At 43.8% G+C, this 144,179-nt stretch overlaps 1 protein-coding gene across 1 annotated transcript; it reads left to right on the top strand.

The window, feature by feature from the left end:
* Positions 1-61,917: 61,917 nt before the first annotated feature.
* LOC124798768 (cytochrome P450 6k1-like) lies at positions 61,918-117,255 on the top strand. Its single transcript, XM_047262298.1, has 7 exons — positions 61,918-62,137; positions 70,925-71,163; positions 93,032-93,294; positions 96,168-96,367; positions 104,895-105,116; positions 107,345-107,596; positions 117,098-117,255. The coding sequence occupies exons 1-7, from the start codon at positions 61,918-61,920 to the stop codon at positions 117,253-117,255; spliced, it is 1,554 nt and encodes a 517-aa protein (XP_047118254.1).
* The last annotated feature ends 26,924 nt before the right edge of the window (positions 117,256-144,179 follow it).

Raw genomic sequence — 144,179 nt, 5'->3', positions numbered from 1 at the left:
CACCAAGGACTGCATATATAACAGATTCTGTCTCATCACTTAGATAAAATACCAAATGACGACCTCGGACTCAGCACAGTTATTCGATTTTCGTTACTGCTGCTTACTTAAATGCTCCCGTTTACAGTAATTCTTGACGCACAGCATGGATAGCAGACATCCTCTTCGAGCTGGATGACCCATTGACGTACGTACTATTACGACCCATTCATAGCTTTAATTGCACCAGTCTAAATTACTTTTATAGTATATATCATTTCAGTTGACTCTGTAACAGAAACCTAGCACACAGCAAGGCTTTGCACCTGAATCAGATGATGTTTGAAGTTAGAGCCGCCCCGCGTGATGTTTTCCTACGCCCCACCCCTCCACCTTTTCATGGGTGATGTACTTCGCTGGACCCCTCCAAGTCTGGCCGGTTTAGCATCAGCGTTCGAATCAGTCTGTTTTCTTTCTCTGTCACGCATGTTCGTAAATTAAAGGTAAGAGTTTTTAAAATTTTTGATTATTACTGCTGTTTTCTCAGTGTCAATAAACACACAGTACGTAATTGCTATAGATTTTACGTGGAGCATATGCCAATGGTAATTTTATATTCATGCTTAGATGGCATTCCTAATTGTGATAGCGGGAACTTTGAAAAATCCACCTTCATTTGTGGAGTACTGCTATTCATTACTTGTAACCACAGGATGTGATCATTTAGCCTGTGCTACACACGACACCTGTCGTGCGGAGTGGCCACACGGTTTGAGGCACCATGTCACGGATTGCGCGGCCCCTCCCACCAGAGGTTCGAGTCCGCGCTCGGGAATGGGTGCGTGTTTTGCTCTTAGCATAAGTTAGTTAAAGTTGTGGTGTCACCGCCAGACACCACACTTGCTAGGTGGTAGCCTTTAAATCGGCCGCGGTCCGTTAGTATACGTCGGACCCGCGTGTCGCCACTGTCAGTGATTGCAGACCGAGCGCCACCACATGGCAGGTCTAGAGAGACTTACTAGCACTCGCCCCAGTTGTACAGCCGACTTTGCTAGCGATGCTACACTGACAAATACGCTCTCATTTGCGAGACGATAATTAGTATAGCCTTTAGCTACGTCATTTGCTACGACCTAGCAAGGCGCCATTACCAGTTTATATTCAGTGTAATAATGTCTAAACAAGAGCGATGTACACCGATTGTGGATTAAAGTTAAGTATTACATCAACTACGTACTTTATTTGCTACTATTAATTCCCTTAAATGTTCCAGACCTCGCGCCAGCCTGCGGGAGCTTAAGCTCGTGCCTTTCGGCTTCCTCTCATAGTGACTTTGCTGTCTTGCCAAGTCACAAGAAAAGTAGTGTGTAAGTGTAAGGTTCAATGACCTCAGCAGTTTGGTCCCTTAGAAATTCTCTCTCTCTCTCTTTCTTTCTTTCTTCCTCTCTCTCTCTCTCTCTCTCTCTCTCTCTCTCTCTCTCTCTCTCTCTCACACACACACACACACACACACAAACACGCAACCCAGCGGCGAAACATGTAACGTCGTAGCGGATCAGCCACCTCTATGTCAACAACACAGCTGCGCCGTAATGCTGCGCCGCAAGCTGGGAGAGTCATGTTCACCGCCAATGTGCATGGATGCTACGAGGATTTCATCGACTGTGTCAATTTTATCAACTGTGTGCTTTAGACCAACTAGATTTTTAGCGATATATGTACACGTGTAGCGTTGCCTATCATGTTTCTGATTTAATGCAATGTGGTGGTGAAGACCATACACACAGCGACAGATGAGAAAGAGTATTTTCGAACGATGAATCTGGCAGAGGAACTACACTGAAGAGCCAAAGAAACTGGACACCTGCCTAATACCGTACTGGGCCCCCGCGAGCCCGCAGAAGAATCGCAACACGACGTCTCGTGGACTCGACTAATGTCTGAAGTAGTACTGGAGGGAACTGACACCATGAATTCTGCAGGGCTGTCCACAAATCAGTAGCAATACAAGGGAGTTGAGATCTCTTGTGAACAGCAATTTGCAAGGTATCCCAGATATCCTCAATAATGTTAATGTCTGGGGAGTTTGGTGGCCAGTGGAAGTGTTTAAAACTCGGAAGAGTGTTCCTGGAGCCACCCTGTAACAATTCTGGTCGTGTGGGGTGTCGCATTGTCCTGCTGGAATTGGCAAAGTCCGTCGGAATGCACAAGGTACATGAATCGGTGCAGGTGGTCAGACAGGACCCTTACGTACTTGTCACCTGTCAGAGTCGTAGAGGTATCAGGGTCCTATATCGATCCAACTGTACAAGCCCCACACCATTATAGAGCCTCCACCAGCTTGAACAATCCTCTCCTGAATTGCAGGGTCCATGGATTCATGATATTGTCTACATACTCGTACCCGTCCATCTGCTCCATACAATTTGAAACGAGACTCTTCTAACCAGGCAACAGTCCAGTGTCTGTGTTCACGGGCGAGGCGTAAAGCTTTATGTCGTGCAGTCATCAAGGGTACAGGAGTGGGCTTTTGGCTCCAAAAGCCCATGTCGATGATGTTTCGTGGATTAGTTCGGTCGCTGACAGTTGTTGATAGCCCAGCACTGAAAGCCGCAGAAAACTGCGGAAGGGTTGCACTTCTGTCACATTGAACGATTCTCCTCAGTCGTGGTTGATCCTGTTCTCACTGGATCTTTCTGCGGCAGCAGCTATGTCGGAGATTTGATGTTTTACCGGATTCCTGATATCCACGGTACACTCGTGAAATGATCATACGGGGAAATCCCCACTTCAACGCTCCCTCGGAGTAGATGTGACCCATCGCTTATGAGGCGACTATAACACCACGTTCAAACTCAAACTGCCATTGTAGCAGCAGTAACCGATCTAACAACTGCGTCAGACACTTGTCTTAACAGGCGTTGCCAACCGCAACGCCGTATTCTGCCAGTTTACATATCTCGGTATTTGAATACTCATGGCTATAACAGTTTCCTTGGCGCGTCAGTGTATATTTCTCTTTGGGAGCAAAAATGTACAAACAGCAACAGTACCCCAGAGGGGCGGCTGCAGACAGCGTCTGACTATTAGTGAGTGACTGATTTTAGGCTGAACAATATATTGTCAATGTGGTACGGGAGGGGACACCACTAGATTAATTTCCCAAGCATTACAAGGTATGCCCCACCATGTAAACGAGTCCGGAGTTAAAGCCTCACCTCACTCGGATCTCCGGGAAGGGAACACACTGAGATAATACATACATGAAACGAAGGAGGAGAGAATGAAGGAAGGAAGGAAAAGGATGAAACGTGGACTGCCCTCACACTGCTACAAGCAGGAAAACTGGAAAATGCAAACCAGAAGATGAAAACGGACATATTAGATGCGCTTGGTACGTGTGAAGTCAGATGGGGAGAGAACGGAGATTATAAGCCTTTCTACACAGGGGAAATCAAGAATGTGAAAACCAAGTAAGAATACTGTTATGAAAGGAAATAAAGAAAAGGTAATAAAGGTGCAGTATATTGATGGAAGATTGATGATGATACGACTGCAGGGTAGTTCGAAAGATGGATTAATACAGGTATACATGCAGACCAGTCAGCATAGAGATGAGGAGGTGGAATAATATTATGAGAAGATTGAAGAATTTATTGAGGAAAAAAGTATAAATGCCTGAATAATTGTTATGGGTGACTGGAATGCCGTGGTGGGCGAAGGAAGAGGCGAAGACAAGGTGGGAAAATTTGGGTTAGGTGTAAGAAGTAAGAGAGGGAAATGGCTAATCAGCTTCTTCAAAGAAAATTCACTAGTATTGAGTGACACATTATTTGAAAATAACAAAAGCACACGCTATACATGGATCTCAAATCTGAATTGAGAAAGGTATTAGGCGGATTACATCCTGATACAAAAAAGGTCCAGGAAGTGTGGTGTCTGAAGAATGAAAAAGCTTACCTAGTAGCAGATATAAATTCAGGCTGCAATTTCATAATGTTAGCAATACAAATGAAGTTGAAGAAAATGTGGCGAGATAAAGCAAAAGGTAGATTAAACTTGGAGATACTCAAGGAGGTAAGTAACGCTTCAGGACTGAAAAACAGGTATACGAAAAAATGGGAAAGAGGTAGAAATGAAGAATGAGTAAATGACAAATGGATAAAAATGAGAGAAGGACTCATGGACTCTGCCAAAGAAGTACTAGTAATTAAAGTGTCCAAAGGACTCAGGAAAAAATGAATAATGGAAAACACGGTGAAAAAGATGGAAGGAAGAAAAACTATAAAAAAATGTGGAAAATGAAGAAGGCAAAAAGAGGTACGAGGATCTTAATAACGAATTAAGAAGAGAATCTGAAAAAGCAAGAGAAAGACGGATGAAAGATACATGCGAGAAAATAGAGAAAATGGAGAGAGAGGGAAAGAGTGAAATGATGTACAGATTGGCTAGGGATATAATTTTTGAAAGTAAATGAAGGAAGACTAACACTAAAATAAAAAGAGTGATTGGTGCATTAGCTGAACGACCACAGGATGTTTTGAGCAGATGGCAAGAATAGGTAGAATGGCTCTGTGAGATGGATGATATACCCAGTGGAATCAGCTTAAAGAGGAGGAACAGGTACCGGAAGATGGAAAGCGGTACTGCATCTTGGAAGAAGTAGGAAAGGTGCTGCATGAGTTGAAGAATCAGAAGGCATGTGAAATCGACAACTTGCTTGCCAGCAGAAGTGCTGAAGAGTTTGGGAAATATCGGAGGGGAGGAAACAGTATACCTCTGTAATGAGACATACGACAGAGTGGAATAGCCTGATGACTTTCTTGCAACGTTGGTGAAAAGAAGAAATACCAAAAAAATATAAAGAGTAAAGGATTATTAGCCTAATTTCTCACGCAGCTAAAGTATTCCTGAGAGAGCTGAATAGAAGGCTGTGCGACAAGTTGGATACGTACATTGTGGGAGAACCGTTAGGATTTCCAAGAGGGAAAGGAACAAGCTGATGGATATTTTGAAGAGGAAAGGAAGAGACTGGAAAGAGAGACGGTTGGTACATTACCTATATTTACAATACAAAGTAAGAATAAGAATTGGAAATGAAATGTCTGAAGGAAGCAGTATTGGAAGGGACGCTAGCGCTACACAAAGTTGTCTCTCCCCTTAATTGTTCAATTTATACCTGGAAGAGATTATTGCGAAAGTCTAAGATGCAAAAAGAAGTGTGTCTGTTACTGGAAAGAGAATAGAACTGTAGGGTTTGTTGCTGACACCGGTATTAGTGGCAGAAAGTGAACGAACTTTAAATAAAATGTTAAATAAGATCTGAATAACCGTTGTGTGGAATACGGGGTGAGGATCAATACAGCAAAAACACAGAGTACGGTGATCGGCAAAAGAAGAAGAGTGCCAGATATTAAGATTAGACTGGGAATTATTATTCAAATAAGAGCATTTCAAAATCTTGGGACTACGATTATTGAAGACTCGAGATGCTATCTGCTGGTGAAAACTTGCGTTGCTACAGCGAAAGAAGCGATCAATAGAAAGAAGAGATTATTACGTGGCAAACTAGACAATGTTCTAAGGGAAAAGAAATGGCAAGTGTTTTGTCTGAAGTATGGCACTCTATAGGGCAGAAATACGGACACTGGGACAGGAAGATGAGGAAAGGCTAGATGTGTTTGAGATGTAGATGCGGAGGAGAATGGAATGGATAAGCTGGATGGAAACAGTGAGTAATGAAAGTGTATTGGAAAATGTTGGTGAGGTAACTTACAACATAATATTGTAATTTTTAATTAGAGGAAAGAAAGAAAAAGCTAAGAATAGTGTTGGAGATACAGTAGTTGTTCCTTCACCGGCGTTGCTCAGGGAGGTGGGCTCGGAATATGTCCTCGAGGATGACGTTCGTGGGCAGCGCATCCCATGATTCGTTTATTGCGCGAGAAAATCCACGTCTCGGATGTCACGAGTCGATTCATCTCTCGCGTAAGTGTTCCTGTATCTGAGTTCTGTCACCGTTTTCTCACTGTTTGTGTGTTATTTAGTTAGATTACTCGCTTTACTGTTGTTGTATGTTAATGATGTCTAATTACGGGTTTAACGTGGTGCGTGGTGCACGGCCACGAACTCTCCCACTTAATGCTCTCATAGATTTCTGTTCTAAGTAGTCTGTGTGTTACTATTTCATCACTTAGTGTAGTAAATATTCTTCGTTCGTCTCGTTATTGGTGGTAGTGATAGAAGCGCCCGTTGTTCTGGAGTCTTCGTCTGAACTAACGCATTCGTATCGCTGGAGTCTAACTTGTTGTCGATATGGTCGCATTTCTTTGTAGAGAAGGTGTTCCATTTTGGAGATTTCAGCTGTCTGTTTGTTTGATAGTTCTCGTTTGTCTGCATCCCTGAGTGTTTCTGGTAGTGTCTTTGTAGTAATTTCTCGTGTGTTTCTACGTAAGGGGCTGTGCTGCCCACAGTCCAAAGTAAAATGTTCAGGATATCCACACTCCCTATACTGGCAACCGCCAATGTCGACAGGTGAAACGCGCTGCAAATGTGCCGTATAAGGGCCGCACCTAGTTAGATAGTTAGAAAGTTAGTCATGCCACGGCTCGGTTTGTTTCATTCGTAGCCACTCCCTGTAGTCGGGGAAAAAACGTATAGCCTACGACTCCTATCACTTTGCTGTCGCTCTCGCCAGATGTGAAGAACTGAGTTGCCGTTTCTGCTCGATATTTTTCCTGCAATTTCCCTCATCTTACAGTGCTTTTTCCACCTTCAGCCTGTATGAAACACCTCGATTTTTTACACCCAACGCCACACTAGGTGCCACTGCTGAGGTAGTGCTTAATTCCTCTGACGGCCTCAGTAGCACACTGCTTTATCCATGCCACACAACTATCCTGTTCATCACATGGACTATTCCATGTGCCCTCACACTTACCACAAAACATACCACTGATACATAGAGAGCTCATTGGTATGCGCTAATGTGCGTGATGAATAATTGTGATACGTGGTATTTAAACGAGCTAAATTATGTAAAAAAAATTTGCCCTTATTCGTTGTTAGTTTTTTGTGTTGGTTGAAGTTATGTTTGTGCTCGCATTCCAGCACATGTGTTACTGAACAATGGGTAACAACCACCTCACAAGGGGCTGGACAACTCATAGAGTAGATTCTGTAGACTTCATGTTGTTATCACTACCTTTTGCCTCGATCTGTGAAAAATGGAACAATAGTCGAGGATGAATGAAGCAGAGCTCAAAAGAAAGAAAATTTTTTTTATTGTGTATTCTCTATATGGTTTAACATGTTACATAACCTTCTTTCCATTGGAAAATTTGGTTTTGTATCTTGGAAACATAGCACCACAGGTTTTCCTAGTAGACTATCTCGTAGTATTCGACTTTAAATTTCTGTTTATGACCCTTTTTTGTTTCAGAATGGTGATTCCGCACCTACGCATCACAGTGTACATTAAGGACGTCTGTTCATTACTTTCATAGAACCTGCCTTCACAGTTATAATCCCAACGCGTTCCACATGAATTTACTCCTCATGGTAATGCTGAAACTGCCAGCATGAGGAACCAACTGCTGGAAATTGATACTTCAAGCAGAGCTAGATCCTCAATGAGGTGCTGGTGAAGTAAGCGTCCCTGCACCGATTAAGTTCCAGGGATCAGTTGCATCGGAATGACGTAGAACGGGTCATTTTATATTCAAAATTATGTTGTAAATATGCCAACATGCTGATCAGCTATAAGTTTTTCTTTTGAGTTAGTTATTCCTACGCACCACCATTTACTCATTACTGTAGTAGATATTCTTCTGTGGAGTACGAGCTGTCAAGGAGAAAATTTTTCAGTTTACAATCAAATTCCACTTTGCTAACCATCAGACAGTTTATATCAGCTGGGTACGTGATCAAAAATTTTGGTTGCAGCATTGTACACCCCTTGTTATGCTAAACACAATCTTAATGTGGTGTAGGGAATAAATATATTGTGAAGCAGTAGTCAGAATATCCAACTCCTTAAACAGATGTCTACAAGACTGTAGTGAGTGAGCACCGCATATTATCCTTATAGCACGTTTTTGAGCAATGAGGACTTTATTAAAGATGCAATACTCCAGAACATTATTCCAAATTATGCGAAATGTCAACTTACTGTTTTGTCTCTTCCCAAAATTTAAAATGATTGTGGCTCAACTAAATTGTTTTACGAGTTCGAAAATTTCCTTTTTTGATTTTGCAAATGTCATCAATATGTACTAACTTTGAAGTTTTCACTCTTTGTGTTATTTTCTCAACACCTGTTGCGCTTATCATTGGTGTAGTACCCATAGACGTACAGAGCGTAATAAGCTGTACATTTTGAAAATCAAGCGTGAGACCATTCGCAGAAACTCTGTCAATGGTATTTTTTTGAACATTGCTTACCACATTACTTCTGTTGCTGCATGTATGCTTCGACTAATTACAATACTAGTGTCACATGCAAAAAGAACTAATTCCGCTTGTTGTATATTATATGGAAGATGGTTTACGTATGTGATAAACAGTAGTGGAATCCCATATGTGATTTCTTTCTAGCAAGAGTAATGTCCTCAGACTGCAATGGTTGAGTTAAAAAGTGTAAATTTATGCATTATTTTGTTTCTATATGACATTATCCATTGGTTAGTTATAATACTAATCCTATAAAATTTCATTTCATCTAGACGAATATTGTGATAAACACAGTCAAATGGCTTATACAGGTAGCAGAAAATGCCAACCGGCGAAATTTTGTTATTTAATGCTTGCAAAACTTAGTGAGTGGGCATGCAATTGTATTTCCCAATGGAAGAAGTCTTCTGAAATCCAACCTGTGATTTGCTGAGGATATTATTGTTGCACAGGTGAGAGACTTTTCTAGAATATACCACAATCTCAAAAGTTTTGGAAAATGATGTCAATAGTGAAACAAGTCAGTTGTTACTGACATCCCTCTTATCACTTTTCTGAAAGAGGCGTTCAACCATATTTCAGTCTCCCTGGAAAAATACCTTGAGTTAGTGATGCATTATATATTTCAAATAAGAAAGGGCTTATTATTTGAGACAATTATATAGTAATCTACTGGGAACACAATTAGATACAGATGACTTTTATTTTTGAGAGAATATATAATTTTTATAATTTCAGAAAGAGTAGTATGTGATACATTCATATGATTGACTTTCGTGAGAGTTGTTTTTTCAACATGCTGCTGTGATTTTTCTGTTAAAATGTTTGCTCCCACGTTTTTTACTGTATTTAAGAAATGATTATTAAACCCATTTGACAGCTCTGATTCATCATTTATGATCCTGTTATACTGTTCTATAGCTGGTGGACCTCTCTCTCGTTTTTCTACAGTCTATATAGCCTTAAGTTTGTTGTCGTAATTGTTGATTTCTGACATTATCTGCATGTTCCTTGACTTTTTAATAACATTTCTGAATAATTTTGATTAATTTTTGTAATACGCAACTATTCCTGGATCTCTTGAAAATTTCTCGGGTATTCAGCCGGGTAGCGTCGTCCAAAAGGCGCGATATTTCGGCAGGACAACTTCTTGCCATCTTCAGGCGTTCTTGGTGTCTGACTGATCTCTGATGGATGCCGACTTTTCATAATCTCCACCCCTCTCCCGCAATTCGAACCAACAGTAATGAAAGTTTTCGAAATCGTACTTACGTCAACATACTTTCTGTTCGATGGGAACTACTACGAACAAACTGAGTGAGTAGCGATGGGCTGTCCGCTATCACCGGTAGTGGCCAATATGTTTATGGAGGCTTTTGAAGAAGAAGCTCTCGAGTCGGCAGCCTACAAGCCCTCTTGCTCTTTTCGATATGTAAACGATACATTCGTAATCTGGCCTCACGGACGACTACGCCTCCAAGTCTTTCTGCAGCATCTGAACTCGCTGCACCAGAAGATCAAGTTCACGATGGAGGTAGAAGAAAACAACCAGCTTCCATTTCTGGATATGCTCGTCAAGCGAAGACCAGATGGTACACTGGGACACGGCGTCTACCGTAAGTCTACACATACTGATTTGTACCTGCATACCTGCAGCTGTCATACTCCTTCACAGCGAGAGGGTGTTCTAAGCACTCTGGTGCACAGACAACGCGAAATCTCGGACTGTGACAGCCTAGCGGCTGAATTGCAGCACATGCAGGCCGTGTTCCGCACGACCGGTTACAACAACCGGCAAATAAAATGCGCCTTTAAGACCGAAGAAGCCGAGACCGCAGCCTTCCGAGGACGAAGGCAAACCGGTTGCGACAGCGATCATACCATATGTCGGCAACACATCGGCAAAGATAGGCAGAATACTCAGAAAATATAACGTCAAGTGTGTATTTCGCCATCCATCCAAAACGAAAACATTATTAGGATCAGTAAAGGACGACTTAGGACTTCGGAAACCAGGAGTTTAGAGCATCCCTTGCCAATGCGAGACGGTACAGGAGAGATGTAGTGAGCATAAACGCCTCACAGCCGACCAAGTCCGCCGTGGCAGAGCACTGCATCTCACATGGACATGAGGTGAACTACGATCGCACAAAGGTGTTACAGCAATCGAACACCTTCTGGGATTTCCTCAAAGAGGCAGTAGAGATCCGGTTGCATGACGAACTAATAAATAAAGACAGTGGTTTCCAGTTAAGGGGAGCCGGAGGTGCCTATGCTGCCCATGTTTAAATCACTAAGTCTGAGGAACATTTATGAATAAACTACCAAAGAGAAAAATTTGAATTTTTTTTGCATATAAAGTGGTTTAGTATTGCAGTTAAGACAGAGGGATTTTGGAGTATCTTTTCTAGTTTCCTTCCAATTATTTTTTATTAATGACCCAATTTTTTTTACAAATAATTGCTTTATAATTAAACTGAAATCAAACTACTGAACATATTGCCAAATGGCTGTGTTACAATATAAGTTTGACCACTAGGAGTGCTGTATAAAAATTTCATCTCTCTAGCTTGAGTGGATTTTGAGAAAATGTTCCTTATATTCGAAAATTTCTAATTTACGGGAAATGGCTATCAAAGTTTCTCAATACATTCCTGCATTATAGGATGGATTATCAGGGTCTTCTTCTTCATCCTCCAAAAGCTTCCTCTTCTGTCTTCTTTTCTGGCCTGTTGTTCCATCATACTTCATATGCCTTTCTCTTCTTTCTGCTCCTCTTATCCTTTTTCTGTCAATATTTCTTAGTGCTCGTACAGTGTTCACCCCAGCTGTAAATCCTACTGCCTTCAGAACTTCACACTTCACACTGTTCCCTTGGTTGTAGGTTGCTATTGCATCATAAATGCCAAAGTGCAGTGTTTTTATGCTTACGAACACCCTTATAGGAATCGCTTTCCAAATCAAATTGTTTACGCTCTCATTAGGATTCTGCGTCTTTCCGTGTACACATTTGTGTAACAATTCTGGCTGTGCTAAGTCATGAAAAATTGGTTTTATTGTTCCCTCCTGATTCTTGTACATACTGCATACTACCCGCTTTATACAAGAAGTATAATACTACCAACAACAGGCGCAACACTGAACTAATTCGAAACGGTAAACAGCAAAGAGACGATGTTCCGCGCTCTTATTCATTGCAGTATCGCAACTTGGTATTATTGTTAATTTTCGTTTCCCTACGTTCTTCCTCTTCTTACATACACGGTTACTAAAACGTGGCATCGTAACCAGAACAAAAGTGTACGACAATATTAAATGGAGCAAGATGTTCGAAATTCTGAGGAAAATAGGAGTAAGCTGTACGGAAATACGGGTAATATTTGTCACAGAAAACAATGTAGCCAACCCTTGCACAATCGCTGTATGCGTAACATAAGGCGCTGTATGCGTAACAGTCCGAGAAAATCCCAAGCAGTTCGCCAGGAAGTCACGAGAGGGTGTTAGATGCATTCAGCGGCCGACCATTTCCTCTGCAGGCGTGGGGGAAAATGGTAATAACTCCACTTCTAGGGCGAGTAGAACAATAATTCAAAGTTTACATTAAAGAGTAATGTGCCAATTAATTTTCGGTAGCAAAAAAAAAAAAAAATCGTAATTTTTTGGATATGACCACCTCCGGCTCCCCTTAAGCAAAGCATGGGATCCAGCTTTGAGTATGATTAAAACACAACGACAGTCTGCACGGAAATCCGCTCCTGTCAGGACACCTGAAGAAGAGAAGAAGAAGAAGCATTTCTCACCACGACGGCAGATTTCCGTTAGCGGCTGTAGCCGCGGTAGGACTGCGGCCCATGATGTGTCGCGGGGCGCCGTGCTTCCCCCACCACCCAGCGCCGCTCTTCCCTCATCGCCGGCTGCGGACCGCTCGGAAGTGCCCAGACGGAGATTGCGGGAAGGGGGTGGAGATTATATAAAGTCAGCATCGATCAGAGATCAATCAGACACCAAGAACGCCTGAAGATGGCAAGAAGTCGGCTTGCCGGAATATCGCGCCTTTTGGACGACGCTACCCGGCTGAATACCCGAGAAATTTTCAAGATTTCTGTACGCCGGGAAAACCTCAGATCACACATTCCTGGATATCTAATTGCCGTGCGGAGTGGCCGCGCGGTTTGAGGCGCCTTATCACTAACTGCGCGGGACCTCCCGCGGGAGGTCCGAGTCCTCCCTCAGGCACACGTATATGTGTTGTACGAGGCATAAGTTAGTTTAAATAGTGTGTAAGTGTAGAGCAGTTTGGTCCCTTAGGAATTCACACACATTTGAACGTTTGAACATCTCTAATTTTCCTTGTCTACCCTTTTCATTTCACAAGGTAATACACTGAAGTGATAGCAGTCATGGGATAGCTATGTTCACATGTGCAGATGGTGGTAGTATCGCGTACACGAGGAATGAAAGGGCAGTGCACTGGCGGAGCTCTCATTTGTACTCAAGAGTCTCACGTGAAAATGAGTCCGACGTGGTTGTGGCCGCACGACGGGAATCAGCAGACTCTGAACGCGGAATGGTACTTGGAGCTAGAAGCATCGGACATTGCATCACGGAAACAATTAGCGAATTCAACATTCCCAGACCCTCAGTGTCAATACCAAATTTCAGTCATAACCTGTCACCACGTACAAGGCAGTGGCCGACGGCCTTCACTTAACTACCAAGAGCAGCGGCGTTTGTGTAGAGTTGTCAGTGCTAACAGACAAGCAACACTGCCAGTGCTTGAAACAACCGCAGAAATAAATGTGGAACATGTGACGAAAGTATCCGTTAGGACACTGCAGAAAATTTGGCGTTAATGGCGTATGGCAGCCAACGACAGACGCGAATGCCTTTGCTAACAGCAAGACATCGTCTGGAGCCCCTGTCTTGGGCTGGTAACCAAATCAGTTAAACCTTAAACTACTGGAAAACAGTGTCCTGGCGAGACAAGTCCCGGTTTCAGTTGGTAAGCGCTGATGTTAAACTTCGGGTGTGGTGCAGACCTTACGAAGCCATGGACCCAAGTTGTCAATAAGACACTGTACAAGCTGGTGGTGGCTCCGTAATGGTGTGGACTATGTTTATACGGAATGGACTGGGTCCTCTGGTCCAACTATACCCATCATTGCTTGTAAATAGTTATGTTCGTCTACTTCCAGACCATTCACAGCCATCCATGGACTTCGTGTTCCCAAACAACGATGGAAGTTTTATGGATGATTATGTGCCCACACTCCCCATGAACCATGGACCTTGCCATTGGTGGGGAGGCTTGCGTGCCTCAGCGATACAGATAGGGGCAGCAGCCTTTTCAGTAGTTGCAGGGGCAACTGTCTGGGTGATTGACCGATCTGGCCTTGTAACACTAACCAAAACGGCCTTGCTGTGCTGGTATTGCGAACGGCTGAAAGCAAGGGGAAATTACAGCCCTAATTTTGCCCGAGGGCATGCAGCTTTACTGCATGGTTAAATGATGATGGCGTCCTCTTGGGTGAAATATTACGGAGGTAAAATAGTCCCCCATTCGGATCTCCGGGCGGAGACTACTCAAGACGACGTCATTATCAAGTGAAAGAAAACTGGCGTTCTACGGATCGGAGCGTGGAATGTCAGATCCCTTAATCAGGCAGGTACGTTAGAAAATAGGGACATGGATCGGTTAAAGTTAGATATAGTGGGAATTAGTGAAGTTCGGTGGCAGGAGGAACAAGACTTTTGGTCAGGTGAACACAGGGTTATAAATACAAAATCAACTAGGGGTAATGCAGGAGTAGGTTTAATAATGAATAAAAAAAATAGGAATGCGGGTAAGCTACTACAAACAGCATAGTGAACGTATTATTGTGGTCAAGATAGACACGAACCCCACGCCTACTACAGTAGTGCAAGTTTATATGCCAACTAGCTCTGCAGATGACGAAGAAATTGATTAAATGTATGATGAGATAAAAGAAATTATTCAGATAGTGAAGGGAGATAAAAATGTAATGGTCATGGGTAACTGGAATTCGATAGTAGGAAAAGGAAGAGAAGGAAACGTAGTAGGTGAATATGGATTGAGATTAAGAAATGAAAGAGGAAGCCACCTGGTAGAATTTTGCACAGAGCATAACTTAATCATAGCTAACACTTGCTTCAAGAATCATGAAAGAGGCGGCCGGTGCGGCCGTGCGGTTCTAGGCGCTTCAGTCTGGAACCGCCTGACCGCTACGGTCGCAAGTTCGAATCCTTCCTCGGGCATGGATGTGTGTGATGTCCTTAGGTTAGTTAGGTTTAAGTAGTCCTAAGTTCTAGGGGACTGATGACCACAGATGTTAAGTCCCATATTGCTCAGAGCCATTTGAACCAATCATGAAACAAGGTTGTATACATGGAAGCAGCCCGGAGATACTAGAAGGTATTTCATAGATTATATAATGGTAAGACAGAGATTTAGGAACCAGGTTTTAAATTATAAGACATTTCCAGGGGCAGATGTGACTCTGACCACAATCTATTCGTTATGAACTGTAGATTGAAATTCAAGAAACTGCAAAAAAAAAGTGGGAATTTAAGGAGATGGGATCTGGATAAACTAACTAAACCAGAGGTTATACAGAGTTTCAGGAAGAGCATAAGGGAACAATTGACAGGAATGGGGGAAAAATACAGTCGAAGAAGAATGGGTAGCTTTGAGGGATGAAGTAGTGAAGGCAGCAGAGGACCAAGTAGGTAAAAAGACGAGGGCTAGTAGAAATTCTTGTGTGACAGAAGAAATATTGAATTTAATTGATGAAAGGAGAAAATGTAAAAATGCAATAAATAAAGCAGGCAAAATGTAATACAAACGTCTCAAAAATGAGATCGACAGGAAGTGCGAAATGGCTAAGCAGGGATGGCTAGAGGACAAATGTAAGGATGTAGTGGCTTATCTCACCATGGGTAAGATAGATACTGCCTACAGGAAAATTAAAGAGACCTTTGGAGAAAAGAGAACCACTTGTATGAATATTAAGAGCTCAGATGGAAACCCAGTTCTGAGCAACGAAGGGAAAGCAGAAACGTGGAAGGAGTATATAGAGGTTTTATACAAGGGCGATGTACTTGAGGACAATATTATGGAAATGGAAGAGGATGTAAATGAAGATAAAATGGGAGATATGATACTGCGTGGAGAGTTTGACAGGGCACTGAAAGACCTGAGTCGAAACGAGGCTCCGGGAGTAGAGAACATTCCATTAGAACTACTGACAGCCTTGGGAGAGCCAGTCCTGACAAAACTCTACCATCTGGTGAGCAAGATACATGAGACAGGCGAAATAACCTCAGACTTCAAGAAGAATATAATAATTCTAATCCCAAAGAAAGCACGTGTTGACAGATGTGAAAATTACCAAACTATCAGTTTAATAAGTCACAGCTGCAAAATACTAACGCGAATTCTTTACAGACGAATGGAAAAACTAGTAGAAGCCGACCTCGGAGAAGATCGGTTTGCATTACGTAGTAATATTGGAACACGTGAGGCAATACTGACCCGACGACTTATCTTAGAAGATAGATTAAGGAAAGGCAAACCTACGTTTCTAGCATTTGTAGTCTTAGAGAAAGCTTTTGACAATGTTGACTGGAATACTCTCTTTCAAATTCTGAAGGTGGCAGGGGTAAAATACAGGGAGCGAATGGCTATTTACAATTTGTATTGAAACCAGAATGCAGTTATAAGAGTCGAGGGACATGAAAGGGAAGCAGTGGTTGGGAAGGGAGTGAGACAGGGTTGTAGCCACTCCCATATGTTATTCAATCAGTATATTGAGCAAGCAGTGAAGGAAACAAAAGAAAAATTATGAGTAGGTATTAAAATCCATGGAAAACAAACAAAAACTTTGAGGTTCACCGATGATTGTAATTCTGTCAGAAACAGCAAAGGACTTGGGAGATCAGTTGAACGGAATGGACAGTGTCTTGAAAGGAGGATATAAGACGAACATCAACAAAAGCAAAGCCGGCCGGTGTGGCCGTACGGTTCTAGGTGCTTCAGTCCGGAACCGCGTGAACGCTACGGTCGCAGGTTCGAATCCTGCCTCGGGCATGGATGTGTGTGATGTCCTTAGGTTAGTTAGGTTTAAGTAGTTCTAAGTTCTAGGTGACTGATGACCACAGATGTTAAGTCCCATAGTTCTCAGAGCAATTTGAACCATTTTTTTTTTTTTTTGAACAAAAGCAAAACGAGGATAATGGAATGTAGTCGAATTGAGTCGGGTGATGCTGAGAGAATTAGATTAGCAAATGAGACACCTAAAGTAGTAAAGGAGTTATGCTATTTGGGGAGCAAAATTACTGATGATGGTCGATGTAGAGAGGATATAAAATGTAGACTGGCAATAGCAAGGAAAACGTTTCTGAAGAAGAGAAATTTGTTAACATCGAATATAGATTTAAGTGTCAGGAAGGCGATTTGAAAGTATTTGTATGGAAGTGAAACATGGACGATAAATAGTTTGGAATAGAAGAGAATAGATGTTTTCCAAATGTGGTGCTACAGAAGAATTCTGAAGATCCGATGGGTAGATCATAACTAATGAGGAGGTACTGAATGGAATGGGGAAGGAGTTTGTGGTACAATTTGACTGGAAGGAGGGATCGGTTGGAAGGACATATTCTGAGGCATCAAGAGATCACCAATTTAGTATTGGAGGGTAAATATCATAGAGGGAGACCAAGAGATGAATACACTAAGCAGATTCAGAAGGATATAGGTTGTAGTAGGTACTGGGTGACGAAGAAGCTTGCACAGGATAGAGTAGCATGGAGAGCTGCATCAAACCAGTCTCTGGACTGAAGACCGCAAGAACAACATGTGCCCACTGTTATTCCTGACAGACATGAGGAACATTCTCGACAATTCGAGGGAATGATTTGGCCATGCAGATCACCCGACATGAATCCTATCGAACGTTTAAGGGACATAACGGTGAGGTCAATTGGTGTACAAAATCCTGCGCCAGTAACAATTTCGCTATTATGGATGGCTATAGTAGCTGCATGGCTCAGTATTTCTTTAGCAGATTTCAGCGACTTTTTGAGTCCATGATACGTTGTGTTGCTACACTATCCCTGGCAAAAGGAGATCCGACACGATATTAGGAAGTATCCCACGGCTTGTGCCACCTCAGTGTATATTCCCTGTATTGATCCGTCTTTTTTTGCATGGGTGTTTCATGTTCTTTCTAATTGACTTATAAGGAAATGTTTTTGAAAATAATGGTATGAATTTATCATGGAAAAAATGAATTCTATGTTAGAATTTGGTTCATTATACATTTTGTCCTAGAACATCTCTTGTAAACTAATCTTAAGTGAGTTTATTCTGGCCTTATCAATTATTCCAACTGAGGTCATGGTAAGTTCCTTGAATCAAACTGCTGAGGTCATCGGTCCCTAGGCTTACACATTGTGGTGTCACCGCCAGACACCACACTTGCTAGGTGGTAGCCCTTAAATCGGCCGCGGTCCGCTAGTATACGTCGGACCCGCGTGTCGCCACTATCAGTGATTGCAGACCGAGCGCCGCCACACGGCAGGTCTAGAGAGACTTCCTAGCACTCGCCCCAGTTGTAAAGCCGACTTTGCTAGCGATGGTTTACTGACAAATTACGCTCTCAATTGCCGAGACGATAGTTTGCATAGTCTTCAGCTACATCATTTGCTACGACCTAGCAAGGCGCCATTACCAGTCAATATTCATTCTGTAAAACATGTACCGTCAAGAACGATGTTCACCATTTATGGATTAAAGTTAAGTATTCCAGAAGCCACGTACCTTTTTTGCTAGTCTCCATTACTTGACCTGTTCCAGACCTCACGCCAGCCTGCGTGAGCTTAACGCGTGCCTTTCGGCTACCTGTCATAGTGGATTGGCTGTCTTGCCAGTCCACAACAGTTAGCGACGAGAATTCTGCGTTCGTAACTATATTGCCCCGATTTACTTGTGTCATGACTTCGCCACAATCTCCAGATGTACTGTCCGAATTTTATCGCTTGCAGAATCAGCAGACGCAGGCCTTATTGGATGCCCTTGGACAGCTCGTCCAGGGTCAACGTGCGATGCACAACGATGCGGCGGCCGCCGCTCCACCGCTACCGCAGCCACAACATGCTGTTGCACCAACTTTTCGTCCTTTTGATGCTGCACTGGAAAGCTGGATGCAGTGGTCACGCCAATTTGGATTCCATCTCGCCGCCTACAGAATTCTAGGTAATGAGCGGCAGCCTTTTCTCCTTTCCGCCGTAGGTGTCCAGACGTACCATGTGATAGTGAAATTATTTCTCCGACGCGACGTAGCAACTCTGTCCTACGACGAAATTTTGTCTGCATTACATGCATATTTCAAAGAATCAGTCAATGTAGTTGCAAAAAGGTATTCCTTCTTTCGTACAAAACGTACGGCAGCTCAAACTAATCGGGAGTGGGTTGCAAAGGCCTTACTAGGGATTGTGCATTTGAGTGACAATGTGGACTCCCTTATTCAGATACTATGGTACGTAATGCAATTGCACAGAATGTTTCTGATGTTTGTATAAGACTACAGATTTTGAAACTAGTCAATCCCTCCCTTCAACAGGTGATGGACATATTGGATCGACAGAACACACTTGACTTTGCTCAGGAATCATTTCAATCTTCACCGGCCGTGTGTTACGTTAACCGGCCCGCCACGGAACAGTAAACAGCCCTCGCGCCCGTCCGCACAGCTGCCGCCAAGCTCTCCGCCACGTGTGCCGCGCAAGCAAGCAAATGCAGTGATAAAATCATGCCCGCAGTGTGCTACTAGACATTCGCATGAGAATTGCCCGTCATGCATAGCTATTAGCTTTTTCTGTAATAAAAAAGGACATGTTCAAAGTGTTTGCCAGAAAAAGCTCAGATGGGACACTCACAACCATTCCAGGCCCTTTGCTTCGTGCCAGAAGCGGAATCGAACCAAGGATACTCAGGCCAGTGACCCTTTGCCCATGGAAATTCATGTAGTTCATTCCACTCCACCCAGTGCCACTCTCTCTAACAGTGACTGTGTTCGTCTCACAAATAGTGTGTGTCGCCATCGCCAGAAATCCCGTCAAGTCGCAAGTGCTTCTGTACCAGTGTCAGTTCACGTTGCACGAGACAGTCGCTCTTGTCGTCAGCAGGACAATAAACTTTTTGTCGACTTGGACATTAACAGCAAAGTGATAACATTCCAGCTCGATACCGGAGCTGCGGTTTCACTGATCAATCAAGACATGTACAAACAGCTGGGCACACCTCCATTGTGTGCCGCAAATGTTAAGTTAAATAGTTATTCAGGACAAGCTATATCAGTGTTAGGGCAGTGCAGCCTTCTTGCAACATACAAGGGACAAACAAAACTTGTGTCATTTTATGTACTTCGTTCTTCTTCTGTAGTGAACTTGTTTGGTTTGAATTTATTTCAGTTGTTTAACTTGTCTATAGTCAATCAAGTCCTATCAGTGAACCAGACTGTGCCTTCAGACAGTGTTTCTCGTCTATGTGAAGAGTTTGCAGACATTTTTGCACTGGGCCTCGGTTGCGCTAAGAACTATAAAGCACATTTGGAACTGAAAGTCAACGCGCAACCGAAATTTTTCAGAGCGCGCAATGTTACCCATGCATTGCGTGATGAGGTCGCAAGAACGTTAAACGATTTGGAATCACAAGGTGTGATTGAACGTGTGCAGGCTTCTCTCTGGGCTTCACCCTTAGTAATTTTGCCAAAACCTTCCGGAAAATTGAGACTTTGTGTGGACTTAAAGGCAACAGTCAATCCACAACTAGTGATTGAAACTTTTCCATTACCCCGCCCGGAAGATCTTTGTGACAAACTGTGCCCGAGTAAATATTTTTCGAAGTTGGACCTAGCAGATGCGTACCGGTGGACGAAGAATCCCAGCGCGTTTTGGTGGTTAACATGCATCTTGGTTTGTATCGTTTCAAACGACTGCCATTCGGGTGTGCATCCGCCCCTGCATTGTTTCAGCAGTATCTGCAAACTGTTTGTGCGTCGGTCCCTACTGCAGCAAACTATCTGGACGATATTGTGATCTCCGGAAAGACGGAAGAAGAACATTTAGCCAACCTCAGAACATTATTTCAGGTCTTGCGACAACTGGTCTTCGCTTGCGGAAGGACAAATGTGTGTTTTCCGCTCGTGCCTTACCCTACCTGGGACATGTAATCAATGCCCAAGGCATACATCCCAGTCCCGAGCACCTCCGTGCCATACTTGACTTGCCTTCGCCACAGAATTTGTAGCAGCTACAGAGTGTGCTGGGAAAAATCAATTATTATCATCGCTATGTGCGCCACGCCTCTTCCATTTCAGCTCTGCTTCATCGCTTACGCCGTAAAGGTGTTCCGTTCGTCTGGACGACGGAATGCGAACGCGCCTTTCGCCAGATGAAATCGGCGTTGCTTTCCAATACTTGCCTTACGCCATTCGATCCCCAGAAACACCTTTTGTTGATGGTAGATGCATCGGATTTCGGGATCGGTGCTGTGCTTGCGCACAAAGATGGTTCGCACGATCGCCCTATTGCCTTTGCGTCCAAATTGCTCTCATCTGCGCAAAGAAATTATTCACAGATCGAGAAAGGAGCTTTGGCTCTCGTATTTGGTGTTACTAAGTTTCATGATTTCTTGTATGGTCGTCACTTTACCATCATCAAAGACCACAAACCTTTGACCTCGCTTTTTCATCCGAACAAGCCTGTACCTCCGCGTACAGTGCAGAAATTCATTCGCTGGTCTATTTTCCTCTCGCAGTACCGCTACGATATCTTGTATCGGTCCACTGCTAAGCAAGGAAACGCCGATGCGTTGTCCCGTTTGTCTGTTGCTGAGGACAGAGTATTCGATTCCTCCGAACTTGCTTGCATGTTCATTGATGCGGAAGCCGATGACGTGGTCGAATCGTTTCCGATTGATTTTCGTCGTGTAGCTACAGCCACAGCTGCTGACCCAGTCCTTGCTACCGTTCTGCGTTTTGTTGCGACGCAATGGCCCTTGTCAAAGTCACGGATCGAGGATCCGTTGGTTCGCCGATTTTTTGCTCACAGGGAGAGACTTTTTGTTCGACGTGGTGTTTTGCTGTTGCGTTCTGATAATGATCAGTCCAGGGTCGTGTTCCACGTTCGTTACAGTCCTCTGTCTTACGGCTTCTCCACCAAGGACATTGGGGTATAGTGAGAACGAAACAACTTGCTCGTCAGCACTGTACTTGGTTCGGAATCGATACTGCGATTACGAATATGTGCTCTTCTTGCATGGCGTGTGCCGAACAACAATCCGCACCACCGCGGAAATTCTTTGCAAGTGCCAAAAGCCACTTCCCCTTGGCAACGCCTACACATCGATTTTGCTGGTCCATTCTGGAATGCTCGATGGTTGGTTGTGGTAAATTCATTCAGTAATTTTCCTTTTGTTGTCCGGATGTCTTCCACGACGTCATATGCCACCATCCAAGCGTTATCTTCTATTTTTTGCATTGAAGGTCGTCCACAGACTATTGTTTCCGACAATGGCCCACAATTCATGTCCGCAGAATTTCAGTCATTCTGCAAGGCCAATGGTATTCAACATCTGACATCCGCGCCGTTTTCGCCTCAGTCAAACTGTGCCGCTGAACGATTGGTCAGGACTTTCAAGTCACAGATGTTGAAGTTGAAAAAGTCGCATTCTCGGGAGGACGCGTTATTGCTCCTTTTGTCCTCGTATCGCTCTCAGCCCCGAGATGGTCGCTCGCCGGCTGAGTTGCTTCACGGTCGTCCTCATCGAACTTTGATGTCTTTGCTACATCCGCCGCATCAGGTTCCTGTGCAGCGGCAGACACCTGCTTTTGCTCCGGACGACGTTATCTACTATCGTAACTATCGAGGTTCACGGCGTTGGCTCGAAGGGCGCATTCTTCGGTGCCTCGGCCGCGCTATGTATCTGGTTTTGGGGGCCTCTGGTGAGGTGCGTCGGCATCTCAATCAGCTGCGCCTCTGTCGTCGCACGGGTTCTGCCGCTCCCCGTCTGCTTTCAGCGACGGTGCCGTCCGGTCAGCGCCCCGGGGACCCATCTACTGGCTCGCCTCAGCCCCAGGTGTTACCGACGCTGCCTTCCATTTTGCCCCATGGCGACGCGCCGCCGCCTGTTCTCCCGCCGGCGACGCCCGCAGTGGACGCGTCGCTGCAACAGCCGGGCGCCTCCCTGGGTCGCGCGCCGCCGATCGCTTCCCGTGACCAGCTGTCCTCCGACATGGAACTCTTGCCCGCTCCGGTCCATTTGTCGTCTTTGCCCGTCGGGTGCCCCGGCCTGATGGAGGTCGACCCTTCGGCCCCTCCTGTCTCTCTACGGGCGCATACACCACATGTTGGCGTGCACCCTGGAGTAGGTTTTCAGGCGTTTCCTAGCTCCTCTCAGACCGAATGGCAGGGTCCGGGTGGCACAGCCTTGCCTGTTGTTAGGCTCCCCACCTCGTCGCATACGTCAACAAGGGGTCCTCCCCACGGCGGGCGGAAGCCTTATAACACAACCGTACGCCGATTTGCGGGGGAGGAATGTGGTGTCACCTCCAGACACCACACTTGCTAGGTGGTAGCCTTTAAATCGGCCGCGGTCCGGTAGTATACGTCGGACCCGCGTGTCGCCACTGTCAGTGATTGCAGACCGAGCGCCGCCACACGGCAGGTCTAGAGAGACTTCCTAGCACTCGCCCCAGTTGTAAAGCCGACTTTGCTAGCGATGGTTCACTGACAAATTACGCTCTCAATTGCCGAGACGATAGTTTGCATAGCCTTCAGCTACGTCATTTGCTACGACCTAGCAAGGCGCCATTACCAGTCAATATTGATTCTGTAAAACATGTACCGTCAAGAACGATGTTCACCAATTATGGATTAAAGTTAAGTATTCCAGAAGATATGTACGTTTTTTGCTAGTCTCAATTCCTTGTCCTGTTCCAGACCTCACGCCAGCCTGCGTGAGTTTAAACGCATGCCTTTCGGCTTCCTTATAGTGGGTTGGCTGTCTTGCCAATCCACAACAATTATCATGTGGCAGAAAACTGGCATTCTACGGATCGGAGTTTGGAATGTCAGATCTCTTAATCGGACAGGTAGGTTAGAAAGTTTAAAAAGGGAAATGGATAGGTTAAAGTTAGATATAGTGGGAATTAGTGACGTCCAGTGGCAGCAGGAACAAGACTTTTGGTCAGGTGAATACAAGGTTATAAATACAAAATCAAATAGGGGTAATGCAGGAGTAGGTTTAATAATGAATAAAAAAGTAGGAATGCGGGTAAGCTACTACAAACAGCATAGTGAACGCATTATTGTGGCCAAGACAGACACAAAGCCCACACCTACTACAGTAGTACAAGTTTATATGCCAACTAGCACTGCAGATGACGAAGAAATTGGTTAAATGTATGTTGAGACAAAAGAAATTATTCAGATAGTGAAGGGAGATAAAAATTTAATGGTCATGGGTGACTGTAATTGGATAGTAGGAAAAGGAAGAGAAGGAAACGTAGTAGGTGAGTATGGATTGGGGCTAAGAAATGAAAGAGGAAGCCGCCTGGTAGAATTTTGCACAGAGCATAACTTAATCATAGCTAACACTTGGTTCAAGAATCATGAAAGAAGGTAGTATACATGGAAGAACCCTGGAGATACTAGAAGGTATCACATAGATTGTATAATGGTAAGACAGAGATTTAGGAACTGGGTTTTAAATTATAAGACATTTCCAGGGGCAGATGTGGATTCTGGCCACAATCTATTGGTTATGAACTGTAGATTAAAACTGAAGAAACTGCAAAAAAAAGTGGGAATTTAAGGAGATGGCACCTGGATAAACTCACTAAACCAGAGGTTATACAGAGTTTGAGGGAGAGTATAAGGGAACAATTGACAGGAATGGGGGAAAAATACAGTAGAAGAAGAATGGGTAGCTTTGAGGGATGAAGTAATGAAGGCAGCAGAGGATCAAGTAGGTAAAAAGACGAGGGCTAGTAGGAATTCTTGGGTAACAGAAGAAATATTGAATTTAATTGATGAAAGGAGAAAATATAAAAATGCAGTAAATGAAGCAGCCCAAAAGTAATACAAACATCTCAAAAATGAGATCGACAGGAAGTGCAAAATGGCTAAGCAGGGATGGGTAAAGGAAAAATGTAAGGATGTAGAGGCTTATTTCACTAGGGGTAAGATAGATACTGCCTACATGAAAATTAAAGATACTCTGGAGAAAAGAGAACCACTTGTATGAATATCAAGAGCTCAAATGGAAACCCAGTTCTAAGCAAAGAAGGGAAAGCAGAAAGGTGGAAAGGGTATATGGAGGGTCTATACAAAGGCGAAGTACTTAAGGAGAATATTATGGAAATGGAAATACCCTCAGACTATATAATAATAGAATATAATAATTCCAATCCCAAAGAAAGAAGATGTTGACAGATGTGAAAATTACCGAACTATTAGTTTAATAAGTCACGGCTGCAAAATACTAACGCGAATTCTTCACAGACGAATGGAAAAACTGGTAGAAGCCGACTTCGGGTAAGAGCAGTTTGCATTACATAGTAATATTGGAACACGTGAGGCAATACTGACCCTACGATTTATCTTAGATTAAGGAGAGGCAAACCTAAGTTTCTAGCATTTGTTGACTTAGAGAAAGCTTTTGACAATGTTGACTGGAATATTCTCTTTCAAATTCTGAAGGTGCAGGGGTAAAATACAGGGAGCGAAAGGCTATTTACAATTTGTACGGAAACCAGATGGCAGTTATAAGAGTCGAGGGACATGAAAGGGAAGCAGTGGTTGGGAAGGGAGTGAGACAGGGTTGTAGCCTCTCCCCGATGTTATTCAATCTGTAAATTGAGGAAGCAGTAAAGGAAACAAAAGAAATATTCGGAGTAGGTATTAGCATCCATGGAGAAGAAACAAACACTTTGAGGTTCGCCGACGACATCGTAATTCTGTCAGAAACAGCAAAGGACTTGGGAGAGTAGTTGAACGGAATGGACAGTGTCTTGAAAGGAGGATATAAGATGAACATCAACAAACGCAAAACGAGGATAATGGAATGTAGTAGAATTAAGTCGGGTGTTGCTGAGAGAATTAGATTAGCAAATGAGACACTTAAAGTAGTAAAGAAGTTTTGCTATTTGGGGAGCACAATAACTGATGACGGTCGAAGTAGAGAGGATATAAAATGTAGACTGGCAATGGCAAGGAAAACGTTTCTGATGAAGAGAAATTTGTTAACATCGAATATAGATTTAAGTGTCAGGAAGGCGTTTTTGAAAGTATTTGTATGGAAGTGAAACATGGGACGATAAATAGTTTGGACAAGAAGAGAATAGAAGCTTTCGAAATGTGGTGCTACAGAAGAATGTTGAAGATTAAATGGGTAGATCAGATAACTAATGAGGAGGTACTGAATAGAATTGGGAAGGAGTTTGTGGCACAACTTGACTAAAAGAAGGGATCGGTTGGTAGGACATGTTCTGAGGCATCAAGAGATCACCAGTTTAGTATTGGAGGGCTGCGTGGAGGGTAAAAATCGTAGAGGGAGACCAAGAGATGAATACACTAAGCATATTCAGAAGGATGTAGGTTGTAGTAGGTACTGGGTGATGAAGAAGCTTGCACAGGATAGAGTAGCATGGAGAGCTGCATCAAACCAGTCTCTGGACTGAAGACCGCAACAACAATAACAATGTGCCCGCTGTTGCTCGTGACTGACATGAGGAACATTCTCGACAGTTCGAGAGAATGATTTGGCCATGCAGATCGCCCGACATGAATCCCATCTATAGTTTACGGGACATAACGGAGAGGTCAATTGTTGTACAAAATCCTGCACCAGTAACAATTTCGCTATTATGGATGGCTATAGTAGCTGCATGGCTCAGTATTTCTTTAGCAGATTTCAGCGACTTTTTGAGTCCATGATACGTTGTGTTGCTACACTATCCCTGGCAAAAGGAGATCCGACACGATATTAGGAAGTATCCCACAGCTTGTGTCACATCAGTGTACAATCCCTGTAGTGATCCGTGGTTTTTTGAATGGGTGTTTCATGTTCGTTTTAATTAACTTAAAAGGTTTTTTAAAATAATGCTATTAATTTACCAAGAAATAAACTAAATTTTATGATAGCATTTGGTTCAAATATCTCTGAGCACTATGGGACTTAACATCTATGGTCATCAGTCCCCTAGAACTTAGCCGGCCGGTGTGGCCGTGCGGTTAAAGGCGCTTCAGTCTGGAACCGCGTGACCGCTACGGTCGCAGGTTCTAATCCTGCCTCAGGCATGGATGAGTGTGATGTCCTTAGGTTAGTTAGGTTTAATTAGTTCTAAGTTCTAGGCGACTGATGACCTCAGAAGTTAAGTCGCATAGTGCTCTGAGCCATTTGAATCCCCTAGAACTTAGAACTACTTAAACCTAACTAACCTCAGGACAACACACGACACCCAGTCATCACGAGGCAGAGAAAATCCCTGACCCCGCCGGGAACCGAACCCGGGAACCCGGGCGTGGGAAGCGAGAACGCTACCGCACGACCGCGAGCTGCGGAAGCATTTCGTTCATTATACATTTTATCCTAGAACATCTCTTGTAAACTATTCTTAAGTGAGCTTGTCCTGGCCTTATGAATTATTCCAACTGAGGTGGTGGTAAGTTCCTTGAACCAAACTGCTGAGGTCATCGGTCCCTAGGCTCACACACCACTTAATCTAACTTAAACTAACTTATACTAAGGACAGCACACACATTCATGCCCGAGGAAAGACTCGAACCTCCGACGGGGGGAGCCGCGAGAACTGTGACAAGGCTCCTCAAACTGCGCGGCTTCCCATCGCGGCTGTTCCAACTGATTCCCACTGAGGAGTATATACAGGGTGAGTCACCTAACGTTACCGCTGGATATACTTCGTAAACGACATCAAATACTGACGAACCGATTCCACAGACCGAACGTGAGGAGAGGGGCTAGTGTAATTGTTTAATACAAACCATACAAAAATGCACGGAAGTATGTTTTTAACACAAACCTACGTTTTTAAAAATGGAACCCCGTTAGTTTTGTTAGTACATCTGAACATATAAACAAATACGTAATCAGTGCCGTTTGTTGCATTGTAAAATGTTAATTACATCCGGAGATATTGTAACCTAAAGTTGACGCTTGAGTACCACTCCTCCGCTGTTCGATCGTGTGTATCGGAGAGCACCGAATTACGTAGGGATCCAAGGGGAACGGTGATGGACCTTAGGTACAGAAGAGACTGGAACAGCACATTACGTCCACATGCTAACACCTTTTTATTGGTCTTTTTCACTGACGCACATGTACATTACCATGAGGAGTGAGGTACACGTAGACACGTGTTCTTCTACATTTTTTTCTCCTCTACAACTTTCTCAGATATCATGGAAGTCATTCCCTAATTTCCAAACCCATCTCCTGTCAGGCTGTCTCTCCTTGGTGTCAATGTTTTTCACATGTTAATCTCCTCGCCGATCCTGTGGACAGCCTTATCATTTCTTACATAATCAGTCTACTTAACTTTCAACGTCCTCCTATAGTGTCAGGTCTCAAACGCTTCGATTCTCTTCTCTTCCCCTCTTCCCACCGCTCATGATTCGCTCTCATGAAACTCTGTGTTCAAACGTTCATTCTCACAAGGGAAACTCCCCATAGCACCCCCTCAGATTTAGTGGTAAAAGGGCCCAGCAGACAGCCCTCTCAAAAATTGAACAAGGATCATGCATGAAAACAGGAAGAAAGTGCACTGAACTACGAAAAAAAAAAAAATAGAAACAGTTAACGGTTCAAGGACAAGAAGGCCAATATATGGCATCTCGAAACTGTAACGGCGTCGTACTTAATTGATCACGATGTTTTACTGCAACGACGCGAATGAGTCGTGTTCAAACCTCACTTGCACCAGTTTTTTTTCGCTGTTCGCGGTATTCAAATTTGTGTCAATTTTTTTGTGTAACGACCGTTTGCCACAGCGGAGTGTAAGGAAGGGACCTATGATGACAGCTGATTCTGCACAAATACTCTAATAGCTGCCGAAAGGAACTTGCTTTCAAACGGGAACTGTAAACTATTGATGACAAGGTAATTAGTCAACCGAATCCTCCAGCGGAAAAAACGTCTCGTGTGTCACACACGACATTAGTGAGAGTACATGTGTCTTGTGATAGGAATCTCTTACCGACGCACCTAATTTGTACGCCTGGTAAGTGAGTGGGACGTGCCTCCTTGCCCGATCTAGGTGTTCGAATGAATGAGAATGTGATCACTTCCAAGGGAGTGAAGAAAACAGAATAGTTTATCAGCTAAACTGTAACAAATGAACGCAACAGTTTCACAATCACACACTTTCTCTGTGCTTTGCCAAAACATGTTTTTAAGGTTTTTAAGTTCCGTTCCGTTTTCGAAGTTTCGACTCTTGCAATTCTTTGTTGTAATATAGTTCAGACACGTTTATGCGTTGTTTTCATTTCTGTGAGACGTCCATGTGGTATCTCGCCTACTCTCACACCTCATCACGTTTACTTGCGACGGCAAAGTATTCTTATTAGGCGCTTCAGTCTGGAACCGCGTGACCGCTACGGTCGCAGGTTCGAATCCTGCCTCGGGCATGGATGCGTGTGATGTCCTTAGGTTAGTTAGGTTTAAGTAGTTCTAAGTTCTAGGGGACTGATGACCACAGGTGTTAAGTCCCATAGTGCTCAGAGCCATTTGAACCATTTTTATTCTTACTACATGACTCATATTCTATAAACAATGTACAGTGTGACAACTCCCAAGATTACAGATTCGTAGTTTTGCGAAAAATGAAAATAAATAAATGAAACGAGGGATGTTTGAATCAGGCTCGTCTACTTTGCAGTGGAACACCGCGACCACTTAATTACGACGCTGTGACTCTTCCGAGTTCTTCGATGTTGTACTTGTTAAGCTTGGACCCTTCAGAGTTACTGTTTTGATTTTTTTTCACAGTTCATTGCACCTTCTTGCTGTTTTCATGCTAGATCTGTGTTCAAGTTTTGATGGGATGTCCAATGGGCAATCTTACCAATCTGACGGGTGTGCGATGTGGAATTTCCCTTCTAAATCATGCTCTGCTACTATAGAAAACACTTGCGCCAGCCAACCCTAACATCACCGTCTTTGGCACATCAGTACAATGGACACTCACAGCTAAGTTTATTGATATCGTCCTCGATCGGCTGCTCAACAACAAACATCCATGGAACGCAGCCTATAAGTGTAGGTATGTCTCTAGTCATTGCTACAGTAGCAGAAGAAGGCGTTGAGAAGGATCCGTCACTTCGCGCCGGACGGCCATTCTGCTGGCTACACGCGGAAGCATAATGACAGGAAGTGCTCCACAGATTTCAGGAGCAAGATAAGGAACTTCAGCAAGCGGAACAAATTTTGGAGAGTGCGTTAATTCGCAGCCTTTGGCGACAGAATCCACGTATCGACCGCGACAAGTGCTCCGTGCTGCTACCAGTGAGACAGCAGTGCCATTACGGTATGACCTGATAGCCACAGGAGATAAAAAAACGAAGGGCTAATCCGTTTTTATGTCCTTACTTCACCCACCATGTGTTATTTTGCTTTTTAGAACAAGTGAATTCAGTCCACTCCAATACTTGTTTCACGATGGAGGTGGAAAAGTACGGTTGTCTTCTCTTCCTTGGTGTAAGGTCAGTAGGAAGGTAGATGGTACGGTGGCACATGCCGTTTATAGGAGGCCTACTCACACGGACTAATATCTGCAGGCTGATAGTTGGCACCATCCGGCTCAACGTGAAGGGATACTTCGTACCTCGGTTCACAGTGCCCACGTCATCCCGAACCCTCAGAGTTTGTCGGCTGAGTTACGCCACCTCGAAATCACCTTTCGTCAGAACGGTTATAGTGAAAGAAAGATCAGACGTTCGTTGCGCTGTCGACCAACTGTGCGCCGGGTGAGTGTTGATAATATCGAGGCTACATAAAAGTCTACGGCCTTTTTGCCTTCCGCAGGAGGCATTTCAAATAGCATTTTGCGAAAATATAATGTGAAGTATGTTTTTCGATCACCAACTAAGATCAGGGTGCCTTTAGGTTCCGTAGAGGATGATCCCGATTTGCGTAAGATGGGTGTCTACCGTATTCCTTGCAGTTGTGGCACGTCATATATGGCTGCTGTGGAGGACCGGCTTACAACAACCGAGCAAATCCGCCATTGCAGAAGATTGTCTTGACACCGGCCATCCTATGGAATATAGCAACACGAAGATTGTGGCAAGCACTTCTATATATTGGGATCTACCATGTTGAAATTAAAGTAGAAAGTAACCATATACATAGGGATGGTGGGTTTTGTTTAAATTATAAATATATAAATAAATGAGCTGTTGAAATTAAAGTAGAAAGTAACCATATACATAGGGATGGTGGGTTTTGTTCAAATTCTGCGTGGAATCCTGCTCTCTCCCTTGTCAAGAAACAGAAGGACGCAGTTTATGCTAACTCACCATTCGATTATTAATTTCACTAACGGTAACTTCTGACGTCGGTCATCTTCGGTTTTTGATGGCGTTAGTGTTTACAGTGGTTAGTATGTGTGTGTGTTTGTATGTGTGTGTGTGTGTGTGTGTGTGTGTGTGTGTGTGTGTTATATTTACTCCAGACGATAAAATTTCTTGCACAGAGGTTACTCGCTACAGTCCTGCCTTGAAAGTGGCAGGGCGTACTCATGTCGAAATATCGGCGGTTGTCGACGACGACAACCGGCTGCATTTCTCTAAGTTATTTCAACATTGTATGTGGCGTGAGAAAAAATCAGCACTACACCCCTTATTCCATTGATAACCCGAGCCCTTTGTTATTATATCTTTCATGGCTACCAGGTCATACTGTAATGGCACTGCTGCCTCACTAGTAACAGCACGAACCACTTGTAGCGGTCGATACGCGGATTCTGTCACCCAAGTCTGCGAATTAGCGCACTCTCCAATATTTGTATCGTGTGCTGAAGTTCCTTGGCTTACTCCTGAAATCTGTGGACCACTTCCCGTCATTATGCTTCCGCGTGTAGTCAGCAGGGGTAGACGTGTAGCGGGATGTGAAATCTTTCTCAACGCCTTCTTCTGCTGCTGTAGGAATCACTACAGAAATATCTACACTTATATGCTGCGTTCCTTGGATGTTTGTTGTTGAGCAGCCCACTGAGAATGACACCAAGATACTTAGCTGTACTCGTCCATTGTACTGTTGAGCCAAAGAGGGTGATGTCCATTGTGGCTGGCGGAAGTCTTTTCTAGAGTAGCAGAGCATGACTCTTACAACAGAGACTCCCCATCAAATACCCCTCAGATTTACTGGTAAGATGGCCCATTAGATGGCGCGTCAAAAACTGAACACAGATCAAGCATGAAAACAGGAAAAAGGTGCACTGAACTGTGAAAAATAAAATCAAAATTGAAACAGTGAATGGTCCAAGTTCAACAATTACAACATTGAGGAACGCAGAAGAGCCAAGCCGTCGTGGTTAAGTGGTCACGGTGTTAGACTGCAAACTGCACGGACCGTGTTTAAACCTCCCTCGTATCACTTATTTACTTCCTTTTTTCACAACATTATGAACTGTCCGTCCGGTCACTGGAATGTTTGTTCTCTTCCGTAATCTTGGCATCTGTCATTGTTTATAGAATATGAGTCATGTGGTAAGAATACATTACTGTCGCATGAAAATGTGATGAAGAGTGAGGGTAGGCGAAATACCACATAGACGTCTCACAGAAATGAAGCCGTTCGGTGTGGCCGCGTGGTTGGAGGCTCCATGTCACGGATCGCGCGACCCCACCCGTCGGAGCTTCGAGTCCACCCTTGGCATGGGTGTATGTGTTGTTCTAAGCGTAAGTTAGTTTAAGTAGTGTGTAAATCTAGGGACTGATGACCTCAGCAGTTTGGTCCGTTAGGAAGTCACACACATTTGAACAGAAATGAAACGAACAAATAAACGGATGTGAATTCTATTACAACAAAGGAATTAAAAGTGTCAGTACATCCAATACGGAACGCAACTTCAAAAACGTTAAAAACATATGATTTGGCACAGCACAGAGAAATTGTGTGTTGTGAGGCTGTTGCGTTTTTTGTTGCAGCTTACGTGATAAACTTACAGAAGAATGCTGAAGATTAGATGGGTAGATCACATAACTAATGAGGACGTATTAAATAGGATTGGGGAGAAGAGAAGTTTGTGGCACAACTTGACTAGAAGAAGGGATCGGTTGGTAGGACATGTTCTGAGGCATCAAGGGATCACCAATTTGGAATTGGAGGGCAGCGTGGAGGGTAAAAATCGTAGAGGGAGACCAAGAGATGAATAAACAGATACAGAAGGATGTAGGCTGCAGTAGGTACAGGGAGATGAAGAATCTTGCACAGGATAGAGTAGCATGGAGAGCTGCATCAAACCAGTCTCAGGACTAAAGACCACAACAACAACAACGTGATAAACTATTCAAATTGCTCTGAACACTATGGGACTTAACATCTGAGATCATCAGTCCCCTAGAACTACTTAAACCTAACTAACCTAAGAACATCACACACATCCATGCCCGAGGCAGGATTGGAACCTGCGACCGTAGCAGCAGCGAGGTTCCGGACTGAAGCGCCTAGAACCTCTCACCCACAACGATAAACTATTCTGTTTTCTTCACTTCCTTGGAAGTGATCGCATTCACATTCATATGAACACCTAAATCGGGAAAGGAGGCACATCTCACACACTCACCAGCATATAAATTTGGTGCATCGGTAAGAGATTCCTATCGTAAGACACACATACCGTCACCAATGCCGCGATGACCTATCAGACGTGTCTTCCGGTGTAGGATCCGGATGACTTGTCACTTTGTCATCAAACGTTTGCGGTTCCCATTCGAAAACCACTTGATAACGTGTTAGTTGTGTACAACAAATAGGAGGTACGTAATATGGAGGTTGTCGCAAACTGACTTCACAACATGACACATACACAGTTTTGAATATAAAGAGGAAAAAAAGAAGAAACTGGCGCGAGTTTTTGACAAGCTGCCCACTGAGCCCTCTCACCACCAAATCTGATGGGGATGCGATCAGGAGTTTCCTTTGTTAGCTGCGTAGAAGAAAATGCGGCAATCTGCCGTTCACTTTTAGAAATTGCTACAGTCTTCTTGGAGGCGTCTCTGAATTCGTAGTGGCAGAGACCACAAAGTTTTCTTGAAGATCCTTCTCATTTTCTTTGTAACGTGGGCTGTTTGAGTAATGACCCTTGTGGAATCAGAGACTTTGCAGCCAATTACCAGCTTGCAAAATCCATGATTGAATTCCGGTGATCGCGGAGTATATTTCTTACGGTCAACTACTGCACATCTGATTTACGTTAAGCTGTACCATGAAAATACGGAGGAAACAACTGAATGTGATCATTGCTCACATGTTGCTGAAAACTGTGCGTATTAACTAAGGCACCTGCAAAGATTGCCTGCGAGAGCTGAAGTGGAGAGCGGATAAACAGAACTTGGCTTCACTGTGCACGCTGGTCTGTTCGCAGTTAAAACCGCTTCCTGGCGCAAGCCACGTGACGTGGCTGTGAGGCCCTGCACGGCAATTTCGCTAACCGTACATTGTCCTCCCGGGCGCTACTCGCTAGAGCTGCTGAGATCCTGCAGCGCATTGAATGTGGCCCTTTTGAACTGATCGATTACATATTCGTATGATAGTCGTTGCACCTAGAGGAGCATTAGGAGAAATTAACACGGAACGTTGGACAGCTGTGTACTACGGGAAAACATTTTGACGCTGTCGAATTACGACACGCCTGACGGACGTTTCTGCTTTTTACAACAGGCATAAGACGATTTTCTCTCGAGTGACAAACATTCGAGTGCCATTCCTGAATGAAAAACCCGCCACGGAACTCTCCTTATATGCAGGTTGTAGATGGCGTAACTCGTACCTGCAGTAGCGCTGAAAATCCGTGTATCTCAGCACGCCTGTCTGACCTTTGTTGTATGCTGGCTTCCCTCGTGGTGGTCCAATTTCAATTGCCAGCACTAGACTTCTAATAAACGTTCACTCAGCCAGGAATAAGCACACCCCAGAATGTCGAAGATGGTTCAATGCGTGGAAAATTAATTTAATTTAAAAATGGACAGATGAGAATTACTGGTGGTTAATATTCTGCAGACAACAACGTTATTACAAATCCTGCACAAACTACTGTTGAACAGCGGTGGTGAACTATATCCGCTGTGTCCTTATCAAAGAAACTAACCCAGAATTCGGCTTCGATAATTTAGAGAAAACCACGGAAGAAGCAAACCAGATTAGTCTGCTGGGGATTTGAAGGTATTTCCTCCCACAGCAAGAGAAACATTCAATCAAAGACGATTGTAGATGGGGCTCTTTTTCACACTGTGCTGAGTGTCAAGCAAGATCTACCAACGAATTTTCATGAGGCTAGAATGGGTAACATTATTTGCAGTAGTTATTCTGCAACTTAAAGTAAAGAAAAGAGAAAGGCCAAATGTTAATTTCGTTGTTAGCGTTCCAGGTGTGTCTTGCAGTTAGAAATATTTTAAGACATTTGTCGAGAGATTCTAGTTTCGTCGTACCAAAATAGTGAAGGTCCTCACAATCCAAGTTAGGTTATACGAAGTCAGTTTTTTCGTCAAGATACATATGGAAAAACTCGTAGAAAATGCTTACAGTTCACAGAAATATTTCACGTCAGAGACAATTTTCTTAACTAATGCACTTACGTGCGGTAGAACAGAATTTCAGTTCCCACTCTGTGAATAAAGCAACACAGAATTTCGTTCGAAATTATGGAAAGGAAGAACACATTTTTGTCTCCCGTCGACAGCAATGCCACCAGAGGCAAAAATTTGGTACAGAATCTCATAAAAAATTTACCATTTTATATGTGAAACCAACTCATGGTAATGATATTACCGTTTGTTTACTGATACAGCGCCTCTTATAGTTCCTTCCATACAATGGATCGAACGTTCTTGGTGAATAGCGTAACAACAGCACGATTCGTGACATATCTTCGAGTGCTTGTAGTGGGGTTCTGTTAGTGAGCCAGTCCTCCTAGACGTTGCAGGGATGAGGTGAGGACGCGTTACTGAATCTATCGAAAAACATCAGTCGCTGGTTAACTTTCTTTAACTGACTGGGATCATACTTCCTATGAATTTCTATTTCTACCAACAGGTTTGATTTAGCTTCGCACAGGAATACACTTTCCAAATGGTCCATGGAACTCCTTCAAAGCTGAAGGAGTCGTCATCGCTTTTCTCCTACAACTGAACGGTGTACGCTCTATTTCAGGACTTCTCATCCCCCGCATTCCTCTTTTGCGACTATAGACTGGTCTCCACACTCCAATGGTGAATACATATTTCATCTACGGAATACAGCCCCACGACAACATAAAGAGCCTTAACTTCTTCAGATTAAGTTTGGAAACGCCCATCATTCAGCGTTCTTGATCTGATGAATGGAAACAAATTATGATTATCAGTACTGCACGTAGATTGTTCACACGCAGTACGCACTTCATGAGAAAATCTAATGAAAAATTAGGTACACCACATGCCGAGCATGGCTTCACAGCCTAAACACCCACTTCGTCTCGATGTTGTGTATTCCTAATCGGAGAAAAGTGTTTCGATTGTGAAGCATTCCCCACATTGCGTGCTTCTTTGGTTACACCCGACCTGTCACGAGTATTGCCCTAGATGATAATGATGACGATGATGATCATCATGATACGATGGTGTGGGCTCACGATAGCAAGGTCTTTAGCATCCGTACGAAAGTATTACGAGGCGAGTGTCGATACAATACAGTTGACAGAATTATAAAACTGCAACTACAGCTAAAAATAGCGAAAAATCCGCAAAACATGTTGTAGACACGTACGCACATACACACAGAGTGTGGGAGCGTTATATGCCGACTTTAATGGCGTTCTTATCGGACAATAATTACGAAATACACAGAACTGAGATTAACTGACAAGGGGAGGCCGCCAATTGTGAAATTCAGATTCGATTCATACTGCGCATAATAAAAGCTCATGGCCAGATGTGTAATGTGGCAAAGCACCAAGATGCACTTCTCAGCCGTTGTCGAGAAAATCGACAGTTAAAAGAAGCCGTTGCGGTGAAATACTCTCCAATTGTACCGCCTCCATTTTTCCGTTTTTTTTAACAGGGTGTACCAAAGCTCTCCCGTCCGCACTGATTTTCGACAATGTTATAAGTTGCGCTAGGGGCCGCATCTACCTTCTTTCGAAGTTAGCAGGCAACTACGCTGTTATGCGGCGGCTCGTTTCGGCCCATTCAACATCTGTCATTCAAGTGTAACGAGCGAGTAACGGAGTTTATATTTCATACCTGCCACAGCAAATTTGTGTTCGTGGGGTCTCTATTCTAATTCGAACGTTTGACTTACGCTATACGTATTCGTTTCGGAATATCGTTTCTATGTCTTCCGTTAACTACAAGTGGTTAACATTATGAAGACAATTAACAACATTTGTGAAACACAACTTTGTTTGCGGAAAACATAGTGATGTTCGAAGTCGCCAGTTTTTCCACGACAAACGACTTTCAACAACTTATTATATGCATTATTGTTGCAACTGATTGCCGGGAATTATATATATATATATATATATATATATATATATATATATATATATATATATATATTTGAATTATAAAAAACAAATACTAAAAAAAAAAGGTTGCATGGCGCGAGATTCGATCCGACGACCTTCGGATTACGAACCCGAGCGCTTACCGCTGCGCCACGACGCTGTAGAGAATTATTAATCATAGAGAGTATTTCACCGCAACGGTTTCTTTTAACTGCCGATTTTCTCGACAACGGCTGAGAAGTGTATCTTGGTGCTTTGCCACATTACACCTCTGGCCATGAGCTTTTATTATGCGCAGTATGAATCGAATCTGAATTTCACAATTGGCGGCCTCCCCTTGTGAGACGCTGAAGCAACGAAGTGTCTCCTACCTGACGTTGGCACCTCGCTGTACTACAGCTCGGTGTGACACCACAGTCTGTATTACAATAAATAAAAAAACTAATATTGCCACTGTTGTATTCTCTTCCCGTTTGCGCATGTATGACATCACAATATAACGAAAATTATGTATAACTGCCTTAGTTTATAGAAGAACAGTTGAATGCATGCTGTGTGATGTCAGAAAGAACAGATACCATCTTTATATAGTTAAGTCTAACCGGCCATTGACCTACTTCTTCTCTGCTGGAAGCACACGCATTGCCCGATCTCTTACGGAACTCGGTAAGATTGTCTGCCGCGAGTAATGAGTGTAATGGGCAGGGGTACTACGAATGTAGTGTGTGGACATTAAGTTGGGAATGTTAGTCTCACAGAGAGCGTGCAAGGGATAAATCCCTGCAGTCGCACTTTCCTCTGTGCCCTCGGTGGCTGAGATCGATGCCGGCCCGGTAGCTCAGCGTGTTCGGTCAGATCGCTGGTTGGCATCTGTAATAATAAAACTGAGTGAAAGGATCGACAACGAACTTGAAAAAATGTCATGTGACGTCCGCAACGACCAAACACAACCATGAACAACGTCTGCCATGTAAGCAGAAGATCCCGGGTTCGAGTCCCGGTCGGGGCACACATTTTAAAATGTCCCCGTTGAAGTATATCAACACCTATCGACAGCTTAGGGTTTTGATTTAATTACCATTTCATTTCTTTACCATAGTTGGAGTGGGGAAATGCACCTTGAAACCGTCGCACTATTCTCCTTAATGACAGACTGTCACACAGCACGTCAAACAATTGATTGTTTGATGGAAGACACACCGAATTTATAAATCATTGGCCGTATTCACCTGACTCACCACTTATTATTGTCCCCTTATGTCAAACGAATATGTCTGCGACTTTCAGCATCGCAAGAATTTATTGATCCTTTAAAAACCGTGCTTTTGTAGTACCAACACTAGAGTTAACAACAGAAAAGCACAAGAAGAAGCGTAAACAGTGTTAAAGGGGAGTATTTTGAGAAAACATACAAGCTGCTTATTTTTTAAATGTCTGGGTAAACACTGAACAGGGCGCTCTCGCATCTCGCACTCGTTCAAATGAAATGTGTAACATGTCAAAAACCTCAGGAAACTTTCTGTGTAGCTCTACTCTATGCCAGTAACAGGCGAGACTGTGCTGAGGTCAAGCGATGGACTCACTTTCTTCAGCACAGTAGTTCATATTCTGTCCATGTATCGGATTCCCGTGATTTCCCTAAATCGGCTAAGGCGAATGCCGATATGTTTCCTTTTAAAATGTAAGTACAATTTCCTTCCCCTCCTTCCCCAGCCCGCACTCGTGCTCTGCCTCTGACCACCTTGTCGTCGACGAGACGTTTAACTTTAAGCATCCTACCTTTTTTCCAGTACATTAATGTTAGTTTCATTGGCGATTTCCTCGAAACGTAACGAAACTGCGCAGTTGCGTCCTTCAATTATAAATTATTTTATCGCTTTATAAATAGTGCCAGCTACACTGAAGCAACTTCTATATTTCCTACTACAGTTTCTGTAGATGTAGAAACATCACTGTGAACGTTCAAAAACTCAGTCAGCTTACGTGTTTTTGATATGACAGTTTTTCCCCGTTTTTATCTTTTGCTTTTAACATTTCGCTTCCAGACGCATAATGTCGGTTGGTATCTCTAAGGCGACTGCTTATGCTGGTTACCTAGATCTGCATAGAAGGGAAAATAAATTACAAAATAAAATCGAATTCTACTATTTAATCAGATGGCGTTACACATCGGTATAATAATTTGCATTTGTTTTGTATTGCCGGCCAGGGTCGCCGAGCGGTTCTAGGCGCTACAGTCTGGAACCGCGCGACCGCTACGGTCGCTGGTTCGAATCCTGCCCCGGGTATGGATGTGTGTGATGTCCTTATGTTAGTTAGGTTTAAATAGTTCTATGTTCTAGGGGACTGATGACCTCAGGAGTTAAGTCCCATAGTACTCACAGCCGTGTTTTGTAATGAAACCAATGCCAGTTGGTTGCTTCACGTTGCCAACAGAGATCGCGGATAAATGCAAGGTAAGTACGAGGCCAATACTGCAGAATACTCTTTGTAAAACGGAACTTGGATTTCATTCAGACCCGGTGACTCATTTGTTTTCAACTCTTTCAGTTGTTTCTCAATGGCAGGATGCCTATTACTATGTCCTTCATACGAGAGTCTGTGCGATGTTTTAACGACGGTATATTTGTACGATTCTCTTGCGTAAACGTTTTCCTAAACGCGAAATAACTTGCTGTCTTCTACTTTCACACCATACTGGTCAAGGAGTGACTGAATAGTTGCATTCCACCCACGTAGCAGCAGAATTTTCTCGCGTTCTCGGCAAGACTTTTATTGAAGTGGTAGTTGTATCCCTTGCGCACCTATCATTTTTACAGATGCACTAACTTTTGCCTGTCGTCATTCACGTTCAAATGGCTCTGAGCACTATGCGACTTAACTTCTGAGGTCATCAGTCGCCTAGAACTTGAAACTAATTAAACCTAACTAACCTAAGGACATCACACACATCCATGCCCGAGGCAGGATTCGAACCTGCGACCGTAGCGGTCACGCGGTTCCAGACTGAAGCGCCTTTAACCGCACGGCCACACCGGCCGGCGTCATTCACGTGTTATGTTGTGAACCGAGAGCAGAGTGCAACAGTCTTTGCTTCCTAAGCATTTTCCAAAAGTTATTGTTAAACCACGGTGCGTCTTTCCATTCTTAATCTACTTACACCGAGAGCGCGATTTACCGTCTGTTTAAACTTTGCCCATAATTTCTCTCCATCAGTCGTACGAACTAAATGATGTCCATTCATTATGTAAGTGAGATACTACAAACTGCTTATGTGCTCCAGAAGGAGATTTTCACTCTGCAGCGGAGTGTGCTCTGATATGAAACCTCGCAGAAGAGTTTCTGTGAAGTTCGGAAGGTAGGAGACGAGGTACAGGCAGAATTGAAGCTGTGAGGACGGGTCGTGAGTCGTGGTTCGGTAGATCAGACGGTAGAGCACTTGCCAGCGATAGGCAAAGGTCACGAGATCGTGTCTCGACGAGGCACCCAGTTTTAATCTGCCACGAAGTTTCGTTTGCTTATTTATTCTTTTCAGCAAAAATACTCTGCAAGCCTTCTTGATTGTTGTATTAATTCTAGCAAGCGTCGTCGCTATGATGACATCATGAACACTAAGCCCTGTGTCTATACTGACACCCTCGATAAGGTTAGGCCTGTTTGCAGCTACAACGATTAAAATAATTCCATTGCACGTGGATTGCCGAACTACCCTCTCAAGGCAGTTTTCCGAAAACGTGTTCAAAGGTACTTCGTAAGACTGTCTGTTCGTAATGAATCCATAGACATCCCAGTCTATGCCCGGTACGTTAAAGTCGGCTCCAACTAGTATTGCATGATCTGGGTATTACCGCGCTACTGACTAGATTTCCTTTGAATGACTTTAAAACTGTCACAACTGAATCTGGTGGCTGGTAAATCGTCCAGTAATTAAGATGATTTCACGTACATCTGTTCTACGCTGCCGAATAACTTCACTGTCACACTCAAATTCGATGTCGATAGAGAGTCAGCTAGAATGAAGACTCCACCTCCGATGGCACCCTATGGCATCTAATCTGTATTTGCAATTTACATTCTCTGACTAGCTAAATATCTCAGTACTTTCTACTTTGGGTTTCACAAGCTCTTGGTCCCGAGAATAATTAGAGCGCCAGAAATTTCATCTAGGACAGTAGATTCTGGAACTTCGTCTCGAATACTTCGACAGCTCACTGATAAAAAATTATGACAGCTGCAGTTTCTTTACTTTGAACGCGCTCTTATTCGCTACCTGCGTGTCCACTGGCGAGTGTTATCAGAGTACCTCCAACTACAGCCTGGTCTAAAAAAACCTTGTGAAGTCCATGCATCTCATCTAAATATGGCTTCAAAAATTAGATTGAGATTTCGTTTTTCTGCGCATGAAATTAAAGGTTCTGCGTTTGAGTCATTCAAGTTATACTTCCACTGGTCGAGGTGGCTGATGAAGTCACCCATGTAAAAACCTGGACGTAGGTGTTTACGGGGAACGTGAGATAGCCACTGAACTGCTGGAGGTTTGTAGATGTTTACAATAATTAAATACCCAATTTTTGTAGCAGTTTCGTAGGTACCGTTAGACATTTCTGTAGAGATTCTCTACTGTATAGTGCACGCACACTGATCAGCCAGAACATTATGACCACCGACCTACTATCGATATAAACCAGTCCAGGTGACAGCAGCGCCATCTGGCGAAGAACGACTGCTAGTTAGTACTATCGCAATTCGACCGTGGGCAGGTTGTGATGGCCCAGAGGCTTGGCACAAGCATTTCGGAAACTGCACGACTTGTCGGGTGTTCGAGGAATGGTGAGTGTCTTCAACGCGTAGAGAAGATAAGGTTAAACTGTTGTGTTGGCAGAAGAGCCAACACCGTGTTACTACAGGAGGCCGAAATGCACGTGTTGTAGCTCACGCAGGCTGGCGTGAGGAGGGAAGAACTATACTGACGTGAGGTCTGGAACATGACAAGGAATGAGAATTCAGAAAGCGGACGTAATTAGTTTGATGCTTAACTTTAATCCATTAATGAGGAACGTCGCTCTTGACGGTGCATCAGTCACAATATTATCTGTTCAGAAGACATAGTAACTGAATATGGCGCCTTGCTAGGTAGTAGCAAATGACGTAGCTGAAGGCTATGCTAAACTGTCGTCTCTGCAAATGAGATCGTTTATAGTCAGTGAACCATCGCTAGCAAAGTCGGTTGTAGAACTGTGGCGAGTGCTAGGGAGTCTCTCTAGACTAGACCTGCCGTGTGGCGGCGCTCGGTCTGCAATCATTGATAATGGCGACACGCGCATCTGACGTATACTAACGGACCGCGGCCGATTTAAAGGCTACCACCTAGCAAGTGTGGTGTCTCGCGGTGACACCACGGAAACCACGTCCAGACATCGTGGGGTTGGGCGGCGACCACTCATTACAGATGTCGAACGTCGTAGGCTGAGCATACGGGAAAAGTAGGACAGGCGGAGAACTTTGGCGGAACTGACATCAGACGTTAATGATGTGCGGCGTACAAGTGTGTCTGAACACGCAGTGCACCGAGCACTCCTAACGATGGGCGTACGCAGCTGACATCCCACGCACGTGCCAAAATCAAAACACCATGATATCGGCAACTATGACTGAAAAGGGCACATGACTATCGGCACAGGATGTTGGGGCAGTGGTAGAGCGTTGCACGGTCTGACGAATCCCGGCTCGCATTCGAGAGGACGACGGTTCAATCCCGCGTCCGGCCATCCTGATTTAGGTTTTCCGTGATTTCCTTAAATCGCTCCAGGCAAATGCTGGGATGGTTCCTTTGAAAGGGCACGGCCGACTTCCTTCCCCATCTTTCCCTAATCCGATGAGACCGATGACCTCGCTGTTTGGTCTCTTCCCACAAACAACCCAACCCAACGAATCCCGATACCTTCTTCATCATGTCGATTTGACGGCGTGAATCCGTCATCTTCCAGTGCAACAGTTCCATAACATCTGTATTGCGGGACGGAGACAAGCTGACAGCGACTCCGTTATGTTCTAGGAAACGTTCACTTTGGCATCCGTGGCTTCGGTGGAACTCTTGCACGGCACAGTGAAGGACAAGAACTATCGTACATTGGCCGAAGACCACGCACACCCCTTCATGACGATTATGTTTCCCATCTGCAGTGGCGTTTTTCACCAAGATAACGCGCCATGTCGCATGTCCAGGAGTGTGATGGAGTGGTTCGAGGAACACAGTGGCGAGTTCCAGTTGATATCCTGCCCCCAACTCATTAGTTCTGAACCCGATCAATCGCATCTGGAATGAGATTGAACGTGGCGTCAGAACTCATCGCCCCCATCACAGGAAACTACGGCAATTAAGTGACTTATGTGCGCAGATGTGATGACAGTTCCTTCCAGCGACCTACCAAGGCCTCATTGCTTCCAAGCCACGACGCTTTCTCCGCTGTTGTCCGTGGCGAAGGTGGACATATCGGCTATTAGGTAGGTGCTCATAGTGTTCTCGCTGATCAATGTATGTGGCAATCCCGTCAGGTGGATGGTAAGTTGGGCCAAGGAGGTGGTATCATCGTATTTTACCCCTCGTCTTTAGTTGATCCTCATCACACGGATAGCGATCACGCCACCATCATTTTCCAGGCATAGTTTTTATAAATATTGCCATTTATGTTTGTACTTCTCTCTATACGAGGGCCGTTTGAAAAGTCCGTACAAAGTCCGAGAGATGGCACTACCGGCGCGTATCGAGGTCATGTTTAGTTAGTAGCATCTTTGGAAAGAACGCACACCAAGACTCAGCCATATTGGTCTATTTCTTTGTGCTTGGCATTCGTGTTAATCAAGGAAGTCGAGTGATTGTCAAAAAGTGGATGGAAAAGAATTTCGTGTGGTGTTTAAACATTACTTTATGAGAGGCAGAACGCTTAAGGAGACTAAAGAGAAGCTCGATAAACATTACGGTGACTCTGCACCTTCGATCAGAACAGTTTATAAGTGGTTTCAAAATTGTCGGAGTAAGCCGTATGGGCACAAGTGATGCTGAACGTTCTGGACGCCCTGTGGAGGTTACGACTTCGGAAATCATTTATAAAATCCATGATGTGGTGATGGATGACAGAAGAGATAAGGTGCGTGAGATAACTAGTGCTGTGGGCATCTCGAATGAACGGGTAAATAATATTTTGCATAAGCATTTGGACATGAGAAAGCTATCCGCAAGATAGGTTCCGCGATTGCACACGCTTGACGAAAAACGGAATCGTGTGACGTGTTGCAAGGATGGTTTGCAGCTGTTCAGGAAGAATCCGCAGAACTTTAAGCGTCGTTTCATCACTGTGGGTGCAACATGGCTACATTTCTATGCTCCTGAAATCAAACAACAATCTAAACAGCGGGAGAATCCGCACCAGAAAAGGTGAAGACCATTCCTTCGGCTGGAAAGGTTATGGCGACTGTCTTTTGAGATTCGCAAGAGATTCCTCATCTACTATCTGGAGTAGGGTAGAACTGTTACAGGTGAATATTATTCATCGTTATCGGATCGTTTTGAAAACCGAGCTGCGAGGAAAACGCCGGCGATTGGACCGCAAAAATGTCCTTTTCCATCTCGACAATGCATCAGCGCACACGTCAGCAATTGTGATCGCAAAATTAATGGAAATACGATTCCAACTGATTTCACATCCCCCTATTCTCCGGACTTGGCTCCCTCGGACTACTATTTGTTCCCCAATTTGAAGAAATGGCTGGTGGGACAAAGATTTTATTCAAATGAGAAGGTGATTGCTGCAACTAATAGCTATTTTGCAGACTTGGACATTTCCTATTATTCGGAAGGGATCAGCAAATTAGATCAGCGATGGACGAAGTGTACAAGTCTAAAAGGAGACTATGTCGAAAAATAAAAAAAATGTTTACCACAAACACATAAGTAGTTTTTATTTTTCCATGGACTTTTCAAACGCCCCTCGTTATTGTTGTTGTGGTCTTCAGTCCTGAGACTGGTTTGATGCAGCTCTCCACGCTACTCTATCCTGTCTCTGACAGAATTACAATGTCATCGGCGAACCTTAAAGTTTTTATTTCTTCTCCATGGATTTTAATACCTACTCCGAATTTTTCTTTTGTTTCCTTCACTGCTTGCTCAATATACAGATTGAATAACATCGGGGATAGCTACAAACCTGTCTCACTCCCTTCCCAACCACAGCTTCCCTTTCACGTCCCTCGACTCTTATAACTGCCATCTGGTTTCTGTACAAATTGTAAATAGCCTTTCGCTCCCTGTATTTTACCCCTGGCGCCTTCAGAATTTGAAAGAGAGTATTCCAGTCAACATTGTCAAAAGCTTTCTCTAAGTCTACAAATGCTAGAAACGTAGGTTTCCCTTTCTTTAATCTTTCTTCTAAGATAATTCTTAGGGTCAGTATTGCCTCGGGTGTTCCAATATTTCTACGGAATCCAAACTGATCTTCCCCGAGGTCGGCTTCTACCAGTTTTTCCATTCGTCTGTAAAGAATTCGCGTTGGTATTTTGCATTCGTGACTTATTAAACTGATTGTTTGGTAATTTTCACATCTGTCAGCACCTGCTTTCTTTGGGATTGAAATTATTATAATTCTTCTTGAAGCCTGAGGGTATTTCGCCTGTCTCATACATCTTGCTCACCAGATGGTAGAGTTTTGTTACGCCTAGCTCTCCCAAGGCTGTCAGTAGTTCTAATGGAATGTTGTCTACTCACGGGGCCTTGTTTCGACTTAGGTCTTTCAGTGCTCTATCAAACTCTACACGCAGTATCGTATCTCCCATTTCATCTTCATCTACATCGTCTTCCATTTCCATAATATTGTCCTCAAGTACATTGCTCTTGTGTAGACCCTCTATATACTCCTTCCACCTTTCTGCTTTCCCTTCTTTGCTTAGAACTGGGTTTCCATCTGAGCTCTTGATATTCATACAAGTGATTCTCTTTTCTCCAAAGGTCTCTTTAAGTTTCCTGTAGGTAATATCTACCTTACCCCTAGTGAGATAAGCCTCTACATCCTTACATTTGTCCTCTAGCCATCCCTGCTATTTTGCACTTCCTGTCGATCTCATTTTTGAGACATTTGTATTACTTTTTGCCTGCTTCATTTACTGCATCTTTATATTTTCTCCTTTCATCAATTAAATCAATATATCTTCTGTTACCCAAGGATTTCTACTAGCCCTCGTCTTTTAACCTACTTGATCCTCTGCTGCCTTCAGTATTTCATCTCTCAAAGCTACCCATTCTTCTTCTACTGTATTTATTTCCCTCATTCCTGTCAGTTGTTCTCTTATGCTCTCCCTCGTATAAATCAATAAAATTCTGTAAGAGCCCAAAGTATCTAGGCCTTTGTTCCTTAAAAGAATCGTTGTTGATGTTAGGAGCCATACTACTGTGTTGAGTTAGGAGACCACGAGGACTTTATAGCTGCTAATGTCGTTGCTTACTTAGAAGCACTCAGGTGCCACGTATAGAATACATGAGACCTGTGGTGCATATATCCACTGCAATGGAAAGCTGTTAATGGTGGCTTTTTTGATGTTTCCAATCAATCCTGAGGCTGGAAATGTACTCGGTGCACAGCACCATTGGGGAGTGTCCATTGGGTGGACGGCGTGCATTTGCAGCCTCAGGACTGATTGAAGACGCCGAAGAACCGACCAGTAACAGCCATGCACTGCAGTGCAGAAGCGCACCGCAGTAGGTCACACCTACCGATCTGAAGCAAGGCCGACACCCAACGTTATTATATTGCGATGTTGTACATGAGCAAATGGGAAAAGAACAGAATAGTGACAGTATTGGTCTTTTTTTATTCTTTGAAAAACCGGTGCCAACGTCATGATGGTGACACTTGATTCACTGAAGGCTTCAGTTAATGTCAGTTCTACATATTTCATAATTATTCTCCGACGCCATTAAAGCCGGCAGAGGACAGTTTTAGCAGGTCTGCCAACAGAACAAGTGTGGATTCACGCAGATATACGAAATCCATCAAGATACGGGCATGCATTCAGCAGGGATGTTATGTGGCGAACGCAGTGCGGATATTATTTGAAGCAACCTTGTCTGAGACCTAGGTATGTGACGGTGGTTCTGAGCCTGCTCGAACATCGGTAGTTTTTCTACTGAAGCAGTTGAAGCGAATGGTATATTTGTACCTAATACCTTTCCCTATTTGTGGAGTTGTCCCAAAAATCTTTCTGTCACATTTCCCTGGCTTTAGCTCTTGACTCTTTGTGTGGAATCCAGAACTGGGACCCCAGAATGAAGCATTTCGCCAGTGGCCTCTCTGGCCAAAACAACTTCCCTTTTGTTTTCTTACTGTTGCGCTCGGCCCTCTCTCTGCAGCCGTGTTAGTTCACTCGCAGGAGCGTGTTCACGTCTTACGCAGAGCGAATCCTTCAATGTAGAATGAACTGTTTATCAAGCGGTAAACGAACTGTGCACTTTCGTAAAGTTCCGAGGTAATCTCCAATGAAATTCAAATTACTGTATTGGACGAAAGGCAGGATGTTTAAAATTTGACGTTTCGTCGACGATAAGGTCATTAGAGGCAGAGCGCAAGAACGGACTGGGGAAGGATGGAAAGGAAATTGTACGTCCATTTTAAAAGGAATCATTCCAGCATTCGCCTTAAAATATTTAGAGAAATCCCGGGAAACTGACGCATGGACTGCATGTGAACCGCTGTGCCCCAGAAAGCGAGGCCATTGTCTGACCTAAGCACCGTCTCGCTCGATACTGGGATAGGGAAGAGAAGCACAGAAAGTTTTGTAAGATTTATGAGCTGGTACGCATCTCATTTCAACGGGTACGAGATATCAAGGCGCCCTGTTTAGTGTTTACATGACACTTAAACAATAGGCAGCTTGTTGGTACAAATTGTTCCATGGTTTCTCAAAATATTCCCCTTTAAATGTTTTTACACTTCTTGTGTTTATTTGTTGTTAACTCTAACGATGGTGCTACAAAAGCATGGTTTTTAAAGGATCAATAACTCCTCTAGACGATGAAAGCACACATATTTTTGTTTGACGTAGGAAGACAATAAGAAGTTGTTAGTCATGTGAATACGGGCAATGATTTGAAATTTCGATATCGTACAGCATGCATCAACTGTTGTCCTATACTCTCTCTCTCTCTCTCTCTCTCTCTCTCTCTTTCTCTCTCTTCCTCTCTCTACCCCTCACTCTCTCTCTTGCTCTTTGTGTGTATGCGGGGGTGGGGGGGGGGGGTCTAGGTGTGTGCGCGTGTAAATGTTTTTTCTGATTATTCGTTCTTTTTAATTGTCATTGCAGTTTTATAATTCTGTCAACTAATTTATCGACACTAGTCTCTAACCAATTTCGTACGGATGCTATAGACTTTGGTGTCGTGCGACCTCATATCACGCAACCTTTTTTCAAAAGAGAATTAAATAAATTATTCTGATAGTAGGAAATGAAAATGATTTGTTAAAAATTCTCTTTTATGTTGGTTAAAAGCCACGACTAATTGTTTCTCAGGGCGCCACCCCTAGAAATATCATACGTATTCCAACGTGAAGACGTCCGTCTTACTCACGATGGATTTCTAAAAAATCTTTCTTTTATGTTACGTGATAAATCAGTTAAATAAACTGCTTAATTATTTCTTTTTCTGTGAGGTTTGGCAGCGTATACATTAATAAAAATTATTGTTCATAAAACTGTACCTCTGGCCTAAAAAATGAAACGGAAAATACAAGACGCCGTTCTGTATTTATTAAGATTATTATCTGTAATATTTCTTGCAAGAAATGACTATTAAAAGCGTTTTTATCATTTTGTCATTAATGGCGTCGCTACAACAATTAACTTACACAAAACAACAATTAAGTTACTCACCGCCATATCAAGATCATGATGATGATCATCATCATCATCATCACTATCGTCTAGGGCAATAGTCGTGACATGTCGGATGTAACCAAAGAAGCAAGCAATGTGGGTAACGCTTCACAATCGTAACACCATTCCCCACATCAAGACGAAGTGGGTGTCAAGGCTATGAAGCCCCGTATGCGGTGTATCTAATGTTTCATTAGCGTTTCTCATGAATTGCGTACTGCGTGTGAAGAATCTGAGTGTAATACTGATAGCTATAATTTGTTTCCATGCAGCAGTTCAAGAACGCCGAAAGATGGGCATTTCAAAACTGAATCTGAAGAAATTAGGGCAAATGTCGGACTCTTAATGTCGTCATGGGACTGTTCTTTGTAGGTGAAATATGGATTCACCATTACACTGTGGAGGCCAATCCACAGTCGGAAAAGACGAACGCAGAAGCTGAAAAGTCCTCAAATTGAGTGTAAACCGTTTGGTTGTAGGGGAAAAGCGATGACGACTCTTTTTGGTCTAAGGAGTTCTGTCTTGGTGTAAAGGAAAGGGTACACCAGTGGCGGAGCCGCATCAAACCTGTTGATAGGAATAGTAATTCATAGGGAATAAGATCCCAGTCAGTCAAAGAACGTTGACCAGGGATTGATATTTTCGGATTGATTCAGTAGCGCCTCATCATCTCATTTCCTCAACCCCTAGGAGGACTCGGTCACTAACAGTACCCCACAGGAAGCACTCGAAGACACGTCACGAATCATACTGTTCTTATGCTATTAACGAAGAACGTTGGGCCCATTGTATGAAAGGGGTATGTAAGAGATACTATATGAGCAAACAAACGCTAGCATCATTATGATGACGAAGTTTCACATACAAAATAATAAACTTTCTGTGAGATTCTGTACTAAATTTTTCGCCTCTAGTGGTATTGTGGACGATGGGACACAAAAATGTGTTCTTCCTTTCCATCATTTCAAATTAAATTATGTGTTGATTCATTCTCAGAATAGGAACTGAAAATCTGTTCTACCACACGTAAGTCATTGCTTACAAAAATTGTGTCTGTCGTGAAATATATCTGTGAATTGTAAGCATTCCCTACGAGTGTTTCCATATCAATCTTGCCGCAAAAACTGACTTCGTACAATTTAACTACGTTTGTGATGAGAGTTACTATACTGGTACGACGAAACTCGTATCTCTTAAGAAAGTGTCTTAAAATATTTCCAACTACAAGTCACACTTGTAACGCTAACGGCGAAATTAATAGCTAGCCTTTCTGTTTTCTTAACTTTAAGTAGTAGAATAACTACTGAAAAGTAAAGCTACCCATCATGGCCTCATGAAAATTCTTTGGTAGATCTTGCTTGATACTCAGCACGGTGTGACACAGAGCCCCATCTCCAATCGTCTTTTTAGCTTTTAGAAACAATGATTGAATCTTTCTCTTGCTTTTAGAAGGAAATACGTTCAAATCCTTAGCAGACGAGTCTGGTTTACTTCTTCCGTAGTTTTCTCTAAACCACTGAAATCGAATTCAAGATTAGTTTCTTTGATAAGGACACTGCGGATATACTTCGCCATCGTCGTTCAATAGGAGTTTGCAATACAGACGTCGGCGGCGGAATGTCAACCACCAAATTCAAATGTGTGTGAAACCTTATGGGACTTAACTGCTAAGGTCATCAGTCCCTAAGCTTACACACTACTTAACCTAAATTATCCTAATGACAAACACACACACCTATGCCCAAGGAAGGACTCGAACCTCCGCCGGGACTAGCCGCACAGTCCACGACTGCAGCGCCTTAGACTGCTCGGCTAATTCCGGCGTTAACCACCAGTAATTCTCTTCTGTCCATTTTGAAATTAAATTTATTTCCCTCTCCTAAATCCATCTTCGACATTCTGGGACGTACTTATTCCAGGCTGAATTAGAAATATACTGTTGGCAACTGAAATTGGGGTACCACGCAGGCATTCAGTGTGCAACAGACGTCAAACTGGGTGCTGGGATACGCGGATTTTCAGCGCTGCTGCAGATACGAGTAACGCCATCTACATCTTGCATATATGGAGAGATTCCGCGGCGGTTTTGTCATCCAGAAATGGCACTTGAATGTAGGTCGTTCGAGAGAAAATCGTGTCATGCCTCGCATAAGAAGCAGAAACGTCTGCCAGGCATGTCGTAATTCAAAAGCGTCAGGATGTCTTCCCGTGGCAGACTGGTGTCTAACGTCGCGTGTAATTTCTCCTAGTACTGCTCCAGGTGCGACGACTCTCCTGGGAATATGTAATCGGTGAGTTCAAGAGAGCCATTTTCAATGCCCTGCAGGATCTCAGCAGCTCTAGTGACTGGCACCCGATAGGACAGGTACGGTCAGAGCAATTGCTGTGCCGTATCTCACAGCCACGTCACGTGACTTGAATCAGGAAGTGGGTTTGACTGCAAACAGACCAGCGTCCAGAGTGAGGCAAACTGCTGCTTATCCGCTCTCCACCTCAGCTCTCGCAGGCATTCTTTGCAGGTGTCTACTATAAATTGTGTCCATTTAATATGCATACTTACGAGGCAACATCGCTGCCCGTTAAATAATTAAAATTGCCATTCGGTGTCCCAACGTACCAGCTTGTCTGGTATTTTCCTGCAAATTCCCTGATTCCACACGGGTCGTGACTCTAACAGTCCACGTCACGTAGAAAATGAAAAGTATGTTTAAGAAAACTTTGTAGTCTGCAGCCCCTACGACGCGATTCAGAGACGCCCCCAAGAAGCCTGCAGTGATTTATGGTAATGGACAGCAGATTGGGACATTGGGTTCTACGCAGCTAACAAGCGAAACTCCCGATCGCGCCATCATCAGATTTGGCGGTAAGAGGGCTCGGTAGACAGCCCGCCAAAAACTGAACACAGATCAAGCGCGAAAACAGGAGAAAGGTGTACTGACCGGTGAAACAGAAAGCAAAATAGTAACAGTGAACGGTCTAAGCACAAGAATTATAACATAGAGGAGGTTGAAAAAAACATGACGTCGTGATTAAGTAGTCACGATATGGGACTGAAAGGGGGCGAGCCGTGTTCAAATTCGCCTAGTGCAATTTTCTTTTTTGCTCTCTGTATTCAAATTTGTGTCTGTGTGAAGGTGTACCGTCCGTTTGCAACAGCGAGGTGTAAGGAAAGGACCTCCAGACGTAAGTACCTCGTATTTGTTCTACACAAGTAGCACGTTATAAAGTGGCTTTCGAATGAGAACTGCAATTGTTTTATGACAAGGCGATAAGTGAACCGGATCCTCTGCCGGAAAACACGTCTGATGTGTCATAAACGGCATTAGTATGTGTGTCTTATGATAGGAATCTCTTATCGACGCTCTTAATTTATACGCGGATGAGTGACGCGCTATCCAATGGACCATATTACCAGTAAATCTGATTGGGGGGGGGGGGGGGACGGGGAGTTTCCCCATGTGAGAGTGACTGTCTCCTTGCCCGACTTAGATATTCCTATGAATATGAATGCTTTCACTTCCAAGTAAATGATGAAAGCATAGTAGTTTATCACATACGCTGCAACAAAAGAACGCAACAGTTTCACAATCACACAGTTTCTTTGTGCTCTGCCAAAACACGTTTTTAACGTTTTTGAAGTTGCGTTCCGTTTTGGAAGTTTTGACTCTTGCAGTCCTTTGTTGCGATACAGTTCAGACCCGTTCATGTGTTTTTTTCATTTCTGTGAGACGTTTATGTGGTATCTCGCCTACTTTCACACCTTATCACGTTTACTTGCGACGGCAAAGTATCCTTACTACTCGGCTTATATTCTATAAACGATGTATAGTGTGACAACTGGCAAGATTACAGAAAGAGCACAAACATTTCAATGAATGGACGGACAGTTCATAATGTTTTGAACAAAAATAAAGAAAATTATACGAGGGAGGTTTGAACCCGGTTCGTCCACTTTGCGGTCTCGTACAGTGACCGCTTAACGACGACGCCTTGGCTCTTCCGCGTTTCTCGGTGTTGTACTTGTTAAGCTTGTACCGTTCACTGTTTCTACTCGTATTTTGATTTTTTTTAACACAGTTCAGTGCACTGTCATCCTGCTTTCATGCTTGATCTGTGTTCTGTTTTTGTCGCGCTATCCAAGTACCATCTAATCAATAAATCTGAGGGATGTTTAATGGGGAGACGCGCTATCCAAGTACCATCTTACCAATAAATCGTAGGGGTGTTTTATGGGGAGAAAAGACTTCCGCCAGCCAAACTGGACCTCACCCTCTTTAGCACAACAGTACAACGGTCACGCGCAGCTAAGTATCTTGGAGTCATCCTCAATCGGCTGCTGACCAACAAACTTCCATGGAATGCAGCCTACAAGTGCAGATACGTCTCTAGTGATTGCTACAGCAGCAGAACAAGGATTGGCGAGGAGAGGAATATCTGAAAAAACAGTGAGAGGAAAAAGGGACAGGCTGATATGAGATGTGTTTAGAAATCGGTGAATGGCTTTCATGATACTTGACGGAGTTGTAGAGGGGGAAAATGTAGAAGACGATACAGATTGGAATAAATCCAAGAAATAACTGTGTACGTTATGTGCAAATGCTACTCTGAGATGAAGAGATTGGCACAGGAGAGAAGAAGGTTGATGACTCGCCCCAAAAATTCAGCTAAAACAGGGCATGTTTCTCCGCTTAAGCTTTTATTTACTAATGCTGGAGACATCATCGCAGGCTACTAAAACTCCGACACAAGTTTCAGACTTAAAATAAGCTCAACACGCCGAAATGTCCATACGTATCCGCGCAACGGTACGATTGTGACGTCATGAGAACGTTGCATGATATCGCGTAGTCGAGTGTGTTACTGAGCTTATAACAGGGAAGAGTTGACCCTGTTCGCTACATTTATTACAAATGCGATCGAAGTGTGGTATGTGTAAATGAAAGAAAATCAGCCTCATACCGATATTTCAGGTGCGTGCAGTGCGTAGTATAATTGAATGCGTGCCCCGTAGTGTCTTCCCGTGTGGGTGACTGGCGCACGGACTCTGTTTGGCCTTGAGGTGGATCCGCCACCGTTATCGCAGGCGGCGTCTGATGCGTCACGACGCACGCCGCGTCCTCCTAGATTTAAACGCGGCTTCCGGGTGTCGGCAGGACAGTCTCCTCTCGGCAACTGCGGTGCAGTTCAGACCCCGGACAATGCAGCCGCCACCGCCGGCCCAGATACCAGACGCAGCTTGCCCGTTACAGGTCGGTGTGCGTTCCGCTACCGGTACCCTGTACGGTACATCTAGCATGTCAGTATTTCACACCAGTGCTCCCACTTTTCATTCTATGTTTTCGTTACAAGTAAATTCGTCGAGCCGGTCGCTGTGGCGGAGCCGTTCTTGGCTCTTCAGTCCGGAATCGCCCTGCCGCTGCGGTCACAGGTTCGAATCCTTCCATGGATGTGTGTGATGTCCTTAGGTTAAGTAGTTCTAAGTCTAGGGGACTGATGACCTCAGATGTTAAGTCCCATAGTGCTTAGAGCCATTTGAACCATCGTTTTTGAAAGTAGTCGACGTCGAGGCGGAAGCGATTACGGGTGAAGACAGTACGACCCTAACTGATAATGTCTACTTTGGTGAAGGTCAGAGCAAAAGTAAGTGTGTACCGAGTACCAAATGCTCTCTCTCATCATGACGCTCAGATAGTTAGGATAAATAAGACAATGCCTCACAGTATTTATACGTGTCAGTGGAAACCAGTTCGAATAACAGATAAGCCAGGACAAACGCATTTAAGAATAGTTTACAAGACATGTTCTACGATAAAATCTATAATGAACCAAATGATAACTTAAAATTTAATTCATTCCACAGTAAACTCATGTCATTATTTGAAAACGATTTCCATGTAAGTTAATCAGAAAGGACATGAAACAACCACGTAAAAACACCATGGATCACTACAGGGATTATACATCGAGGTGCCAAACGTCGTGTGGTGGCTCCTAATACCGTGTCGGACCGCCTTTTGACCGATTTTGTGCAGCAATACGAGGTGGAATTGCCTCAACAAGTTGTTGGAAATCTGCTAGAAAAATACTGAGCCATACGGCTTCTACAGCCGTCTATTAATTGCGGAAGTGTTATCTGTGCAGGATTTTCTGCACCAGCTGACCTCTCGACTACGACCCATAAGCATTCGATGGGATTCATGTAGAGCGATCAGGGTGGCCAAATCATTCGCTCAAATTGTCCAAGAATGTTCTTCAAACAAAACGCGAACAACTGTGGGCTGGAGACACGGGCATAGTCATCCATAAAAATTCCATCGTTGTTTGGGAACAAAAAGTCCATGAATGGCTGAAAATGGTCTCCAAGTAGACTAACATAACCATTTCCAATCAATGATCGGTACAGTTGGACCAGAGAACCTAATTCATTCCATGTAAACATCGCCCACACCCATACGGAGCTACCACAATCTTGCGCAGTGCCTTGTTGATAACTTGTGTCCATGGCTTCGTGGGATCTGCACCACACTCGATCCACCAACTGAAATCTGGACGCATCTCCCCAAGCCACTGTTTTCCAGTCGTCTAGGGTTCCACTGATTTGGTCACGAACCAAGGAAGAGGCGCTGCAGACGCTGTCGTACTGTAAGCAAAAGTACTAGCGACCGTGGTCTGCTGTCACAGCCCATTAACGCCAAATTTCGCCGCACTGTCGTAACGGATACGTACCTCGTATGTCCCACATTTATTTCTGCGGTCATTTCTGTGCTTGTCTGCTGGCACTGACAACTCTACACAAACGTCGCTGCTCTTGGTAGCTAAGTAAAGGCCATAGACCACTGCCTCGTACGTGGTGAGAGGCAATGCCCGAAATTTGGCATACTTGACACACTGATTTGCAAGACCCTTGAGTCATGTTGTCCCTATGCAAAGAAATTTGTGTATGACAACGTTTGACGCCTAATGGAGAAGTTTCCGGGTGTGTAAACTTACCCAAATAGTCTTTTGGATTGACCTTTCTCCCTATACCATGTCCGCAACCTATGGATGACACACTGAGAGGCATTGGCACCTATAGCAACATGACAGAAATTTCATCCTTTTTGCTTCAAACAGACCGCCCTTGCAACATGTACTTAATTCAGATGCCGCAGTCTATGCGCCCGGTTAAATACAACGTCCACAAGTGGCATCTACCATCTGTGTACCTCACTAGGAAACACTGGTGCACCAGTACTCACTTCCTTCTGAGGAGTCACCAAACACTGCAGTGCGTAACACAGCGAATACATAGCGAATGATTTTAATTGTTGTCTACAGTGAAAGCGAAGATCTCACACCATGAAGTAAGACCACAAGTAACCCCTACGTCAAAACAGATCTAACATATCGCAAGTTTGTAGACGTTTTTCTCTTATTATTTTGAAGAGTATATATTACGTATCTATTCACAATAGATATATATTAAAAGTAGACGTATAAAATATGCCTCAATTCGAATGCACTGTTGCGTCATAATTTCGAAGCAATCGGTGCAGAGCTTTAAGAGCTTTAATGTCTTGAACTAACCACATTTAAATTTTTATATAAATTTCCGCTGTAGTTATTACATATGGAGTGTAACAGGTATAAGTGCAGACATTTATATTGGTGACTGAGGACTGTGTAGCAAACAACATTACATCAGTATTTACATCATTTGCAGACTAAAAATTATAGCTATTACAAGTTGTATGTTTTTAGGTTGGCTAGTATCTCCGAGTAGGTGTGGCATCAATAAGCCACTAATGCTTATTTTCCTCTGGGCAGCAGGTCAGATGTTACAATGTGGACGTGGTGACGCAAAACGTTTGGTCTATACTGACAGGAGCAGTCCACTTGGTGGTGCAGTTACGCGGTGCAGAAAGCGTCAGATCGTAAATTTTGTAATGTGCTTGTGGGACGAATGTTTGACGCAGAGAAACATAAACAACATATTGTGTGCGTATGTATCAGTGTACAACATGTAAAAATGTCTTTACTTATACCTGTTAGAGCATGTGTATTTATTTATGGTAGGCATCGTCTATATTATAGTATGCAAATACCATTTTGCGCTAATTATCGTTTGACTGTCTAAGGGAACGGTCAAGGCGTGATTAGTGTAATCAAAGGAACAGAGGTAGTTATTTTGATAGAAGTCAGAACAGCCAAGCAATTGACTGCTGTTTATTTTCCGGCTCGTACTAACACATACATAGATTCAGGTGATTCAGCCTTATGGTGAGCTTATCACCAGGTGTAAAGCTTGTCTAAAATTATCTACAAACAGAGCTGAAACGAGGATTAAATCTTTTTGACCGTTGATGGGGTGACAGTACGGGCATACTCTGGGCGCGGGTTGCAGCCAAGCAATGTAGCGTTTTGTCAGACCGACATCTTGCTCAATAGCGACCCAGCTCTGTGGGAGATGAAGAACCTTCGGGAAGTTTCCAAAGGGCTAATGTATGAGATAGTACTTGTCTTCCACGTTAAAAGGCCTCCTTCGTCCGCATACAGGGGTTAATTTTTGCCGTAACATACCTCCCAAGGAATTGTCTTTTGAAATCACTGGAACAGGTTGGCTCTGGTAATTTGAAAATAGAACACTTGCATTAAACCACAGTGTAACTATAATTTACCGCTGTACCTGAACATGACAAAGGCTTAAATGGCTCTGAGCACTATGGGACTCAACTTCTGAGGTCATCAGTCCCCTAGAACTTAGAACTACTTAAGTCTAACTAACCTAAGGACATCACACACATCCATGCCCGAGGCAGGATTCGAACCTGCGACCGTAGCGGTCTCGCGGTTCCAGACTGCAGCGTCTAGAATCGCTCGGCCACGAACGTGACAAAGGAAGATGAACGTCGGTGTGATGAGAAGAGGCATGATAGTGTCCGTCTGTGTGTGTGTGTGTGTGTGTGTGTGTGTGTGTGTGTGTGTGTGGGTGGGTGGGTGGGTGGGTGTGGGTGGGTTTCTGTACCGAACTTAAGTTGAGCTTCGTTCCAAAGTTGTGACTGGTCCAAATCGGTAGCCTTCTTGTCAACAGTGTTTTGTTTATGATTGCCAGCAACATCAGCGATCTAGTAGCATGGCGACGTCTTGTGTCAAGTGTATCAATGAGCTGCGGTTGTTTGCTGATGATGCCGTGGTGTACGGTAAGGTAACGAAGTTTAGTGACTGTAGGAAGATACAAGACGATTTAGACAAAATTTTTAGTTGGTGGGATGAATGGCAGCTGGCCCTAAATGTGGAAAAACGTAAATTGATGCGGATGAGTAGGAAGGTCACACCTGTAATCTCCAGATACAGTAGTACTAGTATCCGGCTTGAAAGAGACATATATTTTAAATATCTGGGCATAACGTTGCAGAGCGATGTGAAATGCAACGAGCATATGAGAACTTTGCTAGGGAGGGCGAACGGTCAACTTCGGTTTATTGGGAGAACTGTGGAAAATTGTGATCCATCTGTAAAGGAGACTGCATACAGGATAATGGTGCGACCTGTCCTTGAGGATTGCTGGAGTGTTTGGGAGGTGCACCAGGTCGGATTGAAGTAAAACATCGAAGAGGTTCGCTAGATTTGTCACCGGTAGGTTCGAACAACACGTAAGTGTTGCTCCAGGAACTCAAATGGGTATCCCTGGAGGGAAGGTGCAGTTCTTTTTGAGAAACACTATTGAGGAAATTTAGAAAAGCGGCATTTGAAGCTGATTGCCGAACGATTCTATTGACGCCAACATAGATTGCGCGTAAGAATCACTAAGATAAGATGCGAGAAATTAGGGGTGATACAGAAACATATAGATGGTCGTTTTTCCCTCGCTGTATTTTCGAATGGAACAGGATAGGAAATAACTAGTAGTGATACAGGGTACCCTCCGCCACGCATCGTGCTGTGGCTTGCGGAGTGGCTGTGCAGATATAGATATGTAGATGTAAATGTAGATGTAATAAATAACTTAACGAGTGTTTGAACATGAGCATCCGTATAATTTGCTTTGACGAAATCTTGTTTATATTAAATCTTGTCGTTTTGATGGTTTGATTAAATGAGATAGTTCTTTAAAAACTTGACTTTCAGAACATTGCTTAGTAAAAATAATTTCGACACTCCACACTTGTGATTTTTAAGACCTGCATGTGGCAGAGGCTGGCGGGGTCGGGTTGGCGTCGGGTACGAAAAGGCGCGAGGCGGTTGGGTGGAGGGAGGGACGGAAGGACGTAGGGTGTTGGGTGGTGGAAGGGGTGCGTTCTTGCATCTAAAATTTTATTGGTTGAAAACAGTCTTGGTTGCAATTTTAGTTTTTTTATTTTTCAACGACGCGTTTCGCCTTATTTAGGCATCTTCAGGTTATCTAAATAGAAGACAGAGAAGAAATACATCTATTTAACAATCGCGATCGCGTTGTGCAGACTTGAATAACCTATAAGCATGTATAAACAGATCACCTAGTGAAAATATAAACAGATCACCTATTGAAAGAGCAAATATCTTAATTTGGTATTTCTTAAGAATCCTTTAGTCAGTGTAGTCAAAGGGCATCGTCGAATATATCAGCCCAACATTGGGTTCGTTAAACTCGGTAAAAACTATAAATATAAAATAGTAAAATCATTACTTTTTCTAGATGGACGCGAGAGGCACCAAGGTCTGCATAACGCGTTCCCGTTCACAGGAGCGAGTAACAGTAAGAAGGGGGCTCAGGTAGTAAGCATAATGCGTCACAGCGTCGTGTGCCAGTACTGAAGCCTCTAATACAGAATCACCTCCGGAGGTGGCGCTGCGGCGCAGCAGTGATTAAAAATCAGAGATCGTAAACTGGATATACATACCCACTATAACTTTATAAATGTAATGCACATAAAACATTGATAAGATGGAATTACTAGGGGCTACAATTGTGCTTAACGTATCCTAAAATTTTGACGAAGTAAAATATAATGAAGACGGTAAATTTAAAATGAGAAAACAAGGTGTATAATAGAACACACAGATACAGTACATAAACAGATTTTTCGTATCATATACCACTAGAATGAGAACATTAAAAACACAGGACCGTAATTCCAAAGTAAGAGGCCTCCCTTATAACACTCAATACTGCGTCATTCGGAGCTACAACATCTAGCAACAAAACTTTTTTTGTAAAATACAAGTAAAATTATTGGGCTTAAAAAATACACACCTACGTGGAAGACGGACGTTATGCGGGTAAACTTTTTTTATAGCTACATTGAAATGTGTTACGTCATCATTTAAAGCGACAAACTCGCAAGTATCCTATTTGAGTAAAAAAAAAAAAATCTAACGGCTTTGCTAAGACCAGAGAGGAACAGGGCTCATATTTAGGCAAGACTACGAGAGCTCCAGGATTACATTAACAACACCGATTTCATAACTTCTAAAAAAGCCTGATTGGCGTCAATTATTTGGCCGTTAAGGAGAGACAAATCTTTGTCTTCCATATGCCTAAGTATTTCAGTTTGTTCCAAAACGTTTAACTTCTTAACCTTTTGCGCAAAATGCAAAATCTTAAGATTTTGTACGGGCGGAGGACTGTGGCTTTAAGGTGTTGGGCTAAGGCAGAGCTCTGTTTTACCTGTCCCCATCTATTAAGAAGATGTTCTTGCAATCTAATTTTGAAAGTTCTGCCTGTTTGTCCAACATATCCCGCATTACAATCGCGACACTCCAGCAGATATACCCCGATGCCAAAAGGTTGTTCTTTTTAGGTGATTCATTATGTATGTACATAAACTGGAGATTGGTAGCCGCGGAAAATACTATACGAGAGCCCACTCCCCGGAAAAGTTTTGCCAGTTCATAACTAAAATTGCCCATAAATGGCAAAGAAATGTAATTGTGCTCCCCGACAAAAGGCGCATCGGGTGAACTCCGCAGGGGCATCGTTGTTTTGTCTTGGTATATCAACGAGCGCAACACGTATGGACTGAAAGACCTAAAATTTTATAAATTAAGCACTGACCGTACATATACACCCCCTAGCCAGCTGACTGGGTTATCGGCAAGGCACTCCTGGGGTACTGACTGACACCTGCCGGGTGTGTGGGCTTGTCTCATGACGCCGCCCGCCACTCTGCTGACTCAGACAGGCTGCGTGTCAGAGACAGCTGTCTGACAGTCCCAGCCACTAGACCGCCTTCAGTCATTCGTCGTCTCCACGAGACCTCCCTCCGAGGATCATGCCGTAGCGTCACGGTACAAAGCGAGGACCTCGCGGCGCTGAGCAGCTGGGGTCCGACGCCATGGGACGCAGCGCCACAGCCGTCGGTTCTGGGTTCGTCGCCCCGAAGTGACTGCCGCTCCCTCTGGGCCGGTCACCCGCCTGCTCCGCCACGGCCACCTCACTCCAAACGCTGTCAGGTAATGCTGACTCGGAAACAGCCGGCCGTCCGGAATGTGGTGACGGCCAAAGCCCCTCGCTACGGGTCTGCCTCTTCGAGAAGTGCTTATAGTGGAGTGCTCAGACCAGGTGTCACATTCAACGTCCGTCGCCTCTGGGCTACTGCGATACGTCTCCTTATGGTTAAAAATAAAGGCCTTTCACAACATTTGGCTACCTTCTGCACCTTCACCCATCTCCAGCAGAGCATCATTCGTGCACTCCATTCTCACCCACACCATTATGAGTTTCCACGTCGTGCGTAGCTTGCTGTAAGTCCAATGGACGTTGACGCCGTTCCCCGCTTTGTACTTTTTTTCCAGGCTCCAGATGGCGCTGCTCCTGGACTCGTGGATCGCCGAGTTGGTCGTCGTCTTGTCGGCGGCCGTGCTCGCCCTCTACCTCTGGTTCTCCAGTAGCTACAGGTACTGGACGAACAAGGGGGTGCCGTACGCAGAACCTACAGTTCCGTTTGGAAACTTCTGGAGAAACTTTTTCGGCAACGAATGTATTGCTCAGACCATGCAGAACATATACAATCAGCTGCCTAGTAAGAAATTAAAATTTTTGTCAGTGATAAACAGACTATAATTATATTCATTATTTGTTAAGAGAATCTGGGACATAATATGTGATGATGTAGACGTGCTCTGTGCGTTTCCAACGTTCCACTTCCTGTCCGCAACTGCGTGTTCGTTCTGCTGCTGCCGTGGACGCCACAGACTGGTGTCTGAGGCGGTCGGTAGCCTCAGAGAGACGGACTGGTCTCTCTTCAGTGTGCTGCTGTGGAGGCCGAGGTGGCTGGCTCAAGGGCGAATGGTTCAGTTGTCTGGTCGTCATCAGAAAGTTGGGGAAACCCTTCTGGAAGACCTGGCAGGTAGCAGCACCTCGCAGCGAGTGCAGTTAGCGTGTAGGAAGAAACGCGTGAATTCTGTTGCTGACCCTGCCTGGCTGGAAGGGCTCATTGTTACATAATTTCGTGGAGCTACCTGGAACTGGCTAAAGTCGACTGCAAATGCTTATGGCATGCAGGTGGCGAATACTGAACCCACACGGACGGATTTCGGAAGTCGGCAGTCAGTCACTAATGAAGCTGTTGGCCTCTGCAAAACGTTGTGGAAGAGTTGGCAAGTGGCTGTGTATGGGCACCGACTTCGTCACTCTGCTCTTTCCAAGGTGACTGCGGCGCTTTAGCGAACGCATACACAGTAGGCAGAAAGAGGCGGCTTTCGAGACGTGGAGCCATCAGCGAGCTGGATGGGGACTCGCCAACGTGTGTAACACTTCACAGTAAGTTCCGTTCTTCCGGCGGACACCTGAAGGGTAATGTTTCCGTGTGCCCCCGAAATTTTTTGACTTTGGACGGTTATGCGATTTTGTTTATACAGCAGAGAGCATCACGAGAAGCTGGTAACCATTTACAAATGGAACAATGACGGTTTGTGATGCTCGTTGTCCAATCTAGCGGACGGAATTCATCATTGCACTGATTCGCGGTTTGGTGTAGGAGAGGTGGCTTCCTTAACCTGATGAAGCTGGCTCCTCTTTCTGTAGCACGCGATTGGAACGTGGGCAATGCAGAATATGCGGTTGTCAACGCCGAACAATACCAGGGTTGTTTAAAAAATTCCGGAACATTCTGTACAGCATGGGCGTATGGGCAGGCAGTGGGCATTATGAAATGCATAGAACAAAATTTAGACAAAGGCCATTTATTGGCGAAAGCATGTTAAAAAGGGGTCGCATAGGCCTAGGGAGATGAGGTTGAGCCAGAGAGTAGAGTTTGGCGAGACCTAGTTCGCGAAGCTACCGAAAGTTGTTATCTGCCTAAACTAAGTCCACAGTGCCGCAGCACCGGGAGAAGCGGGAGATGTTCAATGCTACAGGGCACGCATCCGACTCGCAGGTGAGGAAGAATACAAGAGAGAGGGCCCGGCGACGGGCGGCCGGGTATATTCGCCGCACCGCGCGGCTTCCTCCGCCCTGAGTGGTCGGCTTCGAGAAAACCGTGCAGGGGACATGGAATTTTCCAGAGCGTCGCCTGCTAAGCGACGTCTGTGGCGGCGTTACCTCGTCGGCATGTGAGAGAGGCGCGTGGCCAAGGTGCCCTTCCTCTGTGCTGACTTCCTGTTGCTAAACAATGGGACGAAAGAATCTACAGACAGCTAACACTGCTGGCCGAGGCTTGGCCGCAACAAGAAAAATGAAGTTACCACTTGAAAGTTCATTTAATAGAGTAAAATTCCCTACTGTCTGGCTGATCCTTTACAATTCGTAATTTCGCGCCAGTGCTGTATTGGAGCGAAATGCGGTTGGCATAGCTACCTACACACGCCTGTCTTTAATCTGTAACTACCGGAGGTTTCATTATTGTAAGTCTGTTAGTTATTGTTGAGTACTGTATTGAGTAGAAAGTTGTGTCGCACAGTTTGGGAAGAGCAGAGTTAGAGCAGCAAAGCGTCTGCATTAAATGTTACGTGCAACTCGGAAAACCTTTACAGAGACTCACCAAATGATGCAGGAAGCCTACAGTGATGAGTTCTTATACCGTACCCGTTGTTAGAGATGGTTCACAAGGCGGATCGAAGTTAAAAATGACCCTCGTTCAGGGCGCCCTTCGACGTCTACTGACGACGCTCATGTCGGCAACGTCACGAACTCGTGCGTGCCAATAGATGACTGACTGTCTGAGGGGCTGCAGAAGAATGTAACACTTCACTTAGATCATGCCATGAAATCCTGACACAGCATCGTCGAATGCATCGTGCTGCAACCAAATTCGTCCGACGGCTCATGAGTCAAGACCAGGAAAACCTTCGCCTCGCGATTTGTGAAGAGCTTTCGAATCGATGTTCCTTAAGAGAATCATAACTGGTGATGAGACATGGGTCTAAGGTTATGATGATGAGACCAGGGTTCAGTCTTCATAATGCGTCGGAAAAGGTTCTCCGAGACCAAATAAAGCTCGTCAGATCAGGTCAAATGTCAAAGCCATGCTGATAGTTTTCTTTGAGTTTGAATCATTAGTTCATCATGTATTCGTGCCACAGTGACAAACTGTTAATCGATGGTACTGTCGGGACGCGTTGTGACACCTGCAAGAAAATGTGAGACAGAAATAGCTTGCAGAGAGAATTCACGCCTCTTGCATCACATTAACGCACCCGCACATTCATAACTGTTAGTGCGTGATTACTGCACAAAAAACGAAATCGTTGTGCCGCACCTCCGTACTCTCCAGACCTGATTTTCAACGATAGACGAGATAAAAGAAAATTCACAGACGGCGTGTCGCGCGATACAGCAAGAGGTGTACCAAGACTGTTTTCGGAATGGAAGCAGCGCTGTATCAGTGTATATGTTGTGGAGGAGAGTATACCGAAGAACACCACGGACAACAAGTAAAAGGTAAGCTCTTCAGCTCACCCTCCCTCTCATAAACATACACGATATAAACATCATGAATAGAAGTTGGTTTTGAACATATACATCGTTAGGTTGGCAACAATTAAGTAAACACACCAAAGAGGAGGAAACACTCAATGAAACTACAGTATTTACGTTGTTAAAAGCGCAGTGTCCGAAGGAATAATTATATTGAGTGGCAAAAGAACAATTGTATACCACAGCAAACAAGAATAAACACGGTGAACAGCGTGAAACAGGTCGGAACTCGAAATTGTCCTTATATGTCAGCAACAAAGTGAAAGTGCCATCTCCAGACCATATAAGAGGAAACGCTGATCACAACAGATCGTAAGTAATTACTTTTTACATAAAAAAACGGGACGTGAACTGTTTGATAATCTAAAAATAACGAAACTGTATCGTTATAGATCCCACTGATGATGCCTTAGAATGAGAAAAAGGCGAAACGTGTCTGGGAAAAATAAATTAACTGACAGCAGGCAAAGGCGGTTTTATTTATAAAACAAATATTAAAGAGAATTAAACTATACGGATAGCTGTTGAAATTAACGTATCACCCTGATCCATACAGATGTAATTTTAGTTCATGATACTGATTCGGAGAAAAAAAATTTTATGAAATTATACATGTTTGAAAAAAAATGGGCATTTTTAGACCCCTCTTTTTTGGCCGAAAAAATACTAAATATCGACTTACAAGAAAACAGCTTCGATGAACCGAAAAGAATTAAATTTGCTTCAGGGGAGTCGAAAAATTATTAAGCCCTGATGAAAATTGTAGCGTGGGCGACGATAGCCATACCGACAAACGTGGTTTTGAGAAAACCGCGTTTAAAGATGGACAAATATTTATCATATAAAAGAGGGACGAAGCTTGTAACTTAAGGGATATCATCGATTCCTGGCCCGTAATAACAATCGCCCCGGCTAGTGGATGGTCACTTTCTGCTACTTTGACCCAATAAGCCCTCATTTTCGTCCTCAAAGCCCTATTCGTCGCTGAGGGCATCGCCGCTGGCGTCTCTGTCTTCAGAGAATCGGCACATTTCGTCGCCGATATTGATTTGAAGGGCATTTCCCACGTGCATTAATACACTATGGCCTACAATGAATAGACATACGGCCAAATTTGAAGAAACGTTAACAATTTCGTTTCGGCTTAATGTTATTTTTGAGGTGCATATCACTATTAAAACTTTCGTTCACATTTCAAGTAAAACCGCACAAACAACGCTCCAGCAAATGAGGTTTACTCAAATAGGTATAAATAGGAAACGTACGCGTGGAACCAGCTCTCGCCGAGGCCTGCAGTAAACTCTGGGTTTAAAACCCTCACAGAATCGTAACTTTTTAAAGTTCGAGCATAATATTTTGGGGAATAGTTCTTCAATTTATATACGTTCTGATCCCGTATATAAAAAAAAATCCAATTTTTTTCGACTGTCGCCCTGTCGCTCACCTCAAGCGATTTTGAAGATGTAACTTTTAAAAGTAGCTGGTAGGTCTATAGTTTCCACCGACGGTACCTAATGTATTGTATGAGCACAGAGAGGGTGCTTAGACGCACCTCCTCGTCTCGTTTCTCTTTCTCGTGTGGTGTTGCTGCCTGTGCCGCACCCTTTATTAGTGTGCATACTTTACTTGCGTGGCAACTGTGAAGTACCCTGCGGCCTTGGGCCGCCCCCCCTCCCTCAGCCATCAACCACACACTGAAATGTGCAACGCCCACCCTCCTGGGGAAAATCGCCCGCGGTGACGCTACAGACCCCCTCTTGTTGGCCACGTGACTGCCGGCTCACCTCGGGGTCACCGTGCATTCCACCAACAGTAACAGCAGGGGCCGAGGCGCCGCCTGCTGCTGACAAGGGAACCTCCCCATCGCACCCCCCCTCAGATTTAGTTATAAGTTGGCACAGTGGATAGGCCTTGAAAAACTGAACACAGATCAATCGAGAAAACAGGAAGAAGTTGTGTGGAACTACGAAAAAAATAAAGAAAATATACAAACTGAGTAGTCCATGCGCAAAATAAGCAACATCAAGGACAGTATGAACTCAGGAGCGCCGTGGTTCCGTGGTTAGCGTGAGCAGCTTCGGAACCAGACGTCCTTGGTTCAAGTCTTCCCTCGGGTGTAAAAAGTTTATTTTCTTTATTTTCGCAAAGTTATGATCTGTCCGTTCGAACATTGACGTCTCTGTTCACTGTAATAAGTTTAGTGTCTGTGTTTTGCGACCGCACCGCAAAACCGTGCGGTTAGTAGACGAAACGACGTGCGTCTGCAATGGGAACCGAAAACATTTGATCGCAAGGTCATAGGTCAACCGATTCCTCCATAGGAAAACACATCTGATATATTCTATACGACAATGGTGACGGCATGTACGTCACATGACAGGAATATGTTGTCGACCCACCTAACTCGTACACTTGGCGAATGGGTAAAAAGATTCTTCTACATTTCTTGTGGATGTGATAATCACTCCCAAAAAAGTGATGAAAACATAAGAGTTTGTCACATAAACTGCAATATATGAATGCAACAGTTTCACAGTCGCACAGTTTTCCCTGTACTCTGTCAAAACAGATGTTTTTAACGTTTTCAGATCTTTCCGTGTGTAGACCGTCAAATCCTGCGTACGTCCAAGCAAATCTTTACATGTCCTGGAATTTTGGACAGCGAAGTTGACTAGATAAAAAGTTAATCTTTTCACTCGAGGGAAGACTTGAACCAAGGACCTCTAGCTTCGCAGCTGCTCACGCTAACCACGGGACCACGGCGCTCCTGAGCTCACACTCTCCATGATGTTGCCTATTTTGCACATGGACTACTCAGTTTGTATATTTTCTTTATTTTTTTCGTAGTTCCACACAACTTCTTCCTGTTTTCTCGATTGATCTGTGTTCTGTGATCTGTGCCAACTTATAACTAAATCTGAGGGGGGTGCGATGGGGAGGTTCCCTTGTGAGAGAGACGGACGGCAGCACACGCCGCCTCCCCGGTGAGGTGTGATCACAGAGCATAGACGTAAGTGCACGGTTTTTCGCCGTGGCCTCTTCCTGGTCCTCCCCACCCCTCGGGTACCTACCGCGCTTAGCGCAGCACCAGTCTCGCTGCCGTTTTATCTGTGTGCGCTTGTTTACTCACCACTTCATCTCGCCTTTTTGTAGAGTTTACTTAAGATTAGCTACTTGTCAAGTTAATCATACCCTTGCTTTACAGTGGTCGACGGCAGAAGGCAAGACCGAACTTCGTTTAGCGAAGACCGGACAGAAGGTGTTTGACAGTACTCCACAGTACACAGTACCCAGTACACGACCGACGCACGTGACACGGCATTGTACAGTCATGATCCGTTACTAACTCTGCATATTCTTAGCTTCTGAAATGGTTAGTCATCATGCAAATATACGTTATCGAAGAGTTTGCTCAGATGAATAAGTGTCAATAAATAACGTAGCTCAATTCTGTCAAGAAGAAAAACGAAAATGTTAGCTTCCTATCAAAAAAAATTTAAAAATAGAACATTTCTGGTTGAGAGGGAAGACATCGCAGCATGGCGAACACACTTTCATAGAATGATGAGAAAAAAGAGGTGTTCGGGTAAATTTCAATTCCTGTCGGAACCCATCCAGTTCTTAATTCCGAAAACTTAGTAAATTTCTCCTTCCACACCGCCCTGAGTCTCTCGACTTTGCCAGTCATGACTACTGACTCTGGAACGCTGTACTCTGACGTTTCACGAACTGATTTTCCATTCGCAGTTTTACTTAGAGGAGCATGTGGCATTGCCTTCGCCATTTGCCAGTGTGCTTGTATGGGTACAGAAATTTCTTACATTTATTTTGTGGCCGTCACTGTGAAAGAAATCGCTATGGATAGCGGCTGCAAAGCTCTGTTGGCCTTTCTAGATCGAAGAAAGTAATATTCTGCAGTATTTTTCGGGAGCTTAGATCTTTGTCTCCTTCGAGTAGGTAGGTAACTACTTACTTTACCTGTGTAGTTAAGATATTGTGCAGAAGATGAACAACACTTTACTGTTTTTGGAGCAGCGTGCTAAATTAATCACATGTAGCTTGATCGTTACACGCCACAGTTGCTGTACTAAGATTTGGCATTTAAAATATCGTAACGAGACGGAAACGTAGGTCTGTATTAAGAGGTGGATGGTATCTGCCGTAATATACCCTTAGAGTACCGTTATACTTAACGTTAACACACGTACAAGAGTTTCATGTTGCTCACTGTCTACCTTTATTCACACTTTTTTTTTGCATCACTGATACTCACCGACTACCATTCCTACTTCCGCCACCTGCATCAAGATGTATTATGTTCTAGCTCGGCGGGTCTGCTTTGTTGTAATTCAGTGTACTGCACAACTTCATCACGATAGAGCAATTTTCCAAGCATTTAGGTTTTATCAGGACAATCGCCACATGGAATTCGCAGTTCGTGCTGTACTGAATGTTATTTATGTATACAGATACGAAATTTTTATAGATGTTTTTTGGTTCTCGTTACACAACGTATAACACATTTTGACAGGTAACTTTCCATTATCATTGTATTCTGAATTCTACGAAAATTTTTCTGACGGCAAACAGCCCACGAGATTACATTTGTTACACTGTCCAACAAGTCACCCGAACCTGTAACAGGCTTTTTAGAGGAAGTTATAGTACTTACTGCGCACCCAACTACCACAGTAAGCTTCTTAGAACAGAAATCCGGTTACTGGAAGAAGGGAATTCCATTACAACTGTCTGTCCTCAGCAGTCGCACGCTACTCTGCCATTTAGCACTCATTGAGATTTTTTTCTACCTTTGTAAAGATTTCTAGTGCTGACGCTATATCGATTTAGAAAAGATATCTGAATAGTGCGAAAAGTGGCAGTTGACCCTAAATAACGAAAAGTGTGAGGTCATCCACATGAGTGCTAAAAGGAACTCGTTAAGCTTCGGTTACACGATAAATCAGTCTAATCTAAAAGCCGTAAATTCAACTAAATACCAGGTATTACAATTACGAACAACTTAAATTGGAAGGAACACATAGAAAATGTTGTGGGGAAGGCTACAGAAAGACTGCGTTTTATTGGCAGGACACTGACAATGTAACAGACCTACTAAGGAGACTACCTACACTAAGCTTGTCCGTCCTCTTTTAGAATACTGCTGCTCGGTGTGGGGTTCTTACCAGATAGGATTGACGGAGTACATCGAAAAAGTTCAAAGAAAGGCAGCACGTTTTGTATTATCACGAAATATGAGAGAGAGTGTCAAGGAAATGATACAGGATTTGGGCTGGACATCATTAAAAGAAAGGCTTTTTTCGTTAAGACGGAACCTTCTCACGAAATTCCAATCACCAACTTTCTCCTCCGAATGCGAAAATAGTTTTTTGAGACCGACTTACGTAGGGAGGAACGATCACCACTATAAAATAAGGGAAATCAGAGCTCGTACGGAAAGAAATAGGTGTTCATTCTTTCCGCGCGCTGTACGAGATTGGAATAACAGAGAATTGTGAAGGTGGTTCTTTGAACCATCTGCCAGGCACTCAAATATGATTTGCAGAGTATCCATGTAGATGAAGATGTAGATGAAGCCAAGATTCCCGTTACCTGCCCACCTAACAGATGAAGCAGAGCTGATAATCCACCATTGACGAGATACCAGGGTCGCCGAACCCACGCCAAACATAGTCTGGCCAAGTTTACTGGGACTCTCGTCACAGAGCACGCCTGCATTTAGATATGTCACGCACTCGTCATGTGGTCTTAGCTGTGGATCTACTTAAGGCTGAGGGTGAATGCGACAATAATTGTGGTAGGATGTACGTGTTACTACCCAGAGGTGATATCTGTCGTTAATTTAATTCGTAACTGTACTCTGTTTTCGTTTCAGAAGAGAGGTACGTCGGGTTTTACGGATTCCATCGACCACTGCTGCTTATCCGTGACCCTGAACTCATTCGCCACGTCCTTATCAAGGATTTCGGGACGTTCCACGACAGGGGACTGTTCATTGACGATGAAGAACCTCTCAACAAACATCTATTTTTGCTGGCAGGAAAGAAGTGGCGCCAGCTGAGAATCAAATTGAGCCCTACATTCACATCCGGCAAACTGAAGGGCATGTTTAAGGTGAGCTGTTGTGCGACCCGTGGATAGCCCTTTTCTGTTATAGATCAAGAATCCTTGATGCAAAAACTGTTTCTTGAAAGCTTGAGAATTTTTCCTTGTGTTGGAATGCTGGGAAAGCGCACAATCTGTTTGAACATTGTTGGAGCCTATAGGTTCAGAATCGATCATCGCTCCTTTAACCCTTTCAGACCTGAATTGTTTCTGAAGGAAGGAAAATTTTTCTTTACTTGGTAATGCTCTTAGGCGATTTTTTAATGGTTTTAGAAGGAAAATTTTTACAAAAATATGTACCCATTTTCAAAACATACTTTGTAGACTTGGCTTCATTTTATCGACTAAAATAACTAAATATGAAAGATTCTCTGTTGTAGTAAATAAAATGATCATTTAGTAGTTACCATGCAAAATAACAACAACAGTGGAATACATCGAACCAACCACACCTGTGTGTTCTAGTGGTGACGAGCTGGTGCACATTGCTACTTTGACATGCTAATATTTTCATAGTAATGCCCAACAGCTGTCAGCGCTCGACCAGAATGAGAGGGCTGAATATTCACAAATGTGTGCCTCAGGATTCCATTGGGGGAAAGTACTTCTTTTTCAGCGATGACACATTAAACATTAATGTACACAATGGAAGCCAATTGGTCTGAAAGGATTAAGACGTCGTTATTTAATAATAATACCGTTTAGTTATCTTGGGTCTTCCCCTTACATATCCATATTTCACAATGTCTGCGTTTGAGCCTACATCCCCATGTTCTGTGATGCTATTAGATGACACGGAGCTGATCAGCCGCCATTCAACGGATAAAAGTATACAGTAGCGTTTCAGTACACGTTGGATGTCTATGTGGGATCACGACAGAAATTCACCCTCTGTCCCCTCACAGTTAGGTTGCCATATAGTGTGTAATTTTCCCATTCTACGCATGTACGAGACTCAAAAAGTCTTAACAGTCAATCTAAACGGATATGAGACGAGGACTGAACTGCAGTTCAGGATACCGGCTCAAAACACTACGCCATCTACTCGTCATAATAACGACGTGATAGCCTGCCAAAATATAATTTATATACTGTATGTTTAGGTTGAAGGGCAATTTAGTGTGCAGACAATTTAGTACAGAATATGGAGAGTCACTTCTTTTGCATGCAACTCTTTACAACATTTGAACTGGGTTATATGCTTGTACTAGCTTTAGGTTCAGCACAAGAAAAGTAATGTACATATTGTTTTTAAAGCATGTTGGAGAATGAGTATCCGAAGTAGGATTTCAGCTCTATTGTCACATCTACATCCGTACTCCTCAAGCCGGCTTACATTGTGTGGTGGAGAGTACCATTTGTACCCCTGTCATTTTTCCCTTTCTCTTTTGCATTCGCAAATAGTGCGAGTCAAGAATCGCTCACTATAAACTTTCTTATGAGCTCCGATTTCTCTCCCTATGGTCATTTCATGAGACGTATGTGGGAGGAGGTATGACGGCCGTCTCTTGTTGCAGTGTACTGTACTGGTCCCTCTTAATATGAACAGTGATGCTCTCAGTGATACAAAGTATATATTCTGGCGCAATTTACTAGTGCAGGTTACATACATTCAGGAGCAAACTCGATTGATTTATGGCCCCTCAACCTCCCCTTAACCTATTGTTCTGTTAATTGATTTATGACCACTGGTTATCATCCATAATTCTGAGAAACCCCCTCCACCGCTTCCCCTCTTCCTCCACCTCCCCAACCCTCTCGCAAATCCCTCGACACTAGAAGTTTACCTTTGATATCAAATACCTTAGTTGCACTAGGTGTTGACAACTGTACTACATTTACAAGCAGTTTTAGAATGTGTGGCGAAAAGTGATGTCATGAACACATGAGCAGAAGTGACACAAAATCGGTAAAATTACGAAAGTTGTCGGAAAATACGTATGAATTGAGGGAAAATACGCCAAAATGCGGGGAAATGGTTCAAATGGCTATGAGCACTATGGGACTTAACATTGGAGCTCATCAGTCCCCTAGAACTTAGAAATACTTAAACCTAACTAACCTAAGGACATCACACACATGCATGCCCGAGGCAGCATTCGAATCTGCGACCATAGCGGTGTGCGCAGTTCCAGACTGAAGCGCCTAGAACCTCTCGGCCACATTGGTCGGCTGTGGGGAAATTCAGGGAGAGTGAGGGAGTACTTACATGTCTGCTTGATGCTGGAAAATTGTTGTACTTAGGAACAGGAATGTGGCAACGGGAGGAATAAGAGAAAAAGTTTACATGGAAGCACTGGGAACCAGAGAAACAGTTATTTTTGTAGACAGCGATAAGATGACTGGAATAGATTGTTTAACGTGGATGACCACGAAATGTTGAGTAATAAATTTATGTATGTTGGATCACAAGGCCAGCATATAGATATTTATAATGTGACCTTAGCTAAAGAGCCTTGTATTACCTGGTGGTGGACTGTGATATACATCTACTGAATGTATTAATGTTTCACCCCGTGCAGAGACTGTTTAGGTGTTTTAAATTCTAAGAAACGATATTTATAATGTGTTTCTCTGTACTCTCCACCAATCACAGCTATTCTGTGTCAGCTAACAAAAACCTCACAAACAGTTTCTGTATGGCTTGTTTTTTTAACAAAATTATACTCTATGTCTTTTGAGGTAACAGGGATATGTACAAGTTGACTACTGTCTTTGATGTTTTCAAGGAAACGAGAATGATCTACCTCTAAACTGAGATGGATCTGCATTAAAGGATGATAGAAAGTAGATGGTATCATCCGTTGAGAGGGATTGTAATGAGGTAGATTTAATGATAGACTGGCGATGAATTCTGGAGAGAGGGAGATATTTCTGCAGGTCATTTATCACGCATTTCTCTACTTTTTTCCATTGTTCTCTCGGGATGCATTAGTTGTGAGATATAACTTGCATTTGGCTCAAATACAATACCATGCTCTATATGTGACTTAAAGAGCTATCTACCTGCCGTCGTTCACAGCAAACCTCTCCATACCACAGTCAGCTGAGGACTTCCAACACATGTGTGATGAATCATGTCCATCGATGGAAACCCTATTTCAACATCCTCCTCTAGATGAACGAAGATGTACATGAAGTACTCCATTTCTCTGCCACATCATGGATATAAATCGAGTCTTCAGTTTCATAACTGCAGTGATTCTAAGTTAGTGACAGGGGTTTGTGAGCTACTGCAATCTCTGTGTACACATTTGCTTGACAGATGTTGTTGGTGTTGAAGAGACTGTATTCTGTTTATGGAATTAGAGTAGCATGGCATGTAATTTTACATGTTAAACAATGCACCTATGCATTTGTGTTTATGTTCTGTGATCATTTCTCTCTTCCCAGTAGCTTCTTGATATTGAATCCAAACACTACAAAAATTCTACAGATTTGTTGGCACAAGTTATCTACACAAATGTTTCAAACTCCTTCCATCTGGAGTCCCACCATGTATAATTCAAATGTTTCTTCTTCTTCTTAATAGTCTGTTATATCCTCACAATTCTCTCAAGTGTATCAGGCTCTCATGTACTATATATCAAAAGTAGTGCTAAGCTCCTTCACATGCAAGCATCTAGAGAGATTGTGTGTAATTGGATGAGTGATACGAGTATATACCGATTACCAGTGCCAGGTCTCCATAGGTGGCAAAGGGGACAGGGGAGTGTAATGGGAGAAGGGTTGTGGAGGACATCTTGGTCTTTGTGTGTTTGCATACATTGGTTCACACAAACAGGACATAACCACTTGAAGTGGAGATGGAGAGGGGAAGGAAATGAAGCTGGTATCAAATTTCAAAGGAATGCCACTACCTGATGCTTCATATGCAGAAGATTAGTGTGGTCCAACAGCTTCGGTAGTCCCTGACCAGTGGCATGCGTGGTGCGTTGAAAGTCAGTGACATGATTAGGAGTTCTTTTTCACCAGATTTGCTTAGCGCGATCTGTAACAGTGTAATTATGTGTGGTGAGTCTTTCATGGCACTATTCCTTGCGCAGTTAGATTAAAAAAGCGCAATATATTTTTAAATATTCCACACTGCCTTGTCACTCACAATTTGTTTCAATAGAATTCCATAGTGTAGTCAATTTCTTGACGAATTCTTTAAATAAATAAATTATATTTCATACATTGCCTTGTATCCTGTATATTGTTCAAATAAACAATATATAATCTACTGCCTTGTCTACCAGAAGCTGTTTAAACAATATTCTATACACTGTAAATGATTTCCCACAAAATTCTTTAAATAAATAAACTATATTCTGTACCTCACTATGTATCCAATAAATTATTTTAATAAATGATATTCCACACATTGCCTTGTCTGCCAGAAATTGTTTAGACAGTATTCCATGTATTGCAATTGATTTCCCACCAAATAGCCAATCAATCAGTATTTCCAGAAGGGAGCGGTACCCAAAAAGGGAAAATGTCCGACACAAAAGGTTATTGATTTAATTAATTAGTCAGTCAGCTTAATAGAGGAGAATGAGACTATTCGACTAACTCAGGCCGAAAGTGTGCTTGTTTCAAAGAGGGTGAGGGGGTGAGGGATGGGGGATTTCCCATAGGGGGAGGGTTATTTAATTTATCATTAGTCATTAATTTAATATCAAAGGTGTGCTTTTAATGTGAGGGGATTTCCCAGAGAGGTGGGAAAGGTGGAGGGGGAGGGGAGGGGCTTCTCAGGAGGATGGATTATCCACAGGTGGTCATAAATCCGTTAAAAGAACAATAGATTAAGGGGAGGTGAGATGGTCGTAAACCAGTCAAGTTTGTACCTGAATGTATGTACCTTGCAATAACAGAGTGCGTCAGAACTTACATTATCCTACTACTCACATATCTGTCATGCACAGACCCCAACTGAACGAGCCCCTGGAGAAATGTGCCGTTCTTCTTTGTATCATCTCTCTCTCTCTTCTGATGATCCTATTTGGTAACAGCCCAGACCTATCAACAATACCTAAGAAATGGTCAAACAATAGTTTTGTAACCCCTACTTTCGTGGTTGAATTACGTTTCATTAAGATAGTCTCAGTAAATCACAGGCCTGGTGCCGGTTTATCCTACAATCACTTTTCTATGGTCATTCCATTATAGGTCGAACCACAATGGGTCTCTTCAGTTAGTTCTGCACAATACGCTACATTTATTTATATTCAGTATCAATCTCCAGTCTCTGCACCAATCTTTGATCCTCTGCAGATATTCCTGCATTTCACTACAGTCTTATGGCATTACCATCTTCCTGCATGCCACAGCATCGTTTGCAAATAGCCTCATGGAACATCCAATGTCATGCCCAAGACGATCTTTGACTCTGTAGGTTTCAGTCATTGAAAGCACACCTAAGAACATACCAGATAAATGGGAATTTCTTGTCTATACAGCTGTTTGAACTCCGCCACTAAAGAGGACAGTGGGGTGGAGCACCATCACGTAGTGGCAACATTGCCCTTCACACCAGCAAAAGAACATCCTCCTGCAGGATCATACGCAGGACGTGCAGAATTCTGTACACCCCGCCTGTGAAGCGTTGATGTAGGATCACAGGTCCAACAAGGCAGTCGCCAATAATCGCCATCCTTACAATGTGGCTAACCTAGTGCTGCTACTTTTATTGCCACGGTACCATGGGGATTCTGTGTAGCCACAGGTGTGGACTCGCTTCAAACTTACCAGTGGATACTGTGGTGTCACTTTCGATCTCGCTGTCTCCACATGCTCAGAGACCTCGCTCATATATATATATATACAACACATTACAGGTGTAGGAAAGCCATTGGCATTCGAAACAGCTTTCATTCGCCTTATTTCTACAAAATAGTATTGTACCATTATTCCTGCAAAACCCTGGCAAGCTCAGGTAATGATGATCACGCTCTCTTCCCTCGAAAGCAGTCTACAAAGGCTCAATACTACTGAGATGTGGCGACTGTGATGGCCAGGGGAGATGCGAAATTCACCCCCCAGATCACAAAACCAGTTCTGGACAATACAAGCTGTGGGAATGGGGAAGTATCATCTCGCACAACATCATCATTGGGGAAAAAGCATTGTACCTTGGGATGGATCTCATAAGCAAGCAGATTCTTTGCCTGTAATGCGACCTTCCAAAGGAACCATGGGGCCAATAGAGTAGGATGATATGGGTACTCAAATCATCGCTGAACACCCGCCAAGTTCCACACATGGGACACAAACTTGACCAGAAGTTGGAGGAGGTTCGAGTCCTCCCTCAGGCATGGATGTGTGTATTGTCCTTAGTATAACATAGGTTCAATTACTTTAATTAGTGTGTAAGCCTAGAGACTGATGACCTCAGAAGTTTGGGCCCATAGTCCTCACCACAAATTCCAATTTCTTATGGCTCCATGATGGTACATTGTGTGCCACTGGGAATGGGGATTTTGGCTTGACCACACTCAGCAAGAGAGTCATAAAAACCTCTATAAAACCCTCACTCTCAAGGTGTGCTGCGCTCTGCTGATGACATGCAACGCTGTTGAGGTGGAATGGTTGTCAGTGGGCAGCCACTGAGGAACTGTCACACCTCAGTTGTACAAGGCTTTTCAGGCCAGTGGGACTTTATGTGAGAGGACCCTTACTATTCTAGTTGTTCATGTGACCGAGGTGGAACCCTTGAAATTTTCTCCTCCACCAGCCCAGCAGAACGGATGGGCCACTTGTAGCTATCAACACCCAGTCTCTACAGCGGTTTTATGAGGTGAGCCCCAACATTCTAGATTTCTTCAGGGGATGCCAGTCTTTTGTAGCGGAACATATGCTTTGGCCCAGAATGTGTTTTTCATGCTTAAACGAAGAGAAGGAAGCTTTGAGAAACTTCTCACTCGAATCAGCTTAGAGAGTGTGGCAGATATTTTAAAATCTGTCACGTGGATCCATAACGGGACACTGTTGGTCGAAACCTCTAGTTTCCAACAACTGAAAAATAGGCAGAACGCGAAAAGCCATGGATAATATGCCACTGAAACCGAGCTATACACCACTCTGAACTACAGCAAACTGTTGTGTCATGCAGGGATCTGATGAGCATTGCTAAAGAAACATTAAAAGCTGAGTAGGCCCAAGAAGGTATTGGTGACATTCAGAATATCATACAAAGGATAGATGGTGATCTCATCAAATCCACTATTTCAGCCTCACTTTCAGTAGTATGAAGTTACCAATGTGTGTCAAGGCATGTTTTCTTCATGTAAATGTGCGGCCTTATCTATCCAAGCCAGTTCCCTGTTTCAAATGCCAGCGCTTTGGGCACACTACACTGGACCATATGGGAGAAGCTACTTGGTAGAACCACCCACGAAGTAGGAGTTTCTTCTCCTTTGAAATGGTTAATTGCTTTTGGGATCACCCTGTCTGGAGTAGGGACTGCAGCATATATCTTGAGAAAAAGAAGGTACAAAAGTTTTAAACTATAAAGCGCATCGCATATGGTGAGGCCAAAAGATGCCTAATGCCTGCTGCCCCCCATGTCTGTTACCTCTTTTGCTTCAGCTCTTAAGAAACCTTTTCAGAAAACCAACGCTGCCATGCAAGGGAGGTTGTTAGTGTCAGCACTAGTACAGCGTTTGTCAGCTCACTTCTGTTGAAACTCCTGTCACGGGAATTTCCCATGTGGTTGTTGACAGGAAACGCATTTTAAAGCATCATGCTCTGTATTACAGGGCTATATCCTCCATGGCAACGATGACTTTACTGGGAAATTAGACAGGGGTCTATGTTTGTCAATAACATGCACCACTCCTTTCCCTCTCTTGGCTGCTGGCCTGCAGGCAGTTACAGTTGAAATTTTGGTGTGTCAGAAGATCACTGTTTGTTTGCTGTATTTATCTCCACAAGATGCAACACACATTGAGGCTTTCACAGATCTTATAGAAAAACTCCTCCGACCATTTTTCCTAGTGGGAGACTTCAATGCCCATAATTTACTGTAGGCCTTGACTTCTGCTTGTTCTCAGGTGTGGGTTTTGGAGAGCCTCATGACATCTCACGAACAATGCATCTTCCACACACGCACTCCCACTCATTTCCATGCTGCTACTGGATCATCCTCAGCCATCAACCCCTCTTGCTATCCTCCAGTCCTCGTGGACCCTGTTCAGTGGGAAGTTGCTGATGATCTTCATTGAAGTGACCACTTCCCACTCTGGATTCATCTGCCAGATGGAGCTCTCACTGGAGGGATGTAGCCATGATGCATGGGCAGCAGAGTCAACTGGACATTGTTCAGCCAGCTAGCTATGTTTGAACGCCGTGACTAAATACAGGAATGGGAGGATAAAATGACCTATTTGATTTGCCGTGTTGATGACTTCTCCATTCTGAAGTCCTTTGTCATCTTAGGAGGTAACCTGTCCCTTGATGAACTTATGAGTGCCCTTCAGTGATCCAGGTCACACGTGTGACTCTGTGCTATTTAAGTGCCGCTCAACGGCAGAAAACCTCGCAGCATTTCGATTAGCAAAGGCCAAGGCTCGAGGCATCATCAGCGAGAGCAAGACAAGGGTATGAGAGGTTTCCATCGACTTTCTAAACAGCTCACATGCTCTGAAATAGTATGGGAAACCATCAGGAGTATTTCCAGTTGTAGGAACAGAGGTGTCTCCAAACAAAAGCTGGAGGCATTGTGCAGACGGTGGCAGAGCATTTTGCATTGATTACTGCCACTACCAACTAGAATACAGTGACCCATTGTTACTGTGCCACCATTGAAAGGATCGAGTTAGACTTCTGGTCCACCAATTCAGAGTCCTACAACTGTGCATTTTCCATAAGAACTGACTGTCGCTTATGATACAGCACCTGGTCACCACCAAATCTAATATGGCGCGCTGCAACACTTACAGATGTTGTCAAAGGAAATCCTCGTATAATACTTTCATTCCACATGTCTGTCACGTCAATTTACCGACTCGTTGCGAGAGGAAATTTTATCTCTCCTTAAACCAAGAAAGAAACAAACGTGTACCAGCAGTTACCAGAGCATCGCCTTAATGAGCTGTGTAGGAAAGACGCTAGAGCACATAGTCAACCGTCTTTTAGAGACCAAGCAACTTCTTAGCAATTCTCATTGTGGATTCAGGAGATCTCAATCAACGGTCGACAATCTGATCCAGCTAGGGGCGGAATCTAGCAGGCTTTCCTATGTACACAGCATTGTCTAGTGGTACTTTTTGACGTCAGTGAAGTCTGTGACACTACCTAGAGGCGCAATATTTCCAGTAGTTACACATGGTGCTTTTGTGGCCAATTTCCCTCTTTAATCAGTCCTTCCTCCAAAGGCAACATTTTAGGTACAGCGTTGGTGAGATCCTGTCAGTTTTGTGCAGGAAAATGGTTTTCCCAACGCACTGTTTTAAGTGTCACCCTCTTTCCAACAGATGTTAACAGTGTAACGTCCAGAGCAAGAGTTCCCTCCCAATGCTGCTTATTTGTGGACGAGTTTCCGATTTCTGCTCCTCTACTAGTCATCAGTTGCCACTCATGGTGAAGAGATTGGAGATATGGGCTGCAGAGACTTGGTTTATATTTTCTACAGAGAAGTGTATGTGTTCATTTTAATCGTTCTCGTCGTCTTTTTTTAATTTTACGTGAAATGCATATGTGGGACATAATTCACCCTTTTAAGGACTCTCTGATATTTCTGGGCCGCATTTTGTACTCCAAACTGTCCTGGTTACTACACCTCAACGATCTGAAGGCGAGGACCAGAAGGCACTGAATATCTTGAAGTGTCTTAGCCACAGGCCTTGGGAAGACCGACACTATGCGTCGGTCGTAGTGGCCTTCTTACCTGAAGATCATTAATGCGATACACTATGAGGGGATGAGGCTGGGTGCAGGCACTTACAGAACCAGCCTCATAGCTAGTATCTATGCTGATGCTGATAAGCTGCTACTTGGAATATGGCAGCAGCTTCTCATGGTGCATCGGCCATATAAATTCCTCGTTACTCCCCATGCATCAGTACGCTCTGTTAGAATCCGAGGAAGCTGCAATCATGTGGCATAACTCTGGGTTCTTTGACTGTTGTGGGAGAGGGTTCATTGTAAATTCAACATTTGAAATATTAGTTCACTTTATTACACGGGTGATAAAAAGATTTTTCCCGACATGAGAGTGTCCTTTGCCACAGGAGGGCTTGATAACTTACAACTGTCATAACTATTAAAGCATCACTTGGTATAGTAATTAATAAACTGTTCTCTTGAAGTACAATGATCAACCTTTACAAAAGTACATTTCCATCAGAGACTCGAATAACTCTTCAGTCCTGCTCGATAATGTTGACTGCTGCAAGTAGGGCCACGAACTGGGCAGAACACTTTCATTCTCGGCTCTATATTGACCTCTGTGCAAGGGCACTGCTGTGCTGAGAGAGAGGGAGCGTCCTCGATAGCCTTTCTCATGTGTTATTGCCGATTGCAGCGAGACATCGCAAATGCGTGTGGTATCGATTTGTGTTGCCGACTTTGATGTGACGCCGGGAACTTTGGACGATAGCTCATACCGTACAGTTGCTCGTACAACTATTAATGTCACTTTAACAATCATCAATAGAGTAACTCTAGATTTACTGCAGTACAGGACAGGTTGTACTACTGCTTATGCTTTTAATAGATTCGTTTATAACATTTTAAATCAACACCACAATTATGTGGCTGTATTTGTGAATGGGTGTAAACAGGGAACTCCATTGTTTGCTCTTAGCTTTCTCTGAGCGTGTCCTCAAGATCCGCCTTCCTGCACCCTCCACTGTTTTCAGCGTGGAATTATGCGCGATCTTGCAGGTGCTGGAGCAGATGAGATGTGTCTAGAGTGCTAAATTCCTCAGCGCCCTTCACCCTCTGCAATGTTTGTACCAAGCAGATAAGACAGTCGACAATATTCAAAAACCCCTCCTCCAACTACAAAGGCTGGCGGAAGAGGTGTCTTTCTGCTGGGTTCCAGGGCACAAGGGTATTTCGATGAAATGAAAGGACGGATGGAGCAGCTTCTGACGGGTTTGAAGTGGCCCGCCACAAATTCCTCTCCTGTGCCTAGCTTATCATCTCTGAGAAGCACTTGTAGTGCATGTCCTCAATTATTTGGTAGATGTATTCCAATCTCGGTTTCCCGCTTCAGTTTTTACCGTCTACAGGTCCCTCCAGTATCATCGAAGTTATTCTGTGATGTCTTAACGGATGTCCTACCACCCTGTCCCTTTTTCTTGCCAAAGTTTTCAATCTATTTCTTTCTTCGCCGATTCTCTGTGGAACCTCCTCTTTCCTACCTTATCAGTCTACCTAATTTTCAACATTCCTCTGTAGCACCACATCTCAAATGCTTTCATTCATTTCTTTTCCGTTTTCCCACAGTCCATGTCTCACTACTATAGAATGCTGTGCTCCAAAATACGGTCTCAGGAAATTCTTCCTCATATTGAGGTCTAGCTTGTTACAAGCAGACTTTTCTTGGTGAGGAATGCCATTTTTGCCAGTTGGCTTTTTATGTACTCTTGCTCCATCCGTAGTGGGTTATTCTGCTGTCTAGGTAACAGAATTCCTTAACTTCGCCTACTTTGTGATCACGATTCCTGATGTTATGTTTCTCACTGTTCCCGTTTCTGCTACTTCTCATTATTTTCGTCTTCCTTCGATTTATTCTAAATTCATATTATGTATTCATTAGACTGTCACTCCATTCAGCAGATCATGTAATTTTTCTTCACTTTCAGTTAGGATAACAATGTCATCAGCGAATCTTATCACTGATATCGTTTCACCTTTAATTTTAATTCCACTCTCGAAACTTCCTTATATTTCCTTCACTGCTGCTTATCGTTTCACCTTTAATTTTAATTCCACTCTCGAAACTTCCTTATATTTCCTTCACTGCTGCTTCGGTGTATAGACCGAAGAGCAGGGGTGAAATACTACATCCTTGTCTTACACACTTTTTAATCTGTGTACTTCGTCCTAGATATTCTACTCTTATTGTTATCTCTTGGCTCTTTTACATATGGTATATTATCCATCTTACCCTATATCTTACCCCTATTTTTCTCAGAACTGCGAACATCTTGCACCATTTTACTTGTCGAACGCTTTCTCCTGGTGGACAGATCCATTGAACGTGTCTTTATTTTTCTTTAGTCTTGCTTTCATTATCAACCACAGTCAGAAAGGCTTCCCAGGTGCCTTTAGCATTCCTAAAGCTAAACCAACCGTCAGGTAACACACGCTAAGTTTTCTTTTCTATTCTTCTGTATATTATTCTTGTCAGCAGCTTGGATGCATGAGCTGTTAAGCTGATTGTGCGATAATTCTCACACTTTCTGGTTCTTAACACTCTTCGGGAGTGTGTGGATGATATTTTTGCAAAAGTCAATGGCCAGACTCATACATTCTACACACCAACATGAATAGGCGTTTTGTTGCCACTTCTGCCAATGATTTTAGAATTTCTGATGGGGAAATTATCGATCCCTTTTGGCTTATTCGATCATAAGTCTTCCAAAACTCCGTTAAATTCTAATACTGGATCATCCACCTCTTTCATCACATCAGGCAATTCTCCCTTCCCCCCACCCCCCTCTCCCAATAGATGTCGTCAATTTACTCATTCCAACAATCAGTTCTCACCTCTACATTAACCAGTGGAATTCACATTGCAATGATAATGTTATCACTGTTGCTTTTAATTTCATCGAAGATTCTTTGCACTTTTCTATATGCTGAGTCAGTCCTTCTGACAATAATTTATTGTTCGATTTCTTCACGTTTCTCATGCGGCCGTTTCCCCTTAGCTTCCCTGCACTTCCTACTTATTTCATTTCTAGGTGACTTGCATTTCTGTATTCCAAAATTTCCCTGAACACCTTTGTCCTTTCTTCTTTCATCGATCAACTAAAGTTACACGTAGTTTCTTCGCAGTTACTTCTTTGTACCTATGTTTTTCTTTCCAACTCCTGTGACTGCCATTTTAAGAGATGTCAGTTCCTCTTCGTTTAAACGGCCTCCTGAGATGTTCATTATAGCAGTATCTATATCCTCTGAAAACTTCAAGCATATCTCTACATTCCTTAGTACTTTCATATCGCACTTTTTTACGATTCTTGCTGACTAATCTCTTAAACTTCAGCGTACTCCATCACTACTAAATTGTGATTTGAGTCTATATCTGCTCAAGGTACGCCTTACAATCCAGTATCTGATTTCAGAATCTCTGCCTGGCCATGATGTAATGTAGCTGAAATCTTCCTGTATCTCCTCGCCTTTTCCACGTGTATCTCCTGTTCTTGTGATTCTTGAACGGAGTATTCGTTATTACTAGCTGAAATTTATTGCAGAACTCAATTAGTCTTTCTCCTCTCTCATTTCTAGTATCAAGCCCATATTCTCCAGTAACCCTTCCTTCTACCCCTTCCACTGCAGCTGCATTCGAATAGCCCATGTCTACTGGATTTTCATTTCCCTTTATGTACTGCATCACCTATTTTCAGCATCCTTACATACTTTCGCTATCTCCTCATCTTCAGCTTGTAACATTGCCATACATACCTCAGCTATCGTTGTCGGTTTTGGTTTGCTGTCGATTCTGATCAGAACAACCCTATCATTGAACTGCTCACAGTAACTCATCTCTGTCCTACCTCCCTATTCACAAGAAACCCATTTTCTGATACTGTTGATACTACCAGATAGTCATCTCACCAGAAATACTTGTCCTCTTTCGATTTCACTTCCCTGACACTCACTATATCTACACTGAGCCTTAGCATTATCCTTTTCCGATTTTCTAGCTTTCCTACCACGTTCAAACTTCTGACATTAACGTTGACTTTACTCTTTCTCCCCCTTGGCAGTCCCCTCCCGGAGATCTATATGGGGGGGGGGGGGGTAGTCTGAAATTTTTTGCCAATGGAGAGATCATCATGACAGTTTTTCAGTTACAGGCCACATGTGTGGATACACATTATGTGTCTTTAATGCAACGGTTTCCATTGCCCCCTGCATGTTGTTGATCTTTCCTCATTCTTCCACCTTTAGGGGCAGTTTCCCACCGCAAGAGCAAGACAGCGTCCTGAACCTCAGCAGTGGTGATGATGTGAGAACAATATAATGGATTGAAGGTCTGAACGAAGTTTGTGTTAGGGAAGGCACTGGACTTTGGTAGTCCATCTAGCTGTGGTAGTCGCAACGCTAGAGTGGTGTAATGGCTCGAAGGTCTGCCTAGCAAGCAGCAGACCTGGGTTCAAGTCGTGGCTGTGCCACAGATTGTAATTCATTGCATCGGCTTCCATCCTTATCGAAGATAAAGGAAGATAACTTGGGAGATGTAGCGCACACTTCTTGGTGAGTATCTGCGGCTCGCACCCGGGACTGGGCTGTTACCGTTCTTGAAAAGGTTGTCATGAGTTTTCAGGCACGCTGAATGTTGGATAACTCTCACTGTGTGGCGGTCGGGGGGAGGGGGAGGATCGTAAATTACGTTGTGTAAGTAATTAGCAAACTGACGTCGGTAAAATGGCGTTAGCTCAAGAGCGGTGTGAGCGGCTACAACATGGTACCAAAAGTCGAACTTGGAGTGCACATCATCACCAGTATCCACTGCATGAGTTGCCATATATCGTGCATTGACGAACATATGAGACGATGCTCATCAGTATCCTCACTCTGACACATGACGGTCATTTAGTCAGTCCAGTACAGTGAAGTCGCTCGTTCGTCAGGTTTTTACCGTTCACGACGCGGTACCATACGGCTCGTGCATCCGCTGGAAGGAAAGGTACATGGATGTTCTTCAGCGCTCTTGTCCAATGAATAACTGGGCGGAGGCTCTCCAACATATTGCAGGGAGGGGAGGGGATGCATTGCGAAAACAATTTGTAAAACTGTTTCACCCATGGTGCGCTCGTGTTCGGAAGAGCATCGTGTATGCGGCTGTGTATGGGTGACGTGGAAGAGCTGTGCAACACCTTATCGTAGTAGTTAATTATAAAGCAGATCTCCTGGCTTTAGCATCGACGGGACCGAGTCCTTCTGCTGAAGTGGGGAGGGTGAAAGTGTCATAAGGGACCTTAAAGATGGTTCCTGCTGATATTATGTACCCAATGGCCACCTGAAATTGTCGCCCTAGGACCATTGGCAAAGAGAAGATTTGGGTAACGGGTTCTAGCTTCGGCACAACATTGGTGTTGCTGTAGGCCACTGGCTAGACTTTATTCAAGCTGCAGCGGCGATTCTGTTGGATGTGGGCTCATATTATCTGAAGCAAACGGCGGTAGGCCTACGCCGCCATACGATAGGTATTTCCAGTGAATGTGATACCCAGGTAATGGAATTTGCCCATTGTGAGGAACGACAGTGCCCCTTTGTCTTGGAGGCCACTACCAAAGTTCATAACCGCTGATTTGGCTACATTGAGGATGTTTCCAAAGGATCTTCCATACTGTCGGATCCATGCAATGGCGTATTGTATTTCTGTAGGTGAAAGTGCCAGGAGCAGGATGTCATCCACTTATGCCTGGCAATGGAAAGTATGGCTGTGTAGGCCCCTAGACCACAGATGCACTACTCAGTTAGTTACGGGCTATTGCCTCGCTGTTGAGGTGCAAGTGTGTGGAAGAGGGTGTGGAAGAGTGACTGGGAGTGAGAGACAAGAAGCTGCATCCGGTAGAGCCCACAACGTGGACACGGCATACCTCCTTCCAGCCACACAGGTGGGATGAGGTTTTCCTCACTCATCTTCCTATAGGACACAGCTCTCTAAGCGTGGCTTCTTGCTGTGTCGAGAGGACCCTTCAATGTACGGTGCTTGTGGCGTTCAGGTCACTGTACGACACTTTTTACAAGACTCTGTTTTATTTTCAGACCAGAAGAGAGGGGCAGATATGCCAACAGACCTGCCGTCTCTTTTAAGTGACAGTCAAACGAATCTGGTCAGAGATTTTATGTTTCCTAAACTTTTAGGGAGCTTTTTTTAAAGTGTTAAAATGGTGAATGGCTCACCCAAGTTTTCGTGTGGTCAGGTAGTAACTTTTCTCTAAGCTGTTATTTTATCTCTTCTCTCGTATTTTTTGTTTTACTTTCCGTTTTAACATCTTTAAGGTATTTTACAACTGGCTCACCATTGTTTTTCGTATGTGGTCAGCAAGTCACAGTTCTCTATACTGTTATTTTAGCTGCTCTGTCGTTTTACCTAGGTGCTTCAGTCCGGAACCATGCTGTTGCTACGGCGCAGGTTCGAATCAAGCCTCAGGCATGGATGTGTGTGATGTCCTTAATTAGTTTTAGGTAGTTCTAAGTCTAGGGGACTGATGACCTCAGATGTTAAGTCCAATAGTGTTTAGAGCCATTTGAACCATTTCGTTTTATCTGTGTTTTCATCCGAGGTACACCACCTTTCACCTTTTCTCCACTATATTACGGCATGTAAGATAGAGTGATTGTGTGGATCAACACAAATAAGGTGGGAGTGAGTGATTGAGTGTCGTTTTGTGGGTTTACAATTTTAGATATTTTCTTGACATTCGTTTCTTTTAATATTTTAAGGACGCTGATAATCTCGCCACTGAATGCCCTTGAACTTCAAACACACACATACATAAGCACACACATTAGCTTCACTGAAGAGTGATTTTGGAACTCCACCTCGCACAGAAATTCCATGCTTATGGAGCTCCTTCCGCATTTTTTTTTTTTTTTGTGCTAACAGGGTTTGCAAGTGCGCCATTCAATTTTGTAGGGACTTTTGGAGATGTTGTCTTCTTATTTTTCGTGAAAATCCTTCTCACGGCCTTCCGTCATGTTCACTTAAACACATTTTATCCACGGTGTGATCTATCCGATGATGTAGTTCCTTTTCCTGTATGTGATTAAATCTTCAATATGATGCCTCTTGAAATACCAACCACTTCAGCCACCTGCGTTATGGAGGCACCGACCGTGCAAGCACGACAGATTAGAATTCTCTTAGCTCCAACATAATGCACCTACAACTACACAGAACATTGTTCAGGCCACGACTGACACGTGCAACATGTAGGGGACATTACAAATGTGCTGTTAGTGGTCAAATACAGCAATGAAACCTGTAGGCTTCGCTAGCATCTGCATTCATGTTAAATATTTTTTCGACTCGATTCGGACTTTGCGCTCGACGAGAGATTCGCGATACGCGCATGCTAAGTAAAGGGCCAAAGCTAGAGAGTAATTTCTGTAAAATCTAATTGGGATTCCATCCGCACCGGGCGATGTATTTGTTTTCAACTCTTTCAGTTGTTTCCCTGCCCTAGAGATGCCTATTTTTGTGACCTCCACACGAGAGTCTGTTCGACTATCAAACGATGGTATGTTTGTACGATCCTTCTTATGAACGATTTCTTTCTTTTTGTTATCTTCTACTGTTACACCAGATTGACCAATGGCTGACTGGGTAGAAGCCATCGATCAGCTTAGCCGTTTTACTTAGGACCAGAGTTTTCTTGAGTTCTCGGCTAAATCCTTTGCTGATGTATGACGGTGGTCGTTGTCGTATGCTTCGTCCATAGCTCTTTTTACCCACGCATACCTCTATTAACTATTGCCAGTCGTCATTCGCTCATTCTCTTTTGAACCGAGAGTGCAACGATACTCATTCCTAAACATTTTCCAAAGCTGTTGTTAAACCACGGTGGATTTTTCCGTCCTTAATCCACTTTCTCGGCATTGATCTCCAGAGCGCGATTTGCAAAACTGTTTAAACTTTGCCAATAATTTCTCCTCTACTTTCATGATATCAGTTCTAAATGGTCTCCATTCATTGTCTAAGACGGATGCTAGCAACTGCGTATCAGCTCCTTCTACCAAAAATACTCTCTTAACCATCTTGACTGATTTATTAACTTTAGTAACCATAGTCGCTATGATGACATCACGGTCATTAATCCCTGTCTCTTTACTGACACCGTCGATTATATCACGCCTTTTGAAGCTACAAGGTCTAAAATCTGCCAGGAAGTTTCAAGGTCTAAAATGTTTCCATTATGTGTGAGCTGTCGCTCTAACTATTCAAAACAGTTTTTGAAAAAAAATGTTGGAATGTATTTCGCAAGAATGCCTGTCCGCACCCTCTGTAATGAATCTGTAGACGTCCCAATCTATACTCGGTGGGTTAAAGTCATCCCCAACTAATACTGGATGATCTGGGTATTTCCGCGATACTGAGCACAGACATTCTTTGAATGATTCTAAAACGGCGTCATCGGATGGCCGGTAAAAACATCCAACATCTAACTTGGTTTCACCTAGATCTGTTACACGCATCCAAATAACTTCACTGTCACGCTCAAAATCCATCTCATTAGAGGCATTATTTTCTTAAATTGCAGTGAACACTCATCCTCCCATGCCATCTAATCTCTCTTTCCGATATACCTTCCATGACTCGTTAAAAATTTCAGAGCTTTCTATCTTGGGTTTCAGCCAACCCTTATTCCTGATAATAATTAGTGTCCGACACTGTGGGAATCAGTAAATTAGCTGACTTTCCACGAATACTTGGACAATTTACTGATAAAGTTTTGGCAGTTGCGTGTCTTTAACCTAAACCTGGTCAGATTTCGTTATCTGGATGTCCACTGGCGAGTGTTCATCAGAGTGCCTCAAATCACGGCCGAGCCTAAAAAACCCACATGTGCATTCCATAAGTACTCTACTACCCGAGCAGCTGCTTCCTCTATGTAGCACACCCCTGGTCTATCAACAGAAGCCTACAACTCTCCACCCAATAACGCAGGTCCAGAAAATCTACAGCCAAGACCGTTGAAGATTCAACGAAGACTTTTTTTTGGGACCCTCCACTCAGTTCCAAACCAAAAGACGCCAACAAACTCTGAGAACAACGCTGCGTGCACACCATGTGTGAGGCTAGCAGCCTTCACCACCTCTGCCAGCTGCCCATATGAACTGAGGGCGGCCTTAGAACCCAAGCAGCAGACCTCACTGGTACTGACATAAGCGTCCTGTACGCTTGATGGCCGCAGGGAGGGCCTCGCATGCAACTCAGATGATGCCTCATGATAGACACACCGAGTGCACTCTGGCTTTCTTTTCGGCCTTGAATGTTTCTTACTTAAAAGGCTTCATAACGCACCTAACATTGGAGCTCCCAATAACTGGCAAACGCTTCACCCCGTGTGCCTGGAGAGACCCTGATGAAGGAGCCAGTCACAGGGTGAATGGGCGAGGCCAAATGGCCAGCCTCCATACTGACCCTCCACCTGGAGCAATGTGAGTGCATTACAACCCGCCACTCAGACTGCTGTGATGGCGGATCACCCCGTTGGGTCCACTAGGAGATGCCTCAATGGCAGAGCCTGTGAGCTAAATAAGAGACACCTGAAGTGTCCTATGTCATATGCCAGATGCTCCGCCACTGCTGCATCTCAGGAAGCAGCCTGAAGATGCCTGACCGTACCCAAAAGCTGCTTCAGCTGTTTACACACTATGGACAGCTCCTCCTGCATCCACACACAGCATGCGGGCGTCCTTTCCATCCCAGCACTACTAAGAAAACGCAGAAAGAGCTAAATACGTAACTTGATGTAGCAGACGAGTGTAGGAACCTGACTGGGCTGAAACAAACTGTTGCTGTCTCTTCAAAACAAACAAATGAATAACAACTGCGCCACAGGCAGCCGGAAGTTACAGTTTAAGTCTCTAGCTGTCTCCTGCTATACACCTGCAGACAGCAAGCAGCCTATTTAACTCTTTCTGTGTTTCCTTACCAGTTTAACTCTTAAGTTGCAAGCACGTCTTTTTTTTTATTTTGGGAGGTGCATATATACATGCACATATAAATGCATTTACATGTATGTATTTATGTGCATCTACATAAATACACACATGGATGTATGTATATGTGCTCTTTGAGGCAAAAAACGACGCATCATGAAGAAATTATCCAAATGGGATGGAAATTAGTAGATGTGATGCACATGTAGAGACAAACTTTGTGTCCTGCCTTACGGCAGGTCTTGTCGAGGGGGAAGTCTCGTCAGAGAGGTCCACTGCATTAGCGTCTAGGGAAGTAATTCCAGTGGTGGTTTCCCGTTGCCTTCCACTGATGATGATGAAATGATAATGATGGCAACACAACACCCAGTCCCTGAGTGGAGAAAATCTCCGACCAAACCGGGAATCGAACCCGGGCCCCTTGCCGTGACAGACCACCGTGCTGACCTCTCGGCTATCACGGGCAGACCATGTAGAGACAAACAAATAACTTCAGAAAAATTGGAAGATTTATTCTAGAGACAGGGCACACTGAGCAAGTCAATAACGCACTGGTCCGCCTCTGGCCCTTATGCAAGGAGCTGTTCAGCTTGGCACTGGTTTACAGGGTTTTTGGGTGTCCTCCTGATGGATATCGGGCCAAATTTTGTCCAATTGGTGCGTTCTACATCTACATCTACATTTATACTCCGCAAGCCACCCAACGGTGTGTGGCGGAGGGCACTTTACGTGCCACTGTCATTACCTCCCTTTCCTGTTCCAGTCGCGTATGGTTCGCGGGAAGAACGACTGTCTGAAAGCCTCCGTGCGCCCTCTAATCTCTCTAATTTTACATTCGTGATCTCCTTGGGAGGTATAAGTAGGGGGAAGCAATATATTCGATACCTCATCCAGAAACGCACCCTCTCGAAACCTGGCGAGCAAGCTACACCGCGACGCAGAGCGCCTCTCTTGCAGAGTCTGCCACTTGAGTTTGCTAAACATCTCCGTAACGCTATCACGGTTACCAAATAACCCTGTGACGAAACGCGCCGCTCTTCTTTGGATCTTCTCTATCTCCTCCGTCAAACCGATCTGGTACGGATCCCACACTGATGAGCAATACTCAAGTATAGGTCGAACGAGTGTTTTGTAAGCCACCTCCTTTGTTGATGGACTACATTTTCTAAGCACTCTCCCAATGAATCTCAACCTGGTACCCGCCTTACCAACAATTAATTTTATATGATCATTCCACTTCAAATCGTTCCGCACGCATACTCCCAGATATTTTACAGAATTAACTGCTACCAGTGTTTGTTCCGCTATCATATAATCATACAATAAAAGATCCTTCTTTCTATGTATTTGCAATACATTACATTTGTCTATGTTAAGGGTCAGTTGCCACTCCCTGCACCAAGTGCCTATCCGCTGCAGATCTTCCTGCATTTCGCTACAATTTTCTAATGCTGCAACTTCTCTGTATACTACAGCATCATCCGCGAAAAGCCGCATCGAACTTCCGACTGTCGAAACCCAGAGATGGCTGCAGAGCCTTGCCTATAATGCTCCAAACATTCTCAGTTGGGGAGAGATGGATGATTGAAGTTCCAGAACCATGGGTGGCCTGTGCAGCTAACCAACAACGAAACCGTGCTGCAGAGACAAGGCTGTTGGTAGTACCACCGGAACGTGATACCGCGATCACTGTCAGAGATACCTTCTCAGCCTTCAAGTGAATATACCTCCCTCAGAATGCATTTCCGGCCTTATACCTACATTACTTTTTTTTGTTCCTTGTATTCTCAGGGATTACCTCCTGCAGTTTGTCCCCTCTTAGCAAGATCAGTCTGTACATTGTTAACAGTACTGGTCCTATAACATTCTTCAGGGGTACTCCAGAAATAACCTTCAATACTGTTGATCTTGTACGTTCAGAATAAAGAATTAAGTTATTTCTTATAAAAAAATCTTGAATCCAGTCACAAAAACATGCAAGTTTGCTGAAACACTCTTCTCTGTTATGGACACTGACGAAGTGTATCTGTGTCTGTGACAGACGATCCAGGACTGCGGGCAAGAGATGGTGGACGTGATTGGGGAGATGGTGGACCGCGGGGAGTCGGTGGAGGTGCGCGAGCTGATAGCACGGTTCACCACTGACGCCATCTCCTCCGTCGCCTTCGGCCAGGAGTGCAACTGCCAGCGGAACCCGGAGCACGAGTTCCGGCAGTGGGGACGCAAGATCTTTGAGCCCACTTGGCAAGCAGCCATCTCTTTCGTTCTGAACTTCGTCAGCCCAACATTAATGGAGTATCTAAGGTGAGACCTGCAACGCTCCGTTCCACCAGAGGAATCTCTTTGATATGAGGAGCCTCAAGGCGCAATGGATAAGAGTCTGGTACCATGCTCCAGAGGGTACCTGCTCAAATCCTCACCCAGTTACGCAGATTTAGCTTTTCTGTAGTTTCTCTATATCCCTTACGGCAAACGTCAGAAAGATTCCTGTAGAAAGACACGTCTGAAATCGCTTCCCAATTCAAGCTTTTGTTTCGTCTGTAGTGTCTTGTTTGTCAATAGAACATTAAATCCTAATCGTCCTCTTTCAGAGTTTGGATGTGATGGACAACACCCTGCATGTCACAAACATGGCGCATCCCCATTGTGTTGCTGCCGAATTCACTTCTCAGGGTCTCAAAAGCAATGTTTTGAAGTTACGTCCATTCCACGACGTCTTCATGGACTATTAATGCTTCTATACACTTATCGTGGAGATACTGGACTTGCTAGAAAAAGTAAATTCTTATGGCCTTGCACAACTTCACTGTGTATCGCTGCCTACAGGGTGTTTTCATGACAGTGATCCAAAAATTCAAGAATGATGCCAAGAGCAAGTCTGCCAGTTTGAGATTCTAAAAACAGCCAAGCCGACAGTTATGAAGTCAAAAAGTGTTGTGGGATAACTCAGGCTGTGGAACATGAAAGCCTACAAATCTTTGATTGTACAAATCAATGAACTCAACTGTTCTATACTTTGTGGTTAACATCATGTAGTCATTGAATATATCAGGAGAGTGAAACAAGCACCTTTCACTCATTTTACCATTTCGTGCGCTCTTAGAATATGACCGTATTGATGTTCGGTGGGGTTCCTTACTTCAAATCTTTGTTCAACTATATGTGGTTGGTCACTTTGGTGCGCTAACTTCTTTGAGACGAGAGTTATGCAGAGATTAAGTTATCTCTGGCGATTACCTCCATGGGCATCTCTGACTGGAAGGTGTCGTACTTTCTTATCCATCTTCTGGGGCTTCGTCAAATTCGCATCGCCCGATGTGCAGCGGGACGGAGTGCTATGTTGTTGCAATACCGTGCTCAGAGCCGATTTACCTTCCTCATTTCGTTCTTTCTGGTTACAAGTCACTAATTGTTCTTCGACAGTGGTTCTGCTAAAACTGTGTTGAAACAAACAGCCGCAATCTTGGGGCGTAACTGTGGAATGATCAGAACATGGCCGTCAAGCCGCCCTGGTGTTGCAGTTATTGCTTTTCTGTTCTGATGATTTTGTCTCACCACGGACAAGGCATGGCTGACGCCATTAACTTAACGACCGAGAACGGAGGCGTTTGCGTAGAGTTGTAGTGCTAACAAGAAAAAAAAAGGAAAGAAAAAAAAAACAAGTCGGCATGGAAATAACCGCAGAAATCAACGTAGGACGTACAACGAACGTATTCGTTAGGACAGCCCAGTGAAAAGTGGCGGCAGACAACCGACGCGAGTGTCTTTGCCAACAGCAGGACATCGCCTGCAGCTCCTCTCCTGGGCCTGTGACCATATCGGTTGGACCCTAGACGACTGGCAAACCGTGGCCCTGTCAGATGAGTCCCGATGTTAGTTGTTGAAATCTGATGATAGGGTTCAAGTGTGGCTCACTCCCCACAAAGCCATGGTCCCAAGCTGTCAATAATGCACTGTGCAAGCTGGCGGTGGCTTCGTAATGATATGGACTATGTTTATATTGAATGGACCGAGTTCTCTGGTCAAACTGATCCAATCACTGACTGACAGTGGTTATGTTTGGCAACTTGGAGACCATTTTCAGCCATTCACGGACTTCATGCTAACAAACAACGAAGAAATTTTGATGGATGATAATCTGCCATGTCACCAGGACACAACTGTTGGCGATTGGTTTGAAGAACGTTCTGGACTGTTCGATCAAATGTTATGGCTACCTATCGAACTTTTATGGGACACAATCGAGAGGTCAGTTCGTGCAGAAAATCCTTCACTGGCAACACCTTCGCAGTTATCGACGGCTATAGAGGCTGAATGGTCAATTTTCAATTTCCTCCTTACATAATTTTCATGTATGAAGTCACGTTCATCTGGGGCAGAATGCTCAACGGATGCAGTAGTTATATGTCTCCACTGGTCTCGTCGTCCATGGGTGTTTAAAGCCTACTTTTCCTTTAGCGTCCTTCGCAACAGAATGTCATATACATCCTCTGAGTACGTTTGCCATTCTTCCTGGTGATGCATTTTTGATGGCCAGTAATGTATTAACAGATCACTAAACTGGCACATGACTTCACCATAACCGACCATGAAGTCTCAAACAGCCGACGTTTGTTTATAGTTATCGGCATTACCTGAACACTATCAACAGAAATCTGCTTGGATTGCGTCCATCTGGCGATTAGACTTTTCTTGACCCCACACTATGGAACAAATGGATATGGACTTGCTAGCAGTCATGTGCCAGCACACATCGTTCTTCCTGCTTCCTGCCACTGTACTAGGAATGGTTCACAGTCTTTTCTCGCTTCTTGTTAACCTTCACAAACTAAGTAACGAGTCTCTTACATTGGCCACTGTGTATAAAATGTGGGACATGTTAGGTAAGTAATCTCCTTCCACAGTGGAATAGATGGAATTGATGTTAGAATAGTTGCTTTAAGCCGGCCGGAGTGGCCGAGAGTTAAAGGCGCTTCAGTCCGGAACCGCGCGACCGCTACGGTCGCAGGTGCGAATCCTGCCTCGGACATGGACTTGTGTGGTGTCCTTAGGTTAGTTAGGTTCAAGTAGTTCTAAGTTCTAGGGGATTGATGACCTCAGAAGTTAAGTCCCATAGTGCTCAGAGCCATTTGAATTTTTTTTGCTTTAATAATAAATAAATTATATTTCTTTTCTAGAATCAAGGGAGGAGGATCGGATGTCAGCAAATATTTCCAGCAGATGGTTGCAGACACTGTCGCTTACAGAGAGAAGAACAACCTTAGAAGGAAAGACTTCATGGACCTTCTCATTCAGCTCAAAAACAAGGGTTACGTCGACCCTGACAAAGGAGAGACAGTGGAGAATGGACAGCAGAAAGGAGTAGGCACCACCGACAGTAAGTTCCTCTTCTTCTTTTTCTCGTTAGTGTTTACCTACACACACGCAGTGCCCTCTCTTTCTGAGGGCCTTCTTCTTTTTGTGCCTTTGTCCCGATCGGCGCAGGGTCAGCACATCCACATCCACATATCCTTCCTGCCATCATACCATTAGCCCTCCAAGACGAAATATTTGCTCCTCAACTGTCTGTTTGTAGTGATGTTCACATAAAAGTGAGCAACGTTTTCTAAATGTTTGCGAATCGTATAACTGAGGTGGCAATTGGGTACCAGCCCGTTATTCACCTAGACGAATGAGGGAAACCGCAAAAAAGAACCACATCCAGGCTCCCCAGCACACCGACCCTCATCATTAATCCGCCAGGCAGAAACGATCCGGGACCGCCGCACCTCCTATCCTGGTATCAACGCCATAACGTGCATGGCTATCCGGACGGGTGGTCTCTGCCTGACGGTACAAAGACTTCGTTACATGACAGTAACTTCATCATATTCTCTGTGTGTCTACGAATCACATAACTACTGATTATGTCTTCTATTGTTTGTGAGTCGTGATTCTGTAGTGTGTATGAAAAGGTCAGTGAAATAAAGAGATAACCCTAAACCCTCAATTTAGTAATAATTAGGGTCGTTGCGTTATCTATTGTGGTTTCGAATGCAGGACATGCTAGTAATCAGTACCACCATAAATTACTGCCTACTAGGTAAATTGTTTTGTCTTACTGTATTTATGATCTTGACTTTGAATGTAACCAGACATATAACATGCAGAAAAGCAACATACTTTCTTGTGGGTTAATACTTCCTTTTGCTGACCCCTCCCTATATGGAACCAGTTTAGCATTCAGTTTAACTAAAATTAAACTCCGTCCGATCAGGCCTTGGAAGGCCCAACGGTACCGTCCGGCCACCGTGTCATCCTCAGACAACAGGCGTCACTGGATGCGGATATGGAAGGGTATGTGGTCAGCACACCGCTCTCCCGGCCGTATGTCAGTTTACGAGACTAGAGCCGCTACTTCTCAATTAAGTAGCTCCTCAGTTTGCCTCACAAAGGCTGAGTGCATCCCGCTTGCCAGACCCTATGGTCACCCATTCAAGTGGTGGCCCAGTCCGACAGCGTTTAACTTCGGTGATCTGACGGGAACCGGTGTTACCACGGTGGCAAGGCCGTTGCCGTTCGGTTTAACACTTGTAGGAGCCCTCCTGTAGCAATAAGCGGACATCCCAGAATATCAGCTCAACTGTTGTTAATGGGTCGTTAATTCTCTCATGGCTCCGCGCACCTTGCAACCTCCCCAATATATTTGTATCTCAATTAGAATTATATTAATACCGTCAGCTGCTGACGGGCGTTGATATATATCAATGGGGACAGAACAAAATGTGTGCCCCGACCGGGACTCGAACCCGGGATCTCCTGCTTACAAGGTAGACGCTCTATCCATCCTTTTTTTTATTTTTTTTTTCTCAATACAATGTCAGGCTTACCACCTTTGCTGACATACTGACATACGACTCGTACATTTTGTTGTACTACCGCATAAGTAGTGTCTACAATGTCCATATGTTGACAAATAGTGCCTAATTAGAAAACTGTGTAATTAAGGAAATGAATAAAACTGAAAATGCCGAAATGAAAGACATGAAGACATTGCGGAAAGTACAAATGCAAAAGAAACATGCTCCTGTAGCAATGAAATGAAATTCGTGTCGGGGGCGACACCTGCTCACGACCCGACGTTCGATATAGCAAGAGAGCCATCTGTCGACTCGTTCTCCAGACGTTGGTGTAAGACTGGGTCGTCTTCTCGAAATTAACTAAGGGTCCGTAAGTGTGATCGATGTCTATCTCGGCTTCTTCGTATGTCTCATCTCTCACCCGTCACACCCCATCTGGCCGGCGGGTCGGTAAATGTAAGTCGCAAGTAATTAGCGAAGTCTTGCCCATATTTCTTATGCTGTTGCAGCTTCGTGTGTCAATCCAGGAGAAAATGCCAAAAATCAATTTTGTCCTTTTCCGATTCGTTATACACGTTGCCCGCCACCATTCCCCGTACCCATGTCACTGCATTGGTTTTTTGGACCGGAAAAGAAGATTATTGGGGGAACAAAAGTGTGTCTGGTGAAATTGTGTGAGGGACGGAGCGTAACAGGAACGCCAATATCTGTTGTGCCAAGTGCCACACTGGAGCCGTTCCACCATATGCTAAACGATGTTCATCAGTGTCCACTGTTGCGCAGCCTAAACATAGTGGAGTGTCTGCCAAAAGAATCGCATGCCGCCGTTGATTGGTTGCGAACTTCCTATTTACCACCACATGCCATGTTGAGCGTACCGACGTTGGGAGGTAAACGTTCCGTATAACGCGCCATATCTGTCACCAGTTCTTGTCTGGGTACTTCTTTTCCAGGGTATTCCTGGGACACCAGCGCAGTAAGAGTTGGTATACATCTCGCGTCGTCGGTAGTCGTGTTGTTGGGAAGGAATCTCTGACTTGAAATGTGACAGCTTCGGTGAAATATGGCCCACATTGACTGGGGGCAGCATTGAAGTGGGCGCTAGGACATCGGCCAACGCACCCGAGATATTGCGAAATTGACCGCGCCAATGTCGGAAAATCGTACTGACGAATAACGCCCGTGCCTTTTCATATACGTTCACTAGACCAAGTCAACCCTCTCCAGGTGGTAGCGTAAGTGTTGTGTATTGGATCTTAAACAGGTGTCCCACACTCACGTAGGTTCCGAAAGTTGCTTGTATCCGTGATGCCATTGTGCGCGTTAAAGGCAGGACATGCGCCACGTGAGTGAGTCTCGGTGCTAGGTATACGTTAAAATAGGTCACCCTCTGAATCATATCCAACGATCTTAATATCTGTAACAGCACCATTGTCCGCATCAGCTTCAATATGCGTCGGTAGTTTTCCGCTCCTGTCCGCTGCACATCCGTGTGGAACGTAATACCTAGGCATTTTATGGTCTTAACTAACATGAGCGGGCCTTCCTCCCCCGGTTGTAATCCTCTACCGACATTCATGCAACGTGATTTCTGTAGATTAAGCACGCTTCCTGCCGCCATCCCGTATCGCTGTATCCATGCCAACGCCGTACGTACTTCTTCGCCTGTCCGTGCCACCAGCATCACATCGTCAGCATAAGCGCGGCAATGAAAGGTCAGTTGTGGCAACGGCACTTCATCCAACCGTCTTCGGAGACCATATAGACTGGGTTCCAAAGCCATGGCATACAAAAGTATCGAAAGGGGGCAATCTTGACGAACTGACCTTGAAATAACAATGCAGTCAGTGCCCCGTCCATTCACCGAGACCTTTGATCACACGCCGTGTAACAGTCGCATGATCACTAGAATGAAGGCCTGTGGGATTCCCAGTCTGCCCATCACCGCATGCAAAAAGGTATGATCCACTCTGTCGAACGTATTCTCGAAGTCAATAGCGACGAGTGCCCCACGCACTCGGCATGCCGCTGCTAATGCGATGATATCTCGGTAGTCACCGAGCGCCGTATGTACGTTACTCTTGCCGCCGAGGCAAGTTTGATCTATGAGGAGTCTATCAGAAATTGAAGACCGCAGGCGAGCCCCAAGGATGCGCGCGAAAATCTTATAGTCGCAGTTCAAGAGAGTGAGTGGTCTATAATCTCCTGGCCTTCTGCCACCGCGTGGTTTGGGTATTGGGATGATGATACCCTCCGTGAATTCGGCAGGTGTCTCAGTCTGCGGTAACAGGAGTTCGTTGTACATCTGAATCCAGGTCCGTCCCATGAGGTATGTAAAGGCGCGGTAAAATTCAATTGGGAAGCCGTCCTGTCCTGGAGACTTGTTCGGAGCCCCCCTGGCAATTGCATCCATCAGCTCGTCCTCTGTTATCGCTGTGATGAAAGTCTCTGCATCCAGTGGTGGTCCTCTATCTGGCATTTCCGAGAAGATAACATGTAGTGCCTCGTGGTTCACTTATACAGCTCCATATAACTGGCGGAAATAGTCAGTAAACACATGCGCAATATCACGCTGGTGCACAACTTGCAGGCCAGTTTCAGAGATTAGTTCCCTGATCAATGTCCTGCGTCGCTGTTGGCGTTCACGTACTACGTGGTGCATGGAGGGCGTTTCGGCAGCAGCTGTGTCCGCCAATCTCGCCCGGACCATTATACCTTCCATTCTTAGTCTCGTCAGCTGTAATAACTTGGCTTTTATCCTGCGCATGGCCGTGTGCCTTTCCGGCGATGGTTGTTGGATCATCAGCTCTCTCAGAGCTGTAAAATAAAAATCAGCCGTCGTGCGGTTCCACTGCGATTTGTCCTGCCCGTATCGTATCAACGTTCTCCGTAACGTTGGTTTTGCGCATTTAATCCACCACTGGAGAACCGAGGTGTATGCTCGTTGGCGGCAAACGCAGGTCTCCCAGGCCGCCTCTATCGTCCGGCGACATTCAGTGTCACGTAAGAGTGCACAATTCATTTTCCAGTGACCCTTACTCCGCCATATCTTCTGACGCGTTAGTGAAATCGTACAGACGTACGCCATATGATCCGTAAAAGCCGCTGGCCAGATTTCGGCATCCAGTATCGCCGTCCGTAGAGCTCGTGTCACATACACTCTATCAAGTCTACTCGCCGAATGTCCCGCTACAAACGTATAACCCGGTCTGTCGCCGTGCAGCAGTTCCCAGGTATCCAGAAGCGCCATTTCGGTAATCAACGCACGCAGTTCCATGCAGGGCACATAATGAGTTACTTGGTCCTTTTTGTCGACGACACAATTAAAGTCGCCGCCCACTATATAGTTGTCATAGCGTCCAGCGAACAACGGTGCTATCTCTTCGGTGTAAAAGGTCGCCCTTTCTCTGCGTTTTGTGGAGCCAGATGGCGCGTATAAATTGATGAAACGAACGCCGTCGACAGTGATCGCTATGCCACGTGCCGAAGGGAGAGACATGACATCCTCCAGTCCCATTCCTTCCCTGGTGACAATCGCCACACCACATCCATTTTCATCGTGCACTGAATAATGTGCCTCGTAGCCGTAGAACTCTGGCGGCGATGTGAAACGCACTTCTTGTAGGAGTACAATATCCACGTCCGCAGCGCGTAACATATCTTTCAGCATTTGAATTTTAAGCGGTGTCCGAATGCCATTAATGTTTATCGTGGCAATGTGGTACGCCTGGCGTGTGTTCATCAGTTGTAGGGCGGTGTCATTAAGCGTCTATCTGCATGCCCGGCGCTCCTCACCACACTAAGTTGTTCAATATTTCCCGACCCCTCCCGGCCTCTGGCCAGGACTATTCTCAATCATCGCGTTCGTATTTTCATTCTGTTCCTGTTGGTCCATTTCTTGCGCCCAGTCCCCCAGCATATTTCCGGAACTGGTCGACGGATGGGAGGCAACGTCGTCACCGCTCTGATATTGGACAGTTGTCATCTCCACTTCTGCCTTCCGGTCACCAGAAAGAGAGTTCAAGTTATCGTCGCTGTGTAATTCCTGCATCGTCATCTCGGTATCTGTTGAATCCACTGGTCTCAGGTCGATACTGTCGTTGTCGTCCACTGTCCCCTCGGGACTATGGCTATCGTCAGCAGAAGTCAGTCGACGCTTCTTTCTTCTCTTCGGCGAACGCTGTTTCCGTTGCCTTGCTTCCGCATCGGATGTTTGGGTTGCGTATCCTCCGTCCTGGTCCTGGCCTATCACGCTCTCGGTGGAAGCACTGGCAGCCACCACGGATGATCCTGTAGCGGCCGTCAGCTGCATCTCTTGTGTGGTGTCCTGTGTCTGCTGTGGTGGATCCGGTGGTCGGAGTTCCAATCCGTTGGTGTCCATGTTCTGTATAGAGGGCAGCTGCTGGTTCCCATCGGAAATCTCCCTCACATCGCCTCTCAGGGCTTCCACAAAGGTCAACGGTAAGACAGTCATTGTTGTGGCGCCTGAACGTCAGCCCGTAGCGTTTGCACTAAACGTCGCTGGAGGCATTCCGAGCGGACGTGACCTTCTTTCCCGCACCCCGAGCAAGTGCGAGGTTGCCCATCATAGATTATAATCGCTCGACAACCTCCTATGTGCAAATAAGAGGGGATGCGCTTTCGCAGTTCTATCCGTATTTGTCTCACTGCATTTAAAACTGGGTACGTGGTAAAACTCGTCCATTTTTCGGCCACATGGGATAGAACTGTACCGTATGGTCTAAAGGGGTCGGTAACAAGTTCAGGCGGGACCTCAAACGGAAGTTCGAAGACTCGTATAGTGCGGATCCCCATTCCCGCGTGATCGACTGTAACCGCACCAACATTCCCGTCGGCATGACAGAAATGATACCCGTTCGGTGATCGTTGTAGAAGTCTTTCGCAAGCAGCCTCGTCAACAAGCTTGACATAGACGACGCTAGAAACGATCGATAAATTGATTCCCACAATTTCCTGTGGATCGAATTTTACCTCTTCTCTTAAGAAACGTTCAATCTCGTGTGCCTTTGGTCGTGTGTAGTCGTTCGCAAAACTGAACTTCAAAGTCGTTTTTCTGTACGAGTGTGCCATCTCGTTCTTGACTCACAACACCGCACACGCGAAGCTGCTCCGGCGCAAACAAACAGGCGCGCGCACCACAGCGCGGCCGGCAGGCAACACGGTCCGCACTGTGTCACTGCCGAAGGCAGACTGCATCCCGCTTGCCAGACCGTATGGTCACCCATCCAAGTGGTGGCCCAGCCCGACAGCGTTTAAATTCGGTGATCTGACAGGAACCGGTGTTACCACGGTGACAATGCCGTTGCCGTTCGGTTTAACACTTGTAGGAACCCTCCTATAGCAATAAGCAGACATCCCAGAATATCAGCTCAACTATTGTTAATGGGTCGTTAATTCTCTCATGGCTCCGCGCACCTTGCAACCTCCCCAATATATTTGTATCTCAATTACAATTATATTAATACCGTCAGCTGCTGACAGGCGTTGATATATATCAATGGGGACAGAACAAAATGTGTGCCCCGACCAGGACTCGAACCCCATGTGTCTGCTATGAAAGCAGGAGATCCCGGGTTCGAGTCCCGCTTGGTGCACACATTTTCAACTGTCCCCGTTGACTTACGTCAACGCCTGTATGCAGCTAGGGGTATTCATTTCATTGTAATTTCATTCTAACAAGCTGCATGGTCACTGATGGTATCTGTTCTTTCGGAAATGTACGAAAGATCAGATACCACCTTCATATACATATAGATTACAGAATGATTATAGTATCACCATCATAAAACTCGCACAAGGCCCACAAAGAAAAAATGAGTAAAATGAGACCTCGTACTGAGGCATACACAGTTGTTTTCCCCCGCTCAATTTGCGAGTGGAACATGGAAGGAAAAGACAAGCATTGGTACAAAGTACCCTCTGCTCTATACCATACAAAGCTTACAGACTATGTACGACGGTCGTTCAATAATTAACGCCCCACATTTTTTTCGCAGAACATATTTATTATTACGAGTCAGAATTTGGTGAGAATATACATCAACATATCTCGTCCATGTCCTATTTTTCTACGTAATCTCCATCACGTTCTATGGCAGTACGCCATCGTTGTGGAAGAGCATGTATTGCCTGCTGGTAAAAGATCTTGTCCGGTAGGCATAGCCGTGTTTTCACTGCATGACTGACATTCTCGTCATCTTCAAAGTGTAGAGACAATTGTCGAATTGTGACTCGCCGGTCGATGCGAATAATGGCATCCGCACGATTCAGCATGTCTGGAGCAGTGGCTGTGACAGGACGTCCCGAGCGCAGCTGATAATGGAGCTCTGTTTCTGCATTTCTTGATTCTGCAACTCTCTTTAGCCATCGCCCAGCTATACTCCGATCAACTGCAGCATCGCCATACACAGCGCCCAAACGTCTTTGGATGTTCAGCACGGTTTCTTTTTCTGCTCACAAGAATTCAATAACAGCACGCTGCTTGTCACGTGAGTCGTATGTAGACGTCATTTTGACGCTGTAATACAGCTCTCCCACCTGCCAGAACGGTTCAGAACTTCACCAGCGCACAGACGTCAAATGTGAAGCAGCAACAAGGACGTTTGTGTATGCATATTAATGGCTTTTTAAGAAAGTTTAGGGCATTACTTATTGAACGACCCTCGTATGTAGATACAGAGAAAGAAAAGCCTTTACAATCAGACAGCTGAAGCTACTACTTAGTGTCTCGCTGCCAACAATGCCAAATGACTACCCCATTCTTTATGGCTGAACACGTATTTCAAAGAAATTGTGCAAGTTTCAAGGGACTAATGAGAAGTAATGAAACAACTGATACATTTACTACCTCGCTGGCAGCGCTAGCATGTCTGATTTGGTTAACTAAATATGGTGAAGGCTACAATTTGAGACTCCAAAAACATTCCGTTTTGTTTTGGTACACAGTCTTCGACAATGAAAGTATTATATAATTCAATGATATTCCCTTTCACATTTCACGTTTTAGTCTTTTGTGACTTTTAACTTTCTTTTACCTTTGTATAGAGTTGTCGATGGAAGACATGGCAGCGCAGGCGTTCGTCTTCTTCGCTGCAGGCTTCGAGACTTCTTCAACAGCGACGAGCTTCACGCTTCACGAATTGGCGCTCAACCCTGACATACAGAGCAAGCTGCACGATGAAATTGACGCCGTGCTCGAGGAAAACGGCGGTGAAATTTCCTACGACGCCATCGGCAAAATGACTTACCTCGACAAGGTTATATCTGGTAAGGAAAATCTGTCTTCAGTTTCAATTGGCTTGCTGTGCGAACCTTCCACATCATGGACTGTCATCATACACGTTAGGAGAGTCAATGGGTTCACCCACACACTTATTAGATGGCGGAAGACGGAAGGAATAAATATCACTAATTAAAATTCTGCGAACATGGAATTCCTTGGAGACTGTACTTTAACTCCCATTGAAATTCTTGAGGAAGGGTTTCACCTTTGTTCTTGTTCGAGGAAGCATCCCGGCCCCAAATTAAACGGATTAAGAGAAACAATAGAAGCTGATTTCAATAAACTGTCGAGATTTTCGAATTTACGGCTTAGTTAATCTAAGGAAAGTGGTGGTTACGATTGAGAGTGTGCTCGACCCATCTGAGAAAGTCAGCTAAGGCAGCTGCCGAATTTGGTTACGATTCAGACTGTGTTCGACCCAGCTAAGAGCTCAGCTAAAGAAGCTGCGGAAATTTTGCGTAAAATTACAGTAATTTGCGAAGCAATCCGGAAGTCTGAGAGTCTTCAGGACCCATATTTGTACTCTGCCTCTATCCACAGATTCGCAGCGCTCAGTGCTAAAATCCCGTATCGATTACAATTACAGTACCAACTACAAAAAACCGACCTTTTCGAAAATTTACATTTTTCAGGAAAGCGGAAGAACGTTGTAAATCGTTGTATGTAGTCGTGTTCTCAGTTATATTTTGACGGGCGTACCTAAAACATTACTATACTTTGTTCATCATAAGAATAAATCTGATGTAAAAAAAAACCACAAGCGCGATGATTGGTCAGCAACCGTACCTCTCGTACACTTAGTTCCGGTCTTGGAAGCTGGTCCAACTTATGTATTATTTATCTTATTGCTGTCACTGTAAGTGAAACTTTAAGATGTATTAACAGTCATCAACGTTTTTTCAATCATATGTTAGCTAAGTAATTTTTATTTAAAAATCGTGTGCAGCCACAGTCTCTGTACTGTTGTGCTCTGATTGTTAATACGTACTATGAAAATGGATGACTCTGCTTCGCCGGCCGGTGTGGCCGTGCGGTTTAGACGTTTCAGTCTGGAACCGCGTGAGCGCTACGGTCGCAGGTTCGAATCCTGCCTCGGGCATGGATGTGTGTGATGTCCATAGGTTAGTTAGGTTTAATTAGTTCTAAGTTCTAGGTGACTGATGACCTCCGAAGTTAAGTCGCATAGTGCTCAGAACCATTTGAGCCATTTGAACCATTTGACTCTGCTTCCTGGTGGATCTAGCACTTCTGACGTCGACCAGCAGGCTCCTACCATGCGGGTATACAGCCCCCCCCCCCCCACCCACACGCGCCCCACAGTAAGGTGGCGTAAAGCCAGCGCATTGAACGGAGTGTTTTGGTTGGCAGGAGAGCCAACACCGTGTTACTAGAAGGAGGCCGAAAGGCACGCGTTTTAGCTCACGCAGGCTGGCGTGAGGTCTGGAAGAGGACAAGGAAATTAGAATTTAGAAAAACGGACGTAGCTGGTGGAACACTTAACTTTAATCCGTTAATGAAGAACGTCGGTCTTGACCGTACATGATTCAATATCAATAATAACTGATAATGGCGCCTTGCTAGGTCGTAGCAAATGACGTAGCTGAAGGCTATGATAAACTATCGTCTCCGCAAATGAGAGCGTATTTTGTCAGTGAACCATCGCTAGCAAAGGCGGTTGTACAACTGGGGCGAGTGCTAGGAAGTCTCTCTAGACCTGTCATAGTGGCGACACGCGGGTCCGACGTATACTAACGGACCGCGGCCGATTTAAAGGCTACCACCTAGCAAGTGTGGTGTCTGGCGGTGACACCACACGGAGGTACGGAGATCATGTTGAAAAATACGGTTTCGTAGCGAAAGGAGTGGGGAACAGTTTGAATCTTGAACAAAACCAACCTGATTTCAGAAAGAGAGGGTGCTGCACTACTTATTGAACACTCTACGAACTTAATGATAATGATAGCCAATGAGTGCCAGCACCAATCGGAAGAAATTCATAAGTCTCTCTCGCCAACGCGACACTAACTTTGAAGGCTTGAGCTCTCGGCTAGTTCTCCGTCAGATGCTCAACTCCGCATAGGCCGGTGGTACTCGATTCGTAAGTAGCCGATTCGAGTACCTACCGCCCTCATGCTGTTCGTGATCACTTTCTCGAATCAGTTCAGCGCATTTCTGCCTTTCAATATTTACATTTTTTTCATTTCGGTTCCAGAGTCTCTCAGGAAACACCCCCCAGCAGCAGTACTGAACAGAGAGTGCAAGCAAGACTACAAGATTCCAGACAGCGACGTCGTTCTGGAGAAGGGAACTCCAGTAGTGCTGTCTGTGCTGGGCCTGCACCACGATCCCACGCATTTCCCTGACCCCGACCGCTTCGACCCTGAGAGGTTCTCCGAAGAGGCCAAAGCTAAGCGCCACCCCTATGTGTACCTGCCTTTCGGGGAGGGACCACGCATTTGCATAGGTGAGTACTTAGTCGTCTGATACCTGCATTAAGTTACATTGTCACCTCATGGTAGATCAGGCTGCCAGTATGACCATCTTATACCGACTTTCGTATGGCAGATCGTGTACTGTTGTGTTCTGTAATGCCGCTCGGTCTTTGGTCACAGAAAAGATGTGATTCACTGCCCGGGGCCAAACTTGTGGACTGTCTCAATAAGACTTTTGTTGCTATATACACCGCTTTCTTAGCTACCCTTACCTTACATCTTCATCCATACTCTGTGAAACTCTGTGAAATGCATGGCAGACGGTACTCTGTACCAGTTTCCAAAGCTTTTTCCTGTTTCATCCACGAACAGAATGCGGTAAGAATGACTACTTAAACGTTCTGTGAGTGCTGTAAATTAGTATAATTCTACACGAATCTTACAGGAGCAATTTTCAGGGGATTATAATGTATCCCCAAACTGATCACTTAAAGTTGGTTCTTGAAACTTAATAAGTGGGATAATTAACTGGATTTTAGAAAATCTGGGCAGTCGCAAACAAACAGGTATTAGTTGTTTTTTGTTATAAATAAGGAAATCGGGACAACTGTACAGATCGGTCTGTCAAATGAGCAACATGAAGCTAATGTTAGGAGACTAGGTGAAAAAGTTTTTGCTAAGATTGCAACAGGCAAAATGGAACGTAGAGAAGAAGTAAAACACATAGCGTTAAGTTTTTTAGGACTACTTTCACAAAAGATTGCAAACTTGTTCAAAAACCTTAACGTTCAGGTAGGATTCCAAACGGTTAACAATTTGGGGAACCTGTTGAGGCACGGTCTGGAATCCGTACAAAATAAGTTTTGTAAAACTGGAGTACATAAAATAAAGTGCGGATCATATGAATGTTTTTACGTGGGACAAACAAGGCGAGAGTTCAAATCCTAGTTTAAAGAACATGGGTATGCTAGCGATAGTAGCGCATTACGTCCCCATTTGAACGATAAAAGCCATACTCAGGCAGAATTAGAAACTAGCATGACAGTCCTACACACAGAGAGGAAGGGGAACAATTGGGACATCTTGGAGGAATTTGAAATGGCTCGGAGCACTATGGGACTTGACATCTGAGGTCATCAGTCCCCTAGAACTTAGAACTACGTAAAGCTAACTAACCTAAGGACATCACACACATCCATGCCCGAGGCAGGATTCGAACCTGCGACCGTAGCGGTCGCGCGGTTCCAGACTGTAGCGCCTAGAACGGCGAATTTGAAATACGTGCATTCAGTCAAGTGGCTCCAGAACTATTAATCAAAGAACTAATCAGTAGTGGTAGGGAATGGTTTTTAGTCATTTTGACGATTTGTTGTGAGAGGCACGTAAAAACTATTATCACCCTCCTAACCACTTTTCTGAAATAGAGTATATAGACAACCACTTCTCCCTTTACTATTTTTCTTTGCGCTCTACAGTGATTAGCAAATACCACGTAAAAATATAACAAAAATATTTAAAAAGAATAAAAAAATTGAACCTTCAAATGTACAGTCCCTTCCCTATGTACCATTCTGATTAGTGAATCAAGACAAATTTTCTGAAATTTTGTAACGTTATTCTTTGAAGCTAAATAATTTTTTAATTGTTGAAAGGTACAATCTCGTGCCCAGGTATTACAGTGATGCTTCTTTTACTGAGATTAAATGTGAGCAGGCAACCACCGTCCCTTTACTATTTTTTTTACGTGCACACAAACTACATGTGTTTTTGTTGTTTTCAGTTTACTGCTGTAACGGGCAGTAAACATATTGGCATATGAACAACCGTAATAATAAATTATAGGGTGGGACAAATGTCTTCACATTTGACGTTTGACGAACAGTGCAGAAGTGTAATTACAAATCTAAACATTTCTTTTTGTAATTTTTGACAAGTCATGTCTATCCAAAACAAAATACTGTTTTATACAATTTTGTAATGTACTTTTCCAATTTAGACAAATCCTTTTGTAATCTTCGACAACTCATGCTTTTCCAAGACAAAACATTTCTTCTACAATTTTGTAATGTACTTGGTACTACTGCAATGTGTGTTTGCCAATGTGCAGGCACATAAGACATACTTTTACTTGTTATTGGTTACTGGTTTGACTTTTGATAAACATATCGGCATTTGCACAGCCGCAATGCCGTAAGGTGGTGCGCTCTTGCACCGAGTGGTTTCCATAGCAACTGCGAGCGCACTGAAGTAGAAGTATTCCGACCAACATTCCATTTTTCCAGGTTTAAATTATATGTCACACCTTTTGGTTCGTGAATGTATGATTAAGGAACAAACTGTCAAAGTTATTTCTGGTATGAAGTGGTATGTATTGGTCCTAACACTTTGTTCGATTTTGCACTTCCTTGTTAACATCTGGTGTTTTAAAAAATGTATAACTAATTATTTGTTGCAGTGTTTACACCAGGAAATCAGATGATGTGCAGAGCCAGAAACATATCAACTGGAATGTATGCATAAAAACACTAGAACCTGTTTGTATGCGACTACTCAGCTTTTCTAAAATCCATTTAATTATATTAATAATAAGCTGCCAATCAGTCATTGCACCACTTGAAAATCTTGCCAATATCTGACTGAATACTCGTGCATGTTTTTCAGAGAGTACTCTATAATGGATAATTGCATCATATATGAAAAGGCTGAGGTTTTTGTTAATATTTTCTGCAAGATCATTAATATACATCATGAACAATTTCATGATAATACCGCGATATTTAGATGCCTCTGACAGAAATATGGTAATATTGAGAGAAGATGTAATACACAGATAACATGTTTAGAGTCCAGAGTTCCATCAGACTACAGTGCACATGGGACAGATAATAACGTCAGTTGGACAATACATTTATGAAAGTGTCAGGTGACATAGCTAGGCTCAAAGTTTACAGCCAGTGCAATGTCCTCCGCTTCTCCACCCAATCATCCCACTTTTTAGCTGGACGCAGCCGGCCGCAGTGGCGGTTCTAGGTGCTTCAGTCCGGAACCGCGCTGCTGCGGTCGCAGGTCCCAATCCTGCCTCGGGCGTGGATGTGTGTGATGTCCTTAGGTTAGTTAGGTTTAAGTAGTTCTAAGTTCTAGGGGCTGGTGACCTCAAATGTTAAGTCCGATAGTGCTTAGAGCAATTTGAACCATTTAAATGTAGTACAGTTGCTAATAAGCTTGCTTTTCTTGCCGATCCAGACATTGAACATACCAGCCTAGATGCTAAAACCAGAAAAGATCAACCCACCAGTGTATCAACCGTTATGAAACTTCGCGATGGTATATAACATATCCCGTATGTTTTTTCCACCGTATACAAACTCTAGGGATTGATCGACGAGAGGATATGGAACAAAAAGGGCCAATGAACTTATGTCTGCAAATGCATGGTTTCCATGCGAGAGAACATTTATTCAGTCATACTTTGTTACAGAATATACACAGTATGGCCATCCGATAGCAGGGTGTGACTACGGCGAATGCCCGGTGAACGTTATCTGCCAGCGTGTGTAGCGCCAACAGCAAAATTCGGAGGCGGTGGTGTTATGGTGTGGTCGTGTTTTTCACGGAAGAGTCTTTTACGTGGCACTACCAGAGCACAGACCTACGTTGATGTTTTAAGCATCTTATTGCTTCCTACTGTTGAAGAGCAATTCAGGGACGGCGACTGAATCTTTCAACACGATCGAGCCTGGGTGGAAGGGTGGTGGGGAGTAGGGGGGGAATAGAATTCAACTCTGTTACCTTACCACCAACGTCATTGGCAGAAATAAGAACTGTCATTATATCACTACGGATTAAAACTTACTACCAGATATACTGAGGTAGCATTTTTTTTACTTCACTAAACACTGCAATATAAAAATTGCTTCTCTGTGTCACTGTTCTTCTATTTGCAAAGGTATCAAATACTGTAAAAATTTTGCGTTGAGAATCGTATCGTAACTTTTCTATTTCCATGAATAAATAATTTCTAGCATAAACCATGATTCAAAATTATCTGTCCTTTGCGTAATACTCTTTAAGCAAAAATTTTATCTGGAGAACACGAGTTATTTATGTGATAGGAAGCGTCGTAATTCAGTCTATTCTGCATGACACGGCTCGGTGATGTTGGCGTGTGTGGATTAAGAACGAAAAGGACTCTCTGTGGTTTTAATCAGATAAAGAAAATGCTGAGGAAACAGAGATTGTAACACTCTCGGTTCAAAAAAGTGCGCACAGATGTTGACAGCCAAAAATTAATAGAAATTCGTGCTCCCGCAGTGCGGTAAGCATACACCTTCCATCATTATACCTGGGAACGATCTTGCCAAGAACCCAAGAAAATTATGGTCCTGCGTAAAATCACTGAGCGGATCGATGGCTTCTGTCCACCCACTCGTCAACAAGTCTGGTTGTGAAAAATACAGCAAAAAGGAAGCTGAAGTTTTAAATTTCACGTTTAAGCTATCATTCCTGCAGGAGGATCATATAGACATAACGTCTTTTGACTGTCTTACAAACTCACGCATAGAGGACATGGAAATAGGTATCTGTGGCTTAGGGAAGCAGCCGAAAGTGTTGGAAACAAGTAAGTCATCAGGTCCGGGTGGATACCCAGTTCGGTTTTACAATGAGTGCTCCACTGCACTGGAGCCTTATTAAGCTTCCATCTATCGTGAATCTCTCCCCCCCTCCCAGCGCAAAGTCCAAAGCGAATGGACAAAAATGCAGCTGACTTCTGTGTATAAGAAAGGTAAAAGAACGGACCGCAGAGTTGCAGACCAATAACCTTAACATCGGTTTGCTGCAACACTCTTGAACACATTACGAGCTATAACGTAATAAATTTCCTTGGCACAGAAATGCATGTGGCCACAAATCAACGTGGTTTAAGAGAGCGTCGCTCCTGCTGGTATCCACATGCCCTTTTTTTCGCATGATATCCTACAAACAATGGATGAATGGCAACAGGCAGATTCTATTTTCCTAGATTTCCGGACAGCATCTGACACGGCGCCCCACTGCAGACGAAGGTCGGAGCATACAGTTGAGGTTCTCAGACACGTGAATTGCTCAAAGACGTTTTAAGTAATGGAACCCAGTTCGTTGTCCCTGAAGGCGACTGTTCACTAGAGACAAGGGCAGCGTGAGGAGTGCCCCAAGGACGCGTGGTAGGGGTGCTCTTATTCTCTGTATACATGAATAGTGATCTGACGGATTGGGTGGGCGGCAATTTACGGCTGTTTGCTGATGACGCAGTGGTGTACAAGATGGTGTAGTCGTTGAGTGACTGTAGGAGCATACAATATGACTTAGAATTTCTAATTGGTACAAGGAATAGAACATTGCTCTAAATGCATAAAAAAGGATGTACGTTAATTCGGATGCCAAGGGAAAATAATCTTCTACCGTTCGAATGAAGCATTAGTAGCGCGCTGCTTGACATATTCACATCGATTAAATACGTGGCCGTAACGTTGCAGAGCGATATGGAACGAGCACGTCAGGTTGGTAATAGGGAAGGCGAAGGTTCCACTTCGTTTTATTGGGAGAATTTTGGGGAGATGTAGCTAATCCACAAAGGAGACGGCGTATAGAAAGCTACTGCGACCCATTCTTCAGTACTGTTCGAGTGTTGTGGACCCCTACCAGGCCAGATTAAAGAAAGACGTCGAAGCAATTGAGAGGCACGCTGTTAGATGTGTTACGGTAGCTTTGGTCTGCAAGCAAGTGTTACGGAGGTGCTTCGTGAACTCAAATGGGAGTCCTGGAGGGAAGACCATGAACTTTTCGTGATGCAACATTCGGGAAATTTAGTTAGTAGGCGTTGAGACCGACCGCAGAATGATTCTGCTGCCGCCAACGTACATTTCGGGTAAGGACCACGAAGATGAGATGCGAGAAATTGGGGTTCGAGCGGAGGTTTCTAGACAGTCTTTTTCCCTCGTTCTGTTTGCGAATGGAACAAGAAATGAAATGACTAGTAAGTGGTACGTGGAACCCTCATCCATACATCGTACGGCGGCTTGTGTAGCATGTCTATAGATGTGGATGTAAATCAGTTTTTTGGGTGTGATTGAAGACATGGCTTTCCTTACAACTTCTGAAAGAATTACTATCTTTTGACTACATTTAACTACATGAAACGCTTTTTTGTCGTGTTTCATAAACGTTGTTATTATTCTACATCCTCGGTTCACAGAGAAAGCAACCAAGCACAGATAAACACGTCAACTTCTTAATCGACCGATCGTTGACTTAAAGTATAAAAATTATCTCTGTTGACAATTTTGCCGTAGTTACATTTGCATCCAAAACCAATAATTACGAATAAACATACACTGAAGTGGAGGTATGTGCAGAGAAATGAGACTTATTGTCATTATCTTTTTATAAAAGAGGCGCCCGGGTTCTCCTCGCATGTAGAGATTGTAACATTGTCGAAAAGGGTTGAATAATTGAACTTATTTTCCTCATTTAATAGTTAATGTGGGAATACAAACATCTGTTTTTCTAATTTATAATATTTTTAATCTTCACCCCCTTTCCCTCTACATCTCCTTCTACATCTACCACATACTTGTATTTTTGGTTTAAGCAGTGTTCGGCAAAGGATGAATCTGGCTTCTTTAATCTCTAGCTTCCATATTGTACTTTTAGTCTCTTACGGATTGGCTTTCCAGTCTGACCAGTATACGAGAGGACTAATACTCTTGGTAGATGATCTTATAAACCACACTTTTCAGTTAAGGCCGTTTTGTTTCCCTTTTGAATTAAAGAAACAGCTACCCAGCGTCTGTGGGATATATAAAGACAAAGAAAAACCCTTTGCCTTTAAAATTTAGCTCATTCTACTAGAAATTTTATCTGTAACAGTTAAATTACAAAATATCCTTTGCAGTCTATCTACAGTGCCCACTGGGTACTATAGTGATCTGGCTTGCTTTTACAAGTTTTGTAGAGAATTTTGTCAATAACGCTGAATTCAAATTCAGTATTTCTGGCTATTGTTTTTATTGTATTACGTCCCTGGTCATAGCCTTCCTGGGACAAATATTAAGAGGATGGCTTGTTTATCTACGGTTGGTTGCCATTTTGGGGTCAGTTGTGTACTAAAAATGGGCTTTCGGTTAGTTAATGCAACACACAATGTTTCTTCAAGAACCCACTGTTGAATCAATTAAATGATTGGCAGGTATGAACGAGCTACACTAGACTAGAGATAAAGAAAGCATTGTTTTCATACTGTGTCAACTCTGAATTACGTGAAACATTGCTACTTCATTTCGAATTACTATTATAACCTCGCCTGACAATTAAACGATAGCAAGTTAATTACCAAGCTATTGTGCTGTGAAGAAAGCAGCCTCTTTTACTTTTTACACATACATCCTCTACTCGCAAACACACAATTCTCGAACATTACAGAACACACCTACCTTCGTGCATGATGAAGTGTCTTGGCTGGCATGGTGTGTGACTCTTTGCTTCCGGCCTGGCCGGGGGTGTTGGGCTGCCTGGGCCACCAAGAGGGAGCTCGGAACCAGCCGATCTTCACCCTCCACTGGTCAGTACCCCAGTTGAAAAAGGATCCACCGCAGCCTTCTGTTGAAGTCATTCCATGTAAACACTAAAAACCAATACCGGTTTCTCGGTGGCGCATTTCAGCACCAGTTCTCAATTAATACAATTATAGTTTCTCAACTGATTGAGAAACCTCCATCTCTGATGCTAAAGTCACATTGTAGAACGAGCATATTAATGCAAAGTCATGATAATATCCTATCCCGCTGTTACTTCCGCGATTGTCACCTTGAGTTCCTCAGATGAAGCAAGCAGGTGACATTTAACATTTTGGTTTCATACTGAAACTCGAAACATTTTAAAATCGGAAACTGATACCTCTGGCTTCTGTGATGTCAGTAAATATCGCCAATGTTGTTAGAAAGAAAAGGAAAAAACGAGAGAGAGAGAGCAAAAGAAGGAAAACGGAGCCTAGCATATGCCTACATAGCACCAGCACATGACACCTTATCCGTGGATACTTATTCTGATATGCCTTGCGGACAAACAACAGTAACGTTTAGAGCTTACGTTTATAACAAGTCCAGGGAATTCATCGAGTAAATGTATGTATGTGTCAAAGTATACAAATGACCGCATTTTACTGTCTGAAACGTACACTATGTGATCAAAAGTATCCGGACACCTGACTGAAAATAACTTACAAGTTCGTGGTGCACTCCCTCGGTAATGCTGGAATTCAGTATGGTGTTAGGCCACCCTTAGCCTTTAATGACAGCATCCACTTTCGCAGGCGTACGTTCAATCAGGTGCTGGAAGTTTTCTCGGGGAACTGCAGCCCATTCTTCACGGAGTAATGCGCTGAGGAAATGTATCGATTTCGGTCGGTGAGGCCTGACACAAAATCGGCGTTCCAAAATATCTCAAAGGTGTTTTATACAATTCAGGTCAGGACTCTGTGCAGGCCAGTCCACCGCAGCGATGTTATTGTCGTGTAACCACTTCGCCACAGGCCTTGCATTATGAACAAGCGATCGTGTTGAAAGATTCAGTCGCCATCTCCGAATTGCTCTTAAACAGTGGGGAGCAAGAAGGTGCTTAAAACATCAATGTAGGCCTGTGCTGTGATAGTGCCACGCAAAACAATAAGGGGTGCAAGCCCCCTCCATGAAAAACACGACCACACCATAACACCACCGCCTCCGAATTTACTGCTGGCACTACACACGCTGACAGATGACGTTTACCAGGCATTCGCCATACCCACACCCTGCCATCAGATGGCCACACTGTGCACAGTGATCCGTCACTCCACACAACGCTTCTCCACTGTTCCATCTCCCAATGTTTACGCTCCTTACACCAAGCGAGACGTCATTTGGCATTTACCAGCGTGACGTGTGGCTTATGAGCAGCCGCTCGACCATGAAATCAAAGTTTTCTCACCTCCCGCAGTGAATCCTGATGCAGTTTGGAATTCCTGTGTGATGGTCCGGATAGATGTCTGCCTATTACACATTACGACCTTCTTCAACTGTCAGCGGTCTCTGACAGTCAACAGACGAGGTCGGCCTGTACGCTTTTGTGCTGTACTTGTCCCTTCATGTTTCCACTTCACTATCACATCGGAAACAGTGGACCTAGGGATGTTTAAGAGTGTGGAAGTCTCGCGTACGGACGTATGACACAAGTGACACCCAATCACTTGACCACGTTCGAAGTCAGTGAGTTCAGTGGAACGCCCTATTCTTTTCTTTCACGATGTTGAATGACTACTGAGGTCGCTGATACGGAGTAACTGGCAGTAGGTGGTAGCACAATGCACCTAATATGAAAATCGTATGTTTTTGGGGGTGTTCGGATATTTTGATGACAGAACGATACAGAAAAGCAGTTTCTTTCTAATGAGGAGGCACAGTTTATGCTGATTTAAAATCACTCCCCCCAGCTCTATAATTTGATCTGTATACAAGTTTCAGGTATGCGGATGGGCCTGTTGCAAACCAAAGTGGGCCTCACGAACATCCTCTCTAAGTATAGCGTGCGAACCACGCAGAAGACAGTAGCAAACCATCCACGGTCTCCAGTCCTCATGGCTAAAAGTGGAATCCATCTTCAGTTTGTAAGGCGTTTCTAGGAGGACAACAAGGAAGAATGATCTTCACGAGCAAAGTGATCAGTATTGGTGCTTGAAATTGTAATAACTGTGTTCTGTGTTGTCTTTGTAATTAAGCATTGTAGGTCGTAGATAATCCTTACACAACAGCTTTACTCTATGAATTACTATTGCGTGAGATGCAGACAACTGACATTCAATATTGTACTTTTAGCACATTTTGTGCACTTATTTTTAATAAATAAACACACTACTACGTATTTCACTTAAACTGTAAGATGATGATTGCTACTGCAACTGCCCTTCGTAATATTCTCTAAAAGGGAAACCACAGTGGCCATCTAATGGTTACTTTATACAACTGGCTCCCAGTTGAGTACCTATCCCATAGATGACAACAGCGATGCTGAGATGCCTCTGTGGTATATAAATTGTACATCAGGAAGACAGATACCTATGCTTTCGTAAAAGAGCATTTTGAGGTGATTTTATGAAATAGACATTCAGACAAATGAAATAATCTGAATAACTTAACTGTTGTCTAAAATGTGTAGGATCTGAAGTTCGTATTTTCATACTTCCAAGAAGCAGTAATATTTCTGATGTTCTCAGTACCATGTGTGCTGAACTGTTGTTTTGCCAGCTGTGGGGCGGCGGGTGGAAAATTTTAATTTTTTTGTATTATTTGTTGCCGTTCTCAACACAAGCTCTCTAACTACGATGTTGGCAACCAGAACGTGATTACCAAAAACGTGATGCCTGTAATTAAATTTCACTGTGCCAACTCTGATGGAGAAATAAAGTTATTGATCATTGAAGTCCGTTACTCTGAGGATTTAGGATGTCTGGGATTCATAGTATATGCAGTTTACTATAACATTTTTCACTATATTCTGAAAATGATCAAGCGTAAAATTCCAGATAAATGTTTTATCAAGGAGTGCTACTGTCAGCTATTGTACTATCAGAGCTGTTCAGAGTCTACTGCGTAAATCGTATTATCACTAGATTACGAAACTGTTCAATAATCTTTATCGATGTAAATGTTCAAAGTGAATGCTCGCCAAAATTTGATGTTAATACTCATCAAACGCCACGCTAGTAATGATAGATGGTCTGTCCTACAGCGACACGTGAAAATCCAACACACGCAAACTGAGAATAAATCACTGGAGTCGTTCCGCAATTAACACTTTACCCCAATATGAACTCATTGTTACGTGCATACCGAGTTACGTAATACGGCATCCAAGGCTGTTCCTTGCAACGCGACGAGGCTTCCAACACTGAGTGCGCTCTGATACGAACCTAGAAGGGAACTGGGGCCTTACTCTAGCTCACAGAGCTCTTATTTATATAGCCGCGCTGCGGACCCGCCGAAGGCACAGCCAACAACATTTGCCTTCCTGCCTTGGCGCTCTGCCCGTAAAGCACCACTTCAAGTTGTTGTTGTTGTTGTTGTGGTCTTCAGTCCTGAGACTGGTTTGATGCAGCTCTCCAAGCTACCCTATCCTGTGCAAGTTTCTTCATCTCCCAGTACCTACTGCAACCTACATCCTTCTGAATCTGCTTGGTCTCCCTCTACGATTTTTACCCTCCACACTGCCCTCCAATGCTAAATTTGTGATCCCTTGATGCCTCAGAACATGTCCTACCAACCGGTCCCTTCTTCTCGTCAAGTCGTGCCACAAACTCCTCTCCTCCCCAATTCTATTCAATACCTCCTCATTAGTTATGTGATCTACCCATCTAATCTTCAGCATTCTTCTGTAGCACCACATTTCGAAAGCTTCTATTCTCTTCCTGTCCAAACTATTTTCGTCCATGTTTCATTTCCATACATGGCTATACGCCATACAAATACTTTCAGGAACTACTTCCTGACACTTAAATCTATACTCGAAGTTAACAAATTTCTCTTCTTCAGAAACGCTTTCCTTGCCATTGCCGGTCTACATTTTATATCTTCTCTACTTCGACTACTTCAAGTTACTAAATAATTAATTGCTTCATTCGCTGAATGCCAATGAAGCTCCCAATTTAATAGTGGTATCAGCACACCGGTAAGTGTCTGTAATAAAATTCTGATGTGGCTAGGCTAATTACTTTTGGCGAGAGAATTGTTTTAGTTGCACTGCACGCAATAGATGCGTTCTGAACTTGCCCTTTGGAGAGACGCTACAGCTATAGTTTTATAACTACCTTTTAGAAACTTCTCACATCTTTGTTATTATAGCGCATCTCCATCCTACCTAAATCTAAACATCGTAGCTTTATCTAATGACTTACTTAATCTATCTTGCTTCCTTACTCTTAGGACACAAAAACAGAAAATCATGAATTTCAACGAAATTTTTACTTTGTGACATCCAGCATGCTGTTTCCACTAAATTACAATGAAAAAGGAATTCGAATATAAATTTTGAAGATTCTAGCTCCTTCCTGTTGCCCCAATGATTTTTACGTAAAACGTCCAAATTTCGAAAACTATTAAAGTTACTAAACTACAAACTTAACAAATTATTATTTTAGCATCACTCCTGACATGCTATTAACTTTTCAGATCATTTACTTTACTTTTAAGGTATTGCGCAACATTTGTGACGTCATAGCTAGTTACAGCGGACTAGGATGGCACACAATGGAAAGCATATGAATTCTATATGGCGCGAGTAGGCTGCTTCCCTACACAGTATTAAAATATACTGCAATTTTATGTCTTATTATTTGTTTTAAAAAATCTGTTACTACTTACACAATTCATTTTACTGGAGAGTGGCAAACGGCACAATTACCAGCAGTGCCCTAAGGGATGAAATTACAATAAATAAACGTTATTGACAAAATGACACAGTTTGCCTCGGAAATGCACGAAGTCCACCAAATGCCAGGATGACAGTAGAAGCGATGTAAAAATTGGACTGTGTACCATGCACGACACAGGTTCTACCTTGGTGTGAATTAACTTTGTGTACTTCAAGCTGGTGCCTCTTGCGTTAACCTGCACAAGCAGGGTGAAGGGTAGGATCTTACATTACCTTTAAAATAAATCACAGATGATTGAACACTCATTCTGTCTTGTTGCTGTAAGAAATCGGAATTAACTGAAGACTGTTTCCTGACTATGACATAATGGGCCTTGCAATACTTCTGATCTTTCTTTGAAACCTAGACTAAACAACATATTAATTTTTTGCAAGGATTTTATAGCGCCTCCAACACTGCAACAGTACGTAAAATAATGAAATAAAATTTTGTGCTGATTTGGTCTAGAGCTTTCTGAGCTTGTAGCTAACATTAATTTCAGCTGATCATAAACTGTAGCAGACATCCTATTTGACAGTGAGGGTGCGTGGGGACAGATGGTAAGACTAAGGTCCCCGCTGAAAGAAAGCGAGATACATAGGAATAGTTGAATGAAATGAATAGCCTGCTTGACATAGGGCAGAGGAGAAGCAAGGGGAAATCTGTAAATAGGTGTAGAAAGTAGAATAGCGATTGCTAAGCTTCCAGTTTGAGGAAAGTACAGCAATATAACAATTAAAATAACACTAGCAAGACAACAAGGTTGACATTAAATGCAGAACAGATGAAATATCATTTCCGACTGTTGGCGTGGCGCTACGATCAATAGCTGACAAATGGAAATCAGTTATGATCATGTGTGACGAGGATTAGTATAAGTTAATAGTTTCGTCTTAGAAAATTATGTTTATTATATGAAGAAATATAAATGAGGTAAATAAGCAAAATCTCAAGAGAGAATACGAAGGTTGTATATCAAATCTTTTATTTCTGTAGGCGATAAACAGATCAGTAGATCCACAGATCTCACCGGTTTCACCCTAAAACTCACAACCCCTCCAGGAAGGTCATTCATCAGTTCAAGACATAAATTATGTGATCAAAAGTATCCGGACACCTGCCTGTAAATGACTTACAAGTTCGTGGCGCCCAATATCGATAATGCTGGAATTCAGTATGGCGTTGGCTTACCCTTAGCCTTGATGACTGCTTCTACACTCGCAGGCATACGTTCAATCAGGTCTGGAAGGTTTCTTCGGGAATTACCGCCCATTCTTCACGGAGTGCTGCGCTGAGGAGAGGTATCGATGTCGGTCGGTGAGGCCTGGCACGAAATTGGCGGTCCAAAACATCTCAAAGGTGTTTTACAGGATTCAGATCAGGACTCCGTGCAGCCCACTCAGTTACAAGGATATTATTGTCGTGTGACCATTCGTCCAGGGGTAGCGTCTTTGATTCATAATCCAAACGGTTCCGAGTTCGAATCCAGCCGCTGCTTAAATTTTGATTAATAATCAGCATTGGCGACCGAAGATTTCCGGCGTAAGAAGTCACCCTCATTCTCCCAACGGCCTTGTCAAAGAGGGTGGAGGAGCGGATATGGGTTCAGGGTACTCTCTTGTCCTAGGGGTGGGAAACTGCCCTGAAGGCGGAAGAATCAGCAATGATAAACGGAATGAGGATGCAGAAGGCAATCGAAACCACTGCATTAAAGACACGTAACGTGCATCCACAGGAAATGTGGCCCGTAATTGAAGTATTGTCATGACGATCTCTCCATTGGCAAAAGATTCCGGAATAGACCCCATTCGGATCTCCGGGGGGGACTGCCAAGGGGGAGGTTAACATGAGAAAAAGATTGAATAATCAATGGAAGGATAACGTTCTGTGAAGTGGGACGCAGAATGTCAGAAACTTGAACGTAGTAAAGAAACTAGAAAATCGGAAAATGGAAATGCAAAGGTTCAATTTAGATATAACAAGGGTCAGTGAAGTGAAGTGGACAGAAGACAAGTATTTCTGGTCAGATGAGTATAGGGTAATATCAACAGCAGCAGAAAATGGTATAACAGGAGTAGGACTCGTTATGAATGGAAAGGTACGGCAGGGAGTGTGTTATTGGGAACAGTTCAGTGACAGGGTTGTTGTTATCAGAATCGACAGCAAACCAACACCGACGACGATAGTTCACGTATATATGCCGGCATTGGAAGCTGAAGATGAAGAGATAGAGAAGGTGTATGAGGTTATTGAAAGGGCAACAATGGAAAAGGGGATGAAAATATAATAGTCATGGGTGAACCGTGATTTATTTTCAAAGAATATTCTTAAGAATTTATTTTATTTACTAGCGATACATCAAGAACATTAACACATTTAATCACACTATGAAAGCATGGAAGTAGTTGCCAGGGAGTAACTGATGAAATCATAACCAAATTCCTTTTAACAAATGGGAATTTTATTCCTAAAAGCGTTTTCTTTTAAAGAAAACAGATTTAAAATTATAAGCAGAAAGCACCCTCTAAATACCAAAGTTACAATTTATTCAGAGGCACAAAGAAACAAGTTTTGACTGTATGAGCTTTCGGGCAGAGAACCTTGGCGCTCCCTTTTGACACGGCCGTAGTTACGACTATTCACAACAGCCTCTGAAAGACTACACTGGTGCAAACCTGCAACACACCAGATAACTTTAAACTAAGAGTTTTAACAATTTACACAAGCACACAAACTATGCACCTCCCGTAGTAGGGATGGAAATGGTACAAAACACCAACAATTAAAATATTAACCTTGCCATCGAAGGTGCAACTTGATTTTAACTTCTAAGAAATGTCTTACGGTGAAAGGATGGCAACTTTATATACTAAAATGATCATTTAAATAACAGCCCATGAAATGCAATCTTATATAAAATTCTACAAGATCGGCCAAACAATAGTTATGGTGCTCTACAGTACACAGATACCGCCTCTGAAGATCATAGGCAATAATATCAAAGTTTCCAAAGATCAAAACATATTTCAGGTATTAGGCCGTTACACTCCAAGCAATAAATTTTAACACACCAAATCCGACAAACATGACAGAGGCAGCTACTAACGTACGGTAGATTGATAGGGAGATTACCAAACAACCCGAACTGCAAGTTGCTCTAACCGCCCCTAGTCCACAAGGGAAAAACGGACCACCCAATTTATAAACAACCACCTTCCCGCGGGTGGGCAAACGAAGAACAATGGTGGGACGACCCCAAAGCAAAACGGCTGGTGACCTCACTTGAAAACAAGTAGAATTTAACAAGAGCAAATCAAACGACATATCACCAATCACTTGACTTCTAATAAACTGCGATTTCTCGAGAAGACCTGGCGCAGTACCACCAAATCGCTCTCCCGAACCGTCCGCTGCCAGCCGCTTCAACGGACGCAGGAAGGCGCGCCGATCTCCCGTCTCACGTCGTCGCAGCTCGCACCGGCCAGACTGATGTCGTGGGTTGACTCCTCTTGCTCTCGTGTCGACCACGAAGTCAACTACCCCTCGCTATACGCCGCGGCCCGCTGGACTCACGTGGCGACCTCACATGCGCCGACGCTCAAGACGGACAAGTCGTGTCTCAGTGCGCGACCGACCAACCGATCGATCCAACCGCCAGTGACCATTGCCTGAGCAAACTCGAGCAGACTGGCGGCCTAACGCACAGACTCAGATGCAGGAACTAAGCCCTGACCGGGCGACCACTCGCTGAGTTCTCTTACTGGCGGAGTGGAAAGACTCTCATTCTGCCGGCTTTAAAGGTTGATACGAACGACAGACATACTAGCACTCCGAACGACAGACAGACACTAACTGCCTAACAAATGCGGACGAGAGACAGACTAGCAAGCTGGGGACGAGAGACTGACCCAGACTCACTTACTGGCGAGCTCATAGCGCCCCTTAAATGCACGTGAACAGGCAACCTTTCCCCTTTCCCACCAGAGGGAGACACCAAAGCTGCGATTGCCACAGCGGCGCCACCGCCAGAAACGGAGCGAGACTGCTTCACACTACGCGCTGTGGCGCGCTCTTCAAAACAGCAGTTTTTACCACGGCTCAATGGGGGACTGGAATGTAGTTGTACAGAAAGAAGTAGAAGAAAAGGTTACAGGAGAATATAGGTTTGGGAGAAGGAATGAGAGAGGAGAAAGACTAATTGAGTTCTGTAACAAGTTTCAGCTAGTAACAGAGAATACCCTGTTCAAGAATCACGAGAGGAGGAGGTACGCTTGGAAAAGGCCAGGTGATACGCGAAGATTTCAGTTAGATTACATCATGGTCAGACGCAGATTCCGAAATCAGATTCTGGATTGTAAGGCGTACCCAGGAGCAGATACAGACTGAGATCACAATATAGAAGTGATTAAGAGTAGGCCGAAGTTTAAGACATTAGTCTGGAAAAATCAATACGCAAAGAAGTGGGATATGAAATTACTAAGGAATGACAAGATACGCTTGAAATTCTCTAAGGCTATAGATACAGCAATAAGAAATAGCTCAGTAGGCAGTAGAGTTGAAGAAGAATAGACATCTCTAAAAAGGGCCATCACAGAAGTTGGGAAGGAAAACATTGGTACAAAGAAGGTAACTGCGAAGAAACCATGGGTAACAGAAGAAATACTTCAGTTGACTGGTGAAAGGAGGAAGAACAAAAATATGTCGGGGAACTCAGGAATACAGAAATACAAGTCGTTAAGGAATGAAATAAATAGGAAGTGCAGGGAAGCTAAGACGAAATGGCTGCAGGAAAAATGTGAAGACATCGAAACAGAAATGATTGTCGGAAGGACAGGCTCAGCATACAGCAAAGTCCAAACAACCTTCGGTGACATTAAAAGTAAGGGTGGTAACATTAAGAGTGCAACGGGAATTCCAATGTTAAATGCAGAGGAGATAGCAGATAGGGGGAAAGAATAGATTGAAAGCCTCTTTGAGGGGGAAGATATGTCTGACGTGATAGAAATAGGAGTCGATTTAGAAGAAATATGGGATCCAGTATTAGAATCGGAATTTAAAAGAGCTTTGGAGGACTTACGCTCAAATAAGGCAGAAGGGATACATAAAATTCCATCGTAATTTCTAAAGTCATTGGGGGAAGTGGTAACAAAACGACTATTCACGTTGGTGTGTAGAATGTATGACTCTGGCGACATATCATCAGACAATCGGAAAAGCATCATCCACACAATTCCGAAGGCCGCAAGAGCTGACAAGTGTGAGAATTATCATACAATCAGTTTAACACTTCATGCATCCAAGCTGCTTGCAACAATAATATACACTCCTGGAAATTGAAATAAGAACACCGTGAATTCATTGTCCCAGGAAGGGGAAACTTTATTGACACATTCCTGGGGTCAGATACATCACATGATCACACTGACAGAACCACAGGCACATAGACACAGGCAACAGAGCATGCACAATCTCGGCACTAGCACAGTGTATATCCACCTTTCGCAGCAATGCAGGCTGCTATTCTCCCATGGAGACGATCGTAGAGATGCTGGATGTAGTCCTGTGGAACGGCTTGCCATGCCATTTCCACCTGGCGCCTCAGTTGGACCAGCGTTCGAGCTGGACGTGCAGACCGCGTGAGACGACGCTTCATCCAGTCCCAAACATGCTCAATGGGGGACAGATCCGGAGATCTTGCTGGCCAGGGTAGTTGACTTACACCTTCTAGAGCACGTTGGGTGGCACGGGATACATGCGGACGTGCATTGTCCTGTTGGAACAGCAAGTTCCCTTGCCGGTCTAGGAATGGTAGAACGATGGGTTCGATGACGGTTTGGATGTACCGTGCACTATTCAGTGTCCCCTCGACGATCACCAGTGGTGTACGGCCAGTGTAGGAGATCGTTCACCACACCATGATGCCGGGTGTTGGCCCTGTGTGCCTCGGTCGTATGCAGTCCTGATTGTGGCGCTCACCTGCACGGCGCCAAACACGCATACGACCATCATTGGCACCAAGGCAGAAGCGACTCTCATCGCTGAAGACGACACGTCTCCATTCGTCCTTCCATTCACGCCTGTCGCGACACCACTGGAGGCGGGCTGCACGATGTTGGGGCGTGAGCGGAAGACGGTCTAACGGTGTGCGGGACCGTAGCCCAGCTTCATGGAGACGGTTGCGAATGGTCCTCGCCGATACCCCAGGAGCAACAGTGTCCCTAATTTGCTGGGAAGTGGCGGTGCGGTCCCCTACGGCACTGCGTAGGATCCTACGGTCTTGGCGTGCATCCGTGCGTCGCTGCGGTCCGGTCCCAGGTCGACGGGCACGTGCACCTTCCGCCGACCACTGGCGACAACATTGATGTACTGTGGAGACCTCACGCCCCACGTGTTGAGCAATTCGGCGGTACGTCCACCCGGCCTCCCGCATGCCCACTATACGCCCTCGCTCAAAGTCCGTCAACTGCACATACGGTTCACGTCCACGCTGTCGCGGCATGCTACCAGTGTTAAAGACTGCGATGGAGCTCCGTATGCCACGGCAAACTGGCTGACACTGACGGCGGCGGTGCACAAATGCTGCGCAGCTAGCGCCATTCGACGGCCAACACCGCGGTTCCTGGTGTGTCCGCTGTGCCGTGCGTGTGATCATTGCTTGTACAGCCCTCTCGCAGTGTCCGGAGCAAGTATGGTGGGTCTGACACACCGGTGTCAATGTGTTCTTTTTTCCATTTCCAGGAGTGTACAAAAGAATTAAAAAGAAAATTGAGGATGCGCTAGATGACGATCAGTTTGGCTTTAGGAAAAGCAGAGGCACGAGAGAGGCAATTCTGACGTTGCTGTTAATAATGGAAGCAAGACTAAAGAAAAATCAAGACACGTTCATAGGATTTGTTGATCTAGAAAAAGCGTTAGACAATGAAAAATGGTGCAAGATGTTCGAAATTCTGAGAAAAATAGGAGTAAGCTATAGGGAGAGACGGGTCATATACAATACCTACAACAGCCAAGAGGGAATAATAAGAGTGGACGACCAAGAACGAAGTGCTCATATTAAAAAGGGTGTAAGGCAAGGATGTAGCCATTCGCCTCTACTGTTCCATCTGTATATCGAGGAAGCAATGATATAAATATAAGAAAGGTTCAGGAGTGGAATTGTAATTCAAGGTGAAAGAATATCAATGATACGATTCGCTGATGACATTGCTGTTCTGAGTGAAAGTGAAGAAGAATTACATGATCTGCTGAACTGAATTAACCGTCTAATGAGTACACAGTATGGACGGAGAGTAAATCGAAGAAAGACGAAGGTAACATGAAGTAGTGAAAACGAGAACAGCAAGAAACTGAACATCAGGATTGATGGTCACGAAGTAGATGAAGTTAAAGAATTTTGCTACCTAGGCAGTAAAATAACCAATGACGGACGGAGCAAGGAGGACATCAAAAGCTATGGCAAAAAAGACATTCCTGGTCAAGAGACGTCTACTAATATCAAGTATCGGCCTTAATTTGAGGAAGAAATTTTTGATCATGTACATCTGGAGTACAGCATCAATACTAATAATAATGTCGTGTGACTGGGGTAGACCGTTCGCCGGGTGCAAGTCTTTCGATTTGACGCCACTGCGGCGACTTGCGCATCGATGGGTATGAAATGATGATGATTAGGACAACACCAGTCCCTGAGCGGAGAAAACCTCCGACCCAGCCGGGAATCGAACCCGGGTCCTTAGGACTGACAGTCTGTCGCGCTGACCACTCAGCTACCGTGGGCGGACAGTACAGCACAGTATGATAGTGAAACATGGACTGTGGGAAAACCGGAACATAGGAGAATGGAAGCATTTGAGATGTGGTGCTGCAGACGAATGTCGAAAATTAGATGGACTGATAAGGTAAAGAATGAGGAGGTTCTGTGCAGAATCGGAGAGGAAAGGAATATGTGGAAAACACTGATAAGGAGAAGGGACAGGATGATAGGACATCTGTTAAGACATGGTACTAGCGGGAGCTGTAGAGGGCAAAAATTGTAAAGGAAGATGGAGATTGGAACACATCCAGCAAATAAGAGAGGACGTAGGTTGCGAGTGCTTCTCTGAGATGAAGATTTTAGCACAGGAGATGAATTCGTGGCGGACCGTATCAAACCAGTCAGAAGACCGATGACCAGAATAAAAAAAAAAACACTCCGCCACAGGCCGTGCATTACGAACAGATGCTTGATCGTGTTGAAAGATCCAGTCGCCATCCCAGAATTGCTCTTCAACACTGGGAAGCAGGAAGGGGTTTAAACATCAATGTAGGCCCGCGCTGTGATAGTGCCACGCAAAACAAGGGGTGCAAGTCCCCTTCATGAAAAACACGACCACACCATAACATCACTGCCTCAGAATTTTACTGCTGGCACTACACAGGCTAGTCGATGACGTTCACCGGGCATTCGCCATACCCACACCCTGCCATCGGATGGCCATACTGTGTACCGTGATTCGTCACTCCACACAACTCTTTTCCACTGTTCAATCGTCCAATGTTTACGCTCATTACACCAAGCGAGACGTCGTTTGGTATTTACCAGCGTGATGTGTAGCTTATGAGGAGCCGCTCGACCAAGAAATCCAAGTTTTCTCACCTCCCGCCTAACTGTCATAGTACTTGCAGTGGATATCGATGCAGTTTGGAATTTCTGTGTGATCGTATGGACAGATGTCTGTCTATTACACATTACTACCCTCCTCAACTGTCGGCGATCTCTGTCAGTCAACAGACGAGGTCGGCCTGTATGCTTTTGTACTGCACGTGTCCACTTCACTATCACATCGGAAACAGTGGACCTAGGAACGTTTAAGAGTGTAGAAATCTCGCATGCAGACGTATGACACAAGTGACACAAAATTACCTGACTGCGATCGAAGTCCGTGAGTTCCGCAGAGGGCCCTATTCTGCTCTCTCACGATGTCTAATGACTACTGTGGTCGCTGATACGGAGTACCTGGCTGTAGGTGGCAACACGCTGCACCTAATATGAAAAACGTATGTTTGTGGGGGTGTCCGGACACTTTTGATCATATAGTGTACCAAGCTGCAAACTCTCTCAGCTGCTTAACATCACCTGACAATATTGTGCATTTATATTACAGAGAGTATAAAGAAACATATTAAAGCAATATCATTTTTATTCAGAAATATGAAAAATTAAAAGAATAGCAAAAGGTAAAGTATGTTTTGATACCCCTGTCAACAGATTACTAAGATTCAGCAGCCAAAATGGAAGAAAATTATGGACAGTATCACAACCTCAAAATATACCAGCATAATGGCTGCTCCGATTAAATGTCTTACTTATTACGAACATGCAACACGTGCGTCACCTTTTATGCCATACAAGGGTGTACACAAATGAAAGAAATAAAACTGTCCAGGGACATAAGCCAGAGTGAAAACAATTTTAATGACTGTTTCAAAAAGTTATCAAGTTAAATACAAGTTTGACGCGAATATGGAATCTGATCAGCTCAAATTGCAAAGAATAAATGTAAAAAGGAAAGTGGTGCCGACTAAACTGAAAGACTAGTCAAGAACAAATATGAAATAATGGAAATTATGTGGAGAAATGAAAATATTGTTCCTAAAGGATGTAGCTACACACTGTAAAACTTTCAAACATGTAAAATAAAAGATGGATTTTTAAAAAAATAGTGTGCATTTCTTTTGGAGTTACCCTCATATATTGCAGTAACTCAGTTTTTAATCAGTAGTTATTTGCAGAGATTTACATGAGGCACGATAAGAAATTAGCCTATCCAACAAACCGATTTCATATCCCATGCAGCTACAATTTGTTAATATCACATATGCTATGATGAAGAAACAAACAAATCTAACCTCATCTTCAGAAATAGAAGACATGGATTATTGGAAAAGCGTTTAAAATTCAAAATAAAACTATGTAGTTGTATTATTATTGTTACTTTCCAGTCCCGTGTAATGATTCAGCTAACAGAACAGTAAGAGGGAGAATAAATGCTCAGTAGCACAAACGGTGCGGAAAAGTCTCCATGATTAGAAAGTAGTCCTACATTCTGGAAATATTGTGTATAGGTTTGAGAAAAACAGCTACCAGTGCTACATAAAAAAATATGGTCACAAGTGGACTACTCATAGATTGTAACTCTATGACATAAAGGCAATGGCATGATCAGCAAGGACACGTGACAACGACCGTGTTCAGTACTAACGTGGTAATGCAGGTGGCAGGAGTACTGTGGCGATTTTGTGGGTGGAAGGAAACAAAAGTTCTTTATGAGTGTTTGGCCGCTGTACGTAGGAGGTGAAAGGGAATGCAACAACGTTTATATTTGTGGAGAAGAGACGAAAGGAAAGACGGAAGATTAGCACTTGTCTGATTGGTCAGATAGTTTTATGTACGCATTTCTTGGATCAGTAAGCGGGAGTCGGTAATAATCACCTTCAGAGAAGATTTGGGGTGTATGAAGGTTAAGGGAAAGAGGTTCGTCCAGGTAGTGGTCGAGTATAGCTGATGAATGTGATGAGGGTGGGAATTTTCTGGTGCAGTTCATACATATTTACAAAGGTACACCTATGAAACGTCTGAACCTTAGGAACGTAATTTACTGGTAAAATATTTACATAGACGACTGCAGGTGGTTTCAGAATGAAATGTGTTGAGCATCATATACAAGAACTTCTAGTGAGTTTTAAAACATGTAAGGTGCGCAAGTACAAGCAGCATTGACAGTGATACGAATGAGTCAGGTAAGGCATTTGTAGGTGCGAGATGTAGTGAAACGATGTGATCCCAAGGTATGGCCTATTAGTAGTTGCAGTTATTTGTTTTTGTTCAACTTTCAGTTTCCAGGATAGCGTGCAGTAGATAATTATTACCAAGTGTATTTGTGTTCCAGTAACTTGCACGACATGGTTGTACAGGGTGACAATTATTGAACTGTAGGAGAAAAACGTAAATTAGTTACAAAATACGGCTTTCACACACTTCATTCAACATGTAAACACTACAGATATTCGGATTTCGGTTATGACATTTTCGATCGGCCTGCCATCATCGTCGTTGATGTGGCGCAGACGAATAGCGAAATTCTTCATGACCTGCTGAAGTGTCAGAACATCGATGCTGTCGATGGCCTCCTGAACGGTTGTTTCCAGCTCAACAATGATTTTGTGGTTATTGACGTACACATTGTTTTTAGTATAGCTCCACAAAAAGTAGCCGCATGTGTTCAGATCCAAAGAATATGGTAACCAATCGAGGCCCATGCCAGTGGCCACTGGGTACCTCAGAGCCAGAATACGGTCCTCGAAGTGTTCCTTCAGGCATCAAACACTTTCCTGCTTCGATCGGGTCGACCTCCGTCTTGTATGAACCACATCTTGTCGAAATCAGGGTCACTTTGGATAATGATGTTGAAATCATCTTCCAAAACCTTCACATACCGTGCTGTCAAGGAGTATCGCACGATTTTCCGTGACTGGACAATGCACACCACACAGTCACCTTTTGAGGGTGGAGAAACTTATCGATCGCGATATACGGATTGTCAGTCCCCCAAATGCTTCAATTCTGCTTATTGAAGAACCTATCCAAATGAAAGTGGGCTTCGTCGCTAAATCATGCGCATACGTATGCTGATTCCCATCATGCCCCGTGGCCAACCATCCAGCTTGAATGTCCTAACACAAACCGTTCAAAACTTATAACAATTATTTCTTGTAGTCCAACAGTTGTCACACTGTATATGGTGTGGTGAAAATTAGGAAGGCGAAATCAGCAGGTGATTTTTCTACTATTAATGCGTTCGTATTCTTGGTACTGATCACTAGGTGCGACAGATTGCTGTATGACAAAAAACAGTTAAGGTGAAGAAGATTTCTTTGGGAGAAGGTAAGGGTTAAAATGAGGGACAAGGAATGCCATATCATCAGGGTACATTAGTATATTTGAGGGGAGAGGAGTAAGTGGGACAAAGTTCTTACCACCCCACATAGCACTGTTGCCAAATTTATTCAAGATGGTGGATCCAGGATGGCTGCGATACATATGGCAATGTCGCAATGACGTCAAGGTGGGAAATTCGAATTTTGGCAGGAAAGTAGGTCAATGGGGCTACTTCCACTAACCCTGCCCCTCCCTTCCCCCCGCAAATGGTGGGAAGTTAAAATTTAGCGGAAAAACGGCACTTTGGCTACCTCCACTAACCTAAGAAAATAAAGAGAAAAAAAAATCACTTGCACTACCTCCACTAACCTAAGCCATCCGACCGTCACCTCTTCCTAGGAGTTGGTGGGGCAAGGGCACAGCCTGTGCTCGGCTGCTGGATAGAATGGACATAGGTCTTTATTATGCAGGCATTGTTTATTTAAACAATTCGTGTTGTCATAGGTAGTAGCTCCATACAGTGCGTTCACTACGAGTTCTGGAGTCCAACTGATCAAGTTCACAGTATTGCGAACAAAGAGCACTGTCACCCCAAGGCGGTCTGGGGAAAAATGGCGGGAAAAGGACACTGCCTGTTCTGGGCTGCTGGATAGGAAGGACTGTACTTTATTTATTTTGGAACAATTTATTTAGCAATGAACTTCATGTGGTTCACTTATTATGCCGATACAAAACACTCACTGTGATGTGCTTGGGGTCACACTACATAGCCTACAGACCTGCACACTACTCGTAAATCACCGAAATAATGCAGTACACTGGTGTACAGACACGCAAACAACTCGTAAATTGTCAAAATAATGCATGTAAAACGCTCTGCAAACACGCTTGCTAATCGTCAGCTGTCAAAATTATGCATTGCACAATCTCGCACATGTTCACAAAATAATGCAGCACACATGAAAACAACACGTCAATTGTAAAAAAATAATGCATTTGTAACGATCTGCAAAGACACTTATAGCGCTTAAACAGCTGCAAAATATGCATGGCACAAAAACTCATTCCATGTAAAAAAACGCTTCAGAACTGTCGTCAACCGCAACATATCAGCGAACTCTTCCCTACAAAGGTCCCAAGGCACGCATGTCGGACGACGCACTCACGTCGGTTCCATATGTGGGGCGCCCCTGGGCCACGTGCAAGTGTTTTCCAATGCTGGCACAATGCCTTTCTACCTGTGGTCCAGTGAAGACCTACAGCCGAGCGACTCACCATCGTAGGCGCAAATAAAAGGTTCTCACTGTTATACTGATGTCACATGTCTATGTAAGTAACAGTCAAGTCGCTCTCTCTGAACACGCTATAGAAATCTGTTGCAATGCTTCCCAGCACAAGGTGCATTGCTCCTAGTGAACCTAATGGGACATGTGAGATGCATCTAGCTGTGCACGTGTTTACTGTGGCTGACATGTAGCTCTCAGAGCTGTCGGCCCAGCAATAGACGTTTGCATAGCGGCTCACCTGTGCAGGTGCAGCTAAAAGGCTGCCAGTGTTATACTGCTGTCACATGTCTATGTAAGCAAGAGCAAATTCTACCTCTCGGAAATCGTAATGTGCTGCAGAAATAGTTAACAGTCGCTTTTATAGGAGCTTTCACGATGTCTCAGCTTTTCTTCATGGAAATTCTTGTCTAACAGGACCTATTTACGAAAATAGCCCAGAATAATGCCGAATGCATTCCTCCTGGTGGTCCTAACGTGGCACCCCATCCATCCTGGAAAGTCTTGCTTTCAACAAACATCTCTGAAACGCAATCGTTCTCACTGCTATATAGAAGCTCTTATGTCCCAGCACAAAGGATGTCTTGCAAATGAATGGAGTATTCTGATCGGCTCTTACTGAAGTTACTCACCAATTTACTGATGCTGCTGGTGTGGAAGCACTATCCGCCTTTTTCTTTCTGCAGACGAGACTTCAAGCGGCAAAACTATTTTGTACAGATCGCCATATTACACTGACAGTTAAACCCTGCAAAAGTGGCCTACAGATCGTCAAATACGGAAAGAGTCTTGCTCAATTACGCTGTTCTGCCACTAAGGACGGAAGATTGAATATTTTAGCGTGAAACCGATCTCCACGTACCATATCGATGTAATAAACATACAATTCGTATCCTGCGCCATACAATATCATCCCTTTTGCATCATACATGTAGCAATCGACCGCCAGACACTCGTACATATACCGCAAAGACAGACAGTATAAGGCCATGCACAGTATATACTCCTCACAGTACTTGATATTTCCCACAAGTTCACGTGGTCACCCACTGCAGCTGACGGTCACAAGTCATCCACTACCGACGCGTGTCCAGAGTGCCCTCAGTGGACCGAAGTCACTGTTTGAACTGTTGTACAATGGCTGGCCCGTTTCCCCTGGGTGCAAAGATGTTGCTGTTTCTAGTCCCAACCTGCTTGCTTATTTGCATTCTACACCCATCTCTAGATGCACAATGTACAGAGCGATGTTGGGCTGCAGATCCACAATTTACCACATCCGAGTTAGCATTCGAATGTGGATCTTCCACGCACTATATATGCAAACTGATGTTCAGAGTCGGATCCGCCACACGTAACATTTGGGATAGCGCTTCCAGGTGGACCAACCATGTCTTACGTCTGAAGGTGTGTTGTATGTTCGACGTTGGATCCACCAGTGGGAAGATCTGGTACTGGGAGGTGTCTGTGACACATGCACACACACAGGTACACAGAAAACAGAGCAAATGCACTGCAAATGTGGAATATGTGGGTGGATGCGACTGTATGCAATCGCCTACAGTGATGTACTATGCCTCCCAATCAGATAAATAGTGAATTGCGCTAGGTGTTGGCAGCTGTACTACCAGTTTAGAACACAGAAGGAGAGGTTATGTCAGAACCACATGGGTAGAACTGACATAAAATCGATAGAACTGCGAAAAATGAGTGAAGATAAGTATAAATTGAGGAAACATACACCAAAATGGGGGGGGGGGGGAATCTAGGAAGTACTGCATGTCTTCTTGCTGACACAGAACGATTTGTGCATGGGAACAAGTATGTGACAGCAAGAGGAATCTGAGAAAATGTCAACATGGAAGCAGAGGGAACCATGGAAGCAGTCACGGTTCTAGGCGCGCAGTCCGGAACCGCGCGACTGCTACGGTCGCAGGTTCGAATCCTGCCTCGGGCATGGGTGTGTGTGATGTCCTTAGGTTAGTTAGGTTTAAGTAGTTCTAAGTTCTAGGGGACTTATGGCCTAAGATGTTGAGTCCCATAGTGCTCAGAGCCATTTGAACCATTTGGAAGGAGTCACTTTCTTTTCTGTCGAGGCAGCACTCTGCTGTGTGTCTATTGTGGTAATAGTGATACACGCTGACGTGTTTCAGGAAAACAGAGAACCATCTGCTTCTAAACTTACATGCATATGCATTGAAGGATAACAGAGAGTGGACAGAGTGATCGATTCAGATGGAGCTGTAATAATTTAATAGTTGATTGGAAGGGAGATGATCTTGCTGGTCATTTGAACATTTTTCCAATGTTATGTCAGGGTGCATCAGTCATGTGACATAGCCTGCGTTTGACTTGTATAGAACCACGTGTTCTGTATGAGACTTAGAGCACTGTCTAGTGCGATTGTTAACAGCAAACCTCTCGGACATCAGAGGACTTCCATCTCAAGTGTGATGAAATGTCCCTGTTTCGGCACATTCCTCTAAATGAACAAAGATTTATCCAATGTACTCCATTCCATTGTCACATCTTGGGTATAAGATCGAGACTTCAGTTTCATAACTAAGGTGATTCTAAGTTAGCGATAGGTGTTTGTGAGACACTGCAATCCCCATGTATGCATCTGCTTGACAAACGTGCTGTTTACAGAGTTAGTAGCGGCAAGGATGTAATTACACATGTCGAACGCTGCTACTATGCGTTATCTGTTTCCTTATAAGAGGCATTCTCCATTACTAACGATCATTTTATATAGGACTGATGCGGGCATAGTATAATTTCTGAACCACGATCGAATGTGAACAGTGGACGCTATGCATCTCTGGAAAGCTACAATGTGCATGTATCACAGAGAATCGATATTTTAAGGAAGTAGTTTTTTTCATTTTACAGTCTGTTAGAATAGTTTATCATAGACAAACCTGCAAGAAGGATGTATGTCACGTGATGAAAATATATTTCCTACAATGGAATATTAACAGCGCTGCATTCCACAAGAATGATACGTCAGAAATTGAAGCAATGTAACATTATAGCCTGTTTTAAGTGCGGAACTGTGTAGTCTTAGTAGTGCGTGTTTTTATGTTCTCTCTTACCAGTACCCTCCAGGTACTGATCCCAGACACCAGAACAATGCTTTAAAATTCGTAACGTAGTTGATTTACGTAAAATGCTTCCAAATTCATCTTTCTGGAGCTCCATCATGCATGAAAACAACCCATTTCTTGTTCTTCTTAACTGTGTGCTACTACATCACAACTCCTTCAAATGTGTTACTATACACCTATAAGGGGTGATAACCTCCTCGACATGGGAGCATCTGGAGAAATATTGTGCACTTGGATAGGCGAGAACTCGGTAAGCTCCATGCATTCACAAGACGCTGAATGTAGCGCTCTACTTCTGGTCAGCTGCAGATTGAATCTGTAAAGGTCGGGTTGGTGTGTGGGGGGTCTTTCAGTCTCTAATTTCATCTTGTATCTTCGAGAAAGCCCTGTGACTCCCATGCATATAGAGATAGATCATAAATTATGCACTATGCTCGAGGTGCTAGAAATATGTAGAGCGCTGTCTGGTATACATTCATGATGTATACGTTCGAGAATTAACAATGAATGGATGTACTGCAGTCACCTATCTACATTCACAATGATACTCGCAAAGTAGAGAACGGGTTGTTTAGCGATGATACTGAAATTGGGGAACATGCTGTTGCATCTCTGATGACTGTTGAAATTACTGTAAAATTGCTGAAATTTTTCACGCTATCAACTGTGATGCTTATTATTACAGTACATCGATGGTGTCTTTTCCATCCCATCTGTCCACTGGTACGCTATTGGTTACCACATAATGATTGACTAACATCGGTTGTTTGAGATGGAGTAAGAGTTTTGGTGGAGGGGCAACACCTTCTGGGGATGGCTAGCACTGAAACAGTGATCAAGTACATGACTGGAATATGAGGAATCAGTCAAAACAGAGTGCAGAACCATCAGCTATTTAGCGACTGTGACCTATGAGTTTAAATGTAGAGGATGTCATCACCTTCGGACAGCAGTTTGGAAACGCTCCACAACCCTGCCAAACTCTTCCAGTTTCCTTATGTTGTAATTGTCTTTTATTTAAAATCATCCAGTGTGTGTGTGGTGTGTTCGTTAGCAGCAACAACAACAAAATGATTTACACTATGCAACGTCTAGTTTTCTGTGAGAAGCAATGGATCAGAACGTGTTAATGTCATTTTAGAACCTGACACAGACCTCGAAGTTGTGGCGGGAAAAAAACGTATGGCAGTGTACAGAGCGTGTTACAGCAGAAAAAGAAATGTTTCAAACAACGAAAGACGCTCAAAGTGGGTATTTCTTGCGACTTACAGTATAGTTTGTCGGATATGGTCACCCTCTTACAGTACAGGCGATGCAACTTTACACTAATCAAATGGTTCAAATGGCTCTGAGCACTATGGGACTTAACAGCCATGGTCATCAGTCCTCCAGAACTTAGAACTACTTAAACCTAACTAACCTAAGGACATCGCACAACACCCAGTCATCAAGAGGAAGAGAAGAGAAAATCCCTGACCCCGCCGGGAATCGCACCCAGGAACCCGGGCGCGGGAAGCGAGAACGCTACCGCACGACCACGAGCTGCGGACTTACACTAATCTGTGCACTGGATCAATACCCGTATATTCAACAACTTGATACCAGCTAGCAGACAGTATTTGTTTTCGATGTATGGGAGGAGAGAGGTGTGGTAAAAATTTTATCAAGTTCTCTATCGGATGAAGTTAGTGGAACTTTTATAGTTCGTAGCCGGCCGGAGTGGCCGAGCGGTTCTAGGCGCTACAGTCTGGAACCGCGCGACCTCTACGGTCGCAGGTTCGAATCCTGCCTCGGGCATGGATGTCTTTAGGTTAGTTACGTTTAAGTAGTTCTAAGTTCTAGGGGACTGATGTCCTCAGCAGTTAAGTCTCATAGTGCTCAGAGCCATTTGAACCATAGGTCGTAATTTTTCTGTGTTAGATGGTACATAATAAGGATGATACCATGTTGGGGTGATATACATGAATGGGCCCTGAGGGATGTGTATCTGCATCAGACTGCAGTACCTGTATGTAGTTTGGGGACGCACCACAATGCAGTAGCAAAATCCTCGTCCTCCTCCCAGTTCCTACACTGCCTATTTTTGTACTACCTCATGTTGCAGGAGCAGGCTTCGTTTGGTGCTGACATTTCACATCGTACACTGTTGGCAGAGCTATGACAACATGTTCCCATTTCCACCAAATGGTCAAAACACGGACCTGTCGCACTAACTCAGGTCACTCTGTTTCTACACAGGTTGCAGGAGGTGGCAGATATAGCTCTCTTCGACTTCTGCTTAGTCCTGACTTAAACTGGAGTGATCACATGCACAAAGCTACAGAAATGGCAGCAGTTGCAAGAGGCATAGGGACTATCTAAAATTTTACTGTAGCAGATAGGTTCGAAAAGGATGACTCCTTTCGAGATATGGGCGTGCCAAAATACGATTCACTAGTGGCTGTAGTCATTAAAAGACTTCTCCATAGGATCAAATGCAGGTATGTAGTTGAATTGAAAGACTTAATTCCAAATCGCAGACTTTCTACCGGGAAGTGTAGCACTAGCGATCTGAAAAGCCTGTATACACTTCTTACGACCTCAATCAGCACACCATCTGCTGTTTGCGATCATTCTCAATCAATGATCACCTATAACACAGTGGATATATTGCAGAACCTCTGACGTGGCACCGAGACAGAATGCATTACTAATACTGGAGGAATATCTAGCAGAGGCATGAGGGAGCTGCAAATACCGTCTTCATACTGCATTCCTTAGCCGAATCACTTTCTAAATTCGGTGATTTTATTACGAGCTTACACAGTCGGCGACTTGTGACCGCACTTTCGGTCTGTTAATTGACATTCCGGCGATCACCGTCTATGTTCAATGCAGCGGTATTTGTCTGGAAAAACCACTTCATTCGAAGGTAATGCCAAGCCATTATAGTTTTACCATGGATACTTGTGTGAACCTATAGAACCAGGAGCGATTGTGATAGTAATATGGTCATTGCGATCGCGTTTTTTAACATATCGCAGTTTGTAAGATGATTAGGCACCTCTTTCTAAGACACAATGATACCACTCTCGGGAAAAATTTATGAGACATGTCGACCCACCGCTGAATTTCGGTCAGTATTATTTCGTATCGCCGGCAATCAGTTATTGGCGAAGTATTATACTTAGTAGTAGCGGGCGCGTGATAGGTTTCCCATGAGCATCAGGCTTATGAAGTATGTGTGTGTTTCCCGACATGTGCAAAGGAAATGACTATGTCCAGTCCTAAGGAAGGTATGAATTTGACGTGGAATACTGCGATAGCAAAGTGAAAAGTATGTCGGGTCATAAGAATGATAAGATATCTCTATTTCCAGAGCCACAGCCATCAGCAGGGTGTATTAACGATTCTTCACACATTGTCGAATGTTGTTCCGTTGAGACTGCAATCGTAATATTTAATTGTAAGTACAGTGATCAAATATGTATGTAGCCAGTTTCCTAGGACGATTCCGTCTAGGGGTGTGTGGCGCGCAGCGGCCGTGGTCTGTGGTGGGAATGATTCTCACTAACAGCAGGAGCCGCTCCAATGGAAAGAGCGATTGGGGTGCAGAAATGTAGGTCACCTTACCATGTCATTCTCTATACGGGCGAATAGCAAACTAATACTTAGTATGTGTTGTACTGCTTTTGTGATCACATGTAAATCTGAGAAGATTCAGTATGGACTTGTGTTTGCACTGGATCATTATTCCCTCCCATGTAAATTGTCTGTTTGACTGCTTCTGCACGTTTCGCGCTTTTATTTAGTTCAGAGAGCACTGATGGTGGTGTGTGCATCTAGCAGGTGGTATCAACACGATGCGTATCCAGTACATTTTTCACTGATGGCTAGAAATGAGTTACAGAGACAATTCCCATATCGCTGGATTGGACGTGGAGGAGATGTGTCGTGGCTGGCTCGTTCGCCACAGTTCACAGTTGATACCACTGAAGTTTTTCTTGGGGGGGACCCGTAAAAGACATTGAAGATATGCGAGAGAGAATTGTCAGAGCATGTGCTTCTATAAGTGCCAAAGTGATAAGGAATACCACTCAATCCATGATAAGAAGATTGCAGCACTGCATTGATACCAATGGTCATCACTTCTGTATGGTCTCACCTTCCGTGTGGTCACACCTTCTGTAAATGGACGTTCATGCCATCTTTTTGACCTTTTTTGACCTTCAAAGATCTTACTTTTACACATCATTTGATTAGTCTTGATAGCTGCTACCAGAAAAGAAGTACCAAACTACAACATGCCATTTAAAAAACAAAGTTGACGTTCATATCTCTGACGCGACCCCAACTAGCAACAAAAAACAAACGTCATATTATGGCCCCTGTTGTCCCATGCAACATTTGCCCCACAAACGTTTCAGCTAATATCATACTTTCAGAGTTATTCTAGGTGGCATTAGTTAGTGACTTACCCAATATAATGTTGGTACACAACTAAATTTGGAAGGAGAATGTGGGATTTTTACTGATGACTGTAATAAACGAAGCGCATAGATGTGGGAAGGAGAGAATCAGAAGGAAGAAGTTGAGGGGAGATGTACAAGCTTCGAATACAAACAGTAAAGTGCAGTCATAGGCAGTCAATATCTGAGACGTCTTGCACTCCCAGTCGAAAGAGTTCATTCAGAGACACATTCATTCTGCAACAGCTTGTCAAAACAGGCCAGTAAGGTGGACAGAGATCCAAAGCACATTGTTGTTCTCAGGACGGGATAGTACAGCTATAGACATGAGGATGCAGGAGGCAACGGAAACCACTGCATTAACCACACAACAAATTGGACAGTTAAAGATAGAAGTCAGTATAGAGAATGGAGTTGTAGGACAAGTAGAGCAAAATATGAAACTGGTAGTCATTCTTAGCATAAATCAGTAAGACTGTATATGAGGCGGTATAACATCAAGCTAAGGATACAGAGCAGGCTGCTTCATCTAATGCTGGAAATATCCAGCATTATTCGTGCTACAGTGTCATAATCAGCAACTGACCTCCATATGAGTCTAGTAACAGAGTGATTTGACGCCGCACTATAGATTTCTCAGATTAATTATCACTTAAGTCACGTTTTCTCTCGATAGTAATCGTCACGAAACATCCGATTAGCAGTCATTATTTTAAGAGACAGAAGAAAAGAAGAAACTAGCAATACTAAATTGGAAATCTTTAACAAGAAGAAGAGAACAGAGTAGTGATGCACTGTTGTTTGGAGGACCCATCGGGCAGGTACTGCCATCTAACCTCGCGTAACTGTGCCTTCCCTCGCATTGTGTGGGGGTCGTGTCTTACGTTTATCGGCTGAGGATATGTGACTACAGTTGGTCCGTGTGTGGGGTGGATTCATGTTTGAGTTGTATGATGAAAGAAGAGATACATGAAACTCGATGCCAGCACGCAGCTTAGTCGAACAGCACCAAACAGTGCTTAACATCCACATCCGATGGTTGAATCACCATAAAAATGTCACACATTGTTACTCGATGAAATCCTGAGAAGAGATTTGAAGTCTAGTGCACGACATTGGCGCAAAGTGTAGCAATCAGTAACTTCATGCAAATACCTTCCCCAGGCTTGCCGGCCAAATACCAGATGTTAAAATTCTACCAACACCAGATTTCGAACCGGTTACCTCCAATTCTGGCATTACCTCACAGGCGTGCACTACCGATCTCTGTTTCATAGGCGAACACCAGAGCAAAAGCGTGGGACGAATCCTAGATGGACATCGACGACAGACTACATGTTATATTAATCAGCAGTTTACCAGATATCATTCCACGAACTCTTAAGGTCAGCTGCGCGTCAAATGATAGTCAACAAGTATCTCACTACAGCGCTTTTGATAATTACATAATTCTTTCAGCAAAGAAGGTTAAGTAAATATTCCAGAATTCGAATCAAAAACAGCGGCCATCACAAGGAACTTAGACGGAGATTCCTGCTGTTTAACCATGCAGCTTAAATCACTTCATAAAGAAAAGTCTCACATTATGTACCACCAGTGAAGAAGAGCCTGAAATACTACACATGGAAGAGGCAATACTTATGCAAGTCGATTGAAATTCAGTCCACCTGTCCTACTGAAATTTGGAAAACAATAAATTCACTTAAAAATAAGAGCTCGCAAGAAACTGATGGCGTTTCCAACAGAGTACTAAAAGCTTGTTCCCAACAGACAAGTAGCATTTTCAGCCACATATGTAGTAGCTCACTGAAACAGGGCACTTTCCCAGATAGACTGAAATACACTATTGTTAAATAATTGCATTAAAAAGGGGATGGGTCTGATGCTAACAACTACTGCCCAATCTCACTTCTAACAGCTTTATCCAAAATTCTTGAAAAACAAATGTATTCAAGAGTAGCATCACATAATGTATTCAAGAATAGCATCACATAATTGCAAAAATGAACTACTAACAAAATGTCAATTTGGTTTTCAGAAAGGATCTTCAGCAGAATATGATATTTTTTCACTGATCAAATATTAAGTGCACTCAGTAACCAAACATTACCCATTTGGATATTTTCTGATCCCTCAAAGGCTTTTGATTGTGTGAATCATAAAATTCTTCTAGTTAAGCTGAAGTATTGTGGTATGAGTGGGACAGTGCACAAATGGTTTAACTCATATTTAACTGGAAGAATTCAGAAGTTTGAAATTAACAGTACAGATAGTCTGCAAAAATCAGCAGAGTCCTCTAACTGGTGAGGTATCAATAACGGTATCCCACAGAGTTCAGTCTTGTGTCCCTTATTGTTCTTAATATGTATTAATGACTTGCCACTCTGTATTCATGAAGATGCAACGATAGTTCTTTTTGCTGACGGTACAATTGTAGTAATCGTACCCAACAAAAAAGAAACAGCTGAGGAAATTGTAAACGATGTCTTTCAGAAAATTAAGTGGTTCTCTGCGAATGGACTCTCACTAAATTTTCAGAAAACACAGTGTATACAAATCTGTACAGTAAAAGGCATAACATCACTGATAAATTTAGACCATGAATAGAAGTCTGTTGTTAAGGCAGAATATTCAAAATTTCTGGGTGTGTGCATTGATGAGAAATTTAATTAGAAGAAACATATCGATGATCTTCTGAAATGATTAGGTTCAGCCACTTATTCTATTCATATTATTGCAAATTTTGGTGATAAACATATCAGTAAATTAGCCTATTGTACCTATTTCCATTCACTGCCTTCACACGGCATCATATTTTGGGGTAATTCATCATTAAGGGAAAAGGTATTCATTGCACAAAAGCGTGAAATCAAAATAATAGCTGGAGCACACCCAAGATCGCCTTGCTGAAATTTACTTAAGGAACTCGAGATATTCACAGTGCCTTCGCAATACATCTATTCACGTATGAAATTTTTTATTAATAACCCATCCCAATTAAAAAATAACAGCGAAGTGTATAGCTACAACACTAGAAGAAAGGATGATATTCACTACTCTAGGTTAAATCTGACTTTCGCACAGAAATGTGCGAATTATGCTGCCACAAAAATCTTCGGTCATTCGCCAAATAGTATTAAAAGTCTGACAGAGACCCAACCAACATTTGTCACGTTCCACATCATTACGAAATGTCGTATTCATGATCTATGAAACAAGTATTAATGTAATGTGATAGTTATCCAGGAAGAATCGCACGTTTCGTAGTACATAAACAATGAGTTGTGCGATTAGCTCCCGCGATACCGAGCACAGAAATCGCGTGTCACGCTGACTAGGAGGCTGCCCTATCGCTGACGAAATTCATCTGACACGTAGATGCAAGCCC

The sequence above is a fragment of the Schistocerca piceifrons genome, chromosome 5, assembly GCF_021461385.2.
Source record: "Schistocerca piceifrons isolate TAMUIC-IGC-003096 chromosome 5, iqSchPice1.1, whole genome shotgun sequence".
NCBI classification, from domain to species: Eukaryota; Metazoa; Arthropoda; class Insecta; order Orthoptera; family Acrididae; genus Schistocerca; species Schistocerca piceifrons.
The sequence above is the reverse complement of the archived record's forward strand: the minus strand, read 5'-3'. Positions and strand labels throughout refer to the sequence as shown.

Coding starts and splice junctions, on each gene's coding strand:
- LOC124798768 (XM_047262298.1), top strand. CDS start 61,918: ATGGCGCTGCTCCTGGACTCGTGGATCGCCGAGTTGGTCGTCGTCTTG. Junction 93,295..96,167: donor ACATTAATGGAGTATCTAAG/GTGAGACCTGCA, acceptor TTTCTTTTCTAG/AATCAAGGGAGGAGGATCGG. Junction 105,117..107,344: donor CCTCGACAAGGTTATATCTG/GTAAGGAAAATC, acceptor TTTCGGTTCCAG/AGTCTCTCAGGAAACACCCC.